Below are 144,179 nucleotides of genomic sequence, written 5' to 3' on the forward strand. Positions count from 1 at the left end.
CATGTATATTTGTTTGTAAGGATTTTCATGAAGTTCCGGAATCCCAGCTCCTCTAAAATACAATTTATTTAATGACCCTTACAAACAAAGACAATGTTGTTACCTGCTTTGTCAGCAGGGACCAGTACGTACTGATCGTGTAATCTATCTAATTCTTTTTTTACTTCTGAATTAATAAATACAGAAGGATAGATGTTTTCATACTGCCCCTCAATCGCTTAATGCGAGATTTTAAAATACATCTGATACATTTAATCCATTCTGACAAAGTGTCAAGGTCTTTTTTTTTCATGTCTGACCCAACGCCTGGAGTAACCCTCTACAGAATCCATAATATATATGAAATTACGTCGCCAGTTAAAGGATCGGGGTTCCCGGTCCTCATTTACGTCACAAGTAATAACGTGTCCAACAGGACTATAGTTATAGGGTGAAGAAGAGCCTTAGAATGAGTCCTTAGTCAAGCTAGTTTGGAATCTGAGTTTTTGGACTCTCCGTTGATGGAAAACAAGTCTTTATTTCATATCCAAAGTCCTGTGAGTTGGATAACTAGGTTTTAAGTGTCTCCTTAACTGTACAATAAGTCTATACTTTTATGTCCAAAATCCTGTGAATTGGAGTAATGAATCATAGGCTCTACATATTGAAATGTTTTGAGACGTCATAAAAAATACAAACTTAAGAAACCAGTGTCTAATTGATGGCTGAGCGTTTCAAAATAATCATACACAAAAACAAAAGGGAACACCGATCCGAGATCCATATTGATGCTGGATAATTGGAGAAGGAAGTTACAACTGAATCGCCCTCAAACATATATTTTTCAAGGGCAATAATTAGCTTATATATTTACAAGGGGGATAACTAATGAAAATTAGTTACAGGTATATTATAGGTAGATCATTTATGCACATCCTTCGATAACATCATCTAATTCATAGGGACTCAGCTGGGAATATTATGCTATGCGGTTTATGTGAAATGAACATGTATATCAATCAGCTTATCACTTTTTTTTGGGGGGGGGGGGGGGGGATTGCATGTTAAAATTCAAATACTTCTAAACTTTTTCCTTTCCATTCAGGTACTATGTCAACTGTATATGTGCATTAAAAGTCAAAAGTCAAAAATTCATGTAGATTGAAGTTGATTAATGTTGTCACTTTATCATATAAGACGGACCATTTTGTTAGAAAGATTTAATGAGACAAACATATCATCCCTGTATCCTCATTTACGTATACCTCAGGTGGGCGTTTTGTTCCACATACCTTTTGATTTATAATTCTGAATCTTTTTAACCAGAAAGAAGAATACATGTTTATCCCAATCAATATATAGAAGGGGAGATTACTCTACGGGGATCATTTTTATTCACGTAGGGTATGCATTTAAAGGTGATGCCACTTTTTCTACAAGCAAAAGGGCTATTTTTCGACGTCGAATAATGACCGGGGATCATTTTTCCACGTCGAAAAGTGACCCCTGGTCTTTATTCTACGGGGGTCATTATTCGTCATTACACCTGATAGTAAGAAATCGTCTCTGCATGAAAAAATACATTTACAAAACTTTACAGCTTAAGTAAATGAACATAAATGTTTTGTAAAAGGCAAGGTTACCTTTACTTTAAATTTACAAACTGTTATGTTGTGAGGTCATATTTCATAATCTTTACAAAAACTTAAATAGATAAAGGTTATCTTTATTTGAAAGTATAGATGTAAAGGTCATATTTAATAATCTTTACAAAAACTTAAATAGATAAAGGTTATCTTTATTTGAAAGTAAAGATGTAAAGGTCATATTTAATAATCTTTACAAAAACTTAAATAGATAAAGGTTATTTTCATGCAGTGCTTTTTGTCCCCAAATCTAGTGTAAGAATTAAAGTTTTAACAAATTTTAACAAATTTAAATAAAATGTGTATTTTTAGTACAATGGAGCATGGTATATCCTTACCGTGTACTAGTATTTTAAAGCCATTTGATTGAAATCCACACAACTAATATGTCAAACATTGGTTTATTCGATCTTTTCTATTTGTATTCTGATATTATCCCTTTGTATAGTACATGTATTTTTCACAATTTGTATACGGTTAAATTTTTTTTCATTTCTGTTCTAGAATTATTCATTTCTTGAGGAATCGACTTCGGTATTAAGAAGCAATCAATGACGAAATTTCTTGATGAGAGCAATTAGCTAGGAAATAAATGTAGTTTTATTTAAAAAAGTTCCAATAAATTATCATATGCATATCACCAAAATAATTAAAGTTTTATAATGATTTTCAAAAGTTTTAGCCCTAAATTCAACACTAAACATACAAGTCAACACTAAACATACAAATGATATAGAAATAATGAAAATAAATACAGGAAGATATTTACTGAAATCTCAAGTGATATTTTGATTTTTCTAGTTGAAATTGTTAATTAAATTATCACTCCCGTCTGTTAATTATTTCTTTTTTTTAAATTTGCATGACATATTGTGTATATAGTGATAGGAACTAGTAAGTTATTTAAGAACTTGTTTCCAATCCTTTTGATCTAACCAATAAACTATGTTCAAAGCATTGAGTCCACATGACAAATACGACAGACAAACAGACAAAACATGCTAATATTTATCGGGGTTTCCGTAGGAAAAATTCGATTATTGAAATGGTGAAAATGACGGTGGGTGGCTGCCCAAAAAGGATACATCATTTCTCCGGATAACTCCCCCTACAGTTGGGAACTTTGTTTTTATTTTGCAGTTCAATTGTCCATAGATCAGAGATTGCATATTACTTAGATTTTGATTTTTTATCATTTATGGGGAAAATACCATTTGTTGAACATAGTCATATTTCTGCAAAATATGCTAATAGGGTACATTGATTTTTTAGTGGTATCAACTCCTACAGTTTTCAGAATAAAAAGTTTTTATAATTCATGCCATTACCATTACCAGTTCTGTTCACATTAAAAAAAATGTTTTGCCGTCACACTGACAACTTACCTCTTTTCAAGCTGATTTAAAGTACATGTACTTTGAACTGTAATTATGTATTTCTTGTAAATTTATTTACTACCTAAATGCAAGCAGCCTTTAAAAATATACACTTGGATCATGTAGCAGGCATAACTTCTTTGAAGTCCCTTAAATTTTATAATTCTTTTATTATTAAATGAAAATCACTTAACTTTTATGTTAAACTTTTTTACAGATTTGATTTTGAACAAATACTCTCAACAAATTCAAATTTAATAAGTAATTTTACTTACAATCATTTTACCTTACAAAAAGTTTTTCAAACAATAAAATACATGTATCTTCATGTTTTTCTTTTCTCTGAGATATTTTATTTTTATATTACATGATACTGTAAGCAACTGTGCTACCAACCATACATTACATGTATGCATGTATTGGCAGAATAAGTTCTCACAATATAGAAAAATGCACCAAGCTGAAAATGCCACTGATTTAGAGATCCAACTGGTTTAGGACTCAATTTCTTTATTTGTCCACTGACATTCTTTAATTATATATTTTTCATATTTAGAAATAATTGCATGTACATATGTTTTCTATAAATAGAAGTATTGGACATGTTCATTTTCTATGTTAGGATGAACGTTATTATATAATGCAAATAAATTTTGTTATCGAATACACATAAAAATACAACTTGAAACATAATAGAATACAAAATGAAAAGGAGTATGTATAAAATTATAAAATATAATTAGTTTATTTTAGAATACGAATAGATAATATGCAACAGAAATTGAAAGTTAAAGAATAAAACTATTAAAAAAATAAAATATAAATGGACAATTTTACAATACAAATGAAAAGAAAAGATTGCATTTCACAATTGTTAACACACGATGGTACTGGAGGGCCAGCTGTATTGCAAGACGACTATTTAACCTTCCATAGGCCATATAAAATAAAATATGGATTCCTTTTATCTTCTTATTTCAATGTTCTTTTAACTTTATTTTTAATATAGAGTAAAGTGTGTATTAACAAAACCCAATATTTTACGCTTTACCATACTTACCACGTGCCGTGATTTACCTTAGATTTAGGATAATAGATAGATAAGTTAATTACTAATAAAGATTTAAACCCTTTTCCTGTATTATATGTCACTCTTTCATTAAAATTACCTGATATGCCTATGCCTGAACCCGATTTATAAGTTTCATAAAATATTTTAATTCTTTCAAAAACAAACAACCAACCAAACAAACAAACAAACAAACAAAAACATAAAAAACAAAAACAAAATAAAACAGCCCCGCTTGTTATCTAAATAGATAAAGAATAGATAGGCACATAAAAATCACACAGTGATTTTACATCTCGATTTATTCAAATCGTCCTGCCAGTTAAAAGAAAACAACATCTCAAACCTTTATTTTAAAAAACATGTCAACTTACGTTGTATTTTTTTTCAGCTTTAAAGAAGTCACTGACGTACTTCAATATCTCTGATATTCATGGATGCCTTACCCTATTCAAGCTGACATTTAAATTGTACGCAAACACTGTAATTTTTTTTTATTTTTCAATATCTTTCTTTTGCAATCGCAAGCCTTAAATTTTTTAAACATAACTAAATAGGTCTCCTGATGAAAGAGGGTAAGAAAAATTTCACACCACTGTACTATTTTATCTATATACTAACAGTTTTAGAAGGTTTCTGTAACACATTTGGGTCAAAGGATTTGAATAAGACTATTGACATATTATTGATGAAACAAAGGCAGAAAACTGTACATTATGCGAGAAAAAGAACTGATCAAGGACCATAGCCCAGAGATAAGTTTTTTAGCTCATCTGAGCCAAAGGCTCAAGTGAGCTTTTCTGATCAAAATTTGTCCGTTGTCTGTCGTCGTTGTAGTCGTTGTCGTCGTCGTTGTTGTAAACTTTTCACATTTTCATCTTCTTCTCAAGAACCACTGGGCCAATTTCAACCAAACTTGCCACAAAGTATCCTTGGGTAAAGGGGATTCAATTTTGTTCAAATGAAGGGCCACGCTTCTTCCAAGGGGAGATAATTAAGAATTCGTGAAAAATTAATGGCATCAAAAAATTATAAATGGCATCAATAAATTAAAAAATCTTCTTCTCAAGAACCACTGTGCTTGAAAATATGAAACTTATGTGGAAGCATCCTCAGGTAGTGTAGATTCAAGTTTGTTCAAATCATGACCCCTGGGGGTCGGGTGGGGCTACAATGGGCGATCAAAGTTTTACATAGGAATATATAGGAAAAATCTTTAAAAATCTTCTTCTCAAGAACAGCAAAGCCATGATTGGTCATATTTATATGGTAGCATCCTCAGATAGTGTAGATTCAAGTTTGTTCAAATCATGACCCCCGGGGGTCGGGTGGGGCCACAATGGGCGATCAAATTTTACATAGGAATATAAAGGAATAATCTTTAAAAATCTTCTTCTCAAGAACAGCAAAGCCATGATTGGTCATATTTACATGGAAGCATCCTCAGATAGTGTAGATTCAAGTTTGTTCAAATCATGACCCCCGGGGGTCGGGTGGGGCCACAATGGGCGATCAAAGTTTTACATAGGAATATATAGGAATAATCTTTAGAAATCTTCTTCTCAAGAACAGCAAAGCCATGATTGGTCATATTTATATTGTAGCATCCTCAGATAGTGTAGATTCAAATTGTTCAATTCATGACACCCCACCCCCCCCCCCCCCCCGAACCACTTTTTTATTCAAACTTTTCAACCTTTCAAGACTGAACTGATTTCTGCTTTTTCCTAGCCATATTGCTCAGGTGAGCGATGTGGCCCCTGGGCCTCTTGTTTTTAAAATATATACATGTATATGATTATTATCCCAAAATGGACATTTTAAGGCTTCCTTCCATGTAATTTGTTTGTTTTTGTTTTGAGAATCAATTAAGTTTACAAAAAAGTGGTAGTATATTCAGAATATATTGTATCATGAAGCATACATGCAATAATAAGGGTTTGTAGTACAACATGTTGAATAGCAAAATGTCTTTGTTTAAAGGACTTATCGCATGATCTTTCAAAAATCGTAATTTTATGAAAAATATTATCTACAACCTTGTTTATTAAAATACTGAATACAATAAACGTTGTTGAAAGCATATTTTGAGAGACATTGAGACAGTTACAGGATTTGCGATTGTGGTTCACCATGCTGCATAGCACAAGATTTTTATTTAAATGGACACTTACAAGTTTCATTATTGGGTGAAAATACCAGTAATCGTACTGAAATCAAATCTGGTATTGTTTCGTTTGAATTCAAGAAAGTAACGTATATCATTGATAGAATTAAAGTGCAAAATTAAATTAATGTATGCTGTGCGTCGATATATCTAAATGTTGAAAAGAAGAAATGATAAGATTATTATAATTAATTGCAAAAAGTTGACAACAATTATCAGTGCTTAGAAAAGTTAATGTTTGTAGTTTTTGAAGTGATCTTAAATTCTGATTTATTTAACGAGGAAATGTCAAACACATTTTAAACTATTTCTCCATTTCAAACAACTAATCTTTTACGCTGGTTATATTCAATATTTTTAGACTTTGTACTTTTTCCCAGATGTTGACATAGGAGTGAGTGACATAGGACTTCAGTTCTCGGAAGAGACTGGGATAGACCCTTCTAATAATAATCGAGCTCTGCAGACAGAGCCTTTATTCTTCTTTACTTAAATAGAGTGCATGCTATTACATATAAATGTTAATCTTTAAAATAAGAGATTATTTAAATGCTTTTACTTTCAGAAGAGAATAAAGAGTACATGACTATACAAAGCATTTAAAACAAGACTTTCAAAATAAATAAATTCAATTATTCTATTTTGTGAAACTACGAAACAGAATATCTAGAAAGTAGTGAGAAAAAGAATATCTAAAAAGTAAAGAGAGAACCAGAATGTAGATAGAAACAGAATATCTAAAAAGTAGAGAGAATTTAGAATGTGGACTATTCTGGTTATTTCCCTTGCTTGTTGAATGTTGAATTGATGGAATACAGAACTCGTTAAAAACCTATCATATATTATCTTTTGAATTTGATAAAATGAATTTTCGAATTCGTTTAAACGAATTAAGTTCGTTATAATCAATTTTATTTGTTGAATTCGTTTAACGAATTTAATCTGATTTAACAAATTTGTTGAGTTAGTTTTAACGAATTTTAAAAGTTGTTGTATCGAGTTAAATTTGAGTTAACGAATTTAAGAATTTATTCTTTCAAATTGCTCATCTGTTGTCACATATATTTCTTTCTTACGGAAGCCCATTTAGAACCTATGAAAGATATTTTGGAATTCGACATTACGAATTCAAAAGCATTTTTGAAAGGGTCAGAATGGGCTTCCGTAATACATTCATTCGTCAATAAATTAAACCTTTCCAATTGTGATAACAGATAACAGAATCTTGTTTAAACAATTGCATATTAAATATAATTGAAATAACAAATTGTTGAATTCTTGAAAACAATTTTTCGTTATAACAAATTACACTCTGTTATAACCGATGAATAAAACTGAAATTTTAAATTAATTGTTTAATTCTTTCATGGAATCTGCTACCTTTTTATCACAGATCTTGTAGATATTTAGTAGACATTTGTTATAACCAGCTTTTTAAATCCATATAACTGAAGAATGTGAATTTATGAATTCTGAAATTTGTAAATTCAAATTAAATTCGTTATAATTTGTAATAAAAAATGCAATAAATTTGTTATAACAAATAAAATGACTGTATTGTGTTATAACTCAATTCGTTATTACGAGTTAAAAAAAAACGTTATATCGATTTTTTTTTTTATAACTAATGAACATTTTGTTATTTTGAATATGGTTAATTTGTTCTCATAAGTTTTTATCTGTAATAACAAAATTAATAGATAAATGTTTTTTCTCAATTTGACATGTCGTTATTTAATATTTTAAATTTAATGTCTCACAGTTTTGTAGTTTGTAATCACAATTTGGATAGATATATATGTTAGACAGCAAATTTAATAAATTTAGTAGAAACGTATGGAACAATTTGAAAAAATGAATTCATAAATTCGTTTATTTCGATGTAATTCGATGTAAACAAAGTAAAAAAAATCAACAAATTATATCATATTAAATTCGTAATAACGACTTCAAAAATTTGTTATAACGAAATGAACAATTCTTTTATGATATGTTCTAAATGGGCTTCCGTAGAAATACAGCGATTTTCATATCAAGTCACAAATTATAAAGATAATTTATGCTAGTAATAAATCTTTATTTTACATAAAAACATCAGTGCTAGAAAAATTGCGGGGGCATTTCTTTGATCTTTGCTATAATCGTAGTAGGTCTACTGAAAAGTACAAACGTAGGCGTCCTCATTATCGTAAGATGATTTAAGAAATTTTGATGACACCCACATTGCACCTCTTAAATATAAACTTTTATTTAATGTAAATGCGTAAAATTGTAGTTAAGTTATGGATCTTTCCTGCAATCAAAAAAGATTAAATGCTCGTTATGAAAGTTTTTTGGTCCCAAATCCGTGTGTCGTTAAAAGCAGTTATTCGCTGAGTATTTATTTCTTATTATGAGTGTAATGCTGCTCTTGAATTATGAGATTTTTTTCATCGTATCAGTGAAATATGGAGATAACGAACAGTAATCAAGCTCAAAAGTCAATTGGTACGATATACAAATTGGGCGCAGAGCAAACACGGACCTCTAAAAACATCAGAGGTTGGATCAGGTGCCTTGGAGGAGTAAGCATCCCCTGTCGACTGGTAACACCCGCCGTGTGCTCCTTGTCATGATCAGCCAAAAAGAAAAATCTAGAACAATTTAGTGCTTGACAAATGATTGTTGTTATAAATATGAGCAATATCTATAGGAGAATCTATAAGCTATGGATAGTAATTGCTGCCCGTCTCTTGCTCGTGGAGATTGATCTTTAAGTTCACCGTTTTTAGACAGTAAGTCGTAATACCGAGGCAATTAAGCAGATTAGCAATGACATGTAATTATATTTAATACATTTTTCTCATTCAACAGACACAAAAAGTAAGATGACGAAAGAAGTCACCATTCACGATATCATCAAAACCTATGAAACTATTTCCCCCTATGTTCATACTACCCCCGTCTTTACCAATTTAACTTTAGACCATCTTGTGGGAAGAAAAGTGTTTTTCAAAGCTGAGAATTTGCAGAAAACAGGAGCATTCAAAGCAAGAGGAGCATTAAATGCGGTAATATCATCACTGTGTTAAGATTGTGGAGGTTTTCTTCTCATTTTATTTGTATCGTTTACCTAATGAGAAACATGTTGATCGTATATATTTAATTTACCAGGTCGAAGTAAATAAAGAAATTACAATACAATAAATATTGTGTTTACTGCCACCAAGTAAGTTTTAAGGGACACTTATATCGACAAAATTCTTTAATAAATCTTTAAACTTTAATACAATGATTATTTCAGGTTCTGTCACTTAAAAGCAGGGACCCGTGTGTTGAGGGCGTTGTAAGTTTTCTTCCCTCCTATATATTTAACAATAATCGTATCTTAAGTATTATATAAATTATGTATTCTTAATGTTCCTCTACTCTCACCTCATTCTCCCTGGAATACGATCATTCACACTGTTACAATTTATTTTGTTTTTTACTGCATTCATCTTTGAAAACATACGACAGTCGTAGACTCTACATAATTTAAAATGAATTTAATAGTCATAATAATTGTTTCTGAAGGTCACTCACAGCAGTGGAAACCATGGAGAAGCTTTGGCCTGGGCCTCCAAAATCGCCCAAGTGGAATGTATTGTAGTTGTAACAGAAGATACGCCGAAAACAAAGTGCCAAGCAATTAAAGGCTATGGAGCTGAACTTGTATTTTGTCGTTCTTCTCCATCGGCCAGGTAAGGAAGCTTCCTTCAGTAGCAAAGAAGATTCAATAACAATCAATTATTTTATTGAAGAATTAAATATTCTCTATAATTAACAGGTTTTTTTTTCACATCTAAGAAATCAAATTCTTAGAGACACGAATTAGCATTTATTTATATGAATATTGCATGTGGTTTTGGGTATCAGTGAAAATTTTCATCCCAAGAAAACCATTGTCAACCAAGTACAACTTAATTTCAAAAGCAAGGGTCTTATTAAAGATGTAAATCTGCTTTGACAACGAATACATGTAACTCGTGCATAGATTTAATTGAAATACTAACTTTTATCAATTATTCGATTCTTCATAAAAAGTATTTCTTTTAATTATATGCCCTCTTGAAACCAAATTTTAAGGCAGCATTTGGGAAGCTTATTTTTTAAGAATTCTTTGCAAACCCACAACCATCTGTAAGTCGTCGAATCCAGAATTTACACCCTCTTCGTGTAGGAATTCAGCATTGGTGGCTATTCAGTGTAAAACTTTAAAATTGTGTTATTTTGCACCAAGTTCTGCAAGTGAAATATAAATAAAAAACACAACTTTCTCGTCTTCGAAACTGCAACAAATTTAGATATCAAAATTAGGTTTTTAAGAAAGGGATTTCTAATAATATGTGTTCTCAGTAAAGAATGAGCTAAAACAAAACGCACTACATTCATAAAGGACAAACAGGGCAAAGTTAGTTGAAAAGTAAGGCTTCCGAAGGGGGGGGGGATAACGTAATGACGTAATATGTCAAATTGCAGAATTCTTAGTTATTTCAATGTTCTGGTTTAATATTTTCTATTTTTCCTATCAAACAGAACAGAAACATGTGACCAGATTTCCAATGAAAAAAAATTCCCATATATTCCTTCCTCTGATCACTATGACATCATTGCAGGACAGGTACGTGTATAAATGTATATTAAAATACTTTTGTTAAATTTAAAGTCAACAATGGCAATGGGCGGCCAGGAGGCTTAGACTCAAGTTGAAAGAACCACGCACGCTAACTCTCGATTCCCGCCTACATTTTGCCCCCATTTAATTCATTATAAATGGCAGTTTGGCCATTAGAACTTGATTGAATGCAAAGAAGAGTTTATTATTAATTGATTAATAATTTTAAAACCAGTGTCAAAAACTTAATTGCTCTTATTTACGACTCTTATCAAAAGGGGGTTTGAAAATTTTATCCATTGAAATCTGGCTTAAAAATCGCTAGATTTTCAAAAACCTATGTAAATGGATAAATGACCCTTAAATCTTTCCGTATGTTTATCTTATGTTAAATACAGCATATATAAAAGATTGATAAAAAAAACCTTGTTTCATTTGTAATCTCATTTGAAATTGGTAATAAAATGACCAATTTTGCAGTTGTCCCCCCCCCCCGAAACAACAAAAGCTTTTGGTAGGAATTTGTGAAATAACAATTCATAAATCACTTTAAAAGGAATTTTTGTTTCACGGCTGGGGGGGGGGGGGTTAAAAATGTTTTCCTTCTTTCGTTGATTTCTATAGTGAAAACCGCAATTTTTACCATTTTAAAGTTATCTCTCTTTGTTTTCCAAGATAAGTTATCATGTTTTATGAAAATTCACATTAATATCTATATATATATGAAAAATCATGCAAATATGTTGACCTCTGAAATTCGACTTGGAGGTAGGCGGCAGAACAATACTATCATTCGCAGTTCTTTCAATAATCTGTTTAATTCATTACTCTTGAAGTTAAGCAAAAGCTTTTGATAGTGATATGTTGAAAACATTTCTATTATGGGCTGTTTTTAACTTCTAAATCATTAACTTCTAAATCATTTGAGTGCAACATACGGATATGATTTTGATCTTCGATAAAGATAATACGTGATCGCGGACCTAATTTGAAAGTTTCCAAGGTCCTTAATTATTTGAAGGATACTTTTGTGTGTTAATTAATAACAATTTCGAAGGGGGGGGGGGTATGGACCCTTAATTTCCCAGACTCTTCTTGATCAATTATTACTATACTAATTGCAAAAAAGAAGTTTGTGACAAATTAACATTTGACCTTGTACTAATCTTGCATTTACGTTTATAACGACTCTCTCATTTCCTTCGTAAAAATATTTTCGATGGTTAGGTATTTATAAGCGAGACAACTTTTTTTCACGAATGATAGTTATTTTATAAAATCTTTTTAATAATCCAAATAAACGCTAGATCTAAATAAGTACTTATCTGCATACGTGTATATTATTTTTGTCAATTGCAAGGTATGTTATGTGTTGGGTGGGTAAATATTTTAATTGGTATTATGCTTTAAATTATATTTTTCATTTTTATAGCTGAAAAATGTCAGCACAATTTATTATAATTTAACTTATCATTTTAAAGCAGAATATTTAATTCTAAAGGAAAATAATATAACGATATTACAAAACTTTTGAAGGGGACAATAGCTGTAGAGTTTTTGAAGCAAGTGCCAGAATTAGACGCTATTTTGGTTCCTGTTAGTGGTGGAGGAATGGCTTCAGGGATTGCAATAGCAGCTAAAGCGATTAAACCAAATATCAAAGGTAAGCAAAGTTGCAAAGTTGAAAATTGCAACTTATAACCCCGACATTCATATGAAAACTTAGAGTACCATCATGCTTAAAAAAAGGTAAATACTTGAACACGTATGCGCAAGATATGTTCCTAGCATTGAACATATAATCATATGTTTAAAACTACATGTAACTCTAAACTCTTTGAATAAACCATTTATCTTATATTTATCAATAGGAGATCATGATGTCCTTAATTTACAATGAATAATTATTCATATGTTAGCATCTTTCTTTGAAACAGTTTTTTTGGTTGAACCCGAGGGAAAAATGTGCGAACAATGCCTCAGAACAGGTAAATAGCAGTAATTTAATTAAAATCTATCTGCATGAAGTTGAACACTATCTGACTTCATGTTAATTTACTTTAACTATAAGTAACTATTTATCAAGAGTACATGTTTAATATCTTTAAAAATTACTTTTTTAAATGTTAGTTTATGGAGAAATTTGCTTGTAGTCTGTTAAGATTGTAGCCTATTATACTGTTGCCAGTAATATGTAGTCGTAAACTGGAATTTATCAGAATTAAATGACTTTATAATTTCTAGGAAAACGACTCTGGCCTAATCCCCCTCAATTTCTGAATACAATAGCAGACGGACTAAAATTACAACAACTAGGAAAGTTAACATGGCCGATCATTCTAGATCTTGCAGAAAAAGAAGTATTCTCAGTGGTATGGTTCATGTTTTTCCGAATTTTTATGCCTTATTTTTATGCCTTATTGATTTTGTTGAAGTTCCTTTTTTTAAAAAAAGAAAATAAGTTTCTTTTGATGATAAAGATTGACTTTCAATGTATGATAAGACATTTAATTTTTCTGAGGAATACAATAGATTTTAAGATTTCAAAACAGCATCTATTGGGGAAAAAAAAGTCTAATGGAAATATTGAGATTGTAAAGTTTATAAATAAACATTTATTCCATTTTTAAAATATAATTTAATTTATTTTATTTTAGACTGACAAAGAAATTATAAAGGCCATGAAATTTGTATTTGAAAGAATGAAGGTGAATACATGTATATCTTAATAAAAAATGTCTTCATTTTCTAGCTTTTTCAATATCAAAATTATCGTGAATCACATAATTATAAAAGAAGAACGAGTTTGACTTAAAGGAAATTATGTTTCCATGTGCTTTCTCGTCTAACATAATTTTTGTACATGAAATGATTTTTTCTTCACTTTCTTTTTACTTTGTTACTTTCCTTTTAACAGTTGGTGATAGAGCCGGCTGCAGGAACGGGAGTAGCTGCAGTGATGTCAGAAAGATTGGCGGCCATGGACCCAGACATGAAGAACATAGGCGTTATATTGTGTGGTGGAAATGTCGACATTGACAACCTACCGTGGTACTAATCAAAAACAAGATTTTTTGAGACTGAAGGAAGTTCTATTATAAGAATGTATTTACTATTGATATTATCACTGATTAGTTCAACATTGGTGCAAAAATGATGAACTGTTGGTATTGTTACACATTTTATTTATATCATGTTTTTTTTTTAATTCTACATTTACTTATGGTGAGAGTTAAGAAAGTGATAAACAATTTGGACATGAGAGTACACAGTAGTTGCTGTCATAGGTGTAATTGTGCATGATATTTTAGTCGTCGATTCTCAGGAGAAAATGAGATCTTAATGAAAATTAAACATAACTTGGCACAAAAACTTATTGAAGAAAGGTGTGGCATTTTTTTTTCTTTTGTAAGAAGGATTTTTTGATTTTATTTTTTAGGTTACTTGAGTGACTCAGGTGTCCTATTGCAATCTGTTTTCGTCCGTCGACGTGCGTCGTCCGTTAACTTTTGAACATTTTCAGCTTCTTCTCTGGAACCACTGAACCAATTTCGATATTTTTATGCTTCTGTGTATTTGGAAGGCACACTAAGTGCACCGTTATCATTAATAAGCAAGGGAGCATCTTCCAAAAGTTTTGAATTTCATGCCCCTGTGTCAGGGTTCTGGCGTTTGGGTGGTGCTCTATTGATTACCTAGTGAAAATGCATTAATTCTTTGAAAATCCTCTTCTCTGCTCCTGTGTATTAAAGACACTAACAAAGTACATCATTTTGAAGAGCAAGAGTGCCTCCTCCAAAATTGTGAATTCCAAAACCCTAGGGTCGGGGGTTCTGAGGAAAAGGGGGGGAGCTCTATTGATTACATAGTGAAAAAAAATCTTTGAAGAATTCATTTCTGGTTATAAGGCACAGAAGCTAAGTGTATAGTGATGATGAGCAAGAGTGTTTCTTCCAGAATTGTGAGTTTCGTAGCCCCTTGGTCAGGTGTAATGGTGGGGCTCTATTGATAATATAGTGAAAATGCATTAATCTATTAAATAGTCCTTATATATAATCCTGTCTGCTCCTTAGTTTTGAACAGATAAACAAAGTGCATAGTTATGATGAACAAGTGTGCTTTTTACAAAATTTAAAAAAAAAACTTGTTTGTGGTCCCAGATTGAGAGGTTCTGGTGAAAAGAACTTCAATAGTTTAAATGATCAGGTAGACTTGTAAATAATAGATAAATAAAAATGAGACGAAAATAAAACTTATCTTATTAAATGTTCTTCAAAGACCAAGAGAGGCCATTGTGAGAGATTACAATATGGGGTATTCAATAGTACAGAAGCAGAAATAGTGTGTTAAGTCTGCAGGGTGATAGTGATAAAAGAGGGACAGGTTAGAACTTAATTTATGAGTTCTTATTGAATACTAGACTAATTATTTTATTGATCCTGATCATCCTATTTCTCTTGCTTTTGGGCATCAAAGCTTCATCTATCAGTTTATTTTATACTCTATGGATCCTCTAAATTATTGTATTATACTCAGGTGACCGTTAAGGCCCTTGGGCCTCTTGTTATCTGATTGATATCCATTTATACAATGCATTTTTTTGTGTTTCACTTTCATTTAGAATAATATATATACATATAATATCAGAGATTTTCTTTTGCTTCAAATTTTAACTGCATGTATTTGGAACATTAAACTGTAGCTGTAAAAGTCATTTAAGGACATTTCTTATCAACATGTATTTTTTTTCGTGTATAATTCTCTGTTATATATGTTAGAAATGTTTACTCTTTAGTGATTAAAATTTATTTACACAAAAGGAGTTCTCCTTTCGATGACGGGTTTCCAAAATTCTGCTTAATTTTCGCACAGATATCTCCCTTTTCTTTTTAAATGCGCATCACTGGGGCCTCTTGGGGCTTTCAATATCCGGAAAACCTCGGGCCTTTCACAAAAAAGAAAAGTGTTTTTCTCTGAAAGGCCCGATGTGTTCCAGGTGTTTGGGCTTCAAGCTCTTTTATCCTCCCAGTTACAACTCTCACCCGTGTAAACTCTCTCTGTTCCCGTCAATCCTATCGCATGCAACATCACGCGTATAAGATAATGCAAGGTGACATGTCTTGTTCATCAAATATGAAAATGTCTATGTACATTAAGTCTGAATGTGTGGATGAATAATTATATGGAGAGACAGAATCTTCAACAGGTCAGCAAAGGTAGCCGAAAGTTGGCTCAAGGAAAATCAAATGATAATAATGGCGAAATTAATATTATTTATAAGGAGAAATATTAAGAAAATTTTGTTGGTATCTGTGCCTATCCTTTTGCTTCCGATTCCAGTCGCATTGCAGTCTAAGGTGGGTTTTCTAAGGTCCTAACTATATGATTAAGTTTTGCTAGCATTTTATAATGTTTCAAGAGTTTTCATAAACTTCAAATGTTCATGAAAAAATTAAGAGTTAGTTGAAGCTTTTGGATTTATGAAATCAATTATCAAATTATTCTGATTCTTGTAAATGGAATGACTTGATCTATACTGTAGCAGTTTCAAGAAGTTTTTGGAATTCCTCTCTATGGTTATTTAAACACGTAGCCTCTTTTTTCATCTGATTAAATAAACCTTACCTAAAAGGTAGCATCTAAAAAATAATTGGACAGTGTAATTAAAAAGCAACTTAAAAGTTTATTCGCCCAAAAGCATGGACTTTCCTTTGAACTAACCATTATTTACACCAGTTAATGTTTCCAAGCGATTCCTGAAAAAATGCAAGTATTCTCATTTAAGCAAGGGAATTGTGCCTATGGCCTACTATTGATGGCAGTGTTTTGGATCTCGGAGGCCCTGCCGTTGGCGGTTACTGCTCTGTTACCTGTCTTCGTATTTCCTTTGCTGGGAGTCAGCAAAGTTAAAACTATGACCAGTTTATACTACAATGTAAGTAATCCGTACTCAGTACTTACATGTATACCTGTATACTTTTTATGAATAAAATTTCAGATAATAGTTTTCATTTGAAGCCGCTTTCTTGGTGATGCGATGGTCAATGAATCGTTTTCTAACTTCCTAGCAAAGTATGCTAGTTGAACCAACAGTTTTTAATTTTGATCGATGATGCAGTATGAAACGATGAATGTAGATATCTTCCATTGCACTTGTACATTGTATGTTTTACCGAACAATTCAATATGCTCTCAATTGCAAGTTATTGTCTTTAAATGATGAAGAGATATTGCTTTTTTATAATGAAGTCCTCGGCAAATGTAGCAGAACATGTATTTCAATTTCCATTTTTGAAGTCATTTGGAAAACCTTCTAGATGACGAGTAACTATTGTAAAACAATTTAATGAGTTTAATTACTAAAACAATACCGAAATAGATGTCAGTGGGGGAAATATCCACTCAGAATCCGTGACCTGTCAAAGCGACGAGCCTTAATTCAGGATCATTCAAAAGTTCAAAGTTTCTCTTTGAGTTTAAGAATTCATAAGTCCTTCTGCCAACGTGTTTATTAAAACAAAACAAAACAAAAACAAACAAAAACGCTTTGCTACACGTACTTGAACGTCCCGATTAGCTTATGAATTGGACGAAGATCTTAAAAAGATTTTATTCTTCAATTTTTGAGACTTCCGAATTTTAAGTGAAGACTGATTTTAAAAGATTGAAGCTTTAAGTGTACAAAATAATGTTCTGTTGTAACTAACACGCTTGTATGGCCTGTAGTATTGTAGGTGATAATATTCCTTTTAACGAAAACCACTCTTTTATTAAAATCTGTTTTACCATCTTTACTTCATGAAATATAGAGAAAACGAACAGTATTCAAACTCAAAGTCCATTTAAACAATACAAATCGGGAGCAGAGCAAACACGGACCTCCAAAAACATCAGAGGTGGGATCAGGTACCATGGAGGAGTGAGCATCCCCTGCCGACCGGATGCAGGATTATGTTTCAGATGCTTGATATCTAGGCACTGTGCATTTTTTTTCAAATTAAAAAGTTGAGAAGCAAGTCGATGTATATTTGTAAGAAATTCAAGTTGTGGACTTCAACTTAATATATGGTGGAATACAAGACAGGACCTTTATGTGATTAGGAATATTACTTATATTAACAGCGTCAATTCCTTTGTTGGTATATTGAAGTTTAAGGGACATACGCTTTGTTTTAGCGGGTATTTTCTTCCGCAAAACATGGCGGTTAAAGAGCCTATGATTTGCATAATCACAGATCCGAGCCTGTGTTCTGGTGTCGAGGAATCTAAATAAGGACCTTCCTTGACTTTTACAAATAAACTAATCAAAACTTTCAAAGGGATACAATTAACATTGGTGAAAATGTGATGAAGGCCTAACTGTTTATTTACATAAAGTAGTAGTGAATCAAAGGAGAGTCAGACATCGTGTATAATAGCTTTATTATAAGACCGAAGTCCATGACTACGCTTACGTTTCTGTGTACTGTTAAAAAGCCCCATCGCATTCACACTACTACACTGGTGGCTTGAAAGATTTCCAACACTATCGACATTGATACTGTATTTGCTACCATTTGGAGAGACGGTGCCTAGTTTTCTAAACCAGTATTCTTCTCGTTGTCTACGGAAAGGTGTACTCATTGATATGCTATTAGTATAATGGTAATTTTTTTTAGAATTCCAACTTTCATTGACAAAATAGAATGATCAATCAAATTAAAATACTTGTATAGAAGGTGCTGGCCCCCGTTGTTAATTTGAAATCTACGCTCCGATATTCTTTTTTAAGTGAACCCTTGGTTTCACCAACATACGTAAATAAGCCCACAGAGGGTACATTTTATTCCATAGACACCATAAGAAGTCTTGAAATTCAGATTTTCTTATGTTTTGGCAGAGATGCTCTGTCCAGTAAGATTGCTAGTAAACGAAGAGCTAGTAATCAAAATATCACAGGTTTTACAGTTTTTGACAGAACATTTTGAAATAGAACACATGGGATCGGAAAAGGAATCGTCAAATAACTTTACATTCCTTCAACTTTTTTATGAACTGTTGGTTCTATGCCAAAACTTAGAATCTGATTGCACATATAACATATGTTAAATATCCCTGAGCATAATCCGAGAGACACCAATTGAACTCTTAGAGTCTGTGTCCCTTATAGATTCATTTATAGTGTATCAAGCTGTTGTTATGCTTAATGCAAACTGTAACAGGACTGTTGAATATCATCAATGTTTTGACACCTTATAAATAGTTTATTTTTCAAACCCAGGTGTAAACAACTTCCTTTTGCTCCATTCATTCCTATTGCAAATGAAATATAAAATTACCCTTTTGGGGGAAAAAATTAAATATATTTTGTACTTTATAGCACATCACCTTTGTCTTAATTGGAGGCCTAAGTGTCGCTATTGCTATTGAAAAATGGAATGTACACAGGCGAATTGCACTCAAACTTCTTCTCTTAATGGGATCACAACCCAAATGGTAATTAACAATTTAACTTTGATCAGAATTCGGCATATTTATACATTAATTGTCCAATATAAAAATAAATGTGCACTATTAAATGATTTTTATTTTCTTAAAAATATAATCATATACTTTGTTTTTTGGAATGCATTAATAATATTGATGCCGATCTCTTTCAAAATCTCTTCATAGTGAAATGATAGATTAAGTATACATATTTATCTCAATATTAATGGCAGGTAATGGTATGTAAAAGACAAGTTGTTATGAAAGTGTGAAGATACACAGTAATTATTCTTATGATTCACCAATTCCGTTCTAAATACTTACAATACGTGTATCTTTCACCCTTTAGTTCATTTTTAACATTAACCGTATATTACAAATAAAATGCAGGTTGATGTTAGGATTTATGTTGATTACATGTTTCCTGTCTATGTGGATGAGCAACACCGCAACAACCTCCATGATGATCCCTATCGCACAGGCAGTCCTCGTACAACTTATCCAAACGAAAAAGAGAAACATCTCATTGATGAATCAAGGTTAGTCTCTTTAAATACAGCTACCATTATTTGCAAGGCATAGGAATATAAGAATTAAATAAAAATCATATAAAACATGTGTTACGTTTATTCTAGTTCTAACATCTGCTTTGCTTTCAAAAGAAAATGTTATTTTCCAAAAACCAAATTTTCAAGAAATCGCAATATTCATAGAGAAAATTTTAAATTCCGAGTTGATATTAAATTAGAAAATGTGTTTGCTTATAGAATTTGAGGTGACAGTAGCCACACCTCAAAATAATGAGAAAGAGAGACAGGAAAATCAAAATGGAGTTGAAATAAACCAGGTCCAAATATCTGAGAAACCCACGTACGTTAACTTCATTTTTTTCTAGATAAAGTATTCTTCTATCAAATTTTATAGTCTTAACTTCATTAATTTCAGTCATAATTCCATTCAACTTAGAAATTAAACATTTAACTATAGATTCTGAATGTAGTAAAAGAACAAACAAAATAAAACTTTGACATTTGTTAAAATGTATAATCCTAGATTTTTTTTGGAACAAATCTAGCTGGTACAAAGAACTTGAACTTCGATTAATTTATTTGGAAAATCATTAACAATGTGCAAAGTTTGAAGATTGTAGTTTTTCTTTTTTTAAATTTCCTAGTTTATGTAATAAGAAACTTTATTTACTTAAAAAAAATGTTTTAAACATAATATCAAATATTTGTGAGAGGCAGTATCGTTTTCAGAACATTTTTCCTAGTCATATTTCATATTTTATAGTGATAAACTAGAGGTTGTAGAAGTTAAAAGGAAACTTGAGAAGGAAGAAGACTATGAAAATTTCAATTTTGACACTCTGGATCCCGCGTCTAAGAAATTTTGTAAGGTGTTTTGTCTGTGTATCTGTTACGCGGCAAACTGTGGAGGAATCGGAACTCTAACGGGAACAGGACCAAATCTGGTCATGAAGGGTCAGGCAGACATGTAAGGATTTCCTGATTACATTTTGCATCAAGAATTAATATCATACAATTATTGCATGATCATGAGGGAAATATGAAGATTTATTATATACCCAAGTCTGTATCACTCAATTTTACTGTAGATTTCGTACAATCACGTGACGGTGTGATCCGACTTTCCGGATCACCACACTGTGGTTTTCTGAATCCATATCACCCCTCTCTGAAACTGATGACGTACTACACAGAAACATGACGTTATTTTTCATGCGCATCAAAAAGTTCCTTGAAAAATGCTTTGTTTAATGGAAAAATCTTATATAATTGATCTCAAAAGTTTTTTTAAAACTATATTTTGCTAGTTTTAAGGGAGGGTATATAATAAATTTATCATTATAACAGTAACTTGATCCGAATAGCCGTATAACGTCTCGTTGACAGGCGCGGATCATCAGATCAAACTCGACGCTTCGCGTCTCATTTGATCTGATGATCCGCGCCTGTCAACTCGACGTGATACGACTCTTTGGATCAAGTTACTGTTATAATAATGTATATTTATTTAGCCAAGAAAAATCATATTCCCCGAGGGCTTCGCCCGAGGGGAATATGATATTTCTTGGCTGAATAAATCTTCATGTTTCCCGAACATTCATGCAATAAATTGTTTATTATACCGAAACAAGTAAAAACTTTAAAAATAAACATTAACTTTCAAATTCGGCACTTAAATTCACTTTCAATTTTAACATAGTGTTACTGAAACACAGAAGTCCATCAGCAATTTTGTGACGTAAAGCAGGCTATTGTGACGTACATGTATACTACTCTCGGTTGTTTTCGTTACGATAACTACTGCGGGAAAATGCATTAGGTCTCCGAAGAGGTTGAATATGATGAAGAAAACAGGGAAATATGAAGTTTTATGGCCCTTTCACGTGATAATCTAGAACCAATCAGATTACGCGTTGTATAGAATAATAATAATGAGGTATAATAATATCCTACAATACTTCTCAAGAAATCTTTCTGAATAAACATGCTTTAAATTAATTTGATGTAAATCTGGTTTAAAAAAATATTGCCAGCGTATTCCTTTCGAACCTTCTTTTCACAGTTGAATTCGTCCTAGCTGAACTACAACAAAATCAAAATACATCTCTAATTAGAAGAAATTTTTGTATCAAATATGAGTTTCTAAAGTTTCTGTATTAAAAAAAATGTTCAAGCAATCATTTTACACTTCATTTTCCTGTCACAGATATAGCATACAATGCAATCTTTAATAAAACTGAAATGTTTTCTACTAAGTATTTCTTGTGTATTTTTTTAGGATGGCAGATGGAGAGTCTGTTATAAATTTTACCTCCTGGTTCATTTTTGGGTTCCCTATTGCTCTAGTCAACTGCATCATAGCCTGGCTGGTGCTTCAAACAGCCTTCTTTGGAGTGAAGTGAGAAATTGTACTCCTGTAGCGCATGTAAACTATTTTCAGCAAGATGTACAATTTAATACAATTGTTATTAAAGTAAAACTGTTTATCTGCATTATAGCCTTTTTTGTGGAGTAAAAATTACTTTATTCTTTCAGATCACTTTTATGTACAAGCCAGAAAGAGGTCTCGAATAATGTACAGGAAGTCATTAAAAAAGAATACAACAAGCTAGGACAAATAACGTAAGATATGTTTCTCACGTTTGACGCTCTAATATAACCTGGTTTTATATTATACTCAACGGTTGCTGACAAGATGATGTTCTATGAAATTTCTTTAAAGTCAGGCTTACACATTAAAGTCATTGTAAGTTATAAACAGATCAGATTACTATTAATATGTGAATCTGAAAAAATTAAACAAATAAACAGTTTCAGTGACATTAACGTTAGCTTCATGACAAAATCATGACACATTACAAGGCAAGAAGGGGGGGGGGGGAGAGAATAGGTTGTGCAATAATTATAGCTATATTACCATAAACAAGATTTCATTAAAAAAAAATTATAATTCATATAACATTATTAAAAATTAGCATCTTTATTTTACACAAGAGGTCGCTCTATGCATGAAAACATACGGTTTTTACTTTTTAATTAATTGGTAATGATAATAAAAATAGAAAAATTAGTACTTATTAATTTTTTCAGACATTTTCCCCCAACTTATTATCGTTTCTCTGTAAAACAAAAACACACTCTAGCCAGTAGAGAAAATAAAATATGCCTAAAAAAAGGAGAACGTCACAAACATTTTACTCTAAATGTATTTTTCCACAGATTTGCAGAGAAAGCAGTACTCGTCCATTTTGGTATACTTATAGTTTTATGGTTTTCTCGTAACCCAGAATTCGCTCCGGGATGGGGTTCTTTTTTCAAAGATGGGTAAGCTTACCAATGGCTAGTATTGTTTAGGTACAGTTAATAAAAATAGTTTTCGTAATAACATATTAGGAAGTTTATCTTCCCTCGGTCCTTTAAAACCTTTGAAGACGATACCATTGTATTCGGGTCGTATAACGTTGAATGTTTTGCAGTTACCTTGGAGATTCTGTACCAGCTATTATAGTTATGGTCAGCTTGTTCATATTTCCCAGCAGACGTATGGTCAAAGGTTTGTTTTTTCCCTTTACCATTTTGCAAAGAAATTTTATTTTTTTAACTTTCCTCGATAACAGCTGCATTATTTTTTTCATTTTCCTAATTTACATGTTTTTTTCTCCTCAAACTCTAATTTTTTATGTCTCGTTGATTATGATGTAATTCCTTGAAAGAACATTTTTGTGGAATGATTTGAAATTAAAAAGAACCTTGAATATTGTTGATCACCTTTATAAACTGAATAATATACATGTACATTGTATGCAATTAATTCAACACAACAGATTCAAATAATTTGCAGATGACCCCATGGATAACGTCAAGGAAATTCCGCCATTGCTAGACTGGAAAACTGTCTCAGCGCGCATGCCCTGGAACGTTGCACTCCTATTGGGTGGCGGATTTGCTCTAGCCAAAGCATGCACGGTAAGAAAAATTCTCTGGCTCTGTTTTTCCAACATCGTGATAAACATTGACATTATCATAGGGTGCAATCGATAATGTTTAGAAAAAAGTTGTGTAAACTATCTTCTGTTAAAAGAGAGACTTACTTTCGAGAGTAACGAACTAGGTGAAATGTCTGAAACCATTACAATACCTGCAGGGAATTAAATACTTTTTTATATTTATTGTTTTTAATTCAGATTATACGGAAGCCGGTAGGTGCCAGGCAGAAAAATATTTTATCTGGCGGCCGCCAGATAACTTATCTGGCGGCCGCCAAATAATTATCTAGCGGCCGCCAGATAACTTTCTGGCGGCCGCCAGATCTTTTTATATGGCGGCCGCCAGATAAAATATTTTTTCTACCTGGCACCAACCGGCTTCCGTAAGATTATAAGTATTTTTTCGAAAAAAAAAACATTAATTCTTTTTATAGGAATCTGGATTATCTGTGTGGCTGGCCAGTCAGTTGTCTGCGTTTAGAGACATTGATTCGTGGTCAATGATTTTTGTCATCTGTTTGATAGCTTCATTTGCTACAGAGGTCACCAGTAACACAGCCATCTGCACGCTTCTAGTCCCTATCCTTGCAGAACTCGTATGTTTTAAAGAATATTATTACTTACAATTTTTCAAATTTTAAACAGAAGAAATAATTACGTTTTTATTCTGATTTTATATTTAAAACAATTTTTTTTAAAGAAGGTATTACTGTTGTAGTGAATGCAACTTTAGTAAAATGTAGCTTTTAATGACTATATATTACTAAAACTAAACAAAGCGGGTTCAAATATAATCTAGTATCAATTGTATTGTCCGAAAAAAAAGTTATGCAAATTTGTCGCGCTTTATCGGAACAACTAAAATTGAAATTTTATATACATGTATATTGTTCTCCTACTTGCCATATGGATGATCTGCTATCAAACCACCCCCTTCAAAAGTGGCGTGTATATAAGTATTGTGTATTACAGACCCATACATAAACGATATTGTCTAATTTCAAACGGACTTCTAATAAAAGTCCCACATTTTATACATATATAAGAGGGATTTTAAAATATATAATCGTTTAGTTGGTAAATGAAGAGTGAAGATAACGAAGAGCGATCATTTTCATAAGTCCATTTAAACAATACAAATTATGAGCACAATCACACGCGCCTCTGAGCAGAGGGGGTGGCATTAGGTGCCAAGGAACATCAAGCTTCCCCATAGACCGGTCACCCCCGCCGTGTGTTCTTTTTCATGGTCAGGAAAACTGAAAAATCCGTAGACAATTCATTTTGAAAATGATGGCCTAACAATTTGTTTGAAAGACGTCAGTCACCATTCGATTTAACGACAATCTTATTTGCAAACAAGTCATTGTATCGATCATAAAATATCTGAAATGTTGACTTTACAGGAGATAGTTGATATCATTGTATCATCAACTTATTTGTCAATAGCCTGTCTCGTTTATTTTTTTTTTCATACGTAGAACATGCTTTGGCGTATCGAATCAACTGGGAGACATGAACTCCATATGTAGGTAATAATGGGATATTGCTACTTAAATAAGTGACGTTGACGATAGAAATCAAAAGTTAAAGTCATCACACTTATCATTTAGTTTAGTAATCAGTTTGCCATCAATGTCTTTCTCTAGTAAAACATTCAGATATGAGACAGATGTGTCAAACTCTGTGGTGTCTTTTATTGAACACATCGAATCAACCTAGGAATGACACTGAATATTGTTAATTGATAAAACGTCATCGATATATCTAAATGCCGAATTGAAGGCTATTAGCTACAGCAAGAACCTTCTTCTTTTCCTATAGAAGTTTTTGATTAAATTCTGCTTAATGTGAGTACAAAAACAGGTCTGCTAATAACGAGGCACAATAAGTACCCATGGGATTGTTAGAAGACCTACATGTAGTCTCCAAAAACTATATAGATACTGTCAATGAGAAACTCAAGCATCTTTTAAATATCAACTTCATAGTACTTGTGCGTAGAATCAGAAAGTTTTTTTAACAAAATAAGTTTGCAGATAAACAATGACAAGGTATGCAAATTGACGAGTTCATTTGTATTGAAGAAGCAGTTTTCTTTGATGTCAAGAAGTCGGGGACCCGTTTTACAAAAGAACTTATGACCAAGACCAAATACTTTAGTTGCTTGTAAAATCTTTCAAAATAGATAATTCTGTTATAAATTTTATTCATACATATATCTTCCAAAATTCTCTTTAAAAAAGATCAAAAAGATTTCCAAATTAATTTAAAAAACAGAGTTATTTACAAAATTAAATTTTTGTCGTATTCGTAAGATCTTTAGTAAAACGGGGCCCAGGTCTTTAGTTTTTCGTGGGGAATGGTCATTATTTTTCAATTTTGTATTGTAGGCCATAGGAATGCATTTAAACCCCATATACATTATGTTACCGGCTACTATATCAACATCATTCGCCTATATGTTGCCAGTTGCCACACCTCCAAACACCATTGCCTTTTCTTATGGTTATCTAAAAGTGATTGATATGGTACGATTATTATTTGCACTAACAAGTGGGAAAATATCCACGTTCACATTGATTGTAATGCATTTTGTAGCCTAGATTATTGATCTAATATGTAATTAAAATCATAAAATTATATAAAAAGTTCTTCTTTTCAGGTTAAAGTTGGATTCATATTAAATTTGTTGTGTGTCGGCGTTGTAACGATAGCCATAAATACCTATGGCATTACATTCTTTAAACTGGACGAGTTTCCGGAATGGGCAGAAAAATTCTTGAAGACGTCTACTGAAATGGACAGCTTAAAAAATAATACGACCATTGTATATACAGACGGGGTCATATATAACTTCTCTCTTCCTCTACCATAAAGATTTTTATAACATGCATACTTTTTACTGTACATCTTAATTCTTGTAAGAGAGTGTATGTGTGTAACGTGTGCGACTATGAAATGGCTTAGTTGCTATGGAAGACGTTAAAATAATATAAAACACAGGGCGAAAAGCCAGGTTTCCCAAATTTGGAAACCCGATGGAAACATACGGGAATCGTGACATCAGTAGTTTCCATATAGTTTCCATTTTATAGAAACCACATAGTGGTTTCCACGTAGATTCCCGATATGGAAACAATCAACCTGTGGTTTCCCGTAAGTTTCCCAATATGGGAAACCGAGGAAACATGCAGTAGTGGTTTCCACGTAGATTCCCGATATGGAAGCAATCAACCTGTAGTTTCCCGCATGTTTCCCAGATATGGAAAACACGTATGCTGTGGTTTACACCTATTTTCCCGATAACAGACATTTTGGAAACGTGTATCAAAAGAATAATAAAAAAAACTGTTTGTGTAATTCTGTGTAATAAAATTGAACATTCTGTGACCACCGTAAACCCAAATTAAATAATTTTTTAACATTTTAGTCTCGGTAAAACTCATAAAGACACGTGAATTGGAATTAGTAGAGAAGATTTAATACAACTTTTAATTTTAGAAAAATCAGTGTAAACTGTTCAGATAAAATTCAGTCATTGCGCTAACCCTTGTAATCGCGGGCACCTGTTCTCACGTGCCACAGGTGGAGACACGTGTCGCGAAGACACCTGCGACTGTGTACTTTTTGTATACTAGTATTCTATGTGATTTGAGAAGGTTTTCTACCTAAGGGGAACAATGGGCTGTGGTCAAGCATGTACATACACATAATCTCCGCAAACTCAGTTTAAATTTAGGTGATAATTGCTGGCCATTGATTTAATTAAAAAAAAATAATTAAATTATCAATAAGATCGCAAAATAATGATAAAATAAGCTACAACAATTTTAAGATGTTCAATGAGAGAAGAAAAAAAAGAATTGTATTTCAATTTTTTCATTACTGATTAAAAAACAAAATTTCCTAACCGTTTAAAAATTATATATACTTTTCAATCGGTCTAGAATAAATCTAAATTCTCGTTATGTGTTAAATCATAATTCTTTTTCAAATAAATTTGTAAGTGCATAGATAAATGAAATAAAATTTCTGGTAATTAACGAATCGTCCTTGTTTGACATCAATGTAAACTTCAAATATTGAAAACATAGAAAGAATTATCAATTATCAACTTTGTTGATTGCTTAATTCGCAAATTGTTTATGAGAAAGGATGCAGATGGATCTACTTGTATTATACAACATAACAACTAAATTACTAATGTTTTGTGTGAAATTCTTATATAGTCCTCTACAAAGACATTGATAAGATAATACAGCAGAATAATATTCATATACAAAATTAATGAGTGTTAAGTAAATAACTTATTTTTTTATTTATATCTGTACACAGACCCTGATGTAGTAAATGTCTTCATTTTTCGCAGGAAATTATAATAACGTTGGTCTTAAATGCATACATGCACGTATATTTAATTTAGCCATTTTGTACACAAAGACCAATGCTGGCTCTAAATAAAGAAAAGTATATGATATTTATAAAACATGATTTTCTTTTGCTTAAGAACAACGTCTTCTGAAGAACTGCATGCTAAGGCAATTCATTGAAGGAAAAAAACCCAATAATTTATTAATTGTTTTACAAGTAGATGCTTAGCGAAAACTTAATACTTTTAAATCGTGTATTGTGTTAAACAGAAGGTTACCCCTTTCAAATTTAAGCCCCCTCCCCTCCTTCAAAAAATGGAGAGAAAATAGTTTCTTTCGATATTTAGGTATAATGTACTGATGTGGTGATTCTCAATACTACTACATGTACAAACATTTCTTTATATATGCCGTCCATTTCTTGATTTTTATACCCCTACATGTACTATTACTTATTTAAAAAAAAAAAAAAACTGCACTTAAAACTGTCTACTCAAACCACAGGCCTATGTTAAAGTAATTTCAGTTTGGGGCACAAACTTTACCAGAAAGTTCTTAACTAACAAACCTTACCAGAAATTACCAGAAAAAAGTTGTATATGAAGATACAGGGCGGTACTGGCTGAACGGCTAAAGCCATGTATAACAGCCCTGTGCATCAACGAGTATACCGGGAATTATTTTCCAATAAATCAGATGATCAAATATTGACAAATTGTTACCAGTCACAACTAAAATTTTGAACGCAGTGGACATAATTGTGGGTTACCTACAATAATTCTGGGCTTATTTAATTATGTGTTTCAGGTCAGTAGCAACAGTTTCAAAGGTGGGGGGGGGGAGGCTTCCAAAAAAATCTGACAAGCCAAAAAAAAAAAAAATAAATAAATAAATAAGAAGAGCATAACCATTTACTTCACCCCGTGCCCCCCCCCCCCTCCCCCTTGCATTCTACGGGCCGGTGTTTTCCAAATTAAAATACTGTTTTCCCTACCTTTGCTTAGATATTGGTTCGTTTTTTTTCACCTTGTGTTACGTTTACTCTCCTATTTTTATAAATCAATTTTCAAATTTAATGTGAAAAATTCTGATACATTATAACGGTGTGAGAATTATTTTTAACTAAAGGAAAAGATGTTTGAAGTAAAATATAGCAAATAGAAAAAAAGTCCAGCAATTTCGTCCACTGATTATTATTGATATCAGGCTAAAAATCGAAACCAGAAAAGGAGGGGGTTCAATAAAGTATCTAAAGCCGAACAAGGGAAAAAAAAAATCAAATCTTTATCATTATTCTTGAACCGTCCTTGCTGCATGGTAATTAAATCATTTTGTCTTGATTTTCACAAGTGTATACTAGTCTAACATACCCTGATTCCTTCTACTAACTAGCAATTTTTGACACCGAACTTTTCCATCATCACTAAAAATAAAATACTGTTCTGTATACATTTCATGTAGTTCATTTGCATCCAAATGCCCATCGAAATTTACGACAGACTTCAAAGGACAACATTCTTGTCACAAAATAATAAACAGCTGATAAAGAGTCATCATACGTTTATTTTGAGGGGCGCAACAGGAAATAAGCTTTGTTTTCTACACTGCAAAAAATATGTTTAGGGACGTATGGCATGTCCACTATGCCCCCCCCCCCCCATTTTCTACGGTCCTCAACTAATATTAATTTTCTGAAGCTTCAGATTTTAAAACATGTATACATGTATTTATAAAAGTTTAACATCTTTCGTTGTGACATTATACATTAATCAGAATAATGAATAATTTAATGAGAAAGTAGTGGGGGGGGGGGGGATAACCGGATATTTTCTGTTTGGATAGGCACTACGTACCAAGCCCCCCTCCCCCCCCCCCCAAGTCAAATAATTTGAGGGGCACACCAGAAACATAAAATGCCTCTGGTCACCATCAGAAAAACGCTTTGTTTTCTATAGTAAATTAACTAATTATCAGCAAATTTATTGAGGAGCACCCCCTTTCTATGAATAGAGAAGAACTTCACTAAGGATATGAACTCATAATCACCGTTACAGGGAAATTATATTATATATAAAAACTTTTATTATCCTCTAACATAATTAACGTAAACAGGTTCCGTTTCCCATAATGCATCGCTCTGCAGAGGCTTTGGTCAATTTTCACGAGGCGCCATTTTTGGAGTTGAGCAAGGCAGAGAAGAACTCGGCTGTAAGGTGCAAATGTGAAAAGTTAACGATGTTTTCGCCACCCAGTGTCTTTAAAACTGTGAAAAATGCAATGATCAACCACCAAAGATTAGTGTACGTATATTTTTATATACTTTTTTACGGTAAATAATACTAATAATGGGCAGAACAAATCTTTCCCATCGAAGACCACATTCGTTTTGACGCCATTTTGAAAAGTTTGATCGATATCAAAGTTTTAAATATTTTAGTTTACACATTGCAAAAACGGAAAAAGAAACTTGAATTATACAATATTTAGTGTTTTACGTTCGATCATAGATGTACAGATAGTAATGTTAGACTTTGTATATAGCTCTAGGCCCTATGGCACCACATTTGTCTTTTTTCCGTGCTGTATGTTGTATGATAACGCTTCGTCTTTGTAGATTTTTTTTTTTTTTATGAAAATGAATGCTTTCTATAATAGTTCTTTCTATAATAGTTCTTTCTCTCTATAAATAAATAAAAAGTGTTTGAAATTTTTTTCCGTTGTTAAATCGGATAATAATGTTTGTACCGAATATGGTTTCTTTGTTAATACAGACAAACATATATCCTGTTTGAATACATGTGTTCTCACTTCTCGGATCGTCAACTTGTTGTACTTTTGGACTTCTGGAACTTTTTATGATGTAACGACAAGGTAAAAATGAATTATTTCTGCTACTAAATTACGATTAGGTCATCAATATTTAAACAAAAAGTGTCCGCAATCTCAACTTATCAGATTATTCACGAAGGACATCATCATCGATGGAAATTTAAAAGAGAGAGAGAGTTCTGACTATTGTAAGGCTCCTTAAAAGAGTCCTTTATTTGGCAGATAAAATTAGAAATTATGAATAATCATCAGAACAATTTAAATAGATTGTCTGTAACTAGAGTACATATACATCTTACAAAGTCATAGCACAACCCTTAATCATATGCATAATGATGATATGTATAGGGAAAAGGCCATATAAATTTAAAATCTAGATTCTCATCCTAATTTGCTAAAAAATTGGGGCGGGTGGGCGGATTTTATTTTTTATTTTTTATAATTGAAAGTATCAACAAAACATTCGTACACGTAAATTTAACATATGTTAATGCCAATATGAATAGATTTTATTGTTTTCATATTCTTTTAAATATCTACAGAAGATTCTTGTTATAGAAAATTAAAAATATATATAACGTTAGTTTTATTAACAAATTATCAAGTACACGGATACGGCACACGCCAAACAAAATGAGGTGCTGATCCTAATAAATTGCATATGCATGTTTTCTCATCGGCCTTTTCCCAAATACCTTATAGTTTTACCAACAACTCCTGTTCTATGTGATATACAGATATCACAGATTTACACTGTCCTGATACATTCAATCGTTCTTGAGACTTGACATGTTCGACATTAAAATATATCATATTTGCAAAACAGGATTGTGTAAATCTGTAAAATATTCTACTGAAAAGCCTAGGCCTGAACAGTTTTAAGATTTAACATTTCCTTAGCACTATTATTCTCTAAAGTCTTTGGACGATGTTTTATTTTTTTTAATGCAAAATCACATACAACTGGAGATCGTTATTTAAAACTTGAGTCTTGACCATGTGTATTTTCTTCGTCTGTTTTTACTTGGTTAAAATCTCTTTAAAAACTTGCCCATGCCAGTGATGGTATCTAGATGTGTTTATATGTTATTTTTGCTTTTCTGCCTTCTCTCTACTGACAAATTATCTTTTCCTTACATATTTAAACTGCTTTTATTGCCGATTTTTCTCCATTCTTCACATAGTTTTTTTGCTATAAATAGCGCCACGCGACTTTTAATACAGACGGGAGATAACTCTTAAATTTTGACCCAGATTCTTGCTGAATAAAAATACATGAAAATAATACGTTTGGCACCCAAAAAGCAAAATAAAAAACAACGGGGCGGGGCACTTTGAGAGGGGCGGGCGGGGATGAGAATCTAAAGATTAATTTTACCTGGCCAAATGTATTGGTTTTAAAGTACTGTCTATAATAATATAACAACTGTTTAACAAACAAGTGATAGATTGTAAATTGAAGTAGTTTAGTGTTCAAAAGACAAAATTTCTCATGTGTGACCTGCTGAGAGATTTACTGAAAATGTTAAAAATAATAAGCCTACAAGATGTACAAATATTGATAATTTTTGATAGTATTTCAAGTAATGCAAATGAATCATCTGAGTAACAATCATCAGTTGTTGATGGTGGTCGCAACATCATAGAAGTCTAATGGTAAAAATAAGTGAATCCTCATTTGTTTGAAATTTTTGTTTGATATTTGTTGTATGATAACGATAAATTTGTTTGTTTATTTTTTTCCTCCCTTGTAGTTGTTGAAGTTTTGGCCATTATTAAAAATACTTTTGTTTGATCAGATGTACTCTGACCCAAATTTTGTAAAATGGGTAGGCAGGTAGGTAGATTTTTTTTTGGCAGTATCTAACAAATTGATTTTTTATCATACAAAAACACAGAATTAGAAATTTATTGATGTTTCATTACACACTGGAAAGCTAGACGGATTTAATATTTATTGCTCTCAATAAAACAAGTGTCTTGGAGAAATTATAAACCTCAACTTTATAATGAAAAAACTTCATTTCCCTGAAACCAAAAAAAAAGAAAGAAAAAAGAAAGAAAATTAAAATACTTAAAAAAATGATTGGGTAGGGGTGATTTTGATGGATCTTTTGGGGTACATCAAACAAATCATTCTTAGCTCACCTGATCCAATGGCTCAAGTGAGCTTTTCTGATCAAAATTTGTCTGTGGCCGTCATTGTCGTAAACTTTTCACATTTGAATCTTCTTCTCAAGAACCACTGGACCAATTTTACATTACAATACTGATACACAGGAAAGATCTTTAAAATTCTTCTCAAGACCAATATTGTCAAAATTGGTCATAATGATATAAAAGCATCCTGAAGTAATGTAGATCCAATTTATTCAAATAATGACACCCCCTCCCTCCCCAGGAGAATAAAGGGGCCATAACAGGGGATTATAGTTAAACAGTAAATCTCATTCAGTACGAACACGGAGATATAGCGAAGTTTTCTTGGAACCCCAGCTAAATAAATTTTACTAATCTTTATACGGATATAATGAATTACGGATATAGCGAAGTAATTTCACAGGTCCCTGTGACTTCGTTATAACTGAGTATTACTGTACATTGGGGAAATATCAATAAAAATTTTCTTCTTAAGAACAGCAATGCTAATATGTGTCATATCAATTCAAAAGCATCCTTAGAAAGTGTAGAATTCATACCCCCCCCCCCCCCTTCCGAACCACTTTTATATTTAAACTTTTTAATACTGAACTGATTTATGCTTTTTTCCTACCCAAAGTGCATAAGTGAGCAATGTGGCCCCTGGGACTTTTGTTTATTGTTGGTCTTATAAGTGAAATCAGAATGCAAAAGTAACTGTTCATAATATATTCTTTCAGAGAGAAGAAAACTGACATTAAAGGAGAACCAGTAAATAAAGATGTATGATGAATCAAGATGTGATCATGTGGTAAGTGGGAATTAATTCAATCATAAATAGGTATGTATGACAATTGCATTGAAAGAAAAGAACTTGATTCCAATTTTAATTGGAATGTTGAACTACCAGCTGCAAACTACAACAGGTTAGGCATAATAAAAAAATATGTTTGTTTACGGTTACCCAACCAACCCTATATCTAATAGCCAAACCAAATTTTTTTTTCGTCATAAAAATCCAGAAGCCACTCATTCGTCGGTTTAAATTTTACATGCATCTTAATCGGTCAAGCATTTGAAATTGAAAGTACTAGAAACAGTTAGTGCAACATGGAATTAAAGAAGAAATACAAGACAGTTTTTTCATTGTGTGGTAGCTGTAAGGCAGTTGGCAAGAAAGATATTGTCTATCGCCCATATGGCAAGCCCAAACAAAAGTAAAGCACCACACAATGGTAAAACTGTTTTGTATTTCTACCAATTCCTGTGAATTTGTGTATAAAAAAATTCAATAAAATGAAAAGAAATCCTACCGACCGACCCTATTTTATTTCAGCATGTAACAGTAAACAAACATATTTTTTTGATCAGCCTTATGAAATAGTAAGGCTTGGAGTCTTTTTCACTTCTCTATAAAATTTTCTGTCTGGATGATATCTAGTATAATATACACCATGCAGTGAGGATTTTAGTTCACCCGAGCTAAAAACTCAAGTGAACTTTTCTGATCACTTTTTGTTTTGTCTTTTGTCCATCAAACTGTCTATCCATCTGTGAGCTTTTCACATTTTCAACTTCTTCTCAAGAACCACAAATTTTAACCAAGGTTGACACAAAGTAAGGATATTTTAAATTGTACAGAGGAAGCCCCCCCCCCCCTTTCACCTCAAGGGGAAATCATCAACTCTTTTAGATATTATTGATATGATCAATGTTGAGCAACTTATACAAAAATAATGAATATTTGTTTAAGAGTCCTTTTGTTAAGGTTCAAAGTTCAATTGAAATTATTTTGAGATACATGTATTTGAGGATTCGAGATATCAGGAGTAAAATATTTAAAGAATACTTCCAAATTACTTTGACATCTCTATGGAATTCGAGATGTCTGTGTTCGAGATGCCAAAGTTCAACTGTATGGCTATGCTAAAGTAGTAAATATTATAACTTACTAAAAATTTCTAACATTGAAACATGTTAAATGAAACAAGACAGTTATGAAAAGTAAAAATTTACTGATTTCTGGCTGGTCAGTATTTTGATGACTGTAATTTCTAAAATATTCAATGAAACACTTTGAAGCTTTAACTCTAGGTATATGTAACTAAATATACTATAAGGTAATATTTATAAATGAGAAGTTTTGAACAAACATTACAACATGCATGTATGTAAACTGGGGGTAAAAATTGGTTAATGGCTAGCGTCTCAATTTTCAGTGACATAAACAAGATTTAGAATGTAGGTAAATAATAATAGTATGTGTCTGTACATATGATATAGCATATAGAACTTGTACTGAATGTTGATTAGCTAAATCTTACATGGCTGATCTGTTGGTTGTTTTTGATGAAATTTAGATTATTTGTATGTAAACTGAGTGTACATGCAATATGAAATTATTCATAAGGTATTAAACATGATTAAAGCATGTGTATGCAATGCAACATATGATGAATTCATATTGACTTGTATGGATATAGCTTAACATGTATGTACATTGTTTTTTTAGGGTCCTGTTCTGCAGATGCCATGAGATGATCTGTCTGTCCATCTGATATCACTTGTCCTGAGTATATTTTCTCTCCTCTTAGCCCAATCTCACTCAAATTTAACTCATAGAGTGCCTGTGGATGGAGGGTAAAAAGTGACCTTGGACCAATTATCTAGGTCAAAGGTCAGTATCAAAATACACTATATATCTTTATTTAAAGTCCTTGTCCAGAGCATAATTTTTCTCCCTTGGTATGATCTGGCTTGTGTGCCATGAGATGAAGGGTTTTTAGTGATCTTTAACAAAATTTCTAGGTCAAATGTCAATTAATAAGAAAAAAAAAGATTCGCAATATCCTTGTCCAGAGCACATTTCTCTCCAATTCACTCAACTAAAAGCAGTGTTCTACATGTATGAGATGGTCATATTCTCAATCATACCTGCTTTAATATTAATCTGGCTTAAAACCTTACTATGTAATGTTCATTATTTGGATGTCATGGTCATTAAATTTAAAGACTGAAACTAATCACTGATATTGGTACATTAAAGGACATTGAGTGATCTTGTCAGATTTCTAAATAATATTCAAGCATACAACTCTTACATCAAATAATAATTTTGTATGAAAATATATTGCAGATCGCAGATGATGTGAAGAAAACACAAAGGAAGTTGATGTTGAAAGAAGTATAGAGTATTTAATGAAGTTTATGAATGGACTTAGATGTGAAAGACTACTTCATTGTTTACCAAGATATATGATTTTATTTATTTTGATATCTTTTTGAAATAATATTTTTGCACATCAAATGAATTATTAAACATATGATTTGATAATGCTTTTTCCTTCTTATACATTTTCTTGATAGATTTTGAAAAGAAAACACAGTTTACCTAGGAAATTAATAATATATATTTTGATTTAAACCTACTGTTCTCTTTTCACATTCTAGACAAGAAAGATTAACCATGGAAAATACAGGGATCCTTGAGCTTCCAGTTGCTTGTCAATCATTTTTCGAAATCGAAATGCTCAACCTACCCTGTAGTTTCCATGGATAGTTTCCATGAAACTATTACACCACAATTACACATTGCTTCCCATCTCAGAAAAATAAGGGAATCTTAAAGATTCCCTGTAAATTCCTTTTATGAGACACCAGATAATTCCCCCAAGTTTCCATCACACGGAAACGGCTATGCTCCGATTCCATGTAGTTTCCTGAGTCATGGAAACTTGAGGAATCATGAGGTTTCCTCTAGTTTCCGTTCATGGGAAATCTGAGGATTCCATCAAGTTTCCATTCCATGGAAACCACTACGCTCCGATTCCATATAGTTTCCTAATTATGGAAACCAGTGGAATCTTCGGGTTTCCCATTACAGGAAACTACATGGTGGCCAGGGAAACTTCAGGTTTCCTGAGGTTTCCGTGGTTCGGGATACCTAATGGAATCGGAGCGTAGTAGTTTCCGTGGTACGGAAACTTAAGGGAATAACCTAGCATCCGCTGCGGAAACCACTAGGAAACATGATGTAAACTTGAAGTTTCCATGTGGTTTCCATATAGTTTCCCATGACGGGAAACTGCTTATTTCACCCAGTGAAAACTTTCCTTTTTTTATTGAATTAAAAGTTTTTGAGATCAATTATGGCCATCGTTTTAGTTCAGAGACAATCGAACACATCGGTATTAGCTATACACATGAACGTGTCAAATAAAAAAAAAATATGGTAGAAAGTTTTCTCTTGTTACTTTTAAAATACCTTTTAAATTCCTGTGAAGTTGTTAAATGTTAGATAATTTAATTACTCTACCGCATTTAAGAATACTTAATACATAATCTTTAAAAATAGAATTTAATCGATTAACTGGTCATGAAAGTGGCTTTAATCATAAGAAATATTGATAATTGTTTTCGTCAATAGACTTTTTTTTCTTTAAACGGTCACTATTTACTTAAGTAATTAGATCAATAAATTAAAACTCAAAGCAATCATTAGAAGTTAAAATGAATACTGAACACAATCGATCGTTTTGTTTAAAAGAAATATTGCTGTAACATTTCTTTTGGGCTACAGTTTTCATATTTAGAGAGAAGCCTACATTTCATTCTGATATCAAGATGGAAGACGACTTCTTTTTGACCGGACGAGAGGGAACGCCCTTTAGTATGGCATCCCCTATGGGGATGGAGGGAGGGCTTATAAAGTAAGTAATAAACTATCTTAATGAGTAATATAAAATCAAACTTTTGAAAATAAATTAACCAACTTAAAGATTATTTATCATCTGACAAGGACCCGATACCATAAACTGAGAATAGACACAAGTCCAAATGTTGATTTTAAATATTCTGAGTTTTATTTAAAATATCTGCTAAAAAATTACAGGTTTTTTTATCATTTATGATATTCTTTATACATATGATAAAAATTTAGTTTCATTATTAAATTAAATTACTTCAAAAGTTATATTGATTTGAAGCTTTGACTTCATTCTGTTCTCGGTTGATGGTCTATGGGCCTAAATGAATGCCTCTCGATTGTCTTCCTGTCAAAAATAAATATATATGGATTATCATTATCAATCCAATTCAATATGCAGATATGTAAAAACTGACATTTTTTAACTATTTTTTTTTATATACTCTTATTTCCAACTTTTGGCCTAATAAACATAAAGATTAAATAAATGCTGAAACATATTAGTAACGTGAGGTAAATTGTTAACAGTGGACACACCGATACCCAGTATAACTTTTTAGTACCTTTGGACAAGGCGTACGAATGCCCCATCTGTTGGAATGTGCTTCGTCACCCAGTGCTTTTGGAGAAGTGTGGACATAGATGCTGTGCTTCTTGCCTACCGGAAATTATGAGGTAATTCTGATATACATTTACAGAACATTTCAAACCGTATGTACATGTAAAGAAATTAGAAATTCATAATATATTAAATTGCAATAGCTTCGTTGTGTACCAAGTATTTAGTAATTGTGTTCTGTTTTGGATAAACCAGTAAAAAATAACCCTGAATGTTATTCTACAGAGGCGGAGGTAAATGTCCTTTGGATGAAAAGCCCATAGATAGAGACAGAGACGTAAGATTTTTCAAATGGTCATCAAACTAATCTAGTTAATTCAGCTTTGTGAAAATATATCTGTAGTTTTAATCTACATCAAGGATTCTTCTTTTTTTCTAGGTCATTCCAGACCACGAATTCCAGAAGGAAATCGGTCAACTTCAGTTGAAATGTTCTTATGTGGATAAGGGATGTACTTGGTATGGGCAGATGAAAGACATAAAGGTGAATTAAAGTTATAAAAGTTAATCATATTTTACGTTTGATAAGGATTAATACTTCATGAGATTGTATTGAGAATAAACTTTAAAAAATATCTGAGAGTCAATTATCGTCAGCTTACTTTACATACACGTGTATTACGGTTTGGTTTGTGAACAGCAGTATTTTTCATGCACACTAGCTTACTGTAGGTATGTCAGTACATACTTCTCTTAATAGAGGTATGAAAGAACAGTTTAAAAAACAGGTTTTTGTTCTCTTTTTAACTAACCTACTCCAATGTTTATCAGAAAAAAATGCCATATTACTGTGATTCAAAGAAAATTTAATTGAAGAACACATTTTTCACTGTTTCCCGTTTCATCATGTATTTATAAAATCACCCCAATATGAATCGTGTGTCAGTGAACAAGATTTTACATCAATTAAGTATACCATTATTTTTTTTTAATAGGCCCATTTAGAGGATTGTAAGTACGTTGTAGTATCGTGTCCCAAGCGATGTGGACTGGAGCTGGAAAAAGCAAAGCTAAGGAGGCATTTACAGGACGAGTGTCCAAAGAGAGAGATCAGTTGTGATTTTTGCAGCATGCCTATTCCATTTGATCAAGAGGAAGCACATCTACAAGTCTGTGGCAGATTCCTGATACCCTGCCCAAATGACTGTAAGAAAGGAGAAATTCCAAGAGAGGAGGTAAAACTTTCTTCAACGTTTTTATAAAACAGCAAGAACCATAAAAAAAAACCCAAGATTTAAAATCGCTCTTAAAATTTATTTTTCTTTCTTTTTTCTCGTCGGTTATGACTTAGCAACAGCATGTTTAAATTTGGATTTTTATTTTTCTTTTAAAAAAATTAAGTATTTTAAACATAATGAATATTTTTGATGTGTCTAGATGCAAGATCATTTGGAAAACAAATGCCCACAGCAGCAAGTACCTTGTCCATTCCACGACGCAGGGTGTGACTTCATGGTGGGAATTCTATATTTGTTTTTACCCTTAATTTACACTTAAAAGATATCTTTTTTTTTGGAAAGCAAACCATTTGCATATTAGTATCTTGTACAAACTCTCTTTTGTCTGTAGTTTTTAACAAGAACGTGTAGCTAAAATCTAATAAAATAAGCTAATCAAATTAATGTCAAAGTGGAAGTACATGTAATAAACTAGAAAGAATGACGTTGTTTAACAGAGTAAGAGAAAACATTTACACAAGCACATCAAGGACGACCCGATCCAGCACTTGGCAATGGCTTGTGATATCATCATAAAACATTCAAAGACTCTAGAGGAAAACGAAAAACGGCTTACAAAACATACAGAAAATATACAGGTAAAATTTTTTAAAAAATCAGGTAATACACTAAAAAGATAGATCGCATTTTGAATTTAGTCTTTAAAATGTCCCCTAATATCAGTTTGTTTTTTTTTTTAAAATAAAAAATATAAATTTGAAAGTTATTTTTCAAAGATTAAAAACAGAAATATGTAGCATAATGAAGTATAATGCATTCTCGTGCTCTTTTCCTACGCCATGATTTTTTTTATCTCATTAAAATAATATAACAGTGTTATTATTAATTTAAGGAGGCCGAGTCTAATTATTTCTACCCTAGATATTTTGATAAATTTTCTTGAATGAATTTTTACTTTAATATTAATTATTTTAAGATTAAAAAATCAAATGTTTACCATTCCGATTTTTTGGGGGGCCATCTCAAAAGTTGTAAAATTTTGCTATTAGACCCTATGGGAATTTGTCGGAGAAGCGCCAAATTATCATATTTTTGCATTTTTGCCTTAGGGATTTCCTTTTCAGTCATGAAAGTTATTGTAAAAAGTCACCAAATCGTGAAATTTCAAAAAAAGTTGACCATCTGGTTTGGTCTGGGAATTATTACAAAGTTTTTTTTCCAATGCCCAATACATGTACTTCTAAATTTACCACATTGCGGCTTACATTTTGTATATAACGGTACAGTTAAATTATTTTGGTAAAAAATAACAATGTTAAGATTGCTGGTATGTTTCTTTTGATGTTATGTCAACAGTTTTTAATAAAATGTCCATGGACGTCTTGAAAACTCAAGCGAGTCATTCTTCAGCGTTATGCATTTCTTAGAGAACCGGAAAACAATGACGTCGTGAAAGCCATTTCAGTGTTTATTCCTAATTATTGTCTTAAAATTACATTTTAAGTCCCATAAACGTTACAGATAATGTAATATAATGTTAATTTTGTGTCAAAATTACAACACTTAGGATAAGTGTTATGTAGCACCGAAGAATGCATGAAACTAAAAAGCTGCGCAAAGTCATGCGCACTCGAACTAGACTCGGCCTCTTTAAATACAATTTGAAATCAAAGTTTTCCTTATGACATTATGTTTAGACATTTTTTTTTAAATTAAACACCGCTTTATAAATTACACAATTTGTCATTGGAATCTAATGCTATTGTTGTTGATAAAAATCAGTGTTGGGTTCTTTTTGGGTGAAATTTATCAGAGGGTCATTACCCTTTAAATTTAATTAAGGTATTCATTGATCATATAAAAAAATTTCTATGCATAGACAATGGAAAAAAAAGTCAGTACCCTGGAAAAACTGTATGGCTGTCAGTTGGTGTGGAAGATAGAGAAATGGGGAAACAAAATGGAAGAGGCGAAACTGGGGAGAAGAACGACTATTTTCAGTCCACCATTTCTGACTGCTAGGCACGGCTACAAAATGGCGATGTCAATATGTCCATATGGTGATGGAAGAGGTAACATAATTATAAATTATGATTATGTAAATTATATGACATTCAGGTATTAACTGACTTCATAGAATTACAATTAATAAAATAATTTATGACTTATACATGTAACTACAGATGAAACGTATATATTCCTATTCATTACTTAGGAATAATACAGGTTTTTTATATGCGATATGCCAGATGTCAGAATAACAAAACCCTTTTAGATTAAACCTTTAAAAAAACAGTACTTGTGTTAATTCGCCATTTTTTCTTTTACATTCACTGTAAAAAAATGAATTTAATTTTATATTATGTTATAGTTATAGTATGTTAATACTAAGAAAGAAATAAACATAATATACTATTTTCAATATCACATCCTGTGTCAGCCCTCAACCAATATCAGCCTTCGTCCCTTTGGCTAATATTGGTGAGGGTGTGGTATGGAAAAGGGTGTGTATTATTCTCTATGAATATTTTCTATAAACTTCTCTTATCTGTTTCTAGCAAGAGGGCGGTTTCTTTCCATCTTCATATGCATCTGTAAAGGCGAGTACGACGCACTATTAACTTGGCCATTCTGTCATCGTATTTACTTCACTCTCGTGGATCAGTGCCAGGATCCTGCTGCTCGACGTAACGTGACGTATACCATCAAACCGAACACCATCAAAGATAACAAAGCGTTTCTGGGGCGACCAATCGGAGAGAGGAACGCCAGCTTTGGCGCGCAGAAGTTTGTAGAACTGGATGTTTTGAAAGAAATGGACTACATTAGAGATGATTGTGTGTTTATAAAATGCACAATTGATAGCGACGAAATGGTTCTTTTGTAAGCAGGTTACAGAAAGGAATTTCAAGTTGAGATGAAATTTAAATTTAATATTTGTTCTTTGTTTGAACATTCTACGCAATGATCCTTGCTGTGAGAAATGCCAATCGATTTTATATTGTATCAAATTTGTAAATGAAGGCTTGCAAAGTCATCCGATCTTAATGTTAATATTCGTATTGATGGACACAATTTTATTATTTCTTTAGATTCTCTGATATAGTGTTATATAGATATAGTGTAAGAACTGTGTAATTTATAAATTTATGTACATAATAAATGTATTAAAGCTAAATTGTATTTTTTTTTTCACTTGCAGTATGAGAACAGAATTTTTACATCTGGAGCACGGTCACTCATTTATGTTTTACCTTTTTTTATCACATAACCAAGTTTATTTATTTAATTGATCAACTAAAATTACTGTCACAAACTTATTTAGTTTGAAATCTTCCTATTAATTAATCTCTTAGAATTATATGGCTAACGAAATTGTGTTTTTATTTAACTTTACATAACACATATCTGTTACAACGCCAATCTAATTTTGTTCATTTGCGTCCACGACACGTAGAGTCATTGGCATTCAATGCAGACAGGTTGTGATGGAACATTGGAGAGAAACAATCTTGTGTGTGAGGGTGTGTGTGAATCAATCTTTTTTTTTTAAATTACTGTCAATATCACTTGGCAGAACCCATTGAATATTAATCAAAATGATAAAAGGTGTAAAAGGTGTATTTCATTTAAATTTTTCAATAGACTGGGATCGAGTTTACAATGCAGAGAGAATTATGACAGTGTACGATTCTACCATCAATTCCTTATTTTAGTTAAATCCTAAAAGAAAATAAATAAAAATTTTTAAAAATCAGCCAGAACCAACACCCAAGGATGGATTAGGTTACTTCTTATGCACTTACTGCATACATTTACGAGGGATATCCATAAATTTCGTGGACAATGACGTATTTGTCAAACTGAATGGTCCTAGATATATTGATGTATATCACAATATTTGTTACGAAAATTCAAGTCAGATAGTGTGGTTTTGCTTGTCTGAACTTATTTTATTTTATTTTTTTAAAATAGCGTTCTTCGAAGTCGCAGATTGTGCGCACGACCCATGGTTAAAATGCCATAAAATTTTTAAATAAAGTTTTCGAATTTAAATGAATCGCAAATAAAGCGGCTTTCTGATATCTTTAGTATCGCTTATTTGACAGATGGTGAAAATATTAAGAAAAATCTGCAAGAAATATGTTTCAAACAAGATGTGTTTGTGAAACACTGATGCCCCCGTATGCATGGCAGCTTATGGCGAAGGTTAAAGTTTCTCAAATGCAAGTCAAAATCCAGACCAAAAGATAAAAAATGTTAAATTTGAAAGCCCTAGCTGCAATTGTTCAAAAGTTATGGTGAAGGTTAAAGTTTTTTAAAAGTAAGTAAAACATCAAGGTCAAGGTCAAAATTGTTGGTATCCAAAGGAGGGTCTTGTCACAAGGATTACATATGTAAAGTATGAAAGCCCTAGCACCAACCATTCAAAAGTTATGGCCAAGGTTAAAGTTTTTCGAAAGTAGGTCGAACTATGTCAAGGTCAAAGGGTCAAAGTGGTTTGTATCCATAGGAAGGTCTTGTCACAAGGATTACATGTGTGAAGTATGAAAGCCCTAGCACCAACCATTCAAAAGTTATGGCCAAGGTTAAAGTTTTTCAAAAGTAGGTCAAACTCCTATATCAATGTCAAAGGGTCAAAGTGGTATCCAAAGGAAGGTCTTGTCACAAGGATTACATATGTGAAGTATGAAAGCCCTAGCTCTAACCGTTCAAAAGTTATGGCCAAGGTTAAAGGTTTTTCAAAAGTAGATCAAACTCCTAGGTCAAGGTCAAAGGGTCAAAGAGGTTGATATCCAGAGAAAGGTCTTGTCACAAGGAATACACATGTGAAGTTTGAAACCCCAAGCACCAACTGTTCAAAAGTTATGGCCAAGGTTAAAGTTTTTCAAAAGTAGGTCAAACTCCAAGGTCAAGGTCAAAGTTGTTGGTAAAAATTGTATAAATTTAATAATGAACTTCATGTGTATAAAAGAAGATGGATAAACTGGAACCAGATATTTGAAAACATAAACATTTAGATAAATTTATGTCATCTACATTATTATTTTAGTATATCTTGTGTATTCATATTTTTTTTTATATTTCATGTTCATTCCTAAAAATCTGTATGTAAGCTTTCCAGCCGTGGTGTGTCTGTGTTTGTGTATGTGTATTTATGTCTAAAGTCAGTCAATAAAAAAAAAAGTTGTTGGTATCCAAAGATAGGCCTAGTCACAAAGAATACACATGTGAAGTTTTAAACCCCAAGCACCAACTGTTCAGAAGTTATGGCCAAGGTTAAAGTCTCATAAAATTTTGCAAAAGTGGGTCAAACTCCAAGGTCAAGGTCAAAAGGTCAAATATGATGGTACCCAAGGAAAGGTCTTGTTATAAGGAATACACATGTGAAATATGAAAGTCATAGCTCCAACCAATCAAACGTTATGGGCAAGGTTAAAGTTGACAACAGACAGACAGACAAACAGACAGACAGGACAAAAACAATATACCCCCGGGATCTTTTGATCCGGGGGCAAAAAAGTGACAAAAAAGCGGCGCCGTCCATCCAAACAAAGTACAACCATAAAATTATGTTTTAATACGGTTGAATCGACCTCAGAGGAAAAAAAAGATTATTCAAACTGGACTTTATTGGAAAAATATTTAGTTCATTGATTGAATTAATTTAAACGAATTTTTGGAGGTGTGTTCAATTTGGGAGACACTAAAAGAAGTGGATACCACTGTTATTTGATGAAAAAGATAGGATACCCCTATTCATTACCTTGTTAAAAATCTAACGCAAGTCGGAATGGGCTGTGTAGACTACGTATGCGAAGTGTTTATACTGATTATCGTGTACTGTTTTGAAATTTAAAATTTTACTCAATTATGGTCTATATATATGAATATTATCGTAAATAATTGGCAGTGTGGTATAATAAAGAAAAAATAGCGTGTGTCCACGAACATGTGATAAAAATTTTAAATCCATACTTTGACTTTATCATGAAACTAGCTTTACGTCAGACTGGGCCGTGAGGCTTGTATGTACCAAGTATTCAACTATGATATACGTAAAATAGTGTGTGTTATGGAACGCCATAGCTGCCTGAAGGTCATTTTCATTTTATATGAGGTGGTATAACCTTTATGTGAAGTGGTTAAGTCATTATATATAGTGGTAAAATCATTATATTCAATGAAAACTTTATTATATGCAGTGGTTTTATCTTTATATACAGTGATAAAATCATTATATACAGTGATAAAATCATTATATTCATTGATGACTTTATTATATGCAGTGGTTTTATCATTATATTCAGTGGCAATGTCATTATATGTAGTGGTTAAATAATGTAATGAAGTGATAGTACCGTTACATTATGCTGTAAAATCATTATATGCAGTGGTTTTTCCATTATATACATTACTGATATCTTTCTGTGATGTGATAAATTCAATATATACAGTACAAACATAATTTGTGTGATAAAGCAATCATTACATTGTATGAAACCCGCTGCATGTGGAGTGCCAAGTTAATTTCATTCAGTGCGACACCTTTACATGAAGTGAAAAATCTATTATGTGCAGTACTAAGATCATTATATTATATAGTAAAATTATTATATATATTCCTAAAATCATACTTTGCAGTGGTAACATCTTTATATGAGGTGGTTAATTAATTATATGATGTTGTTAATTTGTTATATGATGTGCTCAAATCTTTATATGCATTAGACGTTTCATGTTATGCAGTGGTAACTTCTTTATCATCATCTAAACTGGTCCTTTTATTTAAAAAAAATGCGCGGAGTTCCAGTTTAAAGAGTGTTTGAAAATAGGAAACCCGGGCCGTGGCAAATTAAAAGCCGGGACTATTCGAGATTTTTCTAATTTCTGATTCTATTATACAGCTTCCTGATTTTATCAACTGTGCTGAAATTTTAAGACTCATTTTTATAGGTTAATGTGTATTCGCTGTAAAAATTGCATTTAATTTTAAAATACTTAGTAATTTAGTTTTTCTTGGCGATTGTTGATTTCCAAGTTCAGTGGTGGATCCAGGAATCTTGAAAAGGGGGGCCCGACAAGTTTTTGGTCGGGGTAGGTAGCCCACAGCCAAACCAAAAAACAATTGATTATTAAATCTTATGTATATTTTGAACACAAGGGGGGGGGGGGGCATAGGCCCTCTCTGAATCCGCCCGTGAGGTTGGTAAATCGGGTAGGCAATCAAGCAGACATTTTACGTGTTTTGTTTGTTTGTTTGTTGTTCTTTGTTTGTTTGTTGTTTTTTTTTTTTTTTTTTTGCCATATTTGACAGAAAGCTTATAAGCTTTTAAATTATTCTGATGTTAAAAATTATTCATTCTTTGAAAGGCATTTTTTGAGTGAAATGACACGTTTAAGAAAAACCGGTTCACATAGGCGTCGGAACCGGGGGGGGGGGCTATTGCCCCCCTCTTTTTTTTTTTTACAAAGGTAGACATAATATAGGCATTGAAAATTCGGGCGTAGGTCTAGCCTCCCCCCCCCCTCCCCACTTTCTACAGGCACGATTCATTGTAGTGAAAGAAGGGTAATTGGTAGTGTTTAAAAGAATTTGGTACTGAAAGATGTTCGACCAATCCCCCCCCCATCCACCCACCCACCCACACCCCCGAAATAGGATTTTCGGGTTTGGAGAAAGAACAATTTTTTGCTTGTCAAGTTTTTTTTCAGGTTTGATTTTTTTTTCTATTTCAATTAGCCACCCCACTATCAATTTCCTTCCGACGCCAATGGTTCATTAAAATCGGATTTGATCTCCCGGAAGTCAAACATAAAAAATCCGAAATACTTATTCATTATCTACATGCCATTTGATAAAATATGAATTAATTAAAGAATTATCACATATACATGTAATTATAGGACTATTAATGCAAAGCCTTGTGTCAAACTTTAATCACGCGTAAGTTGCTTGGTTTTAGGATATCCGATCCTCAGCCTTGAAGGATAACTCTTAATTTTATCATTTTATTCAAAAAGGCTAAAATGATTTTAATTTGGTTGTTTGTTTGCTGTTTAACGTCCCTCTCGAGAATTTTTCACTCATATGGAGACGCCACAATTTGCCAGTGGAGAGCTGCAAATTTTGTCCTATACTCGACACTTACGGCCATTGAGCAGTGAGGGATTTTTTTCGTGCCAACACCTACTGTGGAACGGGACCTCGGTTTATGGCTTTATGCGGTCTCTTACGAAGGAGCGGTCTCAACGTCCCACTGTCGGATTCGAACCCGTGACGTAAGGATTGACTCCTTATTCCGCGTCTCTTAGAGCAGACACTCTAATCACCGTGCCACGTTGGCGACGGCAAAGATGAAACTTGAAAATGAAATGTTTTCATGCAGCAATTTTTATTTTAAGCATTTCAATGTGATTTAACTTTTAAGGTTTTCTGAAGTCTTAGAAACAGTCTTATAAATAGTTGATATTAGTAATTTAACACCCCCACCCCCGGCCCCCACCCCGAAAAAAGTATTTAACAAATTACATATTTAACGTAATCCAGTTTCTTTCCATCCACTAACAAATAGATACATGTACCAGTGCACATTTGCATATTATGAAATTAGAAATGATTTATGGTGTTTTGCACCAGGTTCTTCCCGGATGATCGGATCTGGTTTAATAATCCCTTTTTTAATGAAAATGTATATTTTGCATAAAAATAGCATTTTCAAATAAAGAAATAACTATCAAAAAGAAAAAGTTTTTTTTAGTTAAAATACAGTGTTTAACATCGGAATAATTTTTAAGTTTATTAGATTTTTATCAAATATGTCAAAAAAAAAAAAAACAAAAAACAAAAAAAAAAACAAAAAAACCACACACACATAAAATATCGCCAACCCGGTCTACCCATTTTACCAACATGGAAATCAACAATCGTCAAAAAAAAATCTAAAATACTAAGTACTTATAGCACAATGGATAAAATATTAAATCAGAAAATTGAAACTGCCTACCAATTTTACTTGAAACCAAAAATCGTCAAGAAAATCTAAAATACCAAGTGTTTAAATACAATTTTTACAGCGAAAACACATTAGCCTAAAAAAAGAGTCTAAAAATTTTAAATCAAAAATTTGAAAAATCTCGAATAGTCCCGGCTTTTAATTTGCCACGGCCCGGGTTTCCTATTTTCAAACACTCTTTAAACTGGAACTCCGCGCATTTTTTTTAAATAAAAGGACCAGTTTAGATGATGATAAAGAAGTTACCACTGCATAACATGAAACGACTAATGCATAAAAAGAATTGACCACATCATATAACAAATTAACAACATCATATAATTAATTAACCACCTCATATAAAGATGTTACCACTGCAAAGTATGATTTTAGGAATATATATAATAATTTTACTATATAATATAATGATCTTAGTACTGCACATAATAGATTTTTCACTTCATGTAAAGGTGTCGCACTGAATGAAATTAACTTGGCACTCCACATGCAGCGGGTTTCATACAATGTAATGATTGCTTTATCACACAAATTATGTTTGTACTGTATATATTGAATTTATCACATCACAGAAAGATATCAGTAATGTATATAATGGAAAAACCACTGCATATAATGATTTTACAGCATAATGTAACGGTACTATCACTTCATTACATTATTTAACCACTACATATAATGACATTGCCACTGAATATAATGATAAAACCACTGCATATAATAAAGTCATCAATGAATATAATGATTTTATCACTGTATATAATGATTTTATCACTGTATATAAAGATAAAACCACTGCATATAATAAAGTTTTCATTGAATATAATGATTTTACCACTATATATAATGACTTAACCACTTCACATAAAGGTTATACCACCTCATATAAAATGAAAATGACCTTCAGGCAGCTATGGCGTTCCATATGTGTTGTTTTAATTTTTTTACATTTACTAAAGCATGCTCTATATTAAATCATCGTACACGTTCGGCAGTGTTAACGAACTTTATAGAAAACCCTCGTATATGTCTAATGTGAATTGGACATCATTACATAAATTGTATTTTATTACCCCATTATCAATTCTGGACAAATACTTGTACATGTATGTGCAATTTTAAATTACATGTACCTCTTTCATCCTTGGACATACTTCAAAGCTTTATCTCTAGATTTTTTCGTTATAACAAAACAAGATTACTTGTGGATGTTTCTACACGTTCTTCGCTCATGAAGGAAAATAAATGTGTTTATATACGAGTACATGTATTTATATTTTTAATGGAGGGGGCGATAGTTAAGTTATAGCCAAGCATATCAACACAAAGTTACAGCAAAAATCCTATTATCACCCGTCTCTCCAATTGCGTTAAATTGCAATCATATATCTATATGTTTAGTAAGTTTAGTATTTTGCTTAAGTTTACGATAAATATCGGTTTTAAATAGGCAATCATGTCATGGCCTATTTAATGCTATCACGCGCCCTTGTAGCGATACTATAAATAAACTGTATCTGGTTTACACATTTTATAAAATTGAAAGGGAAAACCCTGAATTTTCTATATTTGTTTAGGTTTTGTTAGAAATACTATTGCTGTATTAAAAAGAATTCATACATTATCCTTTACAGTGAGGGGACATGGCTCATCCTGGTACGTAGTAAATGTTTTGTTATAATATACATTTTCCTTATATTGAAAGAGTGAAACGTGTTTGTTTAATCTGGGACATGCATGTGATTAAGAAAAATAATTTTGAATGAAATCGATGCTTTAAGCCATTTGTTAGGAAAAATAATGATTGAATTTTAAAGTTATGTTTTATGTCATTGATATTTCAGTAAAACTTCTTACGTCTTTATAAATAAGAAGTGACTTACAAAGTGTTCACTATTTCGAATGTCCATCGTCCGTCAATACACTGAAATGAAGCGATCTGAAGTACCTTTAATATTTAAATTTACATGTACACGAGAAAGTCACTACAAACATGATACAGACTGATAAAAGGAAGACACTTGGATCAATATCATTTACGTTATCTAAGGACCAATGCTTCTATCGTTTTTTACTTTTCGTGAAAGGGTCAAAATTTGGTATTACTTACAGTATTCAAAAATATTGTACTTTCATGTTATTAATTGAATTTCATTCGTTTCATTGAATTTCATTTATTAAATAAACACACCCTCTGAATGATGAATCAACGCCCTCTGTAAGCGTGATTTAACGTAGCAACTGTCAACATTACTTGACTACGGGTAATATTCCAAAAATATTGACTGCGCGAAATCTATGTCCGTACAGTTCACCATTATTTGTATAAAACCTTCAGCAAAATAAAAAAAAAAACTGCATGGTTTTCTTGGAGTGAAAATTTTCAATGTTACCCTCAACAACATTTAGCATTTATATAATATAGAAAAAAGATGTCACTTACTCTGTTACCTAGTTGCGCTACATAAACAGTTTTTGTTCTAGACGATGTTAAATACTGTCTACTGGATAATAGAAATATGGCAATTTAATCTATGAATTATTCATGCTTATACACTGTATTCAAAATAGTATGAGATTTTAAATCAATTACAGCAATAAAAAGAAATTAAAATAAAGTTATTGTAACAGGTGAATCTTTGCAAATAATTCGAGTAACAAGGGAGGAAAATGATAGCGTAATATCCCATGGACTTGAGCTAAACGAAAAGAATTTGGCCAGAATTTTGATGCACCCTGATGTTAAGGAAAATCCCGTTGTCATTGTGTCCGTTGCTGGGGCCTTCAGAAAGGGAAAATCATTTCTAATGGGATTTTTCCTTAAGTATTTAGAGGCAGAGTCTGAAGTGAGTATAAATGATTTTGAATGATCATATTTCGTGAAAAAGAAATCATGCTAGATCAAAAACCTGTCTGTTTATTTGAATTTTTCCCAAAGGACTGTGAATGGCTACATGGTGATGACGTAATCGAAGGATTTGAGTGGAGAGGTGGTTCAGAGAGGGTAACTTCCGGAATCCATATTTGGAGCAAACCTTTTATTCGTGAGAACAGTTTTGGAGAAAAGGTATTTTTATGTAATGTGATTACATGGAAAGATATGGAATGTTATTTCGAGGAAAAAAATACAATGTTATTTTATACAGGTAACACTTTCTCCGGAGAGAAGTATACCATAAATCATGGCATATTCTAAAAGGTAGACTGGTCGTACATGAACACCAGGTGTGATTTGTATTCTGCATTGCTCTGGACTCTCATAAATAATATTCAAAGATCGTTTCGTTCCTACTGAAGTTACATTATTGTTTACATGTATATGTAACTGCTTTTCTCTTATCAGTAAAGACAAACACTTTGCATAACATTACATTTTTACACATTTAAAACTAAAAGGATGGCAAGTTACATTAGATTAGCATTGTAGCATTCTTATGATTGACGCTCCGTGATCGGGAGGTCGTGAGTTAAAAAATGGGTAGCAACTGTTCCTTCGCCATGGGCTCGGCACTATGAAGTGAAAGTTGCGGGTCCTTCGGATGAGACATTAAAAACCGAGGTCCCGTGTCACGGCAGGCGTTGGCACGAAAAAGATCCCTCACTGCTCAATGGCCCTAAGTGCTGAGTAAAGGTCAAAATTTGAAGCCCTTCACCGGTGACGTCTCTATTTGAGTGAAAAATTCTCGAATGGGACGTAAAACAACATACAATCAATCTTATGATTGGAGCGAATGTTACCTTTTTATAGCCATGAACGCACGCCTTACTATTCCCTAGACCTGTGACCTAAAAAGACTCAGTGATATTAAAAAATACACGAATTAATCAACGTCCAGCCTATCAAGATGAAAGTTACTTATATATTTTTAAGCAAACATTTTTCTTTAAAAATAGATTGCTATATTGCTGATGGACACACAAGGAGTTTTTGACAGCGAATCCACAGTTAAGGACTGTGCCAGTGTGTTTGCGCTCAGCAATCTCATTAGTTCCGTGCAGGTGAGAACTGAGTATAAGAGTATAAGATTCAGTATCTTGTTATATTATCGACTGCATAACTCTTTTATTTACAAAATAATAGACACTGAATCATTCTTATATTTAGGCGCCAATTATTTTCAACCTCAAAGTAATTGTTCTTCTTATCCAGATTTATAACCTTATGCAACAGCTACAAGAAAATGACCTGCAGCATTTAGAGGTACATGTAATGTAATTTTCATTAACATACGATCTAAAAATATTACATTATTTTGTCAATGTTTCAATCTTATCTTTATACCTTAATTGAAATAGTGTAATCTACGGAAGCCCTGGAGCCACATTGACTTACTTGTTATTGCAGCCCGGAGGACCGGGCTGCTCTATACATATAAGTTTAAGTGTTGGTATATGGGGATTGAGGTGGGAGAAGTTATTCAGAATTTAAGGTTTTCTAAACATTAAAAAGATTGTTAATCAGAATGTTCTTTCCCTTTATAAATTACGAGATACACAATATATTTACTTCCATAAAGTGAATCTGTAAAAATATATATGTTTTTCATATTTAATATATAAAGTTGCTTATCATTTACTATCGGAAAAACGACAGATCCCTTTTTTTAGAACATCGAATTTTACTTATCGCATAAAAACGTAAAAATGTACTTTACACAGTTCGTGTTTTATATTCTTAAAGTGAAAGATATTTTTGAAAATAGGTGATGCATGTGTCTGGTTTCAAATTATATTTTATGCAGCCAACATTTACTTGAGGAATTGATAAAGTTTAAAAGGGTATCGTTTTTGTTCGATTTTCATCCGACTATAAGTTTTCAAAATATTCTCGACTATCGTCTCCATCATTTAGACGCATGCCTTTTTCACACATATCGAAGCGGTTTGATGATAAAGACTCATTTCCATTGTTTACTTTATTTATTTCCCGGGCGACAATTGATGGTTACATCAATGTTTTCTTGTGACTTATTTGTTATAACTTATTTGTTGTGACTTATTTGTCGCCAGTTATAACTAAGTGTAACGCAGGTATGGAGAACGAGTAGCTTGGCTTACGTTTATTATTAAAATGATATGTTTAGTCCTAGTTTAACTGTGGTTTTTGATTGATTAATTGTACTCTAACGTCCCGCATAGTTATGATTACTAAATTCTTATCTGTTAATAGCTTTTAACTTTGTTGTTATAATTAATTTTTATTTGTTAATTTTATTTACTATTTCTTGTTACTTAATAGTTATTACTTAATTCTTATTTGCAACGTCCAGTTTTGCATAATGATTAAACACATAAACATAACTACATTATTATATAAACAGAACTACATGTACATTATTATCTTTTCGTTACTAGCTTATTCAAAGGCAAAATATTACTTTCTTCTTTTCTGAAAGTACACGTAGCCTTCATCTTTCACACCACGTTTTTGGGTGAAGTAAACGCGTGATAACAAATTTAAAATAACAAGAATTAACAACTAAGTCATAAGAACTAAGTCAAAACACCTAAGAAGTAAGTCAGTGTCCCTCCAGGGCTTCCGTAGTAATCATATTATAAATTAATTACAGTTTTTCTCTGAGTTTGGAAGACTGGCAGTAGAGACATCAGGAGAAACACTGGCCAACAGATCTGTAAACGCTAAAAAGAATTCATTACTATTTAAATAATGAATGTAAAAAAAAAATCAATACTTGTGCATTAGTTGTATCATTCTGTAAAATTTCGTAGATCTTTGAATTACTGATGCTCTTAAAAAGGTAATTTGCTTTAATTTTTGCTCACAGCGGTTGATATTTCTAATCCGGGATTGGGGAATTCCATATGAATATTCGTACGGAAAAGATGGAGGAACAGCATACATTGTTAAGAAGCTGAAAGTAGGTAAAAAACACTCTGTGGAGGTATTTTACTTCAAGCATCACCGCAAGTTCTCATTCTTCCCTTATCGTTTAAGCACATGTTCAGTAATACATGTATATAAGTATAGAAAGGATCCAACGACAACACAAGTTGATGAACATAATTAGTGTCCATACATTTCATTACTTTAAATTCGAGCTCAAAATCTCGATCGATCGATCGATAGAAAAAAGGTACATGTATTCCCAGGGATCGACGTTAACGGTTGTCCGATTGCCCGGGGAAAGTAAATTCTCAGTTCGAGCAAGTGAAACTGTCAACGTATTTGTGAATGTATCTGATAGAAGCGCATATGGTTTTCTAGCCTGCATTATTTATATATATAACGGTAAACTGAATGCTTGATTTCCGCTGGGAACGTGACTGATTACCGTCTTCCTTGGAAGACGGTATACAGAGTTGAAGTATTTTACAGTCTTCGGACTATACACTTCTTCTCTTTTGTGATTGGTAGAAATTGCATGATGAGAAAATTTTCAATTATTTTATTGGTTGAAATGCTGTTTAAGGCAAGGGAGATAATTTTCTGATGCTCTAATTTTCGTACGACTTCACATTTTTTCAAAATTTTCAATCGTAAAAAAATATGACAAAACGAACAGTGGAAATTGGCAGTAATGAACATGCTAGTTTTTTTTTTTATAGCAATTACCCCCCCCCCCAAAAAAAAAAAAAAACTTTCTATATTTTCATTGTTAACAGAATTGATCTTTATTGCATGCAAGCTTGTATGTATTCTTTTCCCCTTTGTTTTGCACTGTCTTTCTAATCTCGGCAGCACTCAACAACACCTCTGCTGATTCGTACATGTACCTCATCTACATATCACAAAGGTGACGGAATGAGCCGAGGTTTACCGAATGATCTCGGCAACTGAGTCTGTTAACTTTTCCCTTGGTAGGGCTTATGTCAGAAAAAAACTAATGAAGAAATACAAAGCCAAGAAATTTTCAAAAATTATACGGCCTGATAGGTTTAGGTCAGTTTACTGTTTAAGGTTGTTGCTAAAGACGGTAAGCTTTTTGAAAAAGGCTCTACTTGTATTGTTTTTATCTTTGGGGTACCTCGGTAGCGTTGTTCATTCAAAAATCGGGTTCGTTATTCTGTTTAATTTTCTTTCGTGGTAAATACGCTTTATGTTTCCCATACAGAGTTGTCATTCGTTACTCTCCCAGTCACATCTACAATGGCCTCACGTCAAGATTTTTGACATAAAGTAAAAAAAGACGATATTCCAAAGATTGTGTCAAATTCAACTATTAGGTTTAGATGCGTGACCTTGACATTGTTGACATTGACGATAAAAACAGAGCAATAGATACAACATTTGTTTTTCCGGCACTTATATTATGCAGTTTTATTCTTGCTTTACAGTGCAGTTGAGTTGTCAAAATTTCGCTATATTTATATTTCACAGAAATCTTTTGTTTTGTGATACAATTTTCTTAAAAGAAACACATGGTTTTGACTCATTATGCAACTTTAAAGGAAAAACATTAGCACAAACATTAAATAATAATAATGACTTAAAATGATCACACTATTTCTCGTGTTTTTAACACTGTGATATACGCGTGCCAATGACAGAGGTGAATGTATGAACCCATGCAACTTTGTTACCTACTCATTCAGATTATTAGATTATTTATTCAGTAGTACGACGTATCCCGATCAAAATATGTTTGATTCCTAGCAACTGTCTTCTATGGTGGCATATTTCTGCCCCCTACATGCAAGATAAATTATGTTGACATGCAATATAATAATGTAGACATGCGACTTATTTATGTCAACATGCAAAATAATTATGTTGACATGCAAGTTACCAATTTCTTTACAGAATCTAATTTTAATATTGGTAAACTTACTTACTAACGCCATTAAATGACATTATACGAGCAAGATATAACAGGATTATGTAGACATGCGACCTTTTTATGTTAACATTCTAGATAATTATGTAGACATCCGACCTTTTTATGTCAACATGCAAGATAATTATATAGATATGCAACTTATTTATGTCGACATGCAAGATAATTATGTCAACAGCGAGATATGTATGTTTACATGCAACTTATTATCTTCCATTGACATACATTTTAATACCTTTCATGTTAAATATAACTCGCATGTTGACATAAATAATTTGCATGTTGACATAAACATTAAGCTGCATGTTGACATAAATAAGTCGCATGTTAACATAAATAAGCTACATGTCAACATAATTCTGTTGCAGCTTGCTTGTATGATGTCGTATACTGGCGTTAGTAAGTAATTTTACCAACATTAAAATTAGATGCTCAAAAACGATTGGTAACTTCCATGTCAACATAATTATTTTGCATGTTGACATAATTAACTCGCATGTTGACATAATTTTCTTGCATGTAGGGGCATAGTCTTCCATAGCCACCATAGTCTTCCTTAAACGTTGTTTAACAGTAATCTCTTAAAATCAAAATTCACAGTCTCCTATCAAAAATATTTTTTAAAAAATGGATTTTATTCTAAAGGAAACGGGGGATATTACTGCATGCATGGCAGTGTGAGTTTACAGTTTACATTGACAAGGACAATGGTATTCAGTAAGGTATTCAATTTATAACGACCTTATTTTTTACCTAATAAATGAATGGTATAATATTTTTAATCATGGTAGCATACTGAAGGTGTTTTCAAATAAAAATACTCCACCAAAGGTAAATACAAAATTTTGGTTATAGTCCAATTAATACCTACAATTTTACATTGAAGTCTATGGGCAACACATACGAAATTAAGATATTGTAAAAAGTAATTTGAAATTCGTACAAATCTCTTGGTGAAAATATGCACAAACTTTCTCTTTGTCAAAATATGAAATAAAAAGAATGATTTACCACAGATATTTGACAAAATTAAAATTTTCTTCTTTTCATCAAGGGCAGATAACTCTTCAAAAACGTTTAAGTTGCAAAATGGTCAGCTTCTTATATGTAACCAGTCATGTGAATTTGGTTCATTTCACTTTCATCGTTATCTAGCATAGATTTTTAACAAGTTTTAAATGATTCAAAATTGTTCAATATCCCTTCATTATACATTGATGAATACCTTAATGTATAAAGATTGCATCGACATTTTGTTCTGGCACCTCAACTTGCCAAATAGACAATAGTGTATCTGGTCACACTTTTTCCTATCAGAACATTACCAGTAACCAGAAGTCTCTGATGAGACTGTAGCTCTACTGGTCTGTACATATAACAAAGGAAAAGTAGCACTTGGATTTGAAACTTTGCAACACGCAGCAATAAATAGAATAATGTAACTTAATGTAGTCTACTTGTGCGCCAAGTTATATTGAAATCAGACCAAAACTGAAGGAGGAGTAGCCTTTTAAAGAAATTTCACAGAAATTTCTATTTTTAGTAACCATGGCAACACCGTTCATCGAAATCAAAACCGATGCAATAAATTAAGTATTTTAGTGTAGTCTACTTGTTTGCCAAGTTATTTCAATATCAGACCAAAACTAAAGGAGGAATAGCCTTTTAAAGAAATTTCACAGAAATTTCTATTCTTAGTAACCATGACAACACCGTTCATCGAAATCAAAAACCGATGCATTAAATTATGTATCTTAGTGTAGTCTACTTTTGTTCCAAGTTATATTGAAATCAGACCAGAACTGTAGGAGAAGTAGCATTTTTAAGAAATTTCACAGAAATTTCTATTTTTAGTAAACATGGCAAAACCATTTATTGAAATCAAAAACCGATGCACTAAATTATGTATCTTAATGTAGTCTACTTGTGTGTCATGTTATATTGAAATCAGACCAAAACTGTAGGAGGAGTAGCGTTTTAAAATAATTTCACAGAAATTTCTATTTTAGTAACCATGGCAACACCGTTCATCGAAATCAAAAACCGATGCACTAAATTATGTATCTTAGTGTAGTCTACTTGTTTGCCAAGTTATATTGAAATCAGACCAAAACTGTAGGAGGAGTAGCGTTTTAAAATAATTTCACAGAAATTTCTATTTTTAGTAACCATGGCAACACCGTTCATCGAAATCAAAAACCGATGCACTAAATTATGTATCTTAGTGTAGTCTACTTGTGTGCCAAGTTATATTGAAATCAGACCAAAACTGTAGGAGGAGTAGCATTTTAAAGGAATTTTACAGAAATTTCTATTTTTAGTAACCATGGCAACACCGTTCATCGAAATCAAAAACCGATGCACTGAATTATGTATCTTAGTGTAGTCTACTTGTGTGCCAAGTTATATTGAAATCAGATCAAAACTGTAGGAGGAGTAGCGTTTTGAAAAATTGTTTACAGACAGACAGACAGACAGACGGACGGACGGACGACGGACACCTTACTATCGCATAAGCTCTTCTGGTCTCTGACCAGTAGAGCTAAAAATGAAGTTATTTTATTCTTTCTTAATTTTGGGCAACCAAGTTTTGCATTCGGATGAGTCAAAATTTGAGTTTACTTGCCCGATGGGCAAGTGAATCTGAAAGTTAGTGTCTATCCCTATTCACTGTGCACACAATGTGCCTTTACATGTAGGTTTTTGCTACAATTTATCAATCTTGACGTATATATCATTTGGTACCTTAGGTACACCAAAGTCAACACGAAGAACATCAGCGACTTCGCAGAAATTTGGATGCCTATTTTCCCGATATTGGGGGGTTTCTTTTGCCTCATCCTGGCAAAGTTGTTGTAACAAGCAAGACTTTCAATGGAAAGGTGAAAGGTATCATTAGGCATGCGTTGCTACACATAGCAAACGCGCTTAAAAGTGATTCAATCTATTGTATATTATATATGTTTGAAGATAATAACCTATTTGTTGTGCTATACCTAAGAATGAATTATCCCTAAAATTTGAAAATCGTCAAACTTTGCAATATATACATGTAGTAAATTATCTAGTTTAGAAAGTTAGTCTTTTTATGGCTATTTTTGAATAAAGAATGAATAGTAAGTTGTTTTAAAATAATCTTTCAACGTTTTTTTTTAGATATATGTCTATTTTTTTTTCTCTCTCTCTCTCTCTCTCAGAAAACGTTTGCAAGCAAATATAATTTCTCAGAAAATTCTTGCTAAATTTCAGATATCGATGAAGAATTTATCGATTATGTAAAGAAGCTAGTTCCATACATACTGTCGAAGGAAAAACTGGTCACAAAAAGGATCAATAGTGCGGATGTGAAAGGAGAGGACTTGTTAAATTATATCGAGGTAAGTCGATCCAGGTAGACCAACTTTGTCCTGGCGAGGGTAACGTACAATATATCTCCACAATAAAGCCAGTTGTTAAATGTTCTGCTATACTCATGCTTTTGAATTTCAAAATGATTACAAAAAGAGGATGAAAATCGTTAGAGGCTTTTACATACATGAACTTATTGCAGTCTCAAGGTACATCTTAATAACGCTCTATATCTCTTATGGTTTGTTTTTAGAATCGGTATATTATAAAGAAAATACATGATGATTCCATTATCATTTCATTTTTAATCTAATATACTGATATAACAATACGAATAAAGTTTTTTTTAATACAAGTAGTTTTTTAAATGTTATTCTTCATTTCAAATAAATAATATCTAGATTACTTTTCATATCTTTCTGCCAATTTATTATTAATAAAACCTTGACTTTTATTCATAAAGGCATATGTCTACTCTCTGAAAAATGAAAAACTCCCAAGTCCGCAGACGGCTTTTGAGGTATGTTACTTACATGTGTTTCTTGAAACGGAAAAAACACGAAAAAAAAAAAGACTCAAAAATTATTTTGCCTCACTTTTTAGGCTACAGCTGCGGTGGGGAGACGTTTAGCAGTAGCTAAGGCCCTGAAATTATACAAAACCGAGATGGAAAAGGTAAATAATATCATTATTCATTAAGACTGTATATATATCATTTAAAGGTTGAAAAAATAAATTTAAAAGATGCACTAAGTGAAGTTAATATTTTAGGTTTGTAATCTACAAGTCGGAGAGTTTCTTCCCGAAAGCGAGTTAGAGAGTCATCATGAACGATTTAAAGTAATAGCAAGAGAGGCACTCAAAGATACACCAAGAATGCAAGTGATGGAGCAAGAATTTGAATGTATAGCACAACTTGACTCTCAAATCGAAGATGCATACACCTACTTCAGAAGCTTGATAGCACAACAGAACAAAAACGCTATTCTTAAACAAATGGCAGATGCTGCTAATGCAGCTAAACGAAAAGCACAGGCAGCACTTGCTGCGACAGGAACAGCTGTATTCACTGCAGGGGCAGCTCTGGTGGCAATTCTTCTTAAGAAATAGAAAACATGATTGGAGAGAAAAATGCCAATTTGCTGCATACGCATACTTATTTCGAAATATTTTTGTATGATTGAAAGACTATATACTAATCAAATATGTTGGTACAAAAAAATGGATGCATTCATTTAGATGCCAATTTGATTAAAGCTATAAATGCTATAATTTGCGTACTAAGTTAAATAATGAAGTTGGAAATAGATTTACTTTATCAGAAATTAAAGCTAGGACAATGCTCTAAATTGCACAGTGGCAATAGATGCCAAATTCTTACTGTCTTCCTTGATTGTATTCAGAGTTGAAGTATTCCATAGTCTTCGGGCTTTGCACTTTCTTTTTTTTTGTGATTGGAAGAAAATGCATGATGTAAAGAAATGCTGTTCAAGGCAAGGGAGGTGATTTCCTGTTAACAATTTTTCAAAATTTTCAATCTTAAAAAAAATCGTCAAAAGAAACAAAAGAAAATAGCAGTGAAATAAAGAGGACACTTATTTTTAATTGCAACAATTACACTTTTTTTCTTAGTAGCATGCAAATCTTAAAATTCCTTTTTCTTTGTTTTGAACTGTCTTTCGTATGATAGAGCTAATGTGTGTAATTTAGAGTAGCTGCAGAATTGTAGCTTTATGGTTTTATATTTAAATCTTTGACCAAAGACTAAAAATATAAAAGCATGACGCTACAGTTCTGCAGGTAAATTTAGCTAAATTTAGAGCTGATGAAGAAATACGTGGCAGAGAACTTTTCAAGAATAGTAGAAGGCCCGATGGGTTACGTCAGTTTACTGTTTAAACGGCAATTCTTTTTTTTCAAAAGAAGCTGTAACTGTAATTATTTATTTTCCTGCCAAGAAAGAAATGCGTCTATTTGTACACGGGAAAATGCTACAGCTGTACTTTCAGATGGCGTCGAGAAAAAACAAGGTAGGCTGTTCTGTATACAGTTGACTTTGACATGTATGGCAAATGTCTTACTCTTAATAATTATAATACCTTAAAGCAACTGGTATTGGCCATCTACGCCGTAATGACAGATATGTAATTTTTTTTTCAAAATTGTACATAAAGTATAACGTCCATGTACGTCGTCTTTTACGATTCCCGCGGACTGTGTGTTTAATTTTGTTTACCCACTTCTTTCGTCAATGTTCGTGAAAAGGAAGCAATTCTTGATTGCAGATCTTGCTTTGTTATAACAATGATTTATTTTAAATTAGTAAAATTTTGTGGAAAGTTTTTTTTATTACGCAACATGTGTCAATTTTTTTTTCACATAAAACACTTGTATACTTGACGCTTGTATAGCTTTAAATTTTTTCTGGTCTTTTACACAATTTTCAAAATCTAGTACTTGCATAACTGTGTTCTGGGTATATGGAAAGTTGGTAAATATTCTTTTCAATATTTATGCTTTTATCAAAATACACTTGAACATCGCCATACAAAGCAATCGGTGCAAACAGTGACTCTTTTATTGGGTTTTTAAATAATTTTGTTTGAATTTTCAATCCACGAACAAATTCGGGATGCGATATGAGTGACTGTACATATATCATAGTTAATTTTTATTGAATTTGAAAAGAACAGATTTATCCCAAAGATTATAAAATACATGCATAAAAATACTTTTTAATCTATTCAAATGTATTTATTATGACATGTATTATTTTTGGTGTATGAAGTTGAATATATAACCTTTTACGTTTGAATTGTCAGCAAGAAAAAATCCGAAAAATCTGTAAACAGGGTTTACTAAATTGACCTGTTAACAGTGATCATAGCGAGAGAGACGAGGCAAAGACGAAGAAACTCGCATGCACAGTATATTTATTTAATTTGTCTTCTTATCAGGGATCGACACTAACTTTTAAACCATAGTTGCCCGCAGGGCTAGCAATTACTAATTTCGACTAGCCCTGATCATGAATTAGTTGTCCAGCAGACAAAGGCTGCTGGCAGAGTCGCGAAGCGACAAGGGGGGTAGGTGCTGGAGGTGGTATCCCCCTCCTGCTGGTGGGGGTACGGGGGGCCTCCCCCAGAAAATTTTAAAAGTAGAGATACCAAATCCTGCATCCTGGCTACATTTTTGTGTAAAATTATATGTCATTACATGACTGAACAAAAGACGTTTTTCTCATTGAAAAATTCCACATTTACAGTCATTTAGGGTATTCCGAATCACCTTTTACATTTTGACTGCAAACAATCTGATTAAAAAGTTCGCAACTGGTTATTCTGTATTAAGGAAAAGTCAAGTATATTGAAAAACCAAATCTACAAGGCAAGTCCATCTTCGATACAGTCAAAAATGATAATAAAAAATGTATGAAAATGAATTTAACTAATTTGATAATGTTTAGTTAAGATATCATAAACAAAGTATTATTATTTCTGTATAACATGAACGTACTGTAATTGTAAATCTAGCATTTTAATATACGATTGTACTTTGGGCCGGTGGCCTGTAATACTCAATGAATATCTTGATTTGAAATTGAATTGATAAAAAAATCAACACTAACCAATATATACTGGGGCCAATCTTTAATAGCTGTTGCTTTTTCATACTTTAACTTTTATATTCCTTGCATTTAAAGAAAGCTACGTGTTACACATTCAGCAAGTGTGCGTGTGCAATTTGTTCGGTTGCGGTCATGTACACACGTGATTCGAAATAACCCAAGCTGTAGGGGAATACAAATGCAGTAATTAATTTTTTTTTAATTTTGAGGTGTTGTCAAAAACAATAAATGCTCATGGAAGCTTTTAAAATTGCCGTTTTATCAATCTGTGAATTCCTAATGCATCGTGTTTCACCCACCAACAATGCTACGACATCGATGAGGAAAACCATACAACGTTTTCAACACGAATATTTCTTTAATAAGGATAATTTAATCATGCAATTAATTTGCTAATTTTTTAATTAACACGTGATGTTTATCTCTTTAATTTTTTTTAGTTTTGTATCTGATAAGTCTTTTGATAACTGGTTGGTTGTCACACATGTGGATGTGTCGTGCTATGTACAGCGATAAGGTAAGTTACCGAGAGTCGCGAAACATGGGGTGATTCGGAAAGTAACGAAATAGGGACTTGTGCATTTTTAAATTAATTTTTACAAGCTCCGAGTGAGTATTTGGTAATAAATTGCAGTAGCCCTGCAGGACAAGCTCGAAGACATGTTTAGTAGCCCGACCTCAATTTTCAGGTGTCCCGGGCTAACGGACTACCGTTAGTGTCGAACCCTGCTTATCACACTTATTAATCAACTTTATTTAAAAATTCAAAATCAACGGCCCGCGTGGCGCAGTGGTTAGAGCGTTCGCTCTAGAGTCGCGGAGTAAGGAGTTGATCTTTACGTTGCGGGTTCGAATCCCACTGTGGGACGTGGAGACCGGTCCTTCGGTCCCGTATCGCAGTAGGTGCTGGCACGAAAAAGATCCCTCACTGCTCAATGGCCCTAAGTGCCGAGTATAGGTCAAAATTTGCAGCTCTCCACCGGCAAGTGGTGGCGTCTCCATATGAGTGAAAAATTCTCGAGAGGGACGTTAAACAATAAACAAACAAACAAACATCAAAATCAGAGAAATCTAATGTTAATTCATTTTATCTTATAATCTTAGGTCAAATAATAAAGTTAATAAGTGACTGAATCATCATTGAAATCAGAAGGGGACCGGGGTAACAGACTGGGTAATTGATAATAATACATATAGTTTGAAAAAGTGACGGGATCTTTACTAATTACCCTTTCTTCTATAATCATAAACTGTTATAAAAATTGACAAACACAGCCATAAATCAGCAAGTGTCTTTGTGATTTAAAATTTCTATTTTATTTTCTTACTAACATCATTACATCACGTAAACCCACACCGTAGTCCGTTTATAATACGTGTATTGATAAATTCATCATTTAATAAATTTTTATTCTTAATTTAAATAAGAACAAGTTCATACTACTATGGTAATTGAATAGCGTGTAAGATTTTTTTCCCAGAATTTTCCTTATTATCCCGCATTTGTCGCTGATAATTTCGTTAAAAGTACAGTTTCTCATCTCTCTAGATCAATGAATTGTTGCATAATATGTCTTAATATTCCATCCTGTAACTAAAAATAATATTTTCTTATGAAAATGATGACTCCTTTCCTGACGAAATCTTGCTTCTACAGTACTTGGTCTGTAAGATGTACATTTGTTGTGGGGTAGATAAACTGCTGACCAGGAGCTCCGAACTGATGTCCAGGGTACCCGTAGTGTTCCACCATATTATATTGTTCGGCAGATGAGTAGGGATGTGTGTGGTGCAATCCAGGGGTAGTGTTTGCTGTTGAATGCATTTTTTAATCAATCGATTACAAATTAATTTAGTATATGTACATGCATATTTACATGTACAACGCAATATACGCAGAGTCTTTGAAATATTTAAACAATAACAAATGCTTTCTTTGGTTGTTAGTACGGGAATTAATGTTGCAGCTGTTGCAGAAAAAATACATAACCCATGTTTGACCTAATTTTCAAAGATTTTAACTTGGTGATTACTTTGGAATGATATATGATATTCATATTTGACACAATATGCCATAAATAACAGCATCTTATCCACTAAGACACCGAAAGCGAGAGACCACAATTCATTTAATGTGCTTGTTACCCCTTTACCTCGACATTCATTTTTGACCTAATTTTCAGAAAATTTTACTTTGGTGATTACTTTTGAATGACATATGATAGAGCATTCATATTTGATTTCGGTGTCTTAGTGGATAGGGTGCCATTATTTATGGCATATTGTGTCAAATATGAACGCCCTTTCATAATTATGTCATTCTAAAGTAATCAGCAAGTCAAAATTTTTGAAAATTAGGTCAAACATGAAAGTCAAGGTCAAGGGGTAAAAAAAACATCATGTTCGGAAACATCTTGTCACAGGTAATGCATATGTCAAATATGAAAGCCATATCTCCTCTTCTCAATCAGAAATTATGAGGAAAGATAATATTTTTGAAAAGTAGGTCAAACTTCAAGGTAAAGGTAACAGAGTCAAAAATCATAGTATATGTAAAAGGCCTTGTCATAGGTATTATACAAGTATAATATGAAAATCCTATCTTTTCTCTTTCAAAAGTCATAACCAATTTAAAGTAATGTTAAAATATTTGAAAAGTAGATCAAACTTCAAGGTCAAGGGGTCAAAAACCATATTATATTTGAATATGTCTTGTCAAAGGTAACGTACTTGTGAAATATGAAAGCCCTATCTCTACTCATTCAAAAGTAATGATCAATGTTAAAGTTTTTGTGACAAACGGACAGACTGACAGACGAATGAGATTTAATGTCCCCTCGCTTTCGCGAAAGCGGGGGACAAAAAATCATACTCATTTAACATGCTCAGAAGCATCTTGTCACAGGTAATGTACATGTAAAATATAAAAGCCCTATCTTTTCTCAATCAAAAGTTATAAGCAAAGATAAAATTTTTGAAAAGAAAATCAAACTTCAAAAACCATAGTATATTTGGAAGGTCTCAACATAGGTAATGTACGTATGTTATATGAAATCCCTGACTTTTCTCATTCAAATTTTATGACCAATTTAAAGTAATGTAAAATATTTGAAAAGTATGTCGAACTTTAAAGTCAAGGTCACAGAGTAAACAAACCATAGTACATGTATATTTGGAAAGGTTTTGTCAAACGTAATGCACTTGTGAAATATGAAAGCCCTATTTCTTCTCATTCAAAAAGTTATGACCAAGGTTAAAGTTTTTGTCACAGACAGACTGACAGACGGATGAATGAGATTTAATGTCTCTTCGCTTTCGCGAAAGCGGGGGACAAAAAGTAATATATAAGATGGGAAAGGTCATCAAAATCATACATGTATCCATTTTTAATGGGAGACTAATGAAGCGGACATGCATGTTTATAAACAAACATGTTCATTTCGAAGTCACAATAGTTCCACTAGTCGTTACCTTTTCACCAATATTGCATTGATTACTATTTATGTTAAGCATAAAATCAAGTTACCATATGATACTAATAACATGATCTTAATGTTTTTGCATTGTTCTTGTACTTTCCATTCCTTAATTAGCGGATGTGTTTGGTATAGTTATAAAAGATGTTTAAAAGTCGATGGTGAATATGGCGTCAGCGTATCAAGTGACTACCAAACTACTTACTCGAAAGTCTACGATTGCTAGCCCCTATACAAGATAATGTTAACAACTACTCAAAGGAAATGGATTTGTAACACACACACACACACACACACACACACACACACACACATATATATATATATATATATATATATATATATATATATATTTATCTTAAATTCTACTGTTTCCATGGGATCCGTATTTTAGACCTGTTTTCGATTGTATTGATATTGGGTTTATAAAATGGTTCTATGTTCGTTCTCAGGATGAACCTACACCATTTTGTCAACTGAATGGTAACTGAAAGGTCTGAAAAGGTCACAGAATGGCAGAGCTCTGTCATTCAGTCACCTTTCAGTAGATTTTCAAAGTGGCAAAGTTTCGTCCTGTGGTTATCATCACCTTTTTCATTAGTATTTCATTAAGTAAAACACATTCATAAATAATATTGAAACAGGAAATATGTAGGTAAAAAAATATGGAAAGATTTATAAATGTACCTTGCATATTGTACACTTGCAAAGAGATAAGATATTATGTTGTGCTTGCATTTTACAATCGACTTCCTAAAACTTATATAATCAAATTTATCTCCAGATACATGTAGACCTTGATTACATGTACCTGTCGTTAATCTTGTCTGTTGATCCACTCCATAACTGTAGAGAACCGCCCGCTTTTGTGTTCTCTGCCTATAAGTTAACCAGCAGGTTAAGATTGTGAAAATGATGAAAAAGAAAATGAAGATACCAATCGAGATGTAAAGTCCATCAACTGTAAAAAAAATTGTAATAATTATTATACATATTTATTTTTATTGAGGTACTCTGGGAGTTTCTCAAACGGCCTGACTCGATAAGCCTTTCACAAATACTTTATATACAATATATACATTGCTTCATCCCGCTCTAATACCCTATATTCAAAAAAGATATACAAGTATATATTGACATCTTCAAGAGCATTGTTATAAGAATTCTTCTTGACTGCTTTACTTCCAGTTACAGTCGCAGTGAATTAAAAAGTAATTTTTTACTGATCTTTAATGTAAACAATAACTTTTCAAAAAAGTTTGCCTGACTAAGGCATTCAATATCTATAGGTCGTCCGAGTGACGGAAATTTCTCTCCAGTACAGTATCATATTGAATGAATAGGGTAGAGAAAAAATAAGTTTAGGAAAACTATGCTTTTGAAAGATTGTTGTCTTGAAAGACGTTATTAGATACCTTAACTGTCGTAGTTCAAAACGTGTTTAAAATGCATACCAATTCCATGTAGAGAAATTTCCCCTTTAAACACGATAGTTATTTTTAGTATATTTCCATTTCTAATTGTTTTCTCTGTGATAACTCTTTGAAAGTTAGAAGAGTTGATTTCTTGATCATTCTATTGTAATGTAAATTTCGCCAAGCGAAAGGTCAGGAGCTAAGAAGGCCTAATATGCATGTAAATCTCGTGCGGCTGTCTTTGTGTTTGACGTCAGTGGGCGGGGACTATTGAACGTCAGTGGGCGGGGACTATTGAAATTGACATGTGAGATCTCGTGTAATTTAAATCTATTAGTCTACATTTTTAAAATCTAAATTTACAATTTTATTTCACAATGAAATGGAAATATAAGGAATCACTGTCTAGTTAGTAGAGTATGCCAGGGACATCAACGATACTTGAAAACGTGGGATAATTTATGCATAACGGGCTTCGCCCGTTATGCAAATTATCCCACGTTTCCAACTGTCGTTGATGCCCTGGCATACTCTACTAACTAGACAGTGATTCCTTAAATACATTCATGATGTATCTACATGTACATGTTCAGAAGATTATTGAAATTTACTCTATGATATATTTTTATGATTCGGATATGTCATTCCTCAGGTTCTGAAAATCAGCAGTTAAGTAATTGAAAATTCTCGAAAAAAGTCACTGAATTCACAAAGTAATTTGTATATATGTCAAATATTGTAAATTTACACAATCATATAAAAGAACGTAAGGCATGAAATAGCTACATGTATGTGTAAAACATGTGATAAAAAGAAACCTCTATGGTTTGTGGTTAGATATGATTTTTTTATCCTACTGTGTGTTTTTTTTTCTCCTCGTCAAGGCTCGGGGATAAAAACACACAAGTCAAACAAATGTTTGACAAAATGAAAAAAACCCACACAACTCATTGGATAAAAAATCAATTTCATTCCATGCTAATAAACATTGGTATCTGAAGCAAGATTAAAGGAAATTCGATTTCTCTGAAAATACTTTTATGGAATGCAAATATGTCTACTTTTTACAAGACTGTTTCTGTGACTTGAACTGAAGAGTTCTGAATCATATTAAGACAAATGAAACGAAAATTGTTGCACAAAAAAAAATTAAATTTCAAGTTTTTTTTTTCTTTTTTTGAGGCATTCAATAAAATAAAAGTTTTAGAGGTACTTCTCCTGGCTGAGGAGAGGACATCTTTAATATAAAAAAAACGCAATTCATCATGTTTATTAAAGTGATTGTCATAAAAATAGTCTACCAACTTAAAATTACTTAATCCAATTGATTTCTCTTGTACATGTCCTTGTAGTTTCTTAAGTAAATTAATTAATATCACAGATATTAATAAAATGTCATAGAATTAATCGTATAACAAATTTTCTTCTGAGAAATTGCAGTATTGGTAACTATTAAAATAATATTATGAGATTTTGACTGAATAGAATATATAACTGATAAAAGTTCTTTTTTATCGAAAATAGACGAAATAAGATTTTTAATCATATTATATATGACAATAACACAAAAATAAGAGGAAAATCCTACTCACACATAGTAGTAAAAGTAACAACTGTCAATGATGGAACAAAGTTAGAAATGATTTGTGCAAAGAAAAAAAAAGAGAGAAAAATAAAAAAAAACAACTGTTCAAGTGCGCAATTGATTACAAGTAATTGCGATGTTATTTTCATTATATTTGAAATGAATTTATGTAGGAAGATAAATTTTAAGACATGCTAGAATAGTAATTTGCTGAAATTTGATTATCAGTACAAAAAAAAAAAAACGACTTTTAATGCAAACACCCTACAGTAATTATAATAATTTCCGTCTTCCAAGGAAATAAATCCTATATTATGATATCTCATTGCTTTTCTTCCTTTTACTGGTCATGGAATATCCGAGTTAGAACAAGCTTTAAATGAAATTATAAACCTTATGAAATATTTTTGACACAAACCGTATGTAATCGGGTATAAATGTCACCCGAAAGAAGTCAGATTGATTGATTGTTTGTTTGTTGTTTTACGTCCGATGTGAGGTGATTTTCATTTCTAGTGCCGGGCGCATGGCGAAGGAACAGTCACTACCTACGTTTAGGTATGAGGTTTGACGCAGCGTACGAGAATCGAACCCGGGCCTCCCGATCACGAAGCAAACGCCCTACCACTAGGCTACTGTGACCGGTCGAACGAAGTCAGGGGACATATTATCATTGTTTCTCCTATAATTTTGCTCGCAAAAGTTCTCGAAGATAACTTTAATAGTCATAAAATCCAATTCTTAGTTTTCTTAGTAGTTAAATAAAAGACTATTAATTCAATTGCTGAACCTAATAATTGAATCAATGCCATCAGTAATTAAAATTTTCCGCTCATCAAATGAATTAATGATATCAATGTTTTAATGAACGAGAGAAATAGTTTTTTGGCATGCAATTTTTTTTACATTCTGCTTTTTTTTATTAAATGAACGATATATTAATTAAATCGATGATGCACTGAAAAAAGATTAAAGATGTATTTTTTAAGAAGAGATATACATGTGATTTCTGATTTTTTTAAATTTTGAATTCATTATATTTTCAAATATTTGTGATAGCCTCACTTATATTAGTCATGCTAAATTTGTTACTAGTATTTATTTTGCTATATCCATACAATTCACCAGATATGTCTAAAATCTGAGTGATTATTTTTCAAATTAATTGTTAAGCAAAATTTAAACTGATATTATAGCATGCAGGATTCGTGGTTTTTGGTTTCAAAGCGTGTTTACTTATGAAATTTCTGAATTGATTGTTTGAATTATACAGCATAAAGTGTAAATTATACAGATTAAACTGTATACACTATACAGATTTAACTGTAAATTTTACAGATTAAATTGTATTTGCAAACGAGGTCATTGAATCGACCGTATAATTTACGAATGTTGACTATAAACGAAATTGTCGATATCCTTGTAACAGCAAAGCAACTAACTGAAACCAAAGAAATGTTCTTATGAATTACTGATATTATAGGGCTTTGAAGAATTTCGTTTAAAGTCAGCAAGTTGAAATTTTCATAGTCGTTAGAATGACCTTGTTTGCAAATACAACCTGTTGTAGGGTCGAATTTTTACTACGTTTAATACCAATTGTTATGCCATTGTTTCCATACTGATTTTGGCTATGCAGGCCCGTAGAACGTGGGGGGGGGGGGGACCCCCCCCCCCACTTTTGGTCAGGTTGTAGGTTTTGTTTTGTTTTTTGCTTGTCAGATTTTAGGGGGGGGGGGGGGTTCACCACCCACCCACCCCCAACTTTTGAAACCGTTGCTACGGGGCTATGGATTATTCCGTTTATTGAATCAATAAAGAGGGCTTCCAGCAGAGTGACCAGTCAACAGTGGATGCTTAATCCTCCTAGGGACCAGATTTCATCTTTGCTATTTCACGGCTGTTTATCGAAAATGAAAGTAGACTTTTAATGCGTAAATTTACGATAATTAATGTGCGAGTGAAATATAATATAGTTTACGTATATCATCTCTTACCTAGTGTAGTTTACGAGTAAGTATGAAATCTGGCGCGGACGTTTCGGAGTTTATATGCAAGAATTATTAATTAATAAGTATAGATTGGTACATTAATGTAATATCTGTTTGAGGAAAATGTACTATTTTGTTCTACTGTCATTTATTTTCTTAATAAATGTCCATTTTTTATCTTTTATACGAGTTGCACATTTTATGCATTTTATTTGGGCAGGCTGGCATAAATTAAATCTGGCATTTTTTAACGAAATCGTAGCTAGTAGTAACACATATTAATGCTGTGCATACTACCTTGATGTAAAATTAACATTTGTATGAATGTTCCAATTACTTAGGTATATTTAACTTTATTTTCTTCAACTGATACATGCTTTGTGTTTAAAACATTTTAAGTAACATTCCTTACCAATATTAACTACTTGTCTTTTATTAACTAATTTTTAAAAATATATCCTGATCTAAAATACGTTATTTATGTTTGTAGAATTTTTTTCAATTGCATTCTTGTAATTCGCGTTTCCTTTATACATTATTTGGAGGTTCATTTTAGTTTAGCATGAATAACATAAATATCCTCTTGTAGAATACTGATATGTCATTACGAGAATTTTTTTCCTCATTCAACTCATTTTTTTCATGTGAATGCATCAGCTCTAATCGCATTCAAACATTAAGATGAAAATTTTGAAAGTGTTCACAAAGTATTTTTAAAAAAAATACCGTCCTTTTCAAATAGTAAATTTATGATTCATTGATACAATTGAATTTTGAGCTAAAGTTAAGACTTCTCTTTCTTTCTGTGACTATTCCGTGTTACCTTTGGCTTAAGGTCTGTTTTGTTCATTAGATCAGTGTCCCTTAAGCATGTTTCATTGGTTAAAGAGATTTCATAAATTAAAATAATAAATAATAAATCACCAACTTGTGCAGATGATTTCTTCTTTATTTATTTGAAATAAACCAGAAGAAATCAGTTTTATTACTGATACATGTAATTATCATTGTCTGTAAGGTTATTGATTGTTTTAAGTTGCATGTTTAGGACAACAGCAGCTGATGGTGAACAGCTATCATGCACATCTTGTTGCAGCCACTTGGACAACATTTCTCCGCTGAAAAAGAAACATAAATTATGGTTCAATGTATTTCTGTAAATTATCCATGTTTTAAATGGATGATTGAAAGTCTTTGAAGTTGTGGCTTTTGAAAAAAAGTTTTGTCAGAAAGTGTTTTCACGAAATAATGAAATTAAAAGCCTGTATGAAAGCTCTTTTGTAAGCAGGTCCAATTCATCTCTAAATAGGAAAATATCAGAAGGTTACAATGCATGTATATTTTAAAACATACTATTTACACCTTCAGAGTATCAGAGATGAAGAATTCATAGAGTTCTTTACGTGATCAAATCTACTGAGAAGGTCCTCGGCCTTCACAGGATGTGATCACGTGACCGACCCACTTCATTTCCTAGTGAAGTTTTTAAACTTATTTATTTCTTAAATAAAGATATATACATTTCTTCATCACTTACTTGGTCTGCATTGATCATCACTCAAGCAATTTTTTGTGGGATCATACATGCAAAATCCAAGAACATTCGTGTCCACAAGGGGACACTGCCCAGCATGCGTAGCTCTTTTGACTGTAAAGAGGAACAAGTCTATGATCGCTTACTAAGTTAAGGAATGTTCCAGTACTCCTCTTTAATAATTTTAAACGTGCAATGGACTCTGAGATATTACATTTAAGATATTCTCTATAGATTCTATTTTACTCACAAATCTATACTTTACCATTCTCTAGTTTGAATGCTGAAAAATATAAATCAACATCATTTATCTTAGAATGATTAAAAATACAGAAAATTAGAAAAGTATTTTAAACATTCGTAATTATAAATTGACGAAAATTAAAGTGGAACGTTTTAAGAATTTAAAAATCTATTTGACAGCTTTTGGTATGCAAGTACTAATTTGGGTATTAATAATTTCTACGTACGAACAGTTTCTAAACCGAGGCAAGTTATTGATAAACAATTTGATAAAACAAGGATATCAACAGTCTCATTTAAAGTCATCATTTTGCAAGTTCTATGGTCGATACAATGACCTTGTCAGCAAATACAATCTATCATTAAGTCAAATGCTGAATGACGTTTTCCATGATAATTGTTAGGCCATTATTAACACACTGAACTGTCTACGGATTTTCCATTTTTCCTGATAATGACGAAAAGGGGGAGGGGGGAGAGGGACGACCGTTCGGCAGGGGATGCTTACTCCTCCATGGCACCTGATCCCGCCTGCGATGTTTTTTGAGGTCCGTGTTTGCTCTGCTCCCGATTTGTATTGTTTAAATGGACTATGAGCTGGAATACTACTCGTTATCTCCATATTTTATTGTTAATAAAAGTACATGTGTTTTAGATGTTTCTAAGCTTATCAAATTTAAGGATATTTTTAAGCTATAGCTAGTACGGACTGTGCGCAACAGTCATGTTTATCTGTAGAAGTGTGATTTTTAAAAGAGAGAAGCTAATAAATAAATAAATATTTGCCATAGATTGATGCATTATTTACTCTGCATAAAAAGTGGAATATATTTACAATAATATAATTTTCATAAAAAAGATTATCTGATATAAGTAGTTTTTTGTTATCAATGAAATGAATGTGGAAAAGGTGCTTGAAATAGCATTTACTATGTCTTTGGAATTTTGCTTCTCTTCGATCGATGAGGAGCAATTTTTCAATTTTTTTTGTTTGCTCTCATTTCTTCTAAAGAAAGTGTGTTTAAAAAGACTCTACTTTGATGAACATCTTTTGTGATTATGCAAACCAAGAATTTAATAAATTTACCTGACACCAGTGTAACACACGCAAGAAAAAGAATAGCTGCTTTCATGATTCCAGGCAGTTGATGACTAAATTCGCTCGAGAATATGGCCGACTTTCAACCACTATCAATCTTAATTTGTACATTTCTTATCAGTGCAGTATATTCAATAAAGGATAGTAATATGACTCAAACAAACTAAAATCACGTAAGACTATCCCTTATATATGGAATTTCCGGAATAAGATATCGATGATGTCTACACATACAATTACATATACATGTAAGAAATAAAAGAATAACATATATAAATCCTTCTGATTGAATTGATTGATCGATTGTTGTTGTTTTACGCCTAATCTCAAACTTTTTCACTCATATGGAGACATCACCTGTATTGGGTAAAATGCCACAAATTTTGATCTATGCCTTACGGCCGTAAGTAGTAAAGGGTTCGTTTTCGATCTGTGACACGGGACTTCCATACTTCAGGTCATATACAGTAATAACAACCAACGACTTTGATTTCTAACGTCCGTCGGTGTCATATACTTGTAGTAAGTATTTCCCCATATATAGTAAAGAACCCTCCCGGAAGAATTGATATACATTATACCGTACTTCCATTGGAACAAGGTTTACTTCCTCACATTAACATTCCAATCTTACTGTAAACGACTGTAATTCTGTTTTATTAATACTCAATAATAAATTAATTAATTTTTACATATGCGATATGCCTGACCTCACAATAGCCGTATCAGCTTCCGGATATACAATATATATATATATATATATATATATATATATATATATATATATATATATATATATATATATATATATATATATATATATATATATATATATATATATATAATTAAAGATATACAACCTGCTATTGGGTCAAATTTTCACTGACATCTTTAATGATTTTTACTATGGATTATTCTGGGGGGGGGGGGGTCCTTTTAGGACGAGTTAACAGGTCGACGGGTAATGCTCGCTCCTCCTAGGCACTTGACTCCGCCTTTACAGTTTTCAGGGGTCCGTGTTTTATTGCCTGGTTTACAAATTTGTATTGTTAAAAGGATTTTTGAGATCGATCACAATCTCGTTATCTTCACCTTTTTCACATGATTAAGTAGGTGAGAGAGATATGCAGTGTTAGAAGCTAATGCTACATTTGTATAATTTTTCAAATAGGCAATTGTCCAAATTGTAATGATTAAATAGGTGAGAGATATGTGCAATGTTAGAAGCTAATGCTACATTTGTATAATTTTTCAAATAGGCAATTGATTAAGTAGGTGAGAGATATGTGCGGTGTTAGAAGCTAATGCTACATTTTCATAATTTTTCAAATAAGCAATTGTCAAAATTGTAATGATTAAGTAGGTGAGGGATATGTGCGGTGTTAGAAACTAATGCTACATTTGCATAATTTTTCAAATAGGCAATTGTCCAAATTGTAATGATTAAGTAGCTGAGAGATATGTGCAGTGTTTGAAGCTAATGCTACATTTGTATAACTTTTCAAATAGGCAGTTGTTCAAATTGTAATACATAGGTACATTAATGTAATATTTGTTCTGAGAATAAGAACTAACCGAAGTGAGCGATAAAAAAGCAGCGGCATTAATCGAAGATTATTACAATGCTTGGATCTGTAGCTCTGGTTTGTCTATCCGAATTTTCTCAACCAGAGTGGTAAAAATCTGCAGCTATATGTTCTAGTTCGATTTACTGACATTTATTTACTTAATAATTGTATATTCTTTATCTTTTTTACGAGTTGCATATTTTTTTTTTTTTAATTCATAGATTTTATTTGTGCTTTCACATATACAGACTATACAATATATTAGTTAACATTCAATACATACTTTCATTTCTACTGCCTGATACTTCATATTAAATATAATTTCTTTGTAGTAAATATATGTTGCATTTCAAAATCACATTAAAATTGTATATGACATATTGTACATTTTAATGAATATTCACTGTGAAAGCTTTATATACAGAGATAAAATTAAAGAAAGGAAAAAGGGGGTGAAAGGGTGCAAAAAAGTGAGGTGGGGGGAACAGTATTAAGTATTTTAACATACTTGTACATTTGTATATAAACTTGAGAAAAATAAATACATTATATCATATCACAAATAATTTTCCAATTCGAGTTGCATATTTCCTTTGGACAGGCTTGCATAAATTACATTTGGCAACAATTAACAAAATCATTGCTTGTAGTACATGTAAGTATACACATATGAATGCTGCTGTAGATTACTGATATGTCATAAAGTGGATTTTTTCTCACTCAGCTTATGCGATTCTTTAGTGAAAATGCATGAGCTCTAATTCAATTTAAAACCACAAACTATATGCATTTGGTTTTTCCCCTCCTTTAGTTCTTATAAATTATCAAAATCCAGTGATTAAGTTGAGAATTTTTTTTATCGAATTTACCAACAGAAATCAGTATTTTTACTGATACATGTAATTATCATTGTAAGGTTATTGATTGTTTTGAGTTGCATGTTTAAGACAAAAGCAACTGATGGTGAACAGCTGTCTTGCACATCTTGTTGCAGCCACTTGGACAACATTTCTCCGCTGAAAAAGAAACATGAATTATGGTTCAATATAGAGTCCAACCTCGATATTTCGAATTTAATCGATACATTTATGTTCGAGGATTCGAGATATCTAGGGTAAAATACATATTAAAGAATAAGGGTCGGGATTTTCAAATCACTTCGAAATATCCATAGTGTTCGAGATATCGAATATCAACTGTATATGTATTTCTGTAAATTCATATATCAAAAGGAATCGTTTTTTTTGTCTGCATCAGGTACAATTCATCTCTAAATAGGAAAATACCAGAAAAAAGTACAATTCATGTATATTTGAAAACATACTGTTTAAACCTTTAAAGATGAAGAATTTATGTTTTGATTTTAAATGAATAAATTGGACATGATATTAAAATATTTTTACATGTGCACTTCTATTTCAAGAACATTGAAAGTGGAGAGAAAAATAATATTCATTTCAATATAAAGATATATGTATAACTTCATCACTTACTTGGTTTACATTGATCATCACTCAGACAATTTATTGCAGGATCATACATGCAAATACCGAAGAGATTCGTGTCTACTAGCGGACACTGCCCAGTATGTGTAGCTCTTTTGGCTGTAAAGAGAAACCAGTCTATGGTCGTTTATTAACTGAAGGAATTCAATGTTCCAGTTTTCCTCTTTGATAAGTTTATAAACGCGCAGTGGACTCAGAGCTCTTACATGTAAGATAATCTCTAGAATTTCTTTTTTTTTTCTTACAAAAACAGTTAACATACAATTAATACTTTACCATTCTCTAGTTTGAATGCTGAAAAATATAAATCAACATCATTTGTCTTACAATGAGTAAGAATACAGAAAATAAGAAAAATATTTAAAACCTTCGTAAATTGAAGCAAATAAAAAGGGAATTTTTTCAAAATTTAAAAATCTTTTCGCAAGCTTTTAGTATGCAAGTACTTATTATTTGGATATCAATTAATTTTGTAAACAAAAGTACATCTGATAATTCATCGAAAATCGTCCATGTGTTTCAGATGTTTCTAAGCTTATCAAATTTAAGGATATTTTTAAGCTATTACGGACTGTTCACAACAGTCATGTTTATCTCTAGAAGTATGATTTTAAAAAGCAGTAAGCTACAAATAAATATTTGCAATAGATTGATGCCTTAATTAATGTGCATAAAATGTACAATGTATTGACAATAATATATTTTTCACATTTATAACAGAAATGAAAGGTTATCTGATATGAGTAATTTTTATCAAGGAAATGAAATGAGTGTAGAAATAGTCCTTGGAATAGCATTTAATATGTCTTTGGAACTATTGCTCCGTATATAACGAAGGATACACTATTTTTGTTTTTGTTTGCCCTCATTTTTCTTAATATCAAGTCTGTTTAAAAAAAACGTTTCTTTGATAAACATCTTTTATCATTGTACAAACCTAAAATTTAATAAATTTACCTGACACCAGTGTAATACACACAAGAAAAAGAATGGCTGCTTTCATGATTTCAGGCAGTTGATGACTTAATTCGCTCGAGACTATGGTCGACCTTAAACCACTATCAATCTTAATCTGTACATTTCTTATCAGTGCAATATATTCAGTAAAGGACAATAACATGACTTAAACAGACTAAACTCACGTACAACTATCCCTTATATGGAAGAATGAATCTTCATAACACTGCTTTCTCGCCCCTTTTTAAATGCAGAATATTACCTTTTCAAATCAGAACGTTGTTGTATAATAACTAAAGTTTTCAAGCATAGTCTGTATAAATACTCATAAAAGATTTTTTTGGGAAAGAGACTTTCAATATATACATTATATCGATTAAATAAAATCGTATACTTCACTGTAAAATCCCGGTTTCGCCATTACAGCTATGTAGGTCATTGTATTATTAGAATGAGAAGGCGGAGCGTCTATCAAGCATGCGATTAGTATGAATACATTAGCGTGTGTTCGAGATATACTAAGTTTTATGATTAACTGACACCTAAAAAGCCTTTTTTTCTTGCTATAGACCGACAAAATATAAGCATACATTTTTAATTTGGCTGGCATAACTTTGATTTTTTTTTCTGCTTAACTTACAAGTCGTATTTGAGATTTACTAGAAATTCGTTAAATTATTTATACATTAAATACACAATGGAATTTGGAAACAGAACGTATATAACGAAGGATACACTATTTTTCATACTTTAAACAAACCTTTTCTCTTTTTTTTGAAAGAGAGATAATTAATCCATTCAAGCTTATTACATAATTAGAATTTTTTCATACATACATATAATTTTGCAAAATCCGAGTGCTACAACAAATACACGTAGGCGGTTGAATTATGATATAAAACTACACTCAGTGTATAAAAGATAGGTAGTTAAGAAAGTGAAAATTAAACGTCAGTTTTACGTCAGTATCATCGCTGGTGGATAAAGAAACATCAGTGTCAGTGTACTTTGTACAGTCCAAATTGTATTGTTTCAAAAACCCTGTTTATTCATGCCAGACAAGTTAATATGATCTTCCTCATTTAGGAATTCATTAATTGTCGAAATCCACTCCTGTACTTCTGATTTTAACAAACTCTGTCCCTGTAGTAAGATAAATAATAAATCACTCCGAGGTATTTTTAACGCCCTTTTTCATTCGACTTATTTTTTTTTTTTTTTAACCAATATCTACGTTGATCGGACATTTGAAAGGGTCATACAAATGCAAGTTCTTGCTTTTAAACATTATGCTTTAAAAATACCTGCGAACATGGACTTTTTTACATGATCTGAAAAAAAATTGTGAAATTTTGTGCCGATGTAAAAAGTTATAGCATTTGCTTAAGAAGAAACCCGTAGCTTCCCTCTTTTCAAATTAGAGGTGCTTTTTGTGCAAATGTATTCATCCAGTGTCTTTTCATCCGATACACGTTTTTTTTTTTTTTTTTTTTTTTTTTTTTTTTTTTTTTTTTTTGAGCGCTCCGTACTTCAATTTCTTTCCCTGAAGGTTTTTTCTATTGGAAGCATGCATTTGTGCACTTGTAACAAACAATTTAAATTTCTATAGATATGATGAATCGGTGTTTTTCAAATAACGGACTATAAGATTAATGACAGTTTTAACTGAAAAAAAATCTTTCATATCTTCGAAATCAATGAACGGAGCACTGATGTATATTTAGGAACAAGGGCAAATGTATAATATGTTCCCAGTTACCCACAGTAATTTAAATTTTAAAATTCTGTATTTATGAGACACAAGCAGTAAGTGCAAGATATATGCTACAGGATTTCAATATAAATTGGTAGATACCGAAAAAAAATCAAACAAAATCGACTGAAAATCTTAACACATCTTAATCATAAAAAAGTTTTCTCCCAGAATTTTAATTACTCATTTGAAAAATGATTTTACCATCGATAGCTCGCAGACACAATGTCGCATAGGTGTGCTCAAAGCGTAGAAGTGAATAGATTTGAGTCACGTGATCAGTGCTTTGTCATTCATGAGGTCAAAGACGGGTTGAAATTTGTAAACAAGGTGACTTTACTATGGAGACAAGCACCCGCGATTTTGCACCTTTTTGGAAAATAACAAATGAGCGCAAGACTGTTTCAATTTCTTTCATGAATGTAAATGACTAGTATAACTCTTTACATCGACCGTATTTACGATAACTTGAAACATCCATGCGCTCATATAAAAAATGGGCTTGCAAAATGGGGGTGTGGCCTAAAGTCTATGAGAAATCGATGTAAACAACATACCCCTGCTATATTAATCACATAAATACCTAATTACAGTGCAGGGAAAGTAAAAAGTGAAATTGAAATTAATAAACTACAATGTTTTATGGAAAGATTGAGGCAAAAATATCTAGAAAATCTTTAATTTAATTTTTTGTTAATTATCGGGGGGCCAGATTTGGACGATTTAACGATTCATCCTTTCATGAATAAGATATCGATGATGCCTACATATACAACTACATAAAAGAAATAAAAGAATAGCATATATTAATCCTTCTGATTGAATTGATTGATCGATTGTTGTTGTTTTACGCCTAATTTCAAACTTTTTCACTTATATGGAGACATCATCACCTGCATTAGGTAAAATGCCACAAATTGACCTATGTATGGCCGTAAATAGTAAAGGGTTCTTTATCGAATTGTGACACGGGACTTCCATACTTCAGGTCATATACGAAAGACCAACAATTTGATTTCTAACGTCCGTCGATGTCGTATACACGTACATGTACATGTAGTAAGCCTTTCCCCATAGTAAAGAATCCCCCCGGAAGGCACCTTCCTTCATTGCACAAGGTTTACTATATAGTATTTCTTCCTCAAGTTAACATTCCAACCTGACTACAAACGACTGTTATTCTATTTTATCAGTACTAAGTTATAAATAAATAATGTTTTTTTTACATATGCGGTATGCCTGACCTCTATCACCTGTATTAAGAAGAAAGAAGTTTATGTGGGAGTGTAGGGGTAACAAAAACAACGGTGGATAGAGAATTATTTTTTGCGTAGACCTCAGGGTTCACGACATTAGAATTTTGAGTTTTATTTTTGAGAAATTATGATGATCAGAAAGTACTGTGTCCAAGCCCTATATAATAATTCTTAAAAACAACTTCTGTGAACCTTTGATTTAATACATTACTAATCAAAACATTCATTTTATTACTTGATGAATGATGAAAAAAAATCATAACTGAATTGATTTCACTTGATGCTAAAATTTTATGATGATGGCCCATCCAGATAGCTCTTTCACCATAATTCCATATTTAAATCGAATGTGCGTATACAATAGTATTCAAAAAATTCAGAATCTTGTATATTATTCATGTTAATTTTGATTGTTATCAACAAACAAAATGAACACGCTGAATGTACTTAATTCCGAATTAATAATGATTATCCGAATCAAGGGGGAACGTTCAAAATAAAGTAAAATGTCCGGAGGAAGATGGTTTTCTCTGCATGGAGTAATATCTGGAAGGAAGGTTTTTTCTATTTAGTAATTATCTCATGATAGAATATAGGTTTACTATACCAGGTGCGAATGGACAATCCAACGAAAAATCCAATCCGGGCCTTCGTGGCACGAAACGAGCGCCCAACCATTTACCTTAGCTTAAAGCTAAATACGAATCGTAAATAGACACATGCCATATTAGTTTTCAATCCTGTCTCCTACATCAGAACTGGGGTATATAAACCCGTTGCATTCGTTACACCTGATTGCTTTCAGCAGCGGCGTGTAGTATATGTATATCTCACGTTGCCCTTTTTGTTTACGTTTTATTTCATTGATAGTGCATTTATGTTTATTTCACTTTGTAATGTATTGACCTGTGCAGTTGATATCAAATATCTTTTGATAACTTTTTTCCTGACGTGGCAGAGGCATACAGAAGTCATTTTTGTAGCGCCCAAGTATATCATAATGACAACGACGGAGACGTGTGCTCAGGTAGAATCCGTGAAGCAAAATACATTGAACCGGGAACAAAGCTGAGACATATATAGCGGTTGGAAAACGACGGCCTTGAGAAAATAAATATGGCGGGCAAGATAACTCTATTCCTTTTACGAATCGTGTTCAGCTCTAATCGAGAATCTAATTATTATCAGAATGGAATCGTGTTTGTTCCGACGTAGTTGAATCATCTTTCTTTCTTGAATTAACTTAGTCTAGTGTTCTGTTCAAGATTTGTACACAATCACATATACTACCTACATTGTAGATATATGCATTAAAATCAAACACCGAAAAATCCTGCAACTATTATGATTACAGCCAGTATTTGTGCGGCCTTAGGAAAAACGATCACTTTGTTTATTCTCTGGCAATGAAATAAACTTAATCAAAACAGTGTAACAAACTAGGACTGACATCACAAGAAAGCAAGAAAACACCTTATTTTGAAACTTATGTAATTATAATGGTTAAAAAATTACTTAAAAATACTTAACAGTGGTCTCCACATATGACGTCCAGCTCTATAGCCTTTAAAGTTTGTCGTCATTTTTGTTGGTCTACCAAACGCTTCTTCCATCGATAACCAGTCCATTCATCTTTGAACCTCTTATTTATCATCATTTTTTTATCAACAGGGGATTGTCACTTGATAAAATCCTTTGCAACACCAACAATTTTAGCCTTGAAAGAACCCATTCAAAACATTCTTGCTGATGCTGAAGACATGAAATCCTATCATATCTCTGATAGTGTTGTTATCCCTTCTTCCATATTGGTGAAAAGCCATTTCTTCTTGACTAGTAAATGACTGTCTTGTTATAGTACTCATCAATATTAAATTCATGATTACAATCATATAAACCTTTGTTTCTTTTGTTATCCTCCAAAATTTACTAAAAACAATAACTAGGTAGCCATGATTATCTTATCCACTGGATAAGAGACTTAACCCACCTCTGTGGAATGGCTAACTTTGGCCAATATTTAATCACTGGATAGCAAAGTTAATCAGTGGATAAATTCTGAGCAACAGAATTTAACCGATGGTTAAATGTTAACCGCTGGATAAGAGATTTAACGAGCGGTTAACGCTAACCAGTGTTTTGAGCAACCCAGTCCAGGTCTATAGCCTTCTCAGTTTGTCGTCATTTTTGTTGCTCTACCAAACGCTTCTTCCATCGGATAACCAGTCCATTCATCTTTGAACCTCTTTACTATGTACAAAACCTGTGATCGATAAATGTATATGTGTCGTTTCCTCGTTTCCGTATGAACATTTGTCAAACCCCGCTCCACATAACACTGAGTGATAATTTGGTGCGCCGCATTATCACTCGACGTCGCCGTTTTTGGCAACATCTAATTTTAAAATAGTGTTTGTGCATATAACGTCATATTTTTGTTATTTATGATGTTAGAGTATTGATTTTTTTACAGACGAGTACTCTATATCATAAAGTTTCTAAGGATATGATTTTTGGCATGCACATTATATTTCCGTGTAGCCTGGTAATAAAGAAAACATTGCTGTCAATGCTATTTTTGAAAGTCAAGAAATTGCCGTGCGCCAAAATTTAACACCTTTTAAATGTTGTTTATAAATGCATATGACATTGGAACCTTATATTATTTAGCCAAAATGACAAGAATATCATTTCCAACATTTTGCCAAGAATGAATTTTTTCAGGTCAAATTTCTATAATTTCTACGTAAAAACGCACCTAACTTTCAAATAAATGCAATCACATATCATTTTTCTTCATGAAAATAAGGATATTTGCATGCATGTCCAATAATATATTTACTAAAATATTTGAAAATAAACTTTAACATGGAAATTGACAGGATTCTACAGCTGGATTTTATTAAAACTATAAAATATAATTATCATGACTGTGTTTAATTTTTTTTTAGGAAAAACATTTATTCATATAAATGTATCATTTAAGTTAAATTATTTATTTGCAATTCTTTCATTATCCTTTTTATTTCATTATCCTTTTTCTTTTTTTTATATATAGCTGAAAATTATTTATTTGAAGCTGATTTTGTCACAGCAGGGTCAGACTGTACCCCCAACTTGAAGAGACATTGCTGGAAAAAAAAACGTTGACAATGGTTTTTTCCTCATATGTTTAATGTGAGTTAGGTGAATACAAGTAATGTTTAAAGTTTGAAAAAAAAAATTTAACTCGAGTACAGCTCTTCCTTAAGAAAATTATTCTTAAACATTGTTAGAATCTGCGATAGAAAATCAAGTACTGAAAAAGTATAAAAATGATTAAAATATCAAATTTTTTATTCATGTAAAATTGTTTATCACAAAAGGGTCATACGTGCACAACATATAAAAACACATAGAAGGTATACTCGCATAAGCTGAGCTTAATTTTAGATAATTAAAATAGTATGAAACTATAATGTAACAAAGCTTTGACACAAAAGTACAGAGCAAAGATGTGAAATAATGTGTTTTAAAAAGTTATATTTACGTTCTGAAAGGCGGTGGGAATGCTGTGTTTGCAATGTGTATTTTTTCTGTCTTAGCTTGGAAAGGACGAGCAAGTCAATTTTGGCCGACGGATTCTTATGTTGATGCTGATTCATTGTTTCGGAGAACAGAGGAATATTAATTGTCAAATGTTTTCCAGGGGATCTATTCTGTATTGTACTACCCGTCGTGTTGATTTGTCTGTGGAGGCCGTATAGCTCCTGTATTTCCTGTAAAATTAAAAGAAAGATATAATAGAAATACATTGCTACTAATGTTCCTTTCTTTTAAGCTGTTTCTGTCGATTTTTTTTCCTGGTCTTCTATATTTAAGTCGAGGGATTTTTATTTGTTCCTGAGATACTCTGTACATAAAAATATTCATATCATCAGAGACAAATTCTTTATTTCGTTTATTTCTTCATACTTATGTCAGGGGGTTTTGATTTTTTCCCTCGAAATTTCCCAGACATACGGTAATTATCATAGTCTGAATAAGAACATTAATCTTTTTTTTTCAAAATTCTATTTAAAAACAAATTTACTCATTCAAGTAAAATCCTGCGTTTAGCATTTATTACAAGCACGAAATTAAAATAAAATGTTCTTTTGACAAATACCTTCGGTTGGTTGGATTTTTATTCGTTTTGTTGTTTGTAGTACTAATCAAGAAGTACTAATTAGTATTGAAAAAAATGTACAGCAATAATTATTTGACATCAGAAGCGAGGGTTATCTTAAAGATGCCGGTGTAACTAAATATATGGGATATTTTTTTTCAGACGTAAGAAGAAAGAGTGATGCACTGCAGCCACAAGAATTTCTCCAAAGAGATATTGCTTCTTTCTCTCGAACAACTGGCGTATGAACATTACGTCATTTCTAACGAAAATTACACACGTAAGGTAATAGCTGCAATAATGTAGCTCTCTCCTATTTTTTATTTTTTTTGGGAGAGGGCTACAACTCCTTAGGATCTCCGTAATGGTGCAAGTGCGGGAGTGATTCACTATCGCACAGATTTCGACTCAAATTATCAGTAAGTGGGTATTTTATTAACATATCTTACCTGAACTCATATAAAGTAGTTATGCAAGACATGAATTGATCCAAAAATATACAGAACAATCCGTATATCGGTTATTTATCGTGTATGTCAACAACACAACTTGAATTTATCCGCCATGTTTACTGATTTTGATCGATTTTATTTTGGGACAACCAATGAAAATTCGGGATCTAGGGGAGCGGATCGTTTAGGATTTCCTTTATTTTAAGCATAAATATCACTGTTTATGAAAAAATATCCCGTGGAATGCTTTTATTTATCGATGTTTAGTGATATCATACAACACAAACATTTATCAACACCGACATTTACTTTATCAAGTGATTCAAGCGCAAGTCTCAGTACACCACGCGAGAACTGTCATGGCTGCTGAGAACGACTACGCAGATTTATTTTACTTGGTTTTCGCGTATAAAGGGCTATGATGTTGATAGTGTATAAAAATTCCGTCTCATTGGAAGTAAGTTGAATGCAAAAACAATTTATTTTCCCTGCAGTCGCCCGCATCTAAAAAATATATTTGCACCATTACGGAGATGCAATGGAATTGTAGCCCTCTCCTGAAAATATCAGATTAAAAAAAATCGGAGAGGGCTACATTATTGCAGCTAGTAAGGTGATAAATATACTTGCCAATAGTTGAACCTTCGTTGCGGTATTGCAATTGGCTAAGGAGGGTGTAAACTGTCATCATATTCATGATACAGTGTACTGATCGTTTTACTGAGTGGCAGATTTTACGGTGGTAATGATGTGAAAATAATTAGGATATAATTATTTGAATGTTAGGGAAGACATGGCAGATTTTAAAAATAGTTTGAATATGAAAATTTCGAAACTGGCAAGAAAAATAGCTTGATTGTTGCTACCTTTTAATACTGTAGACGTCTTTAATTTCACGTGTCTAAAATTTCACGGTTTATTGGAAAGTTACCTTTCACGGTGGTTTTAATTTCACGGAGAATCTATTTTGTAATATAAATTCACGATTGGTTTAGAGAAAGAAAGACAACTCGTGGCGTTTAAGAGATTTCATACGGTAGTAGAGTTACCTCCCGTAAATAATTACGAGTGAATAAAGCTCACCTATGGTTGAAGTTATTCAGTTTAGTCAATATGTCGATACTTAATTGGGTAAGACGTGGGACTTTAGGAAATAAATGTCCCAACATTCCAACAATGCCCGACCCTACAGAGATTGAAAATTATGAAGAAGCACAACTTACTGCTTCATGCAATGTCGAGGTAGAAAAAGCTGTGACTCCCAGAAAACGAAAACGTGGGGAATATGGAACTTACACACCAGAGACTAGGGCAAAGATGGCACGATACGCAATTGAAAATGGTCCGGCCAAAGCTGCCCGTCATTTCAGCAAGGAACTGGGAAGAGAAGTGAACGAAAGCACGATTCGAAGCATCAGAAAACTTTATCAAAGCAGTCCCAGTAAAACTAAACCGAGTGTTCTGCCGCACTCCCCCCGTGGACGGCCCTTAAAACTTGGACAGTATGATGATCTTGTTAAAGCATACATACGGAGACTAAGAGTTGCAGGAGGTGTCGTTAATGCACAAATTGTCATGGCCGGGGCCAAGGGGATCTTGATGTTCAAAGATAGCACGCAACTTAAAGAAAATGGGGGTACAATCGAGATTACCAAGGAATGGGCGCGATCTCTACTGAACAGAATGGGCTTCTCGAAGCGGAAGTTTGTTTTATACACATCATTTATATTCAAATGATAATACCGATGTCTGTTTTAGAGATGAAATGAAATAATAATCACGATGGTTTAAAGTTCGCGGAAAATTCTTCAATCGTGAACATAGTGAAATTAAAAACACCGTAATGTATTCCACTTCTACAGTACCCCCTCCCAAATAGCGTTTTGGAAATCGGACAGTTTCCAAAAATTTTATTTATTATTTTGCCTGTCCAACTTTTTTTTCGCCGAGGAAAAAACAATCTGTCTCCGATTATCTTGGAAATAAATGTTTTGTTCTAAATATAATTTGACTCGACAAACTTTAATTACAACCCCACCCACCCCTCCTCAGAATCAAAATTTAATGGTTATCCCATTTGCACAGTTTCTTTATAGCATCCTTACTTCATATAATTCAGAACCACTTTCTCTTTTATAAATCTTTGAACGTTTCAGACTTCCTGCATTGTGTGTAAAACGCTTCCTTTGTTGGAGGTAGTGATATTGGGAGGCTTACTGTACAATTATAGGAAAGTCCTTGATGATCATTGACCAAAATCTAAAAGTAATTATATAGAGGAACAGAGCAGCATGTCTTGCCTTTTTATGAGACTGAGGAAAACAAGGCACGCTGCAAGAAGACAACAGCGAATCAGCGACCTTCTTTGACAAGGGAACGTAAATTTAATTATTTTCTCTCTCGTAAACTCCTCCGAAAATAAATCTTTTCTTGACTAATTTGAAAATCAACAACAAATGGGTTAGGTTAGGTGCGTTCGTTACATGCAATAATTACTATGAATAGATCGGACATTTCCGTAATACGGAACTCTCAAAAACGTAAAGCAATTCATTGACTGGGTAGGATTTTCCTCCTCATGTTTTGCAAATGAAAATGTTTGCGATGAAAAAGAAAATGTTGTTTACGTAAACAGTCCTTTTTACTCAACTGAAATGAATGTGAAACAACATATAGAAGCTTTTTAACTCTTTGAATGATTAAATTAATTATACGTATAGGTTATATTCTAGTTTGAGAATTATATGTAACCCTAAATCCTTCTATCAATTGTTTTAAAATAAGTGCAAATTGAAAAATTAGTTGAAAGGCCCACAGAGGTGCGTAATAAACACCAAAGGTTTGTTTCAATCTCAATATAATGCGAAAATATACGTTCCATTTCTTTCATAATCACATCTGTAAACTATAATTTACAATCGTGAACTATAGTTAAGAGTTGTTAATCATAGTTTCACAAATCGTGAAACTATATTTATCAGATAAACTATGTTTTACATTCGTTAACCATAGATTTCGGTTGTAAACTATAGTTAACTGTCATTTATACTCACAAACTATATTTAACAGACGTAAACTATACTTATCGATCGTAAACTATAGTTTTGAGAGCTAAACTATGATTCACATTTGCCAATCATAGTTTATCGTAATAAACTATAATTCACACTCGTAAACTATAGTTAAGAGTTGTTAAATATAGTTTATGAATCTAAACACCTGTTAACTGTTAACGATAGTTTTCAGTTCGAAATTTCGCGGCACCAATCGCGAGAAGCAATAATGGGGTATATGTTTTATCAGTGCGGAGATAAGGACACGAAAATAAAGAGTTGTTAAATATAGTTTATGAATCTAAACACCTGTTAACTGTTAACGATAGTTTTCAGTTCGAAATTTCGCGGCACCAATCGCGAGAAGCAATAATGGGGTATATGTTTTATCAGTGCGGAGATAAGGACACGTGTTGGGCATTATCTAAAGCAAAGACCGAGTTATATATAATCAATATTACTTTCTCTATTTAAACAGGATTAATTGTATTTGTTTTAAAATGTCGTGTATACATACATTTCCTATGGGGGAAATTTTTAGAAATATGACAAAATTTTAATTTTTTAAAAGACAGAATATTACGAGATTTTTGCTCAAGCAGAGGAGGGTGAAGCGCGTTTTACAATGTGCCAAGCATTTTCCCGCCACATCTCATCACCAAAACAAAGAAACTGAAAGAGAGGAATTGCAGTGGCGGATATAGATAGGGTTGTGGGGGTTTCAACGTCCTCTTTTGAATTTAAGAGAGAGAGAATGAGAGAGAAGTCCCAAATATTTGTAGTGTTTGTTCCGTGAAAGGCCACTTTTATTTATGTATGAAGAAAATTCGGTTGTTGAAAAATAAATTCCGCGCCTGCAATGTTACATGTACTGTGTTATGTCTTTATTTACAGATGAATATAAGATATACATGTATTTTATTAATGACAGATCACGCATTTCGGTCTCTATTTTTCTCTTTTAAATCAAAAAAATAAAATTTTAATCAATAATTTTCCAGTCATTTTTCTTTTTATTTCCAACTAGATTTGCTTTAAAATAATAGAACATTTACTTATAACGCCAACAAGAAATATACATGCATATATATTTAACAACAATTGTCATTACATAGCAAAATCTTATAATGCTGTAACTAGGATTAGCCGATCTATAATTTACAAAACAAAAACAAAAAACTATTGTTAACTATAGTTTTGATCGTAAACTATGGTTTAGAGTCGTGAAATCTAGTTTCACAGAAAATTGTGCATCTCCGATACAAAATAAGAGATTCTGTTCCTAAACTGTGTTTCTCAAGTGTAAAACTATGTTTATCGCATTTTTGTAAATTTGGCGCTTTGTATGTCTGTAAAGTATACTTTACAAAGCCTAAACTATAATTTACATTTGTTAAGTATAGTTTAGAGTTGTAAATCATAGTTTACAAATCGTGAAACTATATTTATCAGATAAACTATATTTTGCAGTAGCAAATGGTTGTCTTCCGTGTTAATTATAGTTTACGCTTGTGAAACATAGATTATCGTGTAAACTATAGTTTACATATGTGAAATATAGATTATCATCATTAACTATGGTTTACGGTCTGTAAACTATAGTTTACAGTTGATAAACCTAGTTTATCAACTGTGAAACTATGATTAGCTCATTTTTGTGAATTTGGCGTGCCATACATGTGTATCAAAGTACATTTTACATGGCATCGATTAGATCAGCCAAAGCGTGGATCCAAGACTTTACAGAAAAACAAAATCAGAGTAAATACTCGCATTAAAAGTTTAAATACGACTGATGTGAATTGATGTCGAAAATTTTACCTTTATATGTATCTTAGTCATTCAATAACTTGATGCCATTTTTAAAATATTTTTTTAAAACAAATAGTTTATGTTAAAACTACAGGCATTGGAAGAAAGATTATAATCATTGTGAGTTTTTACCGATGCCCCAGATAGCATGAGGGCATTGGCCCAACAATGTTGGTTATGTTGCGCCAATGTTGGCAATTTACGTTGGCCCAATGTTCTATTGCTCATTGGCGCGATGTTGGCCCAACGTGTTGGGCCTATGTTGGTACAACACTCTTTGTTTATATGTCAACAATGGTACAACGTTATTCCAACATACCAACGCCAACTCAATATTTTGTAACGTTGGCCCAACGTTGGACCTCAGTTCAAAATATAATTATTACGTTCGTCCAACGTTGGTACAACGCTTTTGTTGAAATGTCAACGTTGGTACAACGTTATTCCAACATATTAATGCTAACTAAATATTTTGTAACGTTGGCCCTACGGTGGACCTCAGTTCAAAATATAATTATTACGTTGGTTCAGCGTTGGTACAACGTTGTTTGTTGAAATGTCAACGTTGGCACAATTATTCCTGAATACAAATGTCTTTCAAAATTAATTAAATTCTGTAACTTTTTTATTTCCCAGATTATACGACACAATTAATTTCACCAAGTTTGGCAAAAATAAATTTTTCCTCCTAAAAATGTATCACAATATATTCTTTGTCACTTTCATTAAAGTATCCCGTGGAATGTTACTAAGTGGAATGTAACTGAAAGTAGGAAAAGGTAGAAAGTTCAATGTTTCTCAAGTATATTCCACATCACTTTGTCCAGTACAAAATATCGATTTGATGTAAGAGTCTTCAAGTTCTAATTTGTAGAGTTATGGAAGGTCACATTTGAATCATTCATTCCTTTTTCTGTTGTTCATCTGTTCCTAGAATCCATATCTCCCATACATATTAATCAGTCCCTTCCATATGAAGAAAATGCCACATCAATAGTCTCATAATATAGAAGGCTTTTCCATCCCGCCAATTCCTATAAATGTTAAGAACGTCATCATTTTAGATAATATTTTCAAATGTTTAATCGGCACCCCGGTACTGATAATTTAAAAGCTTACAGGCCATTATAATTTTGAAACATTTATATATATATATATATATATATATATTTAAAGCAATTCTTTAGGTTGAATTTCACATTATTAATTATCAATAACATATACAAAAACTATACTTACATTTCAAGGATTAAAATTCGATCTTGCGTTCACAAACAGATCCGGACACATAAGCTTTGTTCAAGCCCGCCAATTCCTATAAACGTTAAGAACGTCATCAATTTTAAAAAATATTTTCAAATGTTTAATCAGCACCCCGGTACTGATAATTTAAAAGCTTACAGGCCATTATAATTTTGAAAGACATATATATTTTTAAAACAATTCTTTAGTTTTAATTTCACATTATTAATTATCAATAACAAATACAAAAACTAGAGCCGAGCTCGTTGCAATGCAACGAATAGGTCTTCCGTCTGAGCTCCGGACAGGACATAGTGACCTTGAGTCAAGGTCATGCAACATTTTAAGGTTATAAACAATCCTGTAAGGGGCATCAACTTTCAATGTTTCAACAGTAGAAAGACAGTTAAGGAATGTAAAATTCCCCCGTCAGTGAACTTGAACTTGTCCAAATAACCTTGCGTCAAGCCATGACACATTCTGCAGCTGGTTAAGAGCAAACACCATCTGTATGTCACCGACATAAAAAAAATCACAGTCACGTATTCTTTCAGACTATTCATCCAAAACATCATATTCTAAGTGACCTCGAATTTAAGTCAAGACCATTACACACTCTGGATGATATATTTATCAACTTTTCAGTGAAATGCAAATGCATGCATTTTTTTCTATTACAAAATTATGGACCTTTTTGTTTGTTTGTTTGTTTGTATGTTGTTTAACGTCAGCTTCGAGAATTTTTCAATCATATGGAGACGCCACCATTTGCCGATGGAGGTCTCCAAATTTGACCTATACTCGGCACTCATGGCCATTGAGCAGTGAGGGATCTTTTTCGTGTCAGCACCTACTGCCAGACGGGACCTCAGTTTGTACGGTCTCATCCAAAGGATCGGTCTCTGCATCCCACATTGGGATTCGAACCTGCGACGTAAGGATCAACTCCTTAATCCACGACTCTAGAGCAGACACTCTTACCACTGCGCCACGTGCGCGACTAAACCTTTTTGAATTTTACACTTATTATATCAGTGACCTTGATCTTGCCTAAATGACCTATGTTAAGGTCAAAAACAACCTTTGAACAAATTATGAGCTTCCAGTGATACTCAATGACAAAGATATACCTGAAAAAGAATATTGCACTTTTCTGTCAGTGACCTTGAACTTGCCAGAAAGACCTTGGATCAAGGTCAAAACACATTCTTGGATCATAAGCAATCTCTTTATCAAGTAAAAGCTTCCAGTGATTTTATATAACAAAGTTATAACATGGGGGGAAAATAATATTTATCTGCCAGTGACCTTGAACTTGCCGAAAAAACCTTTGTTCAAGGTCAGGACAAACCCATCTCAAGCAATCTGAGAAAAAGTTTCCTGCGTTCCTCCCACCCCTTATAAATTTATAATCCAGGCACGAATTTTGCCATTTCTTCTGCCAGTCTAGTACTATGTTATCTCAAACCGGTGGATCATAAGCAATCTTTGTTCCAAGTATGAGCTTCCAAAATTATAGCACATACAGTAATCTTACACTTTTCTGTCAGTGACCTTGAACTTACAGGAATGACCTTGGATGAAGGTCGTGTCAAACCATTTAATTTTGTCATAAGCAATTCCTGTATCAAGTATGATACTTGCTATTTTTTTTCCGGTGACCTTGAACTTGCCGGAATGACATTGGATCAAAACCTTGACACACCCTCGGATCATTAGTAATCTTTGTACCAAGTTGACCTTCCAGTTTCTTCATAATAAAGTTATAATATCCTTGGCAAACTATCACGTACAGACGGACAGCTAGGCAGACGGACAGTGTGATTCCAGAAGACTCAAAACACCTCCACCCCAAACCCACACACTTCGTTTGGGGGGATATATAAATTCCTATGTTAAATTATGAACACTCTTTCCGACCCAAACCTTCTCCCTGGAATCAATATTTGAAAAAAAAATGAATGTATGCTATGTTGGAAATTTTCTCATTCTAGTCCAGGGGTTCTTGAGAATACTATTTTCAAATGACCCCATGCGCGGATCTAGAGGGGTTTGGGGGCAGTTAAATGTATATACTAAGCCAAGTAAAAGTGACCATCCCCCCCCCCCCTAGAAAACGCGGACCCTTCCTCGAAAACGCGTATCTGTGTTAAAATGGTATGAAAAGTCTTAGGTATGAAGCTTTAAAAGTCAGCGACCCCCCCCCCCATACACACACACAAACACACACACGAAATTGGTTTTTCACGTTTGGGAAAAGAGTTTCTTTTTTTGGCTCGTCAAGAAATTTCTGGGTTGAAATTTTTTTTTTTTTTTTGGGATCCCCCCCCCCCCCCCCGCGTGGAAAAAAATTCCTTGATCCGCGCCTGGACCCCATCTAACTTTTACTACATGTATCCCTTAAAAGAGGATGTGACCCTTCATTTGAATAAAACTTTACCAAAAATATTCTGTGTTAATTTTCGTTGTTATGGTCCTGTGGTTCTTGATAAAAATGAGAAAAATTTACAAGTAGCTTTAGAACAACAACGACGATAACGCTCATATACACCAAGAAAGCAAACAAAGATGAAGAATTATGAACAGAAAAGCTTCCTTGGGTCTTTGGCTTGGAAGGTGAGATACTTATTAAAAATTGAAATTATGTTGTCTTTTTTTTTTACAATCGACGGGCCTGCATTTCAAAGAGAGAGAGAGAGAGAGAATTTCTAGCTAGGTCTTTGAATAACAGTGACATCGGTTCAGAAAACAAGGTCCCTAGGAATGTACATGTATATAAAATAGGCAGTGCCTATCTCTCTCGGAATTCATCACCTGCTTCTGTAAAGCTCCATCCTCACTTGTACTGACATGTACCTGGTAAAACCAACCGACTGCGAAAGGAAAACTTTCTATTTATTTCGAGGATGGGGGTATACGTATAGTGATGAGAGGAAATTTATTCACCTATACGTTCATTAAATATGAAAGATTGCTTCTGAGTATTTGTATACGATCGCACGACTTTCGTGTTAATTTATAAAAGTTGGATTATGTAAGCAAAGAACTAAACTAACATTTGTTGTAGATGAATAAAATAATTAATTAGCCGTTTATAATTTTTTTAACATCTGTAAGAACCACTTTATTTTAAAAAACGAATAATCGTCCTATTATGGGCGCCCATGATATATTAGACAAGGTGTTTAATTAAAACATAATTCAGATATCGACATCCAGGAGAACAACACATTCTTTTTCAGTGGCGGATACAGGAGTCTTGAAAAGGGGGCCCGAACAGTTTTGTGTCGGGGTAGGGGCCCAAACCCACATAAAAAATTGATTTATTAAATCTTGTGTATATTTTGGATACAAAAGAGGGCAGGCCCCCTGAACCTCCTCTAAAACTGCCAGCGTTTTTTTTTTTTTTTTTTTTTTTTTTTTTTTTTTTTTTTTTCATTATCTATCAAACGCGTTGACAAAGTCAAAAAGACGGTTTTAGTTTTTTTAGGGCATTTTTACAGTGATATGAGAAAAGTCTGATAATTGCTGTTAATTTTAAGAAATAAAGTTCGTCATTTTTCAACCTCGTTCGGTATAATATAATTTACTGATAATATTTTCCGTTAAGGAGGAACACATGGACGAAGGATAAAAAAGCAGTATTCTGCATGTACATGTACACATCATTGCTATAATTGTGTACTCGGGATTAAACCCCAAATCCTTCGTTACATTGTATTTGGGTATAATTTTCACATGTTCTCAGGCGGATAATCATTCATTTTTTATCTGTCTAAAGACAATAATTTCAGTTAATAGAGAAATGTTTTTATTTCGTCGTTTTTTCCCATCCTTTTGGTTTACACGTTTGCTTTGTACACAAAAGCGTGTGTTCATGTACCGCTGTTTCTACACGCTATCGATGTGATCAGGGAGAACATGATATCATCCAGCAATTTACTTCTTATGAAAACACTTAATGAAAACATATTAGGTGAAAATATATATACCCGTTAGTATCTTAGTACCTGAGTATCGACCTGTTTAATTGCAGTGTCACCAACCGTAACAATCGCTGACCAGGACTTGAATATAATTTATTACCGTTATTAAAACAACTCGTCAGCTGAGCGGACCTATGATTTAAACAGTAAAATAGGGAAATTCCAGAGTTCGAAGTGTATTTATTTTGGGCGCTCTTCCACATAAACATTTACGCGTACTTACATGCATGTAATTCGTGTCGTGGGTAAATTCAGTTTATTAGATGAGATAAAACAAATGCATAAGATTAATCTTCCTAAACAACACGTTTTTAAAATAATCTGTCTGATATAAGGGACGGTATAAAATAACAAAGAAAATAACGGGTTTGTGTTTGTATTTAATTTAGAATGAGAACAAATCTTAACCTGTCAAATCATTTATTTTCCAGACACTAATTGCCATGCGTAATCTTCACATGCACTGACCAAGAGGTCACAAGTTCGAAATGTATGGCTTCTCATTGCGTGAATTTTGTCAACACATGTCGGAACAAACTATCTAAGCCAATTGCTTCCCAAAGAAAACTGCATAGGAAGGGTTTTTTGGTACACTTTTTAACGGGTAAAATTCTTTCGACGCTCGATAGAATTTTCAAATACAAGTGAAATATTTAGCTTACTTGCGTCCGACCTAGTATTTTGTATGCAATAATATTGTAAGTTAGGAAGAAAATAATACAAACTCAAAAGTACTTAATTTTATTTTCGATTTTCCTGACAATTAAAAATGTGACCTCTACGTACAATTATCGTGATAATTACATACATGCTGTTTAATGTTCATGAAAGAAATAGCAACTTGTTAAATAATAACATTAGAGAGATAAATAAACTGTTTCTTTAATACACAACAAAGTGGTCTTTTCGGCATTCAAAATGCATTGAATTTGAAGTGAATAAGTGAAAGGCAGTTAAGACTAGCTGATTAAAACGAGCGAGTGATAAACAGTAAGACGAAATCATATGAAAGATTCTAAATGATTTTAAAGTAATTTTCCACAAAGCGCAATTATCTCAACATCGAGAAATACAATGTTTATAAAAATAAATATGCAACTTCTTCTAATATGTAAATTGAAATGTACTAGCGACTTAATCAAAGATATTACGAAATAGTCTGAAAGATTCAACATATTTATCCACTCATCACTTAGTTAACAAAATGTATTTGGAATGGCCATTCTATGGATTGTTTTGTGTATGACCTTAGGTCGCTGGTTCACACGCCGATTGATCTTCGGTGACCTCCTTTGCCACGCGCTATGGAGGGAGGGGTTACATAATTGTAAACACACAAAGTGAATGTAAAAGGCGTGTACTTAATGGCTGTGAATAGTCTACGTTTAAAGTTTTGTTTTATTTTCTAACTTTATTGTTTGTTTTTATACAAATGTATGATAAGAAGAAAAGGTTATCTTTTTTTCCCAGTTTAGTAGACTGGTTTATCCAAATTTGAAAACAAACGAAATAAAAGGGAAAGTTGTCAGTAAATAATTTGGAAATAAAGCACAAAATACTTCAAGAACCTGATTCTAAAGAGTATTAGCATCTAATGTAGCTAGGTTTATTATTTATAGTAAGTTTATTTTAATTACATGCATGAAGAGCTCTTGTTTACTTGCTGAATGAAAACACTTACCTGTATATGTGTTATGCTTCTAGCTCATTTAGAACACAAGACTCAAACAAAATAACGTTTTCTTGAGATCAATAAGATGTTAAATAACAACTTTAATTACGGCAGCTATTTCGAAATATTTACCGTTTTTGAGTTATAAAGCAAAAACTTTAAAGAGCCCCAGATCCCTAATTTTAGGGGCTAGACCCTTTTTAGTGGTGTCAAATGAAAGGCCTTAAAATTGTGCACAACTTTTATTCTACATGTTTTATCAAAATATTTTTAGTTTAGAAGATAAAAAGGAAAATATGTGTAAATTTTCGCTCTTTTAGGCATTCTAATTTTTGACCCCTCTCTAGCGCCATTTTGAATACAGAAATTGAAAAACAAAAACCGATGTGCACAACTTCAGTGCTTCTATTATGTGAATTCGGTAGAATTTCTACTCCAGCTTTTGTAGTCTCTGAGCCTTTGTCTGGAAATGAAGCCTACTAAATTTTCATTTAAAGGGAGATAACCCAAAAGCGGAAGTGAATTTTTGAAATGTTTGACAGCATTCTGATAGAGTTTTGTAACGTTTATAAACCCTGCAAATTTGAGCAAAATCCGTTGAGAAATGAGCAAGATATGAGGTCTCAAAGTTGGCGTCTAGGAAAAAAAAGAATAATAAGAACTAGAGCCGAGCTCGTTGCAAAGCAACGAGTAGGTCTTCCGTTGGAGCTGCAGGCAGGAAGAAGTGACCTTGAGTCAAGGTCATGCCATATCATAAGGTTATAAGCAATCTTGTAAGAGGTATCAACTAACAATGTTTCACTCTGTAGAATAAAGACGATAAAGGAATGCATGTGACCTTGAACTTGTCCAAATGACCTTGCGAAAGCCATGACACACTCTGGTTATGAGCAAACCCCATCTGTGTATTACTAACTTCTCAAATTCACTCATGTTCATACAGTCCATACATCCAGTCAAAATATCTTATCCTTAGTGACCTTGAACTTGAGTTTAGGCCATGTCACACTCTGCATGATACCAACAATGTTTCACTAGAAAAAGACGGTAACGAATTTAAAGCTTCTCATCCAAACTCATCCAAATGACCTTTCATCAAGACCATAACACACACTGGAATCCCAATCTGTGAGTTATTGACTGGATAAGGTTAGCCATGTTCTTTCAGACCATAGATCGAGTCAAATAATTTATCAGATTCCACACAATGATTTAAAGATTCATTGTGAATGTTTTTGTCCAGTTTGGATATTGAACAAGACGTGTTTGTGAAACACTGATGCCCCGGTATTGCAGCTTATGGCAAAGGTTTAAGTTTCTCAAATCCGTATCCAACTCCAAGGTCAAAGTCAAGAGATAAGAAATTATATTACCCAAAGAAAGATCTCGTCTCAGTGAATATAACTGTGAAATATGAAACCGCTATAAGACTAACTATTGAAAAGCATGGCAAAGGTTAATTTTTTTTTATACTCAAGTCAAATGTTAAGGTCAAGGATAGATTAACGGTGTCCAAAGGAATGCCTTGTCATAAGAAATAGACATTGAAATATGAAAGCCCTAGCGTTAATTATTCAAAAGTTATGACAAAGGTCAAGGTTTTTTTTTCAAATGTAGGTCAAACCCCAAGATCAAGGACAAAAGTCAAAACTGTCGGTACTCAAGGGAGGGTCTTGTCACAAGAAACACACATGTAAAAATACGAAAACCCTAACATCAACCGTTGAAAAGTTATGAATGAGATTAAAATGTTTCAAAGGTAGGTCAAACTCTAAGGTCAAAGGTGAAAAGTCAAAACTTTTAATTTTTTTTAAAGTACGTCAAACTCCAAGGTCAAATAGTAAAAATTGTTGATATCCAATGAACAGCGCTTTCACAAGGAATACACCTGTGAATGTGAAAACACTAGTCCCAACCGTTCAAAAGGTATTGCCAAGGTTAGATTTTTAAAAAAGTGGGTCAAACTCCAAGGTGAACGTCACAAGGTCAAAAATATTTATTCCAAAGAAAATGTCTTGTCACAAAGAATTTCGGATGTGAAGTATGAAAGCCCTAACGCCAACTGTTCAAAAGGCTAAATTTTGCATAGTTGGTCAAACTAAAAGGCTGTAGAAAGGATAAGAGAGACTCCGAGATATTCAATCAAGTAAACTTATGATATTGCAGATCAAATAAAGCATGAGCTATAAGAGCAGGCACGTAGCATCAGCCTCCCCCTTTTTTCAGACCTAATTTTTTACTTTAGTAATGTTCATTGAAAGTCCCGTTGGCCCCCACTTTTTGTTGCAGTATTGTCCCGTTGTCCCCACCCCTTTCTGCCAGGAAATAGGATTCTGGGCTATTTTCCTATTTTGGTTTTGCTTGTGAAGTCTTTTCAGGTAAGTTAATTTTTTTCTCTGGATGCCCCCCCCCCCTTTTCAAAAACGATGCTATGTCCTTGAAAAGTAACATGTAGAAATGTCTGTCCTGGCATATGTTATAGTGTTATAATCTACAGCCTAACTTTGCACTTAAACCACAAACACATACGTGTAGTACAAAATAATGATAAAAATAGAAATAATCAGTAATATTTAATTATTAAGATAAAGAATGAAAATAATACAAAAAATTCTATATTACATATATAGAGAGATTGTCAATCAAATGGCATGTTCAACGCAATAGCAGCAATAAGAAACTCGCCGACAGTTTTTTTTTAAAAAAAAATTCCAAATTGCTTTTTAATTTCTACAGATATTTATAATCCTTTCAATGTATGTTCGTGGATTATTGATGGAATAATTTTAGTTACATGTCAAGTTTAATATTATGGTGTTTGTGCTTTGTAGCAAGGATTTGCTAAATACTTATAATTTTCTATGATTGCACCGAAAAGTAGATACATGTTTTAAAGCAGAGCTGCCGCTCAAGCTTTATTTCTGTCGTGTAGATCTAGAGGTCTTTGTGTATATATCATAGGTAAAAGTACCAATACCGATGATCACATCCCTTCAAAGTTATATTATTCTTGCTTATTACGCCCCTTGCAGTGGCAGATCCAGGAATTTCATAACGGGGGGGGGGCAAAGTAGAAGGCAGGGGAGGGGTCGGGGGGGGGCTGCAATGAAGCCCCCAGAGGGTCTATAACAAAGCCCTGGTGGGGATCCAGGGGCGAAGCCCCCAGAAGTTGACAAATTCTTACAAATAAGAGATGTTTTTTCCTTGATTTAAGGATAATGGACATATAAGTTCTACATACAAAAAATTCGTAAACGGAACGGAAGGGGGGGGGCGTGCGCCCGGCGCGCCGGCCCTAGATCCGCCTTTGCTGTTTTTTTTTTTTATTTTATACATGTAGTTATGCACCTCACCAACCCTTCTTGTGTTCAAGATGTTTCAGTCGTTTGTTTGCATTATAACTTAACAAGAAGTCCGTGATTTTTTGTGTGAAGTTTAGTTTTTAAAATTCCGAAAATGACAGGCTAAAAGGATATTTATTATTGATGAAAATAATGAAATTGGTAATCAAAGTTCAAAATACACGTGCGGTGGCGATATTCAAAATTGACAGGAAGTCGGTTGACTTTTTAATACACTTAAAGATGGTGTCAAGAGGAAAGAGTTTGAAAGGTTTGATAAATACACACATGCATCACAGAGTTGACCAATATGAATGCATTATGATCAGGTCACGTGGTAAGTACCTCTATCACAATAATTGACACGTGGAGCACCTGCATTGATTTCTTATAATTAAGTTAAAAATTTATTTAAAAAAAAAATGAAGATATTAGTTAATAAAAGTTTTATTAATTATTTATTATTTAAACTGTAATGGTTTGGGTCGTGGATATCGGCCTGGGTAGCTCAGTCGGTACAGCACCTGACTAGTGATGCAGGGGTCCCGAAGAAAATTAAAGAATATTTGTTAAAGGCACGTGTATAGTCAATCAGATTAGAAATACAGCGACTATCAGAATTCCGGGCCGTATAAAAGATCTGATTTTGATTAGATCTCAGGTATAGGCGAATGTGTGTGTACTGAAGGGGTTAGTTAATTCATTTAAGATTTATTATATTGTTCGTTTGGACGAAGGCTTCATAAAAATATACACACTGCCTGTACAGGTACACTATACCGATACACATCAATGAACGTTCGGATTAATTCAAAAATCGGCGGACATTAATTTATTTTAGTTATCTAAAGGCAATGTTATTTCCAGAGACATTAATATTTTCTGTTTTTTATGTCTCGGATTTTTCTTTTTTGTGATTTACCGGTTTACAAAGGCATGTGTTTTAACAGCTGTTCATAAACGCTGTCAATTAATATATGATCAGAGAAAACGAGACATCTCCCGGTAATTTATTTCTTATGGAACATATATGGATTGACATCTTAGCATTTACCTGTGTAATTACGATGTTACAAACCGTGACGATGACTGGCCAGGAGGACTACCCGTTATAAAAACAACTCATGATCAACTCAGCGGACCTATAATTCACTTTAAAATATGCTGTAAATCAATAAAATCATTTCAGTGTAGTCGATATTTTATTGCAAAAATAATGAAAAAAATACAGGATTTAGAATTTTTCTGTATTTCAAACTCTCGATATGCATATATTTGGGGCGCTCTTGCATATGCACTTATAAAACGTACATGTTCTGTGCTTGCATGCGTGTACATTGTATGTGTCCATAAAACCTTAAGAGAGCTGATAAATGTGTTCTGATTTTCAGAAAAAATAATGGGAACCTATAAATAATTACACGTTTATCATATTGTTCGCATACAGTAACAAGTTAAGTAGAAAAAATAATTTGTTCAACATCGAGGTGCCCGCGGCTCTCTGTGGCCACGTGTATGTAAACGAGGACTGGACTACAACACTTAAGACACAAAGCGGCAGAGATGGATGAAACTGTTTGCTATATTACAAAAACTTGAATTATACTACATGTATATTTGAAGGAATTCTTATTTATGTTAATGTTTATTTAATTCTATAAATAATAAATGGACATTCACAAGAGTGATGGTAAAAATAATATGTGCGTAGCATGCGTAGTAATTACAATTATTTACCGAAGCCCCCATTCAATTACAATTGCAGATGAATTAAAATACAACAACACGGGATAGAGCAATACTTTTTTTAAATGTATTGTTGCGTGAACAGACAAAAACAGCGATTAAAATTCAAAATGATTTTTATGCACCAGTGTTTGGAATTAAGATATAAAAGATCGGTAAAGTAATCTTACTGATTCGATATAATCAAAAACATAACTTTCCATTAATTAATAGCTCTTTGTACAAAATTGACATCATACGCGATCACAAATACTAGCTTTGTTTATGGCCACAGGTGGCTAGTACACTGGTGACCTCGATCAAAGGCGTGGGATTCGCGCGTTGGGTTACATAACTAAACATCGAGCTGAACATGGAGACCGTAATATGCATACAGCTAATGATCGTGAATTATTCAATGCATACAGTTTAAAATCACTTACAAAGTTTGTTGTAATAATAAACGTAGAAAGATAGATTTAATATTCTCCGCTTTTGAACACTATTAATCTAACTTAAAAAAAGAAGAAAAGAAAGACTAGTTGTAATAAATAATTTAATAGTGAACCATAAACCACGTTTTAAACCTTATTAAAAAGAAAATTAACATTAAATACCGCAGGGTATATTATTGATAGCAAGTCTGTTTAAGTTATACACATGAAGAGGTCTGATTTCCTTGCCGAATGAAAAAGTTACCTGTTTACCTGGCCTGCTTTCTAATACGTATTACGCAATACCCATGGTATACTCGAACAAAACAACATTTTCATTAGATCAAAAAGGTGTAAAAGAACAATTTTGTTCCCAAGATCCAGATCGAAATATTTACCGTTTTTGAGTTATAAAGCAAAAACTTTTAAGGGCCCAAGATCCCTAATCATAGGGGCCAGCCCCTTTTAAATAGTATAATATGAAAGCCCTTGCAATTATGCACAACTTTTGTTCTACATGTCTTAACAAAATATTTCTAGTTTTCAAGATATAAAGGAAAATATGTCAAATTTTTTGCTGTTTTCTGCGTTCTAACTTTTGACCCCTCTCTAGCGCCATTTTAAATGCAAAAATCAAAAAACAAAAACCGATGTGCACAACTTCAATGCTTCCTCTTTTCAATTTCAAAGGGTTTTGTGCTCCAATTATAACCATTTCTGAACCTTTGTCTGGAAATCGGAGGCATGCAAAATTCAATCAAAGGGGAATAACTCGTGAACAGAAGGTAATTTCCGAATTGTATTACGGTATTCTGACAGTGTTTTGTAAAGTCTAAAAGCTCTGAAAATTTGAACAAAATCTGTTTAAAAATGAGGAAGATATGAAGCGTCAAAGTTGGCGTCTAGGAAAAAAAAAAAAAGAATAATAAAAATAATCTTAATCGTCACAATCAGTAGAAGGTCTTCCGTTGGAAACGGAAGACCTTAATAATCTTAACCATAAGAATCAGTAGAAGGTCTTCCGTTGGAAACGGAAGACCTTAATTATACTTACATTTCAACGGTTAAAATTCTTGCGTTCACTAACAGACACATATGCTTTGTTCAAGTGCAGTACGTGACGGTTTGTGAGGAAAAAAACTGATTAAGATGCTGGTTTCCTTGGAGACCGATGAGTCACCTGCCGAGCCAGTGAATTTCACCACTGACCTATTTATTTGGAGCTCTAAAACACAGCACTTTAAATTAATTCAATGATGCTAAATATAGAATCTACCTAGATACAACATTTACTCTATGTAATTCACAGACTTATAAAGTTTGTTTCATAATTTTCCATTTAATATAATATAGAATCAATGTTTATAATGAGTTGCTTATTACATTACCATCGATTTACAATAAATAAACCTAAATTTATATGTGACGGGGGTCCTCCCTGTCACTGGCACTGATTAATAATTACGATTGTTTTTATTTACATAGTTTATTTACATATTTACAACACACGCAATATAATTATAGTAATACACAAAGTTCACAATTATAAGATACATCCACTCTCATTGACTTCCGAACTCATTCTCCACTCTTTTTCTCACATATTCTCAGGGCATGCCCATACCAAATCTCTTACTCCCCAATTTCTCACACAAATCAACCTAATGCTCACTTTCATCTCTCAGAACTCTATCAAACATAATAAACAAACGACAACAGAACTGACACACTAACAAATTATAAATTCATGCTTGCTCAACTCTCTTTCTCTCTAACTAGCTAAAATGACACCCATGGGAAACAGGGCTACAACGCCTGTTTCGTGCACCTGCAACCTTATCAGACCTTCTAACTCTCTCATTTATTTACATTTAATTAACTTGGGGGATAGCTCTGTGACAGATAAATGACACTTTTCACAATATTGGGCCAACGTTGGACCAGCATTTCATCTCCAACATTACAGGCTACCGGTACATGAAATCCCAATATTCCCACTATTGGACAAACTCCAGCCCAGTGTTACAAGCCCAACACAGAGCGATGTCTCATAATATTATCAACATTTACTAAGCTGGACCAACGTTGAACCAACATTGAATGTCCAACACTTAAGTGGCCACGTTTCGTGTCAACATGTACTCGGTTAGACCTACGTTGGGCCAACATTTCATACCCAACATACAATGGTCTTGATCCATGCCAACATTTACTCGGTTGGACCTATGTTGGGCCAACATTTTAATGTCCAACACATAGTCGCCATGTTTCTTGTCAACATGTTACTACATTGGGCCAACATTGGACCAACATCGCATACCCAACACCGTTGGTTTAGCTTTCATGCCGACGTAGATCAACGTTGGACCAACATTGGGCCTACATTTGTTCCCCAACGCCAACACTCTACCAACCATACAACCAAAAACCAACGTAGGCCAAACGTAGGCCCAACGTAGTCATGCTATCTGGGTGTCTGCACTATTCTTTGTTTTTTGTTCTATAAAAAATAAATGTCAGAAAAACAATATTGTTACCTCTGTATAATAGACGCGACTCGTATTTTGAGAATTTATAATTAAAGCACCTGCAATCATTTTCTTTGTGTAATTTTAAATTGCAGTATTGGTTAATGGCAAAAAAGCTATCAAATCACTTCTCTTATTCTTGAAATATTTTTTCATAAAATGATTGTTTCCTTGAACAGCCTAAATATCAGGATTAGTAAATTGGTTCTCTTTCAGATAATTTGTAAATGCCTAATTTTAGCTTATAACGTTTAAATTTTATTACTGACCAATATTTAAATGCATGTGAGGGTTATTTCTTTGGAAAAACCATATATTTAAAAGTGGAAAATCTTTCGAAATCAATTGAGGGTCAGTGTCGTATAGTGAGACTTCCCCATAGTGAGACTTCCCCCGGAAGACTGGCTATATAGTGAGACTTCCCACGGAAGATCGACTGGCAATAGAGTGAGACCTCCCGGGGAGGTCTCACTATATAGCCAGTGTCTCCCCCTTTCATAGTGAGACTTCCCCTCAAATGTAATTTCCGGAATATTTTATTTCATTGTAAAACAATATTTTTCAGTATATGAATAAAAGTTTTCCGTTAATTAATAATTAAAACATCTTAATAGCCTTTTAACAGTTTGTCAGCCAAAAATAATTTTGGGATGACATGTACATGTATATTGATGTGAGATAACTGAATGAAAAAATGTACGTTATTGTTACAAGTATACATCTTTCTTTACTATATTGTATTTATTGCATTCTCCATGAACATAAGCAAAATCCAAGAGTCCACGAGTAATGATCTCTTAAATTTTAAATGTATTTCTTTTGATAAGAATCATTTTGGAACAATTCAATAATTTACTGTGCACGATAAATTTTAATGCGCACTTCTATATTTATTCATACATGTATCTATTTTATAAGATCATTATCATAATGCAAATATATATACATCGTCGATGTGAATAAAATACTACTGAATATGGAAGGGGGACGCCTCACTATGGTCGCTTAGGGGGGATGGCTCACTATATAGTAATTCTCTCCCCCCCCCCCCCCCGAAAATTTATATAAGTTTATTCACCAATCAAGGTATAACCAGATTCCCGGGGGAAAGTCTCACTATATGACACCGGACTAATTCAAGTTAGCGCTTTAAACTTCTTGGTTGATGTCCGAGTAAGCTGCTGTGATGTAAAGTCAATAGGAACGCTAAGGTTTTATCCATCCTCTTTTATAACAATTGTTTACAAATTTTACGAATACTGCTTATAGTGGTTACATTTTTTAAACACATATACAAAATATATTTGAAATTACTGTTGCAAATGTTCATTGAAAGGCAGCTTGCCTCTCCCTTCCCCACATCTTTTTGTTGCAGCATATTCATACCCCCCCCCCCCCCCAATGTGTTTTTCGAGAAAGTCAAAAAGTTTAAATCTTCCCTCCCCATCCACGAAATAAGCATTTCGAGTTTGAACACCCCCTTTTCTTTCCTAGTGAAAGATTATTCAGGTAAGTTGTAATTTTTTTTTCTGACTGCCCCCTTTTTTGAAAGAAGTTTTTCTGCTTGTAATAACTGAGGAAAAAATGTTACATTCCACTGTTTATACCTTGCCCCGTCCCCCCTTTTTTGAAAAGAAGTTCTTCTGTCTGTTATAGCTGAGGAAAAAATGTTACATTCCACTGTTTATTCTGTGACATTAATGAAGTCAAAGAGATGACATTTCAGGCTTTCTGGAAAGCCAAACTTGTTGTATATAAGGATAAAATATCCAAATGAAATTTCATCATTGCTAGGATCGTGCGGATCCGGAAGCCCAATTTAATAAAATGTGCATGTCTTTGTAAAGCACATACTGAAAAGCGGATGCATGATACTTATGGCCTTTATTGTGAAAGACAAGTTAATACAAATGGACAGTTTCAATCACTGAGATTCCCCAAGCTCAAATAAGACCGAAAAGTACTCTTCATTTAATATACCAATGTTATAACCATAGTCTTTAACTTTTATTGACAATTCTTTCACTTGTAAATGAAATCTCGAGTAGTCGCTGGCCAATCAAAAGGTTCAAAATGTAGGTCGTATTACGTTTTTTCTGCATGGAAATCCCATTTGGGGCAATATATTAAAACTTGTTGGAATTAAAATATTTTAAAGGATAGCACACTAATTGTTGTTTTGTTTTTTCAAGTGGTAAAAAACATTTATGGCGCAACTATTTACACATAACATTGACGATTTGATATTGATGCTTCAAAAAAAAAAATTTCACTATATGAAATATGTGGCGATAAATGATAAACTTAACATTTCATTTTAATTGGCACTTTGGAGATTTACAAGTGTATAGAAATTAAAAAAAGTATTTTGCATTATATGGCTTTGAAAATAGAAATTATCTCCTATTTCAACAACTTTTTTTACTTGAAAGACAACTTGTTACAGCGTATCATTTTACTTATCATTTTTCCTTGGTATCTTGTTTTACTTTTACAGGTATATTTGATTATCTAAAATCTAAAGTGGTTCTTTTAATGTATTAATTTTCTATAATCAAAATGGATTTTTTCTCATAGATAAACTGACTCAAAACTCTCAAGCAAAGATTCTTTTTGTTTATACTGGTATGTAGATTTGAACGTGATGATTTTCCTCCTGTAATTTTTTAAATAGTAGGTTGCTAGTAGTTTAATTTTTTTTTTTTCAATTTTAAAACGTTTTAAATTCTCAATTTTTTTCTCTCTTTTCCTTCATAATTTGTTTTAAATCTACAGTTTGCTTTTCGTTTTGGAGATATTTGTTCCTTTCCGATAATTTACTTGACGCACCTGGGCTTCCTTACAATTTCTATAAAAATCTTTAATATGAAGAACACGTTACCTGTTGTTGTAGTATCTTGAATAGTAGGAATACGAGTAGTAGGAACGATAATAAGAATACTTGATTACTGCACCACATTCTGTGAAGAGAAACAAACAATTATTTCATTGAAAAACAACTATGTTCAGTAAGTATTCATGAACATGGTATGGAATTGAATCCTTGTTCTTAATATATCTTGGTAAATATCTTATTTTCATGAACCTTAGGACTTTCTTGGGGAAAAATGTTAGTTTTTTGCTATGAAATATTTTCCCTGTACTTTTACTGTAAAATGACAAAACAAATCCTAAATTAACAAAACAAAACAAATTCCAATAATTTTCCAGAAAAGGAAAAACCCTCATAAATTAGTGCATTCAGATCCACTGACAAATTTTGTTACTAGAATTCTGATAATCATTTTTATAAGATTTTATGGTATAGATCAAGGCATGTCTAAAAATGTTTTTTCTTTTGAATGACATTTTCAAAAATCGAAATATGTACATGTATGACATTATTTTAAAGTCGAAATACATGTACACACATGACTTTTTTTTTTAGCAGATAGCAAGTTCAAAAATATATTTTCGAGGACAAACTAAACACTTGAAATACCAGGTATTCCATTTCAATGTTTAAAGATTTTGAAATCTGATAACAAACCTTTTAAAAATGCGATCGAAAACCAAGAAGTGACCATAAGTACAGAAATGTTCAAATCCATGTTCAATGTTATATAAAATGAGGAAGTGGCTTCAAAGATGCAGACTTTTAATGAGAAACTTGAAGCAGGAAGTATGTCATTTGTGAGTATTTGATTACACTTCTGTCACCCATCTTAACACAATAAAACTTGCTTATCACAGACGCGGATAATAATCCAGGTAAAATTTCATTTATAAAACCTTTATGAGAGTCATGAGAGACAACTTTAACTGGAATAAATGACTAGCATTCCTATATGATACTGTCAAGTTAAAAGACAATTTCTTTCAAATTAGCCCCATAAGGCATGATGAAACTGTCTTCATTTCACTTATGATTTTTTTTTTGGAACATTGTTAGCATATATTAAAAAGAGAAATTTTATTAAAATTTCATTAAAAAGAGGAACAATTAACTTAATTAGGTAATTTCTCTATAAAAAATGTTTGATTAAAAAAACTCAATGAGTATAGAGAATGTACAAATATATGAAAATAAAAACTAAATGTAATAAGCCTCAATAATTTTCTTGCTTAAACTCGATCGTAGGTAAAAAAAAAAAAGAAAGTTCACTAAATGAAAGGATATACTTGAAGTCATTCATGAAACAGTTTTTCCCGTCATGTGAAACGGTTTACGGATCACAAGGCGGATGTGACCGGTCGACAGGGGATGCTTACTCCTCTATGGCACCTGATCCAACTTTTTACACAAAATTTTACCAAAATCAATTACATCAAAACGTACGAATTTTCAACACTTACATGCAATACAACCATTCCCTACGATAAATTAAAATCCAGGCTGTTTGACATCATAGGCAGATGCTTTTCAATAAAAATGGAACTCGTAATTATACTTACCTTGTCATTGGTCATTTGCAAAATTATTTTCTTAAAAACAATCTGATTGTACACACAATAACTCTTAAGTATATATTAAATAGCTTCTTGAGTTTCTGATCGACAATATCTATGTAGTTCTTGGAGATCAGGTCTTCCAACAATCTGTTGGCATTCCCATGGGTACCAATTACGCCCCCTTATTAGCAGACCTTCTTTTGTATTCTTATGGAGCAAAATTTATTTAAAAAACCTCTACATGAGAAGAAGAAAACACTTGTGGCCTTCAAATCGACATTTTTATAAATATCGAAGACGTATTATCAATTAACAATAGTTACTTCCATTTATATGTCGACTCGACATATCACAGTGAGCTTTAAATAAAAGATACCACAAAGTCTGATACATCTGTTTCATATTTGGACATTTTAGTAGAAAAAACGGTAATAGTAACCTAACAACCAAGCTTTATGATAAAAGTGATGACTTAAATTTTTCAATCTTTCCCTACTTACTTGGCAGTATGCGCTTATCACCTGCTTATGGGGTTTTTATCTCCCAGTTGATTCGATAAGCAAGAGCATGCTCTACGTATGAACAATTTCTAAAACGAGGCAAGCTATTGACAAACAAGTTGATGAAACAAGGATATCAACAGTCTCGTTTAAAGTCATCATTTCGCAAGTTTTATGGTCAATACAATGACATTGTCAGCAAATACAACCTATCATTAAGTCAAATGCTGACTGACATTTTTCATACTAATTATGACGCCATTATTTACACACTGAATTGTCTACGGATTTTTCCGTTTTTTCCCCGATCATGACAAGGAGCAAACGGCGGCTTGACCGGTCGGCAGGGGATCCTCACTCCTTCATGGCACTTGATCCCACCTCTGATGTTTTTGGGGGCCCGTGTTTGTTCTGCTCGTGATCTGTATTGTTTTACATGGACTTTGAGCTAGAAAACTGTTCGTTATCTCCATATTTCATTTTTGAGCTTTATAACTGTTCGTTATCTTCATATTTATTTTTAAAGAATAAATTTCATTTTTCTTCTTCGAAATTTTATTCTTTGTGTTTGCACAAAGAAAAATAATAAAGAGAAATAATAAAAAACTCGAAAAAACACGACTTGGTATGCATCTTTCTATTGGTTGAAAAGTACTTTGACTAGATCAAGGAATGTAAAAATGTCTTCTTTGGGTATGCACAACATTTAATAGACACAACTCGACTGAAGTGAGATTCTATCGTAAAATTGTGGCAACCGGAAGTGTGATGAACCGGGTACATGTACGGATGCCAAAGCACTAAGTGACTACTGTGCGACATGTTAGACATTTTAATTGATTCGTTCAAGAGAAAGGGTCATCATCGAATCTGTTTGATCACCATTAGCAACCGCCAACCTCATATCGGCACGCAAAATGTACACAATTTGCCTCGGGAATTAGGTTTGATAGCATGAGGTCATTAGAGGTTATTGTATTGAAATAAATACATCGGCAGGACGACAATCAATATTTACTGTTGTCGATGAGGCAGATGTCGTATTTGCAGATGAATATACTGAATGGTGCGGTAGCAATTCTGTGTATCTGTTTCTACAAAATGATGTTATATGGTCTTAGCGCACTTCCATGATGATTGATTGTATGTTGTTTTACGTCCCGTTCGAGAATTTATCACTCATATAGAGACGTCATCATATAGCGGTGAAGGATTTTAAATTTAGACCTTTACTCGGCACTCAGGCCCTAACAAAAAATACTATACTAAACTATAGTTAACTATAGTTTACTATAGTTAATTTAACTATAGTAACAAAGTAAAAACTTTGGAACTTTGATTGACTATAGTGAAAACTTTGGAACTTTGATTTACTATAGTAAAAACTTTGGAACTTTGATTGACTATAGTGAAAACTTTGGAACTTTGATTTACTATAGTAAAAACTTTGGAACTTTGATTGACTATAGTTAAAACTTTGGAACTTTAATTAACTATAGTAAAAACTTTGGAACTCTGATTTACTATAGTGAAAACTTTGGAACTTTGATTTACTATAGAAAAACCTTTTGAAACTTTGATTAAATACGATAAATCCTGTGGAATTATGTTTTTGATTCCCATTCTTTACATTTTATGATATTTCAAGTTTAAGATTCATAAAAGCTTTAAAGAACATTTTAAAAACCCGACCACTCCCTTAAAAGAATAATGTACAAGATATGAATTTTAATGTAAAGGTTGTCGCTTGCGCCGATAAATAAGCAATATTTATTTCAATGTATTTAATTTTAATGTCATGCAGATGTAACGTAAGTCTTATTTATGGAGAAAAAAAAATATATTATTAAAAAAAATGTTTCATTTATAATCAAAATATCTCCATCAACTTCAGTCAACCTGTATTTTTTAAATTTATAAATGTAAATATTGCATTTGAATTAACTACTTTGTATATTTAGATAAAGATGTACAACAAAAATCAGCCCCAACCAACCCATTATCCACCCCTCCCCTAAAACGGCTAAATAATCGGAAAAAAAAATAAAAATGCACAAGTTCTTATATAAAGTAATGAAAAAAACTTTGAAACTTTGATTAAGTATAAGGAAAACTTTGAAACTTTAATTAACTATAGTAAAAACTTCGGAACTTTGATTTACTATTGTAAAAACTTTGGAACTTTGATTTACTATAGTAAAAATTTTGGAACTTTGGTTTACTAAAGTGAAAACTTTGGAACTTTGATTTACTTTAGTTAACTATAGTAAACTTTAGTTAACTATAGTTTACTTTAGTATTTTTTTGTTAGGGGGGACCTTGAGCAGTGAGGGTTCTTTATCGTGCCAACGCCCACCGTGACACAAGGCCTCGGTTTTTAAGGTCTCACCCGAAGGACCCGCAACTTTCACTTCAAATTGAAGAGCGCTTGGCGAAGGACTTCCATGATGATAATGATGGTCGAACACGATGAAGTTGATGACGATGAAAGCCCAAAAGAATTGGATCAGGCTGTGAGATTTATATACCTTTAAGAATATTTTCGCCTGCACCTTTTGGATTTTTTATGTTCTTGTTGTTAATTGATACGGTTTCAATTATAAGTTAGTCTGTTCAAAAGGAACACATATAATAAGGTTGGCTGCAGAGATCGCCTTGAGAGAACAAGTAACGAAATTCCCTCATTTTTTTCCAAATCAAACATTGCAAAACTTTGCAGATATTGAAAAAATAATGCTTTTGTATATTTTTTTTTTATTATTATTTTTTTTTTGTATACATAAGATTTAATATTTCAGGCCAGAAGACTCTCTGAGTTGAGTATGTTTTGGCTGAAGAGTTCATTGAATCTGAGGTAAATTACATATGAAAAGTCTTAGGAGTGATCTTATATATTAGCGTTTGGTCTAAAACATAACAAGAGCATACCCAATACACACATAGTTAAATAAAGTTTTTTTTAAATGTTAGCTCTGTTATCTAAAAATACATGTGACTACCATTATACTTTTTCAAGTTCATTATCAACACTTTCATTATTTTCCTCTTATATTCTTAAACGAGTTTAATTCTGACTTGCATGAAGATAGGAAAGTTCTTCATTTACAGACCAGGAGAATGTCGCTGATCGCTATTCACTCAGCATTCTCAGCTGCTGTAATGTATCAGTCAAAAGAGAGTCACCCAAAAAACGCAAGGTATATATGCTGTATAAAATTTGTTAATATTAATAAAATCATATTTTATTGTATCGTATTTCATTGAATGACGATTGCACTATTGACCAAATTAATTATGCACCTTCAATTATATACCTTTTTTTTTTCTTTAGCCCAACTTCTTCAGATTTGTTTCTCATGTATTGGTAGAAGAAGTCGTTAATTTTTTCATAATTATGGTGTTATCTGGTATTTTTAGAAATAAAATATTCTGACAAAAGTACTTCATTGTTTTTTTTTTTTTTTTTTTTTTTTTTCCAATGATCGGTTTTTCATATTGTAAAAGGAAAGGAGAAAATGTATGGCTGCACTCGTACCGGGAATCGAACCCGGGACCCCTGCATCACTAGCCAGGTGCTCTATCGACTGAGCTACCCAGGCCAATAGCCACGGCCCAAACCATTCCATACCTTCATCCTTATATTGTCTTCGCCCTCGTAGACACAACCCAAGTTCTTATTTGCCCCTTGCAGGTCTTTCACCTGCAAGTCCAGGGTTGGTCAACGGCACCAAATCTATAACAGGAAAGGAGAAAATGTATGGCTGGATCGGTGTGGTCTAATATTCTACAAGTGCAATGATATTTATCGTCATTTGCGACAGGGACACAAGGAATTACAATTCTGTATACGTAAGCGATATGATACAAATCCTCGAATACTGGATCCGCAGGGTTTCCTGATGCCGCTTCCACCGATCCATAAGCAAACCATGGACTTAGCAGCAGCTGCCAGGAAAAGATCTGTACAAGAACCTCTGATCCATCTGGCCGAAAACACCAACCCTGGGGATGAGAGGTTTCCTCCTGGTGGATCTAAACATTAACTTTAATAATTAATGTACATGTATCATATTTGAAAACGAAAATTCATTGTAAATTTTGTTTTTTTTTTAAGGGGGAAGAATGTAGTGGTTTTGGTTTTCATTTCTATAGCCCTGGTTTCGTAAATCATATTTTGCAAGTATTCTCTGGTATTTCAGTATGATAATTCTATTTACCTTATGTTTTCAGTTGTTACTTATGTAAAACCCCTTTATTATTTGTCTTTTATAAGTTAGGACATGTGTTGACATTCCATATGTTTTACTTTTCAAACAGGGAGTGTCATCTATGTTGGCAGTCTTTTCGTAGTACTTTTGATAGCTGTTTTCTCATTGGTTAAACTGGCCATAGGATCTTTGATGTTCATTGGCTTTTATTTTTGGGCCTAGCTAGGGTATTTAAAGCTGTGTTCGAGCAGTTTACTTCACTTGGTTAGGGATAAGCCTCATGGCACACTATCTCTAATTTTATGACAAACTCAAGGTACACGGCATTCTAGTTTTCATTTAGCATGTGTTGAGTGAGCACTTTATAATTAGTTAGGATGTTAAGGGTTTATAAATGTTAGGTTCCCTTTCCAAGTCCATCCAGGTTTAAGGAGATGTAGATAACAGGTCTAATTCCTAGAACCCTTTTTACTATTATCATTAATTTTTACCCTTCACATTTTTGGTGTTGGTTTAATTTCTGGGTTAGTTATTTTTAGAAATAGTTCAGATTTAGTGCAATTTTTCATAGTTTAACTCTAGAGTATTGATTTACCAAACATTTTCCAGCTCATTGTCATTTTCAGTTGTGTATATTTTTGCCCATCTTCATAAGCATGGAGGCTCAGTAGGGGCATAGATATTTTTATTAAGCATCTTTCATTTTTCATAGGTTTTTCCACATTCTTCCCATTTTCTATTACCTTTTTCAAACTTTTTTAATTTTTTATTGAGATTAGTGTTATTCACTTGCGAAATTAAATTGTATTTTTGATAAAACTATATTTATTCCTGTGCAATTCTAAAAGACTTTTTTCTCTGTTAAATTTTGATTATTATTTATTATTTGTTATCATTTACAAAGCTTAAATCTCACTTTATTAAATTTATAAAACTTATAATAGTGTTTTCATTTTGCATTGATCATAATTCAGAAATCCCTTACTTGGGTTGACAATCATAACTGGAGGCAGTTTACTACTCTAAGCCAAGTTCGCTATTAACTTTGTTGATTTATTTATTAAAGAGTTCTACTTCCGGTTAAATATTAAACAAGAGGCCCAAGGGCCTTAACGGTCACCTGAGTACAACAATGTAGAGGATCCATAAACTGATAAATGAAGCTTTGTTGCCAAATAGCAAAGAAATTAGTACGATTAAGATCAATAAAATAATTGGTCTAGTTTCTTTCTATCTGTCCCCCATTTATCACTATTACCATGCAGACAAAATGTCTGTATTATTACCTCTCACACTGGCCTCACTTGAACTTTGAAGAACATTTAAAAAGATAAGTTATTTTTGTTTCATTTTTATTCATCTATTATTTCCAAGTCTACTTGATTATTAAAACTATGAAAGTACTTTTTGTATTATACAATAAATGCTCTTGCATAATTCTCTTATTCTATTAACCTTTCAAATACATTATCTACAGTGATTAATTATCAAAGGTGAATGGCAAAGGGGAATAACTTCACTCAGTAGAATACAAAATAATAGAGCCCTGGCCAGGACCAGAGCACTTGACTAAATGGTCCAGATGTTCAAAATTCTGATTAAAATAACTCTTATTAAAACTTTTACTTTGTTTGCTTCCAATATGCCGAGGAGCAGAAGAGATTTTCAAAGAAATAATGCATTTTCTACGGAAGCCGGTAGGTGCCAGATAAAAAATATTTTATCTGGCGGTCGCCAGATAAAAAGATCTGGCGACCGCCAAATAAATAGATCTGGTGCCAGATAACTTTCTGGGGCCGCCGGATAAGTTATCTGGCGGGCTCCAAAAAATTATTTGGCGGCCACCAGATAACTTTCTAGTGGCCGCCAGAAACTTGTCTGGCGGCAGCCAGATAAAATATTTTTTCTACCTTGCACCAACCTATTTCCGTAATTTTCACTATTTAACACAGCCCTACCCTAAACCAGAACCCATGACCTAGGGTCATGAAATTACAAATTTGGAAGAGATACCCTCATCATCATAACTATGCAATTAGTTGAAGAATTTCAAAGAATTCACACATTTTCACTATACAATCAAATAGAGCCCCCCTCCCCCGCCTTCAGAGAAACAACAAAACCCCTGGGACCACAAGTTTTAAAAATTTTGTAAAAGCATCCTTGCTTATCATAACTATACATTTGTTTCTTTGCTTTACAATCAGGAGTAGAAAAAAATATTTTGAAAGAAATTTTGAATTTCCACTATAGAATCAATAGAGTCCCCCACCCTTTCGACAGAACCCCTGATCCAGGGGCAATGAAATTCACAATTTTTAAAAGAGGCAGGCATGCTCATCATAACTATGTACTTAGTTTTATTTCATACCCAAGAGCAGAGAAGAAGATTTTCAAAGAAATAATGCATTTTCACTATATAATCAATAGAACCCCACCCTAACCCCTGACCCAGGGACCATGAAATTCACAATTTTGGAATAGGCAGCCATGCTTATTATAACTATGTACTTAGTTATTTATTTCATACCCAGGAGCAGAGTAGAAGATTTTCAAAGATTTAATGCATTTTCACTATATAATCAATAGAGCCCCCTTCCCCCCTAACACCAGAACCCCTGACCCTGGGGCCATGAAATTCACAATTTTAGTAGAGGCACTCTTGCTCATCATAACTATGTGCTTAATTAGTTTATTTCATACAAAGGAGCAGAGAAGAAGATTTTCAAAGATTTAATGCATTTTCACAAGATAATCAACAAAGCCCCGCCCTGACACCAGAACCCCTGACCCAGGGGCCATGAAGTTCACAATTTTGGAAGAGGCAGTCTTGCTCAATATAACTTTGTTTACTAAGTTTATTTGATACCCAAGAGCAGAGAAGATTTTCAATGAAATAATGCACTTTCACTATATGATGTATATAGCCACACCCTAGCAACACAACCCCTGACCCTGGGGCATGAATTTCACAATTTTGTAGAGGGCTCAATCCTTATTACAATCATGCCAACATTTTTTTTTCCTTCAAATATCTTGGCTTAAATATGAGCCTCTCTCACGTGTATCTCTTTAGTTTTTACCAAGCCACATAATTTGGTGGAAAGAGAAAAAGAGTTAACTTTAAAATTCAATACAAGTTTTTGAAAAGTTTTAGAAATATTAAAAAAGGTTTTGTTACTGTAAAGTTTCTGCAAACATTTTCAAGAGACTATAATTAAATTTTGTTATGGATGTCAATTTTACTCGGATGGCTTAGTCCAAACGTGTATAATCCCAACTTAATAACTGACCAAAACATATAAAAGCTTGTACTATATCTTAATACGTTCTATTTCCATTAGTGAACTCTTTAAAATTAGAGGCGCATTTGGTCGTCTGACTGGGACAGCATGACGTTGCGATAATACAAAACATGCCAATCTCAATCCAATTTTAAATGTTAAAGTATTTGTCATTCCAATTAACGAATAGAAGAACTAAAAGACATATGAAAGAGAGCGGCGAACCCTAAACTTATCATCCATTAATAAAAATACGACATTTCCGAGGCAAGTGTATTGTATTTAGATGTACCATACGATAAATAGATACATACGATCAACAGTAGACATAAATTGATATCGTTGTCATTCCTACTCCTGATGTATATGAGGTCCACAACAATAAAATATTTCATTTGCATTTTCTTAGGATTTGTTCACCGACATTCAACATATTGTTTACATGTTTATGTTACGTTTGTCCCAGAAATCCCGCGAGATTTGTACATTTTCCTCCTTTTTCACAAAAGAGCGCACTAAGAAGTATAACTCTTTAATAGTGGAAATAGAACGTATTATGTAATGCAAGTACGCACTCATGTATCTCATCATTATGTGTAACAAGAGGCCCATAAGCTACATCGCTCATCTGAGCACTGGCTTAAAACAAGAGACCCGTGGGCCACAACGCTCACCTGAGTTACTATAGTTCTACTGTTCTTCACCAGATCCCTCTCGTTATACTTATTGTGGCCCACCCTACCCCTGGGGGACATGATTTGAACAATTTAGAATCTACACTACCCAAGGATGCTTTCACATAAGTTTCAGCTTTTCTGGCTACGTGGTTCTTGAAGATTTTCAAAGATTTTTCCTATATTTCAATGTAAAACTTGGATTCCCTATTGTGGCCCCACCCTGCCTTCGGGGATCATGATTTGAACAATTTAAAATCTACACTACCCCAGGATGCTTCAACATAATTTTCAGCTTTTCTTGCCGAGTGGTTCTTGAGAAGATTATTTTTGAAGATTTTTTCTAAATGTTTCAATGTAAAACTTGGATTCCCTATTGTGGTCCCAACCTTCCCCCGGGGGTCATGTTTTGAACAATTTAGAATCTGCACTACCCCGGGATGCTTCAACATAAGTTTCAGCTTTTCTGGCCCAGTGGTTTTTGAAAAGATTTTTCTATATATTTCAATGTAAAACTTGGAAACCCTATTGTGGCCCCATCCTACCCTCTTTGGATATGATTTGAACAAATTAGAATCTAAACTACATCGACGATATATGGCTGAAATATTGCCAACTCGGCGTTAAACAATAATAATCAATCAACAATCAACCTTAGAAAGCTTTCACATAAGTTTCAGCTTTTCTGGTACTACTTGCACCGTGTTTCTCCCCTAGGTTCCCATAAATGGATAAGAACCAGTTGTCTCAATCTTCTTCAGATCTACTAAACCAAGAACTAAACATCCATTCCCTAGGATCCTTGCCACTGGTGTTTATAACTTTTATACTTTTACCCCCGGGGGTCATGATTTGACAATTTAGAGTCTACACTATCCCAGAATTCTTCCACATGTTTCAGCTTTCCTGGCCCAGTTGTTCTTGAGAAGATTTTTAATTTTTTTTTCTATATATTTCAATGTTAGAGTTGGATTTCCTATTGTGGCCCCACCCTACCCCCAGGGTCAGGATTTGAACAATTTAGAATCTACACAACCCAAGGATGCTTTCACATAAGTTTCAGCTTTTCTGGCCCAGTGATTCTTCATCAGAAGATTTTTAAAGATATTTCCTCTATATTTCAATGTTATATTTGGATTCCCTATTGTGGCCCCACCCTACCTTCGGGGATCATGATTTGAACAATTTAAAATCTACACTACCCCAGGATGCTTCAACATAATTTTCAGCTTTTCTTGCCGAGTGGTTCTTGAGAAGATTATTTTTAAAGATTTTTTCTAAATGTTTCAATGTAAAACTTGGATTCCCTATTGTGGTCCCAATCTTCCCCCGGGGGTCATGTTTTGAACAATTTAGAATCTACACTACCCCAGGATGCTTCAACATAATTTTCAGCTTTTCTTGCCGAGTGGTTCTTGAGAAGATTATTTTTAAAGATTTTTTCTAAATGTTTCAATGTAAAACTTGGATTCCCTATTGTGGTCCCAATCTTCCCCCGGGGGTCATGTTTTGAACAATTTAGAATCTACACTACCTCGGGATGCTTCAACATAAGTTTCAGCTTTTCTGGCCCAGTGATTCTTGAAAAGATTTTTCTATATATTTCAATGTAAAACTTGGAATTCTTATTGTGGCCCCATCCTAGCCTCTTTAGATATGATTTGAACAAATTAGAATCTAAACTACCCAAGAAAGCTTACACATAAGTTTCAGATTTTCTGGCCCAGTGATTCTTCATCAGAAGATTTTTAAGGATTTTCCCTTTTTATTCAATGTTATAATTGGATTCCCTATTGAAGCCCCACCCTACCCCTGAGGGTCATGATTTGAACAATTTATAATCTACCCTTACCCAGGATGCTTCAAGATAAGTTTCAGCTTTTCTGGCCTAGTGGCTTTTTGAGAAGTAGATTTTAACAGATTTTTCCTACATATTTCAATGTAAAACTTGGGATTCCCTAATGTGGCCCACCCTACCTCAAGGGGCCATTTAGAATCTACACTATCCCAGGATGCTTTCATATAAGTTTCAGCTTTTCTGGCCCGGTGGTTCTTGAGAAAAGATTTCTTAGTGACCCCATCCTATTTTAGTATTTTCTGAATTATCTCCCCTTGATTCGGGAACTGGCCCTTCATTTTAACATTTGAATTCGCCTTCACCCAAGGATGCATTATATCAAGTTTGGTTAAAAATGGCTTAGTAGCTCTTGAAAAGATGAAAATGTGAAAAGTTTACAGACGGACAAAGCTTTCAGCTCAGGTGAGCTAATAAATGGGGGATAGGGCTGACGCAAACAATGTTTGAAAGTAAATGAAAATACAAACATGATAGCTGAGATATTACTGCTTGTTTACAGCTGATGCTTGATAAAATGTGTTTGTTACTTATTTAATAACGTTAATTTAGTTTGTGTACCTGTCTAATTTATCTCTATGCTTTAATATATGAGAGAAGGAGACTTGTCCTCTCTCGGCAGCACCTTCCATCCAGGGCTACTCCTTGATGAGCCATCATAAAATTTTCTGCAATTTTTGCCCACTTATTTACCGAGTCACCAGAAAAGGGATTAACACTCGACACTTCTTTTTCATAAATCTATGTCGTCCTTCATGTTAAAACAGAAATTTTATTCCTTGACATGCTTTCAGTTTCCTCTCACAGATCGCTACAAAAAAATTTTACAACAGATTTCAATAGAAATTATTCTTTGTGTCTATCCATGTTTATACATGTACTGCAGGTGCTTGTGGACAGGAACCCCCAACCCCAGCCCCTTGAAAAGCTCTTTTAATAACACCGCGGGTATGATTTGTAATAAAATATTAATTCTACGTTAGTTTTTGGATTTTTCATATGGCATACATTATAAATGCCTACTAGAGGATAATTTATGAAATAAGAGTGTTTATTGGCGGGGGGGGGGGGGGATTAGGGGGATGTCCACAAGCACCTGTGGATCATTTGTGTCTGTTTGTACGGTGTATTTGTGCCCATTGTGACAGTTCAGCTGCCAAATTCATATATTCACATGGCAGTATAAAGCAGTAATATTACGAGGATTTAACAAAGTGCTGCACTTTATCTGAATTGAAGACAGATAAGACGTGTGGATATTAACACGTCTTATAATTTAATAGCACATGGTCGAAATCGTCATTCCATGGCGGCCATTATTATTATTATTTACGAATTTGCATGTGTTAACAAAACATGCCGATTGCAGCTTTTACGCAGATAACACCACCTACCTCCGTCGAAGTATTAGCCTTCTTTATTCTGTTTTTTTTTTTTTATGTTTTTAATAAATGGAACTCGAAATAATTCCATAAAATCCATTATTTAATTCCTCTACATAATTTAATTGGGGGTGCAGTGTTTCCGGTTTGGAAAAGTTACCAATACTGACGTCATATGTGTTTTACGACATGAGCTGTGCATTTCCGGTTTAATTCCTATATACACAGGTTCATTGGCGCAGTTGTGGCGGATTGGAACTTGAGAGAGCACCACTTACATAGCTTATAGTAAGTTGGAGGAAAATATTCGGGTGCAAGCCTTAGCATCCAAAACCTCTCATAAAATTATCATACTTGAATTTAATAAGTTTCATCCCCCTTTTATTTGGTTTTCAACACCCACTTACCAATCCCAATATACCCAGGGCAGGGAAGACTTTGTTACTTGAAAATAATATCGTTTGTCTTTATTAAAATTTATTATAACTTTATTCTCGACTTGCGTTTTCTCTTTGCGGGTATTGTCATGCATTAGAAAATTGTTGTACCGAGAGACTTACGCTCGGACACGTTACAGTATTTTTGGTGGCAGCGGTGGGATTGATTCACTAAAGCATTTTTTATATACTCGTGAATTTTAACGAGTTTTATCAGTATGACGAGCAACAGCAGACCCTGTAGTCCTGTGTCAAGTACGCAGAGTTTAATTAATTTGCATGACAGTAGCGAAAGAGAAATTGTCCAGTTAGGGCTCGCTCCCAAGCCCAGTATGTTGACTGATACCGAAATGTTGGGTTCCCCTAGTGGTGAAGTAATTTTGAACTTCCAAGACTCTCTTCCAAATGATGATAATTGTTCAAATATTGCTTGCGGGGATACAAGTAAACATAAATCTAAAGGAAATTTGCCCCTGTCTGCAGTTCAGGATCAAATTAGTCATATGATCAATGATCAGTTGGGTCAATTTATGCGGAATCAATTATCTCAGTTAATTAAGGACCAAATTAATAATGTGGTCCATGGTCAAAAGTCAACATGTAATTGTTTTTCAAAGCTAGGGTAACGACGCAGGATCTCAAGGCGAGAATGTGCACGTGTCTAGCTCTTCCGCATTAAGGGAACGAAGATTTGACTACTCAAGTAGTTCTTCTCAAGAAAGAGATGACTATGTTCATGACTCGATGTACATTCCGAGAGAACGTAGTTTTTCTGGTTTTAATGAGACACGCAACACTGACAATAACCTGAACGATTATTCTTGTGTAGAAAACAGACCTAAAAATAAATCACAAGACACTGACAGTCTGTTTGAAAGACACCATGTGAAGAACCCAATATTTTAAGAAACGCCAGTCACGGAAATGATTTGAAGAAAATGAACACCCCAGATTCCGTCCCCATTCCTGTTTTTCACAGCCCGTATTATAATCCCGGACAAATTTCATGTATGGAAAACGAAATTAAAAGCCCGCATATTATGGCGGCAAACTTCCTGGTCTAATTATTTAATACAATTTGAAATGATTGCATGTCGAATTGGACAGATATGGGACAATATTACAAAAGCTTATGAGCTTGCAACTAGTCTTAGAGGTGATGCTCAGACAGTTCTAAGTGACATCAGCCATGACATGCGGCGAAATTACCAACAACTAGTGAACGTATTACGTTCCCGATTCGACCCTAGAAACAAGTCAGAGTTATATCGTGCAAAATTGAAAAATAAAGTTAGAAAACGTGGAGAAAATTAGAAGAACTGGCGAACTAGCCAGTACTCAAGCATGTTAGAGGTTCACGGCGAGATACTTTTGACTTGGCGCCGCGTATCCGAGGTATATAAGGAGCGTAGGGACGTTAAGGTTTTACCAAAGGTCAAGAAAGGTCAAAAAAATTATTTTTACAATAGCTTCAAAACTATGTGAGGTATAAAGTTAAAACTTTTACAATTTTATATATATATATATATATATATATATATATATATATATATATATATATATATATCATTGATAAACAGATAGAAAGTATCACTTAAAAACAAATATTTAAAAAAAGATTTTTTGAGAAAAAAAAATTCAAAAAAAATTGCATATTTAAAAAAAATGCACTTGCTTAATTCTGTACTTTTAGTGAAAACCATCATTGAAGAAATAATATTATGTTTATCAATGAAGGGCAAGTTGGACATAAATGGCTGTTATTGAAAGCGTGTCATGTGTAAAGACAATCCGCCATTTGCAATGTACTTTCGGTTTCAAATCTTAACATTTGGACAAAATAAATAGGGAAAACAACTTTCCAGAGGCTATGGAAGTCAAACTTGCCCTTCATTGATAAACATATATTGTTTCTGCAATGATGGCTTTTACTAAAAGTACGGAATTAATTAGGTGTATTTTTTAAAAAATATATGCATTTTTTTAAAAGAATTTTTCTCGATAAATACTTTCCTTAAATATTTGTTATCAAGTGATACTTTCTATCTGTTAATCAATGATATATTTATGAACTGTAAAAGTTTTAACTTTATAAACGACATAGTTTTGGAGCTATTGTAAAAATAAATTTTTGGACATGTTGACCTTTAGCAAAACCTTAACCGAGGCTCTTGCTTGTAGGAGTAACTAGCCAGATATGCGTATCCAAATGTTTCCTTTGATACTAGGGAACAACTGGCAAAAGATTGTTTCATAGACTCTCTATGTGATGCGGAACTTGAGTGGGCTGTCTGTCAAGGGAAGCCATCCTTCTTTGAACATGCTGTCACTTTGGCGCTTGAGTGTGAAGCTTTTTAAAATGGACGCAAGCAGAGATCAAATTTGAAATTCAATAGAGTCATGAACGAAGTTCCACAAAATTCATATATAGCCCAAAGCTTTCAGAGTCTATTAGATGTGCTCCAGAACGTCCCCCTCAGCGACCCAGAGAGAATATGACCCAACCTCAGAGGAAAGGACCCTGTCAGAGGATTAAATGGCCACTGGAAATCTAAATGTAGAAAATTTCAAAGGGACCAGAGCATGAAACAACTCCCCAGAAATCAATTCCATCAGCCAAACCAATCAAGGAAAAATACTTAAAACTTCCAGTAGCTGATACTAAGGGGCAAGTGCCAGCAAAACCATGCCCCCAAAGACCCCAAAATTCGAATACCAACCCCCCTTTCAAGAAACCAGACGCATTATTCGTGAAAGCCACTATTTTTGGAGTTCAACTTGAATGTCTAGTAGATACAGGTTCTACAGCCACTATTTTACATTCTGGTAAATATTTTGAAATACCAGAGCATGTACCTGTCCTTGACCCTTCTTCTAGTACATTACGTAAGGACGATGGTGGCCTTGTAAAACCTGTAGGAAATGCAACTTTCCTCCTTGTTATTGACAATAAAGAGTACAAACAGAATTTGATAGTTGCTGATATTGGTGAACAAGTTGTCCTAAGATTTGACTTTTTAGCTTAATACAGATGTACGATTGATGTAGCCAACAGTAGCCTTAAAATCGGTCATGTCCCAGTTACCAAGAAAGAGAACTTGAGGGGTGAATCAGTCTGATGTAGCCAACAGTAGCCTTAAAATCGGTCATGTCCCAGTTTCCAAGAAAGCGAACTTGAGGAGTGAATCAGCCTGTAGAATACGATACAGCGAAGACACAGTCCTTCCTCCATACAGCGAAACAATTATCAAAGACGACATTGTTGGAGAGTCTAAAATGACTGAATGTGTCCTAGAACCGTGTAGTGATCAACTGGTCCAATGTGGAATTGTTATAGCTAGATCTCTGGTAGACGTTTGAAACAGAATTATGTCCCTCTGAGAGTGGGGAATTTTACAAATGATACTGTCACTGTACACAAAGGCACTTTTGCAGCAGTGGGTGAAGAGCTTGACCATATAGAAACCCAGGACCTGAAATTACAAAATGTTTGTCAAATTAATCAAGGAGTCACTTAGACGACTGATGCTGATCTCAATCTTCCTGAACACCTAGCCGACCTCTTTGCTTCTTCTAAAAACATCGTAGACGAAGAACAAAGTTTACGGTTCAAGAGTTTACTACTTAGACATAAAGATGTGTTTGCGAAATCCAAATGCGATCTTGGTGTTACAAACCTCATTCAACATCAAATTAATACCAAAGATGCAGCACCGATCAAGCAGGCTGCTCGAAGACTACCAATCCTAAAACGAGAATTAGTCAAAAGATGAAAATGACAAAATGTTACAAAACGGAATCGTAGAACCCTCTACAATTCCCTGGGCTTCTCCAATTGTTTTATGTACCAAGAAAAATGGCTCTGTTAGATCCTGCATAGATTATTGTCGTCTAAATGCTGTAACTCACAATATTCCTATCCCCTTCCCCACATTGATGATTCATTAGATGCACTTAGGGGTTCAGAATGGTTCTCTACTCCTATATACAAAATGGGTTTTGGCAGGTCTCCATGAAAAGCTGGGATGCCGAGAAAACATCATTTGTCACTAATGTTGGCCTATATCAATTTAAAGTAATGCCCTTCGGACTTTGCAATGCTCCGCGACATTTCAGCGTCTTATGGAATGTATCCTAGGTGGACTTAATTTTGAGGTATGCTTGTTTTACATTGACGACATTATAGTATTTTCTGAAACTTTTGAGCAGCACATTGAGAGACTGTCTACTGTTTTGGATAAAATACAAAATGCTAATCTCAAGATTTCTCCAAAGAAATGTAATCCGTTTCAGAAGCAGGCATCCTTTTGGGACATATAGTCAATGCCGATGGTATATCCACTGACCCAGAGAAAACAAAAGCTATCAAATCTTGGTAAGAACCTAAATCTATCAGTGAGCTGAGAAGTTTCCTTTGTACTTGTGCCTATTATAGACGCTTTATCAAGTCATTTATTGACATCGCAAAGCCCCTGTTTAAACTAACAGAAAAAGACTCTGAATTTTGTTGGTCTGAGGATTGGCAAATTTCATTTCAGACACTTACATGTAAAGACTGTCTTACCAGTACACATGTACTGAGTTACCCTGATATGAAATAGGATTTTGTTTTAGATACGGATGCGAGTGCTGTTTGCTTAGGTGGTGTCTTTTCTCAAATTAAAGATGGCAAGGAACAGATGATTGTTTACTTCAGTAAATCACTTTCCAGACCTGAAGGCAATTATTGTGTCACTCAAAGAGAACTCCTGGAAGTGGTGGAGAGTGTAAAGCACTTTCATCATTATCTTTATGGTAGACATTTTACCGACCATGGTGCCCTAAATTGGTTGATGCGTTTCAAAAATTCCGAGGGTCAAATGGCACGTTGGATGGAAGTTCTTTCAGTTTACGATTTTACATCGTCCCGGAAAGTCCTATTGAAATGCTGGTGGCCTGTCACGACGTCTCTGTGGAGAGTGCCTGTACTGCAAAAGAAAAGAAGATAGAGAGGTTGAGTCTACCCATCAAAAAGAATGCTTTGATAAAGTGTGCACTGTAAAGCACAGTGAAAGGTGTCCCATTTCTAACACAGAATATCTTGACCAATATACAACATGTAATGAGATTGAAGGTCTAATGTTCGAACATGACAATACTTTATCTGATTCTTGGAAAATTTCAAAGAAAGCTGAAATAAAAGCTTCATAACTTAGTGATCCTATAATCTCTATAACGTACAAGTGGAAATTAAGTTCCACTCGCCCTAAATATGAACTTAGATCTAAAAGCATATTGATCTCAATGGGATCGTCTAGCCTTGGATGATAGCATTCTATACAGAATATGGAAAGACACCAATTTAGATATGCACATAGCCCGTTGTCTTACCCTACTCTTTTCGACAGAAAGTCTTCAACATGTTGCATTTAGCCCCTTCAGTCGGTCATTTTGGAGTCCTCCGAACTTTGCATCGAGTCCGTCAGAGGTTTTATTGACCTAACAACAAAAGAGATATTATAAAATGGTGTCAAGAGTGTCCTGCTTGTCAAATACACAACACTGTTACAAAACAGCCCAAGGCTCATATGAGACAGTATTTTGTTGGTGCCCCCATGGAGAGAGTGGCTATTGATATATTTGGCCCCTTGCCCCGAGCAAAAGCTGGAAAACTTTACATACTGATTGTAAGCGATTACTTCACTCGCTTGGCTGAAGGTTTTCCTTTGACTAATATTGAAGCTTCTACAGTTGCACAAATCTATGTTTTTTCCATATTTGTAGGTTTGGCGTCCCTCGACAAGTGCATACAGACCAAGGCACACAGTTCGAATCTGATCTGTTCAAAGAAATATGCAATATACTAGGCTTAGATAAAACAAGAACAACCCCCTACCATCCCCAGAGTGACGGCCCATCGAACTTTCAAATGCATGCTTAGCAAATATGTTGGTAAACATCCCAGAGATTGGGCTAATTTATACTTGCCCCTGCTTATGTTGACATATGGATATTCTATTCATGAAAGTACTGGAGAGCCCCCATTTTTACTTATGCTTGGCAGAGAAGTTGAACTTTCTATTGATTTGTTATATGGCCGTCATGACACCCCCAGAGTCCCAGCTGATTCTTACAGTGACTATGCTCTAGATTTACAAAGTACAATGTTTAATGTGCGTGAACTGGCCAGGTCACAAATGTTTAAGGCTGGAGCCAGACAAAAGAGAAAGTATGACCACAATGCAAAGCAATATCAATACAGTGTGGGTGACCTTGTTTTATTAAATATTCATAGGACTGTAAAAATGCACCCTAAGTTTTGCAGAAAGTGGGAGGGTCCCTATACTATTACCCAGAAAAATTCTGATCTGACTACGAAATTTCTCGAGGTCCTTCTGGGAAGAATAAAGTTGTGCACCATAATCTGCACAGGCCCTATTTGAAACTCTCGTCAATATTAATCCTGCAATATTATAAATTTTTTATTAATTTTTTTAAATCATGTTTTGTCTACCTATGCTTTCTTGTTATGATTCCATATGCTCGACTCTAGACTGTGTTCAAAGACTTTCAAATTTCGAAAGCAGTTGGCTAGACACTTCCAGGAGGTTCACGGGGATGTTCTTGAATGCTCCACGTGCCATTATACGCTTCCTGTTACACGTCTCTACCTTATGGAACAGCACATTTCCACCAGACATAGGGGCCAACCACCGACTTGGACCGTTAGTAACGGGATTCTTTTCTTAACCCTTTACGTCCTTCCCCTTCCATGGAGTATCGCCCTGAGAGAGTCCTCTCCAGGAAGTCACCAAGAAAATCTCAAAGTAAATCTTCAAGACGCAGTTGCACTCCTGTTTCCCCTTTGCTTACCAAAGTGCCAGGCGAGAAGTCCTCCAAACCGCTGACGCCTCTGAGATCTCCATCAGTATCCATATCCCTGGGAAGCCCGATGGAAGTGGACATCTATGGCCTTGTCAAACCCGCACAGTCACCAATGAGGAGAGTAGTGGCCAGGGAAGCGACCTCACGTGCGAAAGGAACCTCAGAGACTCGTGTGGCTTCTGAGACCCTCCTCCTGTCGTCTGCTGTCCCTCCTGCTTATGAGGCCTCCTTGCCACCCACCTTTGCTATTACTCGAGATCCAGAGACGTCAGCTGGCCCTGCAGTGGGAGATTCCTTATTGACCCCTAAGATGTCTGTTTTTTCCCCAAGTCAAGCCTCTGTGCCAGTGTTGTATATTCCGGAGACCTCTTTAGCTGATCCGCTTTCCCTCTTCAGTATACCTGATTTCGACTTTCTGAATCTGGACTCTTGCTTGCCATCGCTATCCACTTCTGCAATTACCCTGACATCAGTTCCAGCACCGCCCTTTCCAGTGTCACACCTGTCATCTGTGTCCACTGTACCTGAAACGACTATCACCATCATCTTACGTACTCCATAACAGCAAGTCATCACATCCATCTTATCATCATCTGGATTTTGTCAACGAGCCGCGTTTTTTCTTTGCCGGTGCCCCTAGTTTTGACAAGAATGATTTCGTGGCTGTCTTGATGCAAAAAGCAAACCTGGAAGCCCTTCGTCTGGGAGGGCGGAAGTTGACTTGGTTTCCCCTTTGTGTGTCGGCAATCCAACGCAGAGAGGAGCTGCACCTTCCTGATGGCAGACAATATATTCTGGAGTCCGTTCTCTCCAGAGACCCCCATTATACCTTGAAGAATTCCAAGAGTGTACAGACCAGTTTTCCTTGTACTTCATCTTCTGCTTCTGTGATGCCTCCACTCAGGTCTCAACAATCCAGACTTACATATTTGGAGAGTGATCTCAACCTTTCTGTGACCATTCTCGTCCCTCTTTCATTGCCCGTTCCTGTGCCTCCCGAAGATGCGACTGAACTCTTTTTGTTTAAGTATTATCATTTGAAACCTGTTAACATAGACTGTTCTGTTTCTATGAAATAGAAATTATATTAATTTATTCAGTGTTACATCATGTTGTATATAAATATATTGTATTCAATATACCGGTATTCATTATTTATAAAAACATGCATTTGTTCATAGGAATAGTCTAGTAAGTATATATTCATTTGTGTATTTATTGATATCCATCATAATTTTATACTTATTTATTGCATATAGATCTACGTAATAATAATGTACATATTAAGGATTGGTGAGTGTGTGTTTTATTTTCTTTAAAATACTGCGTCATATTTTATTCATATTACTTACTGTTCGAGGGCGAACCCTTTTTTTTGGCGGGGGTGGTGTGACAGTTCAGCTGCCAAATTCATATATTCACATGCAGTATACAGCAGTGATATTACGAGAATTATTGAGATTATTTTATCTTCAAAGTGCTGTACTTTATCTGTATTGAATACGGATCAATATTACTTATGGGTTGATTACCACGTGGATATTAACACGTCTTATAATTTAATAGCACATGGTCGAGATCGTCATTCCATGTCGGCCATAATTATTGTTTACGAATTTGCATGTGTTAACGAAACATGCCGATTGCAGCTTTAACGCATATAATTATAAACACCACCTACCTCCGTCGAAGTATTAGCCTTCTTTATTCTGGTTTTTCTGTTAATGTAATAAGTACTTGAAATCCATTATTTAATTCCTCTATATAATTTAATTGGGGGTGCAGTGTTTCCGGTTTGGAGAAGTTACCAATACCTACGTCATGTGTGTTTTACGTCATGAGATTACATTGGTAACTGTGCATTTCCGGTTAAATTCCTCTATATACAGGTGCATTGGCGCAGTTGCAGCGGATTGGGACTAGAGAGAGCACCACTTACATAGCTTTATAGTAAGTTGGAGGAAAATATTCGGATGCCAGCCTTAGCCTCCAAAGACCTCTCATAAAATTATCATACTTGAATTTAATAAGATTCATCCCCCTTTTATTTGGTTTTCATTACCCACTTACCAATCCCAATATACCCAGGGCAGGGAAGATTTTGTAACTTGAAAATAATATGGTTTGTCTTTATTAAAATTTAGTCAAAATCACGTCTGTCTTTTAAGATATCTGTATCATAAAGCGAAAGATTTATGAAATTATGAGTATAGCGAAGATATGACAAATAAACTGCACTGCAAAGCAAGAAAAGACTGCACAATATAAGTGCCAGAAAAACAAAGGTTGTATCCACCGTTTCGTTGTTATCGTGCATGTCAATATCGTCGGAACCCACGGGTGTTCTCTCCGTAACACTACATTCAACCGGGTTGAATGTAGTGTAACGGAGAGAACACCCGTGGGTTTCGAAGTTGGCATGTCAAGGTCACGCCACTTTTATTTTTAGTATAAACTTGTAAACTACATTCAATTGGGTCGATCTGGTGGCGCAGTGGTTAGACCGTTTGCTCTAGAGTCCGGGAGTAAGGAGTTGATCCTTAAGTTGCGAATCCTACTATGGGACGTGGAGACCGGTCCTTCGGATGAGACCGTATAAACCGAGGTTCCCTGTCGTAGTAGGTGCTGGTACGAAGAAGATCCTCACTGCTCAATGGCCCTAAGTGCCGAGTATAGGTCAAAATTTGCAGCTGTCCACCGGCAAGTGGTGGCATTGCCATTTGAGTGAAAAATTCTGGAGAGGAACGTTAAACAACAATAAACAAACATTCAATTGGAGCATACAAAGGTGAGAAATATGTTCTAATAATCTTTTTTGAAGATTGTATCGCAAACCTTGGTCTACCGACATTCATTTGTTGATACTTGAGTCATTGGTAACTTCTTCAACTTTTCTGAGCACGCGCACTATAAGGAAGAAGAAGTAAAGCAATATTTTCGTGTTGGGCCATACAAACATTTTTTTTCCATAAAAGCCGATTTTTTAGGTTTTGAAACCTGTAATATTCTGAAACCTAATACTTTCAGGAATTGAACAAAATTAGCACGGGTCATGCAAAAATTCTTATGTTTATCAATTTTCTCTTGTGCGTCACGATGTCGCTTTAAAACATGGATCTTAGTGAATTTTTGACAATTTTGTAAATTGTAAGTTTAATGCAGAGGGTTATTGAATGTAGATGAGATCGTATTCTCTAAATACACAGATAATATGTGAAATCATGCATTCAAGGGGGATTGGTAAAGGACAGAATATTTATTTTCTTGCCTGTTGAGGACAGATTATTTATATTCAATATTTTTAGGACAGATTCTCTCCAAAATCTGCCAGTTCCCCCCACCGCCATCGTATCAAATGGACGTCCCCTTAGGGAACATCAAGGAAACACGCTAAAATGTATGAAAGCTTCACCAGAACGCCTGACCCAGGGGCCATGAAATTCAGAATTTTGGAAGAGGCACTCTTGCTCATCATAACTATGTACTTTAGTAAGTTTGTTTCATACCTAGGAGTAGAGAAGAAGATTTTCAAGGAATTAATGTATTTTCACCATATTATCAATAGAGCCCTGCCCTAACACCAGAAGGCCTGACCCAGGAGCCATGAAATTCACACTTTTGGAAGAGGGACTCTTGGTCATGATAACTATGTACTTAGTTTATTTAATACCCAGGAGCAGAGATTTTCAAAGAATTAATGCATTTTCACAAAAGCAATTACCGGTAAGGGCTGTACTACCTAATGCAACGATTTTAGCATTGTATGCAACAGTGTCTGTGAAGGGAGTAGATGATATGACCAAGTTTCTTGGAATGGTTAATTCTGAAATAATCAGAACTTTATCAGTAAGATACAACATCTCTCTGTTCTTCTTAGGCCATGGGGAAATGAATCTGTCCAGACTACCTACCGGTATATATTAGAAAATATATTTAGTGATCTAAGGGAGATAAAAGAAAAGTATCCAGTCACCTTGATTTACTTTGTAGGGATAAACTGCGTTGGATATGGATATGAGATAAATTTATCGCTATAATTGAACCTACATGTATTGATAAAGGTCACATTCCAATCATTTATTTTGAGTTGGAACTTGGTCTGGAGTAAATATGGCCCCTATCATTAATATCCTTCTTGCATGTAAAAAATCGTAGATAGCACAACGCATACTTGGAGACAGTATGTTTGCTGGGAATAGAACGACAGAAAATGCAAGGGTGGTTATGTTTCATTCCTCAATTGCATGGCAGGTAAGAGGAGGTACATAATATTTGTTTTAATTGTTATTTCTGTCGACTACATCAATTGATCATGTAGGATAAGCATTCTTCTAAGTTTGTTATAATGCATAATATAACAGATTTCCAATTTTTTGACACTCAATATCTAACCCAAAATATTGTAGACAAAAGACGTTATCTACAAAAATATCTCAAAAATCATGCAAAAGTACCACTCCGTGTTGTAATATCAACAGTGGCTTAAAGAATGGGGGCAGATTTAAGGCATGTTAAGATTGTAATCCACGCAGAGCCACCACAGAATATTGAAGGTAAATCTCACATGAATGGAAAAGTTACAAGCACAAAATATGATATGAAATTCTTTCCTAACATCTCTCTTTTAAAATTTATAGTAAAACTTTAATTTTATTACCAATGAGAATGTGCATTTTATTGCATTTTTAATTGCATTTACATATAGCATACATTCAACAAATTGGGTTAGCTGGCAAAAGTGATTCCCACGCAGAGGACCTTCTCTATTTCAACAACTCAGATTTAAGCCATCCTTCTGTTAGGAAATCAATGAAAGAATTGAGAAATGTATCTAACTGTAGAAGAAGGGAACTTAATGGTTACCTCGGTTGTGATGTAAACTCTAGCATAGACAACTGATGTGATATTTACCAGCCAGACATTAAAAAACCATAGATGCTCAGAGCAGTTGCAACTATTGATCATGAAATGGCTATTAGAGATAAAATATAATTTAACAGAAACTGGCCCTATGCTTGATCCTTACATTGTTGAAAGAATTGTGTACAATGCACATCTGTACCAAAATTCTCAGTCCCTTCAATCAAAGTTTGGATTGCCTGCAGATTTGGCAACAACAATAACCGACATTCTAGAGTCTTGTTTATGTTAGAATCATTACAAAGCTACTATTCTTAAAAAAAAAATGCTTGATCTCAAGATTGTAATCAAACACTTCTTGCCCCTCATTGGACTTTCTTTTGTAAAACCATTTGTATCTAGAATCACCAGAGATGGCATGCCTATCAATTTTAATATGTTCAGAAAATTAAAGATATTTTTATACATATAATAAAACTATTGTTTATAATATAGGTACATTACAATTATTTTTATAAACTGAAAATATCATTCAAATTGATTGCTATGCCGACTCTGTGCTCGAAGCCTCTTAATATTTATATCTAATGTAGTTAAAATGGAGTTCGTTTAAGGAATAAACACAAACACCATGAGATCGTTGTAGATATGTATATATTCAGCAAATATAAATATCACAGCTCTGAAATTAAAATAACAATAAGTATTTTATAGCAATACATAATACATACATGTATAGATCATTTGCCAGATAGCGCGGGCTAATGACGTTATTTCCCTTTAATTGTGCTCATATGAAACATTAAGAGTTATCTTTCTTAATCAATATAATATGTATAAAGAATAAGAACTCTGGAATATATAGCTTAAACAAAGAAATCAAAATATACTGAGCTCATTCCAGAAGAATATAATTATATAGGCAATATTCAAAATATATATATCATACCTATATGTGATATAGAGCCATAGCACTCCGAATATGTACAAATGATGAGTGAACTCTTACTCAGTGACCTGTGTATGAATAATACAAATATTAATTTACTGTATTACACACTATCTTATTCTCACAAATATAAAATATACTCATTACTCTGAATATTTATAGTCATAAAATAATCACACAAACTGAACTTTCATACTTTATATTTGAATATTAATATTTGGGAATTTAGCAGATAAAGAATTTCATAGAGATAATGAAATTAGTAAAATTAAACTTACATTCTGTCCTGGTCTTGGTCATGTCATAATTCAGTTATTGAAATATGAACAAATAAACAAATATGAATCAACCAAGATGTCTACTTCTGGCCAGACCAAAATCTCAAACAATAGTAATTAACTAAGTAAAAACCAAAAGAGAGGGAAACAAACCAACCAATGAAATCCAAGCTGGCCCTGACACTACACAAGATATAAATAGAAAGGGACAGGGGTTTAAATGACCACTGTGATGTCATACATCTATAAATAACTCAATAAACACAGATTGATGTAAATAATTCTTATGTAGATTTATTCAAATAAAGGAAATGCTGTAAAGACATAAATATGATAATTTGACAGAATTAATTAAATCCTGAAATAAAATAATCAGTATATGGAATAAATCACCCTATCACATAGTTACTAAGTGTCTGCATAAAAAAATACAATGCATGCATCATGCATCCATGTGAAGGGTTGGATGGACACAAGTGATTTTATTTTAAGTTTATCTTCACAAGAAGATGGGATTATTAACAAATAAGCCATAGAAGGTTTCATTTGCTGACTTCAAATCCATGCTGACCTGCTGGAACAAGAACCTCAAAATTTCCAATGCATATTTTGTTCTCCAATTGAGCCCCTTTATTATGCACATCAAATATTTTAGCAAAGACAACATTCTGTCTTCTTTTTGGAATCTTAAACATTTATGATTAAACTTTCATAGGCATTCCCTGTTCCAGAATGCGAGATGAGTAGCATTCTACTGCATCTGGACTTGGCTTCTTCACAGGGACCAATATTGTTATGGGACTCCCATCTGAACTGATTATACTTGCTTCTATGCAAGTCTGTGGGTCTGTATTGCCTGTGGCATTCTGAATATTCAAAGCATCTATTAAAATGTATTTTTTTTTCACAAATGTTAAAAGGTTCTCAGACAAGAGGTTTTGTTTCTCATCATCACTGAGTTCATTACTTCCCATTTCATTTAGTATTGTGGGTTCATTGACAATACTGTTCATGTTAAAATGATGCATTGTTGCAACAATGATGTGAGCTGTAATGACAGAGCTAGCTAGTTCCTTGCATTGATCGTAGTGATTTTTACCATCTTTTCCATTTGCATGTGATCTACCAAGTTTGACCTTCTCTGCATACAAGGTCCCAGGCTCTCTACTATTTTCATTGTACAATACTTTGTATAATAAAGTAAGTATGGGCATTTGCAGGTGGAAAAACTCAAAAGTAATGGGGGACAAATGAAGAAATCGCTCTTATCTGTTGCTGTTGGCGTATTCTTTTCGCCCTAGGAAACCTCTCCCTTGTGAGCTGGTCACCCCCTATATGGACTTTTACTCCATCAATATGTGTCACTTTCTTTGTAAATGTCAGTGATATGGTCCTCATAATTGTCTAGGATCTCCATCACATCTGCATAGCTTTGTTCGTTCTTGCACAGTACTGGCATTGGAACAATTACATTTTTGTGTTCATAACACAGTCTTATATTATCAATACAGGTTTCCAGTTGCTTTCAATGCGTTGATAATTTCTAAAGAATTTCAGGTGTTTCACCAAAATTTGAAAAACAAGACATGTTTGTGAAACACTTATCCCCCCCCCCCCCCCAATATATTGAATTTTTCAAAATCCTCTGCGAGGAAAATGAACAGAAACTGCAAATTATTGGAATTTTTCAAAGTCCAAGGGGCATAACTCTGTCAAAAATTGCTCTATCGTACCCAAAATAGAACTTGAGCTAGATATTTCTTTGATAAATCTGTATACGAAATTTCATTTCAGTATGTGCAACCTCTGCAAAGGAAATGACGGGAAACTGCAATTAATTTTCCCAAGTCCAAGGGGCATAACTGTCAAAAATTGCTCTATCGTATCCAAACAGAACTTGACCTAGATGTTATGATAAATCTGTATACCAAATTTCATTTCAGTATGTGCAATCTCTGCGAAGAAAATTAACGGAAACTGTTGGTAGACCGACCGACCGACAGCAGCAAAGCAATATGCCCTCCCTTCTTCGAAAGATTATCTGTATGTAAAAGATCGAAGGAATTATTCTGAATGACATCCTCACAATGTCAAGGTTTTGTGATTTCGGAACTCCACACAAATTTGTGTGGAGTTCCGAAATCACAAAACCTTGACGTTGTGAGAATGTCTGAATGATTGATGTCGATGAGAGTGACGATGATAATTAAAATATTAATCACAATGAAACGATCTCCAGAAAAAATGGCTGAGTTTATTCAATCTCAAAGCCGTCATGGTAGCTCAGTCGGAAGGTCGTGTGTTCGAATCACGGTCGCGACTAAGTCGATAAAAAATAGGTAACAACTGTTCCTTCGCCAAGGACTTTGAAGTGTAAGTTGCGGATCCTTCGGATGAGACCTTAAAAACCGAAGCCTCGTGTCACTGTAGGAGTTGGCACGATGAAGAACTCTAACTGCTCAATGGCCCTGAGTGCCGAGTAAAGGTCTAAAGAGCTAAATACACGAAGGGGCTAAATCGGCCCAGTCATCAAAATAAATGAAACTTTCTCACATAAAACTCTAAGATTTGTATGTTTTAAAACAATTTATTTTTTAACAATATCTTTTCTGGTTTTCTTTTTACATTCGGTTAAGTTTGGTATTGTTTTCCTTATTAATACTATCACGTCATTACGTTGACGTTGCATACTTTAACGTCGTGACGTTGACATTTTGTATAAGAAAGTAATACATGTACGTTAATGGAATAAAAATAACCAATATGGACTCTTCTTTGAAATTTTGGGGAAATTTTACTATGATTTTTTCAAGAAGTTCTGAAAACTTTTGGTTTATTTTTAATTAAAGCTATCTGTACTCTAAAAAATTGCCAGATATTTGTTATATACAAAGGTTGTCTGGTATAATCGTTGATACATGTAACACGTTTTAAATGATAATAAAAGACACGTTAAGCTGAAAACAAACATAAAGTGTTAATCCATCATATTTGAGTAAAACTGAATTAATGTTGTAAAATATATACTACAGTAGCCATGGATAAGGATTTTATCATGCTTAAATGTGTTATTGTATGGTCATACGGCGTACAAACAACAAATAGACTTTTTTTTTCCAGAAAATACACAAGTACTCTTTAATAGCGAAAACATAAAATGAAAATGAAAAGTTGCATTAAAAATGAAGACGTATGAAGTTACCTGTATTGACTGATCCTAATCTTCATACTAAAGCAAAGTCATCCACTAAATCCTCCAAGAAACTATCTTCTGTTTGGTCTGGTCGATCCTTGCACAGCACCGTTATTCGACAACAAAGTGCCAAGCTTGGAGTTGCCATGGTAGAGCTGCAATTCGCCGAGGAGGAAGCAGAATTAATCAGAAAACAGGCATCCATAGAAGCTGAGAAAAAAAATTTTAAAGAAGAAGAGGGCTTTAGCAGAAGCACAGACAACACTCGAAGCAATGCAGCTGGCTTTAGATGGTGAATCCTTACCGGATATGGAGGAACCACAACCTAATGACCGCGTACTAGATTATGTGACTGAACAAAGTGACTAATTTATAGCCAGTCAGAAATCTGAAGAACAGGATGTTGTGCAACCAGAATTGTCACAGGAAGGTACATTCTCTCCAAGCGTGATTCGCAATTCACCAAGTTATGATGTACTTCCACAAGCAGAATCGACACCCCGAAATGCTGCTCATGCAAGACGCACAGAGATTCATCAGGATGTGAATGACATCTCACGGTACTTAGTGAAGCGAGACCTGATTTCTTCCAGGTTCACAGTGTTTGATGATAACCCAATGAACTACTATGCGTGGAAGGTCAGTTTCAAGAACATTATGAATGATTTACAGGTTACGACACTTGAATGTCTAGACCTAATGGTGAAGTGGCTTGGCCCAGAGTCGCAACGTCAAGCGAAAAGTATCAGAGCAGCAAACATAGCTAACCCTCAGACAGCAATCGACCTGATATGGGAACGTCTTGACTCGAGATATGGCAGTCCAGAAATCATAGAAGATTCCCTTCAAAGCAGGTTAGCCAGACTTCCAAGGCTAACATCTACAAATCGTAAGGAATACTTTGACCTGCTGGATCTAGCCACAGAAATTCTAGCAGTAAAGAAAGATGATTCAAACAGAACTTTATTTTCATACTTTGAATCATCTCATGGAGTTAACAAGCTAGTGTGTAAGCTGCCACATAACTATCAAGAGAAATGGTCTGGGGAAGTCAGCAAGTTCAAACAGAAGAATCAAGGACACTATCCGTCTTTTGACTTCTCTGTTTCATTCCTCAAGAATCTTGCTCGCATAAAGAATGACCCTGGCCTTGTCTACGAAACTTCGACAGCAACCAAGCAGACAGTTGGAGGTGGGGGTCACAGGACATATGGGCCAGGACGTGGTGAATCAAGGAATGTGATACACACCAGGAAGACAGAAGTGAATAGAGATACACATAAGGAAAAGGATGGATACTTATGTCCTCTCCACAAGACAAAGCATAAGTTGAATGACTGTTTAGCATTCCGTCAGAAGCCAATAGATGAACGCAAGAAGTTCCTTTTCTCTAATGGAATCTGTTTTAAGTGTTGCGGTCCGGTCAAACATCAAGCTAAGGACTGTAAAACTGATGTTAAGTGCAACCTGTGTAACACGTCAACACACCCCCCTGCATTACATGAGCAACAGGAAGTGATATCAGCCTGCACCCAAATCTGTAAAACTGCAAACGGCAAGAGTAAATCATGTGCTAAGATACTTTCTGTCAAAGTGTATCCAGAGGGACATAAGGACCAATCACGTCTTATCTACGTTGTGATTGATGACCAAAGTGACCATTCCTTGGCTACACCTACTTTCCTTGACTCATTCCAGGATAACAGCCCTGTTTATGACTATTGTATTATTTCCTGTGCTGGCCGCAAAATGACATCAGGAAGAAGGGGAACAGGCTACATTGTTGAATCATTGGATGGATCTACTGTCTTGAAACTCCCAAATCTGGTTGAATGTTCTGATATACCTAACAAAGGTATATGGAAGAGATTCCATCCCCAGAAGTTGCTTTACAATATCCATATCTACATGATATTGAGCCTTTCATTCTACCAGTGAATGAAGATATAGAGATAGAACTTTTGATCGGTCGAGATCTTATCACAGCTCATCATGTGCTTGACCAGCGGATCAGCATTGATTACTTACCTTACGCACAAAGATTACCATTAGGATGGGTTATCTTGGGACCAGTTTGCCTTGGTAATGTGCACCTTACTTGGCAACTCGAGATTTTCATGCTAGCGATTTACCATATAGCATGTGGATTCATGGACCTACCTTCCTTAAATAGGATCAAATTAATTATGAAGACTCAGAGAACAGATTTGAAGGATTTCCTCTCATTGATGCAGAAGAGGACAAAGAAGTGAAAAAGGAAGATGTTACGTGCAAGAGGACAACTATAGAACAGACCTTAGAATGGGAGAGATTCTCAAGATTTTCCAGTTGGAAGCATGTAGTAAGAGCTGTTATGAACATAAAGAGACTTGCGAGGAAGTACAAGAAATCAAATACTGAAATATCTGTCTTAGAGGCTGAGACTGTTATCATCAGAAAGGCTCAAAGTATGACATTTCCAGAAGAGATTGCAGCAATCACGGAGGGGAGAAGCCCACCACAAAACAGTACATTACTTCCTTTGAAACCAATCTTAGATGTGCACGGAGTGTTGCGTGTAGGAGGACGGATTCAAAAGATGGAAAACAGAATGACTACACAAAGACTGTTATCTGTCACCCTATAATCATTCCAAAGGGACACCATATTGCACTGCTTCTTGTTCATCACTACCATGCTTCCATACACCATCAAGGACCTCATCTCACAGAGGGGGCAATAAGGTCAGCAGGATATTGGATTATTGGGGGGAAAAGACTCATTTCCTCTGTCATTCAGGATTGCATAACTTGTAAGAAGCTCAGGGGACAGACCGGTTGGTGTCAGATGGCTAATCTTCCCAATGGCAGGATGGAACCAGGTCCTCCCTTCACCTTTGTAGGAATCGACACATTCGGTCCATGGCATATAGTCTTCCGCAGAACAAGGGGTGGCCAAAGCAATCAAAATCGGTGGGCTATCATGTTCACTTGTTTAGTTTCAAGGGCAGTACATGTGGAACTTGTGGAGGAACTCAGTAGCTCTTCGTTTATAAATGTGTTGAGATTTGTGGCAGTCCGGGGACCAGTAAAGCAGTATCGTTCCGATAGAGGCACAAACTTTGTGGGCGCGGCAAGGGAACTTAACATTGATGCCCGTTTTGTAGAATCCGGAGAAGTTGGACAGTACTTGACTGAGAGTGGGGCTTCTTGGTTGTTCAATCCTCCCCATGCATCACACTTTGGTGGTGCAAGGGAGAGAATGATTGGTGCCTGCCGAAGGATCTTGGATGCCATGCTATTTCAAAGCAAACATGACCATACCCATGAAGTATTGTCTGTATTTATGCTGGAGGTGTGTACTATCTTGAATGCCCGTCCATTGGTACCTGTTTCATCAGACCCAGAGAAACCTCAAGTTTTCTCACCATCACTGTTACTTACTCAAAAACCATCATCATGGGACCCTCAACTTCCAGAATTTCAGCTTAAGGATGCATTGAAAAGCCAATGGATGTTCGTTCAGCATCTTGCAGATGAGTTCTGGACCCGATGGAGTTCGGAATACCTACAGAATCTACAGAAGCGACAGAAGTGGGAATCAGGAATGTAACATTCAATGTTGGCGATGTAGTTCTCATGACGGAGAGTGATCTGCCAAGGAACCAATGGCCGCTTGGTATCATTGAAGAGACATTTCCAAGTGATGACAGTATAGTTCGCAAGGTGAAAGTTGTTGTGATACGCGACAATCTCCTATGCAGAGTTGTCGTTCGTTCTTCTCTCAGACACTCTGCAATGGGCTCACGTCAAGATTTTTGACATAACGTTAAAAGCATAACATTTCAAGGATTATTTCAAATTAACTTATAGTTTTATATCTGTTTAGTAAATATCTATCGTTAAGGACTATCATTACCCAAGACATTTAATTATAATGAATTGAAAGAAACGCACTATCTCTCGTGCTTATCACTGTGATATACGCGAGCCAACGACAGGGGTGAATGTATGAGCCGATGGTAGAGAATGGTCGAGCGACATACGAGGGATGTTCGGAAATTATTGAGACATTGTGTATATTCTTCTTTCTAATGAATGTCTTTTGGTGAAAACTTGCATATACGTTTGACAATTTGACAAACACAATGAATTAATAAAAGCAAGAAATATTTTACAAATATTTCATTTCTTCTTTTCAATGGTATATTAATGTGTCATTCGTAGGGGTACCCGGCGCAGTCACGAAATCAGATATTGAAAAAATGTAACACCAACGTTTAAACTCCCAGTGGACCCATAGTAAGAGCGAAAATAATTCAAATTATGTATATTATTTTTCAATTTAAGTTTGCCTACATTTTGTGCAAGTTTTTTAGAATTTCGATCAGAAATACGGAGATCATTAAAAGATTTAAACGCGGTATAGAAATCTGATAACGTCGACAAAATGGATTTTGACATCAAGGCAGCGCAGTGAGCATACCCAAATTTTGTGTAGCGCTATGGAGAATCTTGTCCAGACTAAACGACCTGCTAAAACAATTATAATGCGATAAAACATCTCTAAGAGTTTGTTTTTTTCATTGGCATATATTTTTTTTTCTTACAAATAATTCAACCAGAGTAAAAACAAAAGCTCCGGACGACCGTATATTATTACGGAATTAAATAACGTTTACCCGCGTTGCATAAATCGGTAATGCATGATGCTAAGTCAACCTGTATATAACACTTCATGTATATTTTACACTGGGGTAGCAACATTGCATGTTTTATTTTTTTTTTAAAGAATCGTTCAAGAAAAGAGACAGTTTGATTTTTGGAATGTTATATTTGATATCAGAGAAAGACGAGTAAACGCTTCCCGATCGTTTCACATGAGAAAACATCTCCGGCTGACGTGACGTTAAAATGACGTAGCGATGCTGCTCCAGGTCACTAGACATACATGTATGCATGTTTATAATTTCACCGGAACTTATTTAATTATCATATAAATTAGAAATTTGGCATATTTGTTTTATT

At 33.6% G+C, this 144,179-nt stretch overlaps 6 protein-coding genes and 1 long non-coding RNA gene across 7 annotated transcripts; 4 read left to right on the forward strand and 3 right to left on the reverse strand.

Moving 5' to 3' along the window:
* Positions 1–8,944: 8,944 nt before the first annotated feature.
* On the forward strand, positions 8,945–15,603 carry LOC133204697 (probable serine racemase). Its single transcript, XM_061340441.1, has 10 exons — positions 8,945–8,951; positions 9,091–9,287; positions 9,521–9,562; positions 9,793–9,959; positions 10,795–10,879; positions 12,410–12,536; positions 12,811–12,861; positions 13,118–13,245; positions 13,531–13,581; positions 13,791–15,603. Exons 1-10 carry the CDS (start codon positions 8,945–8,947, stop codon positions 13,929–13,931), a joined length of 996 nt encoding a protein of 331 aa, XP_061196425.1. The 3' UTR covers positions 13,932–15,603.
* Positions 15,604–16,084: 481 nt separating this feature from the next.
* LOC133172355 (solute carrier family 13 member 2-like) lies at positions 16,085–26,833 on the forward strand. Its single transcript, XM_061307223.1, has 14 exons — positions 16,085–16,230; positions 16,659–16,808; positions 19,233–19,348; positions 19,730–19,878; positions 20,107–20,209; positions 20,633–20,836; positions 22,148–22,267; positions 22,405–22,491; positions 23,089–23,193; positions 23,346–23,422; positions 23,711–23,835; positions 24,290–24,451; positions 26,249–26,386; positions 26,521–26,833. Exons 1-14 carry the CDS (start codon positions 16,120–16,122, stop codon positions 26,731–26,733), a joined length of 1,860 nt encoding a protein of 619 aa, XP_061163207.1. The 5' UTR covers positions 16,085–16,119; the 3' UTR covers positions 26,734–26,833.
* Positions 26,834–37,632: 10,799 nt separating this feature from the next.
* On the forward strand, positions 37,633–42,830 carry LOC133206076 (TNF receptor-associated factor 4-like). Its single transcript, XM_061342005.1, has 9 exons — positions 37,633–37,905; positions 38,430–38,576; positions 38,746–38,797; positions 38,900–39,004; positions 39,456–39,695; positions 39,898–39,975; positions 40,196–40,336; positions 41,578–41,770; positions 42,257–42,830. Exons 1-9 carry the CDS (start codon positions 37,820–37,822, stop codon positions 42,583–42,585), a joined length of 1,371 nt encoding a protein of 456 aa, XP_061197989.1. The 5' UTR covers positions 37,633–37,819; the 3' UTR covers positions 42,586–42,830.
* A 7,483-nt stretch (positions 42,831–50,313) lies between these two features.
* LOC133205827 (atlastin-1-like) lies at positions 50,314–61,028 on the forward strand. The gene is made up of 12 exons (XM_061341712.1): positions 50,314–50,368; positions 51,344–51,558; positions 51,651–51,779; positions 52,607–52,711; positions 52,863–52,913; positions 54,283–54,345; positions 54,499–54,591; positions 59,259–59,397; positions 59,758–59,885; positions 60,320–60,376; positions 60,460–60,531; positions 60,628–61,028. Exons 1-12 carry the CDS (start codon positions 50,356–50,358, stop codon positions 60,964–60,966), a joined length of 1,404 nt encoding a protein of 467 aa, XP_061197696.1. The 5' UTR covers positions 50,314–50,355; the 3' UTR covers positions 60,967–61,028.
* An 11,946-nt stretch (positions 61,029–72,974) lies between these two features.
* On the reverse strand, positions 72,975–74,908 carry LOC133171714 (perlwapin-like protein). The gene is made up of 4 exons (XM_061306503.1): positions 74,816–74,908; positions 73,751–73,768; positions 73,489–73,599; positions 72,975–73,069 (listed from the first exon to the last, which is right to left on the reverse strand). Exons 1-4 carry the CDS (start codon positions 74,859–74,861, stop codon positions 72,996–72,998), a joined length of 249 nt encoding a protein of 82 aa, XP_061162487.1. The 5' UTR covers positions 74,862–74,908; the 3' UTR covers positions 72,975–72,995.
* A 2,350-nt stretch (positions 74,909–77,258) lies between these two features.
* On the reverse strand, positions 77,259–78,963 carry LOC133171713 (WAP four-disulfide core domain protein 18-like). The gene is made up of 4 exons (XM_061306502.1): positions 78,858–78,963; positions 78,177–78,194; positions 77,889–77,999; positions 77,259–77,411 (listed from the first exon to the last, which is right to left on the reverse strand). The coding sequence occupies exons 1-4, from the start codon at positions 78,901–78,903 to the stop codon at positions 77,338–77,340; spliced, it is 249 nt and encodes an 82-aa protein (XP_061162486.1). The 5' UTR covers positions 78,904–78,963; the 3' UTR covers positions 77,259–77,337.
* Positions 78,964–91,937: 12,974 nt separating this feature from the next.
* On the reverse strand, positions 91,938–104,861 carry LOC133206252 (uncharacterized). Its single transcript, XR_009723724.1, has 3 exons — positions 104,785–104,861; positions 92,570–92,645; positions 91,938–92,364 (listed from the first exon to the last, which is right to left on the reverse strand). It is a non-coding gene; the product is annotated as an uncharacterized LOC133206252 (long non-coding RNA).
* Between the last annotated feature and the right edge of the window lie 39,318 nt (positions 104,862–144,179).

The sequence above is a fragment of the Saccostrea echinata genome, unplaced genomic scaffold (assembly GCF_033153115.1).
Source record: "Saccostrea echinata isolate AGI-Se365-2 ecotype Australia unplaced genomic scaffold, CSIRO_AGI_Sech_v1 ptg000054l, whole genome shotgun sequence".
Lineage (NCBI taxonomy): Eukaryota > Metazoa > Mollusca > Bivalvia > Ostreida > Ostreidae > Saccostrea > Saccostrea echinata.

Coding starts and splice junctions, on each gene's coding strand:
- LOC133171714 (XM_061306503.1), bottom strand. CDS start 74,861: ATGAAAGCAGCTATTCTTTTTCTTGCGTGTGTTACACTGGTGTCAG. Junction 73,070..73,488: donor TGATGATCAATGCAGACCAA/GTAAGTGATGAA, acceptor TTTCTTTTTCAG/CGGAGAAATGTTGTCCAAGT.
- LOC133204697 (XM_061340441.1), top strand. Junction 9,563..9,792: donor ACCCGTGTGTTGAGGGCGTT/GTAAGTTTTCTT, acceptor TTGTTTCTGAAG/GTCACTCACAGCAGTGGAAA. Junction 12,862..13,117: donor CGAACAATGCCTCAGAACAG/GTAAATAGCAGT, acceptor TATAATTTCTAG/GAAAACGACTCTGGCCTAAT.
- LOC133172355 (XM_061307223.1), top strand. CDS start 16,120: ATGATAATAATGGCGAAATTAATATTATTTATAAGGAGAAATATTAAG. Junction 16,809..19,232: donor TGACCAGTTTATACTACAAT/GTAAGTAATCCG, acceptor TGTACTTTATAG/CACATCACCTTTGTCTTAAT. Junction 24,452..26,248: donor TCCCTATCCTTGCAGAACTC/GTATGTTTTAAA, acceptor TTTGTATTGTAG/GCCATAGGAATGCATTTAAA.
- LOC133205827 (XM_061341712.1), top strand. Junction 54,592..59,258: donor ACATTGTTAAGAAGCTGAAA/GTAGGTAAAAAA, acceptor TTGGTACCTTAG/GTACACCAAAGTCAACACGA. Junction 59,886..60,319: donor ACTTGTTAAATTATATCGAG/GTAAGTCGATCC, acceptor TTATTCATAAAG/GCATATGTCTACTCTCTGAA.
- LOC133206076 (XM_061342005.1), top strand. CDS start 37,820: ATGGAAGACGACTTCTTTTTGACCGGACGAGAGGGAACGCCCTTTAGT. Junction 38,577..38,745: donor TGCCTACCGGAAATTATGAG/GTAATTCTGATA, acceptor GTTATTCTACAG/AGGCGGAGGTAAATGTCCTT. Junction 41,771..42,256: donor TCCATATGGTGATGGAAGAG/GTAACATAATTA, acceptor ATCTGTTTCTAG/CAAGAGGGCGGTTTCTTTCC.
- LOC133171713 (XM_061306502.1), bottom strand. CDS start 78,903: ATGAAAGCAGCCATTCTTTTTCTTGTGTGTATTACACTGGTGTCAG. Junction 77,412..77,888: donor TGATGATCAATGTAAACCAA/GTAAGTGATGAA, acceptor TTTCTTTTTCAG/CGGAGAAATGTTGTCCAAGT.